Source organism: Arvicola amphibius, chromosome 5 (genome assembly GCF_903992535.2).
Source record: "Arvicola amphibius chromosome 5, mArvAmp1.2, whole genome shotgun sequence".
NCBI classification, from domain to species: Eukaryota; Metazoa; Chordata; class Mammalia; order Rodentia; family Cricetidae; genus Arvicola; species Arvicola amphibius.
Genome location: NC_052051.1, coordinates 29,724,725 through 29,867,959, shown reverse-complemented (window position 1 = coordinate 29,867,959; position 143,235 = coordinate 29,724,725). Strand labels below are relative to the sequence as shown.

At 37.7% G+C, this 143,235-nt stretch overlaps 2 protein-coding genes across 3 annotated transcripts; one reads left to right on the top strand and one right to left on the bottom strand.

Annotated features, from left to right (window-relative positions):
- The first annotated feature begins 21,716 nt into the window (after window positions 1–21,716).
- Xrn2 (5'-3' exoribonuclease 2) lies at window positions 21,717–92,818 on the top strand. Of its 2 annotated transcripts, XM_038329245.2 has the most exons (30): window positions 21,717–21,885; window positions 35,225–35,352; window positions 35,435–35,546; window positions 35,927–36,038; window positions 36,984–37,042; window positions 37,119–37,208; window positions 37,894–37,966; window positions 38,207–38,257; window positions 38,687–38,844; window positions 39,945–40,019; window positions 40,105–40,238; window positions 40,337–40,394; window positions 40,478–40,585; window positions 43,261–43,305; window positions 44,391–44,522; window positions 46,795–46,913; window positions 49,730–49,865; window positions 50,603–50,710; window positions 50,792–50,881; window positions 51,973–52,045; window positions 55,618–55,701; window positions 57,758–57,855; window positions 58,437–58,516; window positions 60,468–60,524; window positions 72,589–72,657; window positions 72,745–72,876; window positions 74,654–74,781; window positions 84,136–84,199; window positions 89,673–89,811; window positions 92,291–92,818. In XM_038329245.2, exons 1-30 carry the CDS (start codon window positions 21,811–21,813, stop codon window positions 92,354–92,356), a joined length of 2,853 nt encoding a protein of 950 aa, XP_038185173.1. In that variant the 5' UTR covers window positions 21,717–21,810; the 3' UTR covers window positions 92,357–92,818. The 2 variants fall into 2 exon arrangements, with proteins under 2 accessions (XP_038185173.1, XP_038185175.1); XM_038329247.2 differs by lacking the exons at window positions 21,717–21,885; window positions 35,225–35,352; window positions 35,435–35,546; ... (1 more) ...; window positions 36,984–37,042; window positions 37,119–37,208 and having other exon boundaries at window positions 37,907–37,966; window positions 38,791–38,844.
- Window positions 92,819–98,513: 5,695 nt separating this feature from the next.
- On the bottom strand, window positions 98,514–99,992 carry Nkx2-4 (NK2 homeobox 4). Its single transcript, XM_038332251.1, has 2 exons — window positions 99,533–99,992; window positions 98,514–99,127 (listed from the first exon to the last, which is right to left on the bottom strand). Exons 1-2 carry the CDS (start codon window positions 99,978–99,980, stop codon window positions 98,514–98,516), a joined length of 1,062 nt encoding a protein of 353 aa, XP_038188179.1. The 5' UTR covers window positions 99,981–99,992.
- Window positions 99,993–143,235: the final 43,243 nt, after the last annotated feature.

Sequence of the window (143,235 nt, the reverse complement as noted above, 5' to 3'; positions counted from 1 at the left end):
GTAGTTCCCTTTAAGTCTTTTTGAAAGATGTGGTGTCATCATGTACCTCCCTCAGCTGATGTTTTCCATTTCCTCAGGCCAGGCCAGCCATTGACACAAAGACTAATATTTGATGACAGATGGCTCTGTGAGCTTCGGGTAAGGCCATATCTCACTTTTGGAATGCAAGTGATAACCAAGTTCCTCTAGAGCCTTATTTATTATACTATTATTGTGCACAAACTCATTAGATTAAAGCATCCTGCCAGTCAACTTGATCCTACTCTTCCCCAGCTGTCATCCTGGCAGCTCAAAGATGGCAGCAGATGATACTGACGGGCAATGCCTTCCCAAATTCAAAGCTACTCAACCAAGAGAATATGCTGGAAACAGAGCTAGGGAGCCACTGTGCAGCACGCTGCATTTAATCACCACCGTGGTCACTAAATGGCACTCATGGGCTTCTGCTGGCAGGCCTTGCTAGCACTGGCAAGTCCACACACTACTACCTTACAAAATCAACCAAAATCTAACTGTATGCCTCCCTCCAGTCCCACAAGGATGCTGCCAGTTCCACATGTGGTCTGGAATCTGGCCGAGGACCAGTCTTTCTCCCATTTTAGATACGCCTGCATCCAGTCTTAATGAGCAAACATTTCTTGATGATGTTCCTGTAACAGTATAGTAATCATTTATTCAACCACTCATTCCATAAGCGTATTCATGAAGAAGGACTTGTGTGTCAGATTCTACTCCAGGCTAGAAACAGAAAGAAGGACTTGGTCTCTGTCCTCATGGGCTTGTCTGTCTTACCAGGGGGAAATAAAGTATACATCATCTGACTGTGTATTGTTTAGGGTGATGTTTCAACTGCTAGAACAAATGGGCAGTCAAATGCAGTGACTCAGGGAATACTGGAGTGTGTTCTTTAATCACAGATTAGCCAGGGTGAGCAGGTGGCTCTGTTCAGTTGATTTAGATAGACTCCAGAACTCAGAAGTCGGAGTTCTTTCCATTTTGCTCTTCCACCATCATCAGGATGCCATACTGGTTTGTGTGAAAGACCCCCGGAGTAGAGAGACTCTCACTCAAATCTCAGGATAACACGACCACCCAAGAACTCACAAGAGACCATCCTTGCTGCAATCACAGCAAGGTTTATTGACAGGAACAAGCATGCTGGGGCCGAGACTCATTTCCCAAGCAGGGGTAGAGGAGTTCAACCCCAAGTAGCTGGGAGAAGGGGTATTTAAGGGAAGAAACCATAACCCAAAGAGGGTAGGGAGGGCCTCATTAGAAAATTCCAAAAATACCAGTGATAATAACAAGGGGGTAACTCCCCGTTTCTCAAGATTATAATCTAACTTTATGGTCAGCTAGTTCCTGGAACAAAGTCACTGAACCAGCTAACCTAGATTTTTGGCTTTACTCTTCCTGCTAGATTTTTGGCTCTACTCTTCCTGCTAGATTTTTGGCTCTACTCTTCCTGCTAGGGGGTCTGGATTTATCCGGGTCTTTCAGTGTGGTCAAACTGGAGACATTGGCAGTAAAAGTAGAAGTCCAAGAAAGGAGAGTTCCTTCTCACATTCTGTTACGTAGCAATAACTCGCTTTAAAATATGTTGGGAAACCATCTCCATCTTGACACATGCCACCAAAAAGAGAAAGGAATTTTGCTGAACCACTGATAGTTTGCTATACCAGCCCATGTGCTCGGTATTGAAAGAGGAGCATCCCCAGAGAGGCTGAGCCATGTAATAGTTAAATGTTCAAATTCAGGACCAGATAAACGTACACTGGAATCCCAGAACTAGGCACATTATCCAGCATCTGAAGATACTTAACAGACTACCTAGACTGCCTGTGAATAGTTATTATCAAGCTTACATAAGGACATAGCCTTTGGGCTGAATCTCAAAAGGCCAGCAGTTCAGCAAGAGGCCACCTGGGAGCTGAGTCATCTTGTGCATCTGTGAGCCAGGGGATGTGCATAACTAGTAAGTCACGTTTTCCAGTAAGTGATTAGAATTTTCTCAGCGAGGTACCTGTCTCTTTATGAAACTGAAGTGTGGATGACAGTCCAAGCTGGGAGCTAGAAAAGCTACCAAAACAGACCCTGAGATCCCACAAAACACCTCAAAATGGAGACAGCATCATTCCAGTCCACTCCAGATCTGGGTTTGATAGTCCTCCCAGGCTGAGAGGCTCTTCAAGGATCCCAAGTCTGTTCTCCACGGACAATACTGTCCTTGTGGGTTTTAGTCAATGGTTCTTTCCACAGGCCATGAAGATTGAGCAGTAATTTGTTCTTCTGTCTTCTTTTCCACCGAAGCCTTTCTCCAGTTTCTGGCAAATCTGTTTCTTTGGGAAGAAAAAGGTAAACACTAACTCCTTGGATCCCTTTTAATAGCCAGTGGGGTTCCTAGCATTGGATTAAGGAGAGGTGCTATTAAACCAAGAGTTATGTGGTCCTTTATCCTTCCATTCTAAGGTTTTTTTTTTTTTTCTGAATTCATGACTTCCCTTCCCACACATCTATACCAACATTTATTGTCTTCTGTTTTCTTGATAATAATCAGTCTGACTAGGGAGAATTGTAATCTAAAAGTGCAGTTTTCATTTGCACCTCCCTGATGGCTGGGGATACTATTTGCTAGCCATTTGTATTTCTTCTTTTAGGAATTCTGTGTTCAGCTACAGAGCCTATATTTTTAGTTGGATTATTTTCTTGATGTTTCAGTTTGTTTTGCGTAGTCTAGACAAGAATCCCCTGTCATATGTGTATCTGCTAACCATTTTCTCCCAGTCAGTAGACTTCCTCTTCACTCCATTAACCCTTTCCCTTGAGGCAAAGCCTTTTAATTTCGTTGGGTCCCATTTGTCAGGTGTTAGCAATATATCCTGAGCAACCAGCGTCTTATTCAGAAAGTCCTTCCCTTTGCCTGTAACTTGAAGTGTTTTCCTTTCTTTTTCTTCTAGCAGTTTCAGTTTCAGATGTTGCATTAAGGTCTTTGATACTCGTGACGTTGATTTTTGTGTAGCATAAGAGATAGGTATCTAGTCTCAACCTTCTAACATAGATACCCAATTTTCCCAACACATTTGTTAAAGAGGGATCTTTGTGTGTTCAAGGCCACCCTGGGCTACAGAAGATTGAATCTGTCTAAAATAGAAACAGAGCTCACACAAAGGTGATCCCAGCACTTGGGATCATGTGCCTTTAATCCCAGTACCAGGGAAGGACAGGAGTGATATGGCTGGGTGGAGAGAGAAACATAAAGGGGAAGATACAGGAATTCAGTGGTGTGTGGAGTCTGAGATTCGTGGAGACAGGATCTCGCCCTTGTGTTTGTCTGAACCGTGGTAGAGATCTCACTAGTGGCTTGGCTACTTTGCTTTTCTGATCTTCAGGTTGAACCCAAATATCTGTCTCTGGGTTTTTATTATTCATGCTACAATTGAGCTGGTCTACTCATTGTTCCTTATGTCTTCTTTGGGGTCTGTATGTCCTGGAAGGAACCTCCTCCCTAACTGTATTGAGTGCAGGTCTCAGACGTCACATTTAGACAAAACAAGTAAGAGATCATCTCCCTTGGACCTCCAGATCTAGAAGAGTCCTTGGAGGCAAATTGGTTTGGTTCCTCTATTTTTAATTTTTGGTTTTGTTTTTAATTTTGGTTTTGGAGACAGGGCTTCTCTGTGTAGCCCTGGCTGTCCTAGAACTTGCTTTGTAGACCAGGCTGGCCTCAATGGCCTCAAACTCATAGAGATCTTACCTGCCTCTGCCTCCCAAGTACTAGGAGTGCTACCACTACCCAGCCTGGTTCCTCCATATCTGAGGGCTGTGCGAATCAACAGAGATGAGGAGCTTGTTAAAGGGTTCACAGCAGCAGATTTAAAGTCAGACCATGCAATCTGGGTCCTGAGACACGGCTCTGCCCACCTCCCACCCCTCCCCCTCCCAACTAACACCCCCCCCTTCGCAGCATCAGGAAGTTGAATTCTAGTCTGCCCCTGCTGCTGGGGGAGGAAATAAGTGAGATTGAATTGCTCCCTTAATGTAAAGCTCACACTTTATAATAAATGGAAAGGATATAATTAATTTATTTATACATTGGTTATTATTATTTTTAGTTTGGGGTGATTTAATTTGCCTTTGGTGGTGAGATCAGCTGTGTATAAAGGATTCTTGGTTATTCGGTGTCAATCGCGTTCCCCGGCCCGCTTCTAACCAATGCACACTCTGTAAAAGGTAAAGATTTCTAAGCCAGCTCTCCCTCAACAACTGATCCCATGATAGAAAGATATGAACATGCTCGTGCCACTCACTGCAAGAAAAGCTTCTGGATCTTATCTTTGTTGCACGCTGAGCACACTAATTAATTTCAGGCGTTCTCCCATTGTGTTCCTCAAAACTCTGGAGTGCGAGGCGCTCCGGCATTGTGCAGCGCAAGCCAGATAATAGCTTGCTTTTGCATAACACAAGTGCTCAGTCCCGTGCTTTAGCTCGTATTCAAGTTTCTTGAATGACTCTATTTAAGGAACCCACACCGGGACAAAGAAACACACTAGTTCATGTGGAGGATTAATTTCCGAAAAGTATAGAGATTTGCAGGATGGTGTACATCAGTTTTGAGAAACAGCAGAAATGACCAATGACCTTAAATTCTTAATAAGCTTTGGGCTTCTAGTTGATATCATCATATTACTAAGCAAGACTGACTACTGTTGATTCCTAAAATATAATTTTTTCTCACCCATCCTTGTTTTCCACTTCCTCCTCAGTATTACCTTAAAGACATAACAAACTGAGCCAAGAGACTTCATGGGTCCAAATCTGATATGTGATGAAGGTATAGCCTTGGTAATAGACCCAGACTTCATGCATGCTCAGCATCACCGAAAGGATGATTTATAATCAGTCACTTAAGCAGCAAATAAATAACATGACAGGATTAATGTTGCAGTTGCCTTTCTTCTTTTGCTCTGTAATTGTCATGAGCCATACTTCCAATTTTCAACTTCATGTTTCAGCTAAAATTGCATCAACCTACTTTGTCACCTCAGGATCTCTAATAGTTTCCTGCTAGGTCTTCAGCTCTGCAATGAGTCCCATCAGGTAGAAATGCTGCATATTTGTAAACCCTGTGCCCCCTCTCCAAAGCTTTGCATATAGCAGATGCTCACTGAGTGTTTATCCACTGAATCTGTAAAGATGGAATACTCTCTGTACCCTTCTCCCTTAGAAAATAAAATCTTAAAATAAAAAGGTTTGGTATGGAGATCATATCTGTGAAATTTGGCATAAGAACATGGTAAGTCATACCTCCACTGTGCTCTCCAGCATTGGCCCTGATGAACTCTACTGACCCCTATGGCTAGTAATTGTGTCATGACCACATGGTGGCTGTAGAGCTAGTGGAAGCACTGTCACTGAGCTATGGCTTAGCTGTGGGCTAGCAAGTGGTCCACTGTAGTGTGAATTCTAATTGGTGTTAATAATAAAAACCTTGAGTCAGATACCAGGGAAAATGCTGAGAGATCAGAGAGACAAAGGAGCAAACCACAGCCACCTCTTACCTCACCAACTTCTCAGCTGTAAAGGGGCCAAACTCCTGTCTCCACCCTGCCTTATCACTTCCTCTCTCCTCCCAGCTATATTACTTCCTGTTTTCTCCTCTCAGGTGCTGGGATTAAAGGTGTGTGCTACTACTGCCTGGCCTCTATGGTTATCTAGTGACTAACTCTGCACTCTGATCTCCAGACAAGCTTCATTTGTTAGAGCACAAAGAAAATATCACCACCTTTCCCCCTTTTTTGTCTAAAATAAAAAAGGTTATAACTAATATAAAAACTATACACAATAAGTGCAATAACTATATATGATATATACAGGCAATAAATACATCAACAATGTCTAGTCCATTTGCATTAGATAAATTCAGAGAAAATACTTCATTATCTATCCTATCTTGATGAGTCCAAAGGATTGTACCTAATTCACTTTCTATTCTAACTTGCATTGCCAAAATTATCTTTTAATGTCTCTCAACTTTATATATTCTTTATATACCTCTTTAGTGAATTTCTTTTCTGAATCTGGTAACAAGAAAAACTATATCTATAAAGTCTTCAACCATATCAGACACCCAAGAAGGAAATAATTTTGCCTGAGTAAGCAGGAAGTACAAGCAAGAGACCTCCAAAAAAGTGCAAAAAAAAACGACAGAAACAGCTGACTGCCTGGACAGTCACCCAAGTTTCCTCTGCAATGTTGGGGCATCCATCTTCAGCCTACAGACCTAGAATATCTGACTGACTTTTCTGTGAAGCAGGATATTCTGAAGGGCTGTCCTATCTTGTCTTGGCAAAGTTTGGCAGTCACTTTCTTTGTGTCCTGCTTTGCCAGTTTGGACAGCATACTGTTAGCAGTCGAAGCAAGAGCCCTTTCTTGCCTAGTGACTTACTTTTACTACAAAGAAAGTAAACTCTGTATGGCATTTCTTTAATGTCCATCATCTTCTCCAATGTAAATTGATGCTACAAGGAGTAGACATTTCTCATTGTCATAAAAATACCCATGTTATTAAAACATCTTAAATGCCATATTCTGCACATCTCTGAAGTGTTTGAAGATGACTTGTCTATTTAAAATATCTGTCTGACCTTCAAAAGATATCAATATGACTAAAAATTTGATTGTAATAGGCAACTAGTTACTGGCCTGCATTTTTTTATTATCCTAAAGACTTGATAATAATAATTTTCAAGGACTAGAAATTTTTATTACATTGTTAAATGAGCTGTATAGGTACAATACCTTGAACAAGATTAGAAACGTGTGTACAGTACGTTCTAACAAAATAACCTTAAATTTGTATCAATATACAAAAATTCATATCAGTATTTAAATACTTAACACTAGTAATTGCTCTTTTGGTTTAAATGTAGATTCAACAATCTATCTTTTTTTTTTTTTTGGTTTTTTGGTTTTTCGAGACAGGGTTTCTCTGTAGCTTTGGAGCCTGTCCTGGAACTAGCTCTTGTAGACCAGGCTGGTCTCGAACTCACAGAGATCCGCCTGCCTCTGCCTCCCGAGTGCTGGGATTAAAGGCGTGCGCCACCGCTGCCCTGCAACAATCTATCTTTTTTTTATCTTATTTCTACATCCTCTCTGTTTCTTTTCAGAGTAGACTCAATAATCTACCTTTAAATACTATCATATTTATATCCTACATTTGTCTTTTCAAAACAACAACCCTAAATCTAAACTCCTTTGTTCAATTTTTTACTGACAAATACCAATAACTACTTGTAACCAACCCCCATAAACAATTACAAATATCCATAACACAATGGAAGAACAAAACCACTCATCCCACCTCTTGGGAATGTGGGTGTTGTGTTCTTAAATTTACTTCCTGCTGTCTGGGGGGCAACAGCAACTTTAGAGGATCCTGAAAATAAAAATTTGGGCTAATTGTTAAGTCCTGGGAGAGGTAGTTGTATCATTTGTTGTCCAGTCTCTGTGCAATGGAAAATGAAGGGCTTGTCTCTAGTCCTGGCTACAGTAGTGTGTAAGGCTGGATCATCTCAGCTAACCACCTCAAAATTGTTCTGAGCAGTTTGTAGTACAAAGCTGATCTTAAGGTGATGTTTGTCAGCTTAGTGTCATTATCATAGCCCTGGTGGAATTGCTGTTGTGGGGCCCCGTTTTCCTTTTGGAGACTTCAGAAGTTGCTTTTAGGCATGGTCTTGGTTCACTGCAGAAAACTTAAACATTTTAAGTGTCATATGCAGAAGACCTCAAAGAGGTTAAATGATCAATATTTGTTATGTATGTACATGCAGAGTATAAAAGCTTAATTCCTAGTTACCTGATAGAAACTCAAACCCAAAATCATGTACAGGAAGCTAGATGAAGCCTTTTTCTAGAATTATTTAGTACTCTATATGACCACTAATATCACAACAAAAAGTTTAAAATATATATGTGTGTGTGTATAAATCTTATAAATTTTGAGATATTTATACCTTAAGAAAAGCTGTTAAAGAGTCAAAATAAAACTAAAGGATTATGAGATTAGTGGCAATGAAATAGACTCTTAATTTTGCTTTTTCTTCTGTCTCTTATCGGTGGCTCTTTTCACATGAGACAGAGATTTTGGATTTATAGCGATTTACTTTAATAAGCATACTTGGGTTTAGAGAAGGAGAGACCCACACTCTAACTCCAAAGTCAGCTTTAATTTTTAATTGGACTGGGACCATAAAAAAAAAGACCATTTTCATTATATATCTGTAGAGAACAGCAGAAACAAACATTTGGGAAGATTTATGAAATTTTATCCTGTTAAAATGTGATATATCAATAGACCAATTTACTCTTTTCCTTGGGCATTTTTTTCTGGATGATTTGTCCTTTTTCTTCAGACGTCCAGTGACTTTCAGATTCCTTACCTGGATACCTTTATTCTCCAGAAAAGACAAAAACAAAACCCTGCCCCAACCCTAACTTTGGAGAGATTCCCTTTTGGCAAATTATATCTGATCAAATGAAAAGCATTTGTTAGTTTTATAGGTTAGTTTAGATTAAATGGCCAAGCTGCTTGATGAACTATTATCTCTTCTAATTAAGAGATCTCTCTTGTTCAAATTGAATCTTTATTAGTTTTGATGGTATCCATAACTTTTCTTCTCCTGTGGAAACAAAAGCAAAACTCTGATATGGCAGGTAGAGTTATCAGCCTCCCCAGATGTAATGACTTTCTTGCCCTTCCTAACTATAAACAAATGGTATTTGTAATGTTCCTGGTAAATCTGCTAATATCTCCTTTTTTTTTTTTTATAAGAGCAAGAAAATCAGACCAAGGCCACACCAAACACTACCAGTCTATTGGCAATCAGCTTTGAAAACAGACCTCTAGGTTCTTATGTGGAAATGGGTTATGTCTGTTGTAATTTTAATAGTGACTCTATGAATCTTTTGACTATGTGCACTTAACGCTGTTTAATTTTATCTCCTCTTACAGCAGTCAATCTCCCACTAAGATAGTTCTGTGAAAATTTAACTAAAAGTATTGGGGTTCCCTTGATTTCCCTCCAAGGCCTAAAAGTCTGCAAAAATGGGAACCCTAATCCTTTTGCACCATACCTCCCCCCCCCCCCCCCCCCCCCCCGCTTACTCAGTGCAAATTTAATCCTGACTCCCATCTCTAAGCACTAATCAAGGACTTTCTTTTCTCACTTCAGCTGGGTTTTATTTAAATAAAACCACCTATGCACTTTCAAGGCTATTTAGGTGGCTCACTGGAGGGGCATTCCAATCAGCACACCCAACAGCAACTCCACCTAGCAAGAAAAAGCCAGCTCTGTCATTTGTTCAAATTCCCTATTGGCAGTTAGGGTTACCTGTTCAGAGGGGGTAATGATGAGAAGAAGAAATAAAGTTAGGTGGACAGATTAGGGATAAGAGCCTTGACTCATGTCTTTATATCCCCTAAAGTTGATTAAAGAAAAAAAAAAGTAACTGAACATAGTTGGACATGAGGCAAAGAAGAAACAGGGCTCAGGTATCAAGTGAAAACAGCTTATGCCACATTATAAGTAAAATGTGAAACTGACTCACACATTTATGGATTGTGGATTTTAAAAACATCACACAATTAAAGTAAGTCAGACAAAAGACTTTAAGTGAATGACTTCCTTTCAGTTAAAATCTAGGCAGAAACCTAATCCACATCACCAAACGCAGACCAACGATTGCTGTGTTCCAGGAGAGGGCGGAGCTCCTTTGTGGGGAGATAAAGTTGTTTTAGATCTTGATGAGCGATGATTTCCAAGAATGCATGCATCAAACTTACTGAGCCCTGTGGTTAAAAAGCATTTTAAAAAACGTCTTATTGATTCTTCCTGGGTTTCCCATCATGCATCTGGATCCCACTCATGCACCCACACCCTTGCTTTCACCCTCTGCCCGTGCAATCTCCTCCACAGAACAAAACTTAAAAGTAAAAACAAAAAAACAAAACAAGCAAACAACAAAAGCAAAAAATAATCTTGGCATAGAAGCTCTAGTGTGTGGCCCAGTGAATCACACAGTACACTTTAAAAAATCATAATTTCTTTATTGTTTTTTGGGGGGAATTTCATGCCATGCACCCTAATTCTGCTTACCTCCCAGGCCCATCATATCCTCCCCTAAACCATGAAGCACCCCACAAAAATTTTTTTTAAAAAGCAACATAACAAGCAAAAATAAGAACAAAACAAATAAAATTTAAGAAAAACCAAAAACACTTATTTCTCCTTTTTCCCCAACTCTCCAACACCTCTTCATTCATCCTGGTGGCACTAGGAGCAGTGTGTCATACAGCACACCCCTTTGTTCAGTCAGCTTTACCAGCAGATGTTCATTGCAGTGAGTCACTGGTCTGCTTCAAGCTCTCTGGTTTCTGGTACACACATCACTGGGTCCTCACTAGAACTCTTCAGAGACATCCCGTGGCTGCCCTGTGTTAATCAGAACTCCCTCTGGGATATCCCACAGCTGCCCTGAGGCATGAAGATCCCGCTGGTATTGTTCCACAGGACCAGTCCTTCCATGAACTCTATCAGGTCCTAGATGGGGATAGCTGTTAGGGTGGGCCAATCCAAGGCCCAGCTGGGAGCCTGGGTGGTAGCTGAGATTGACAGTCCTGGCCACTGGGGCCACCTGCCTCAGATGAGGGTGGAGCTAGCTCCTCTATGCCCATCCCATGAGGGTAAGGGCCAACTCTCTTACTTCAGTGTCCAATGAGAGGCAATGCCAGCTTACCCTGGGCCAGCGAAGAGTGGGGCTGGCTCAGGCTGGACCTCTGATTTCATCACTTGTGGTTCCTATGGCCCCTGGAGGTGACACGGGCCACAGACATCACCACAAACCCCAGCTGCAGCTGGACCATGGCCCAGACAAGGTCCTTGGCAGCAGCCTGGGCCCAGGTGACATCCTGGCTCCAGGTGGAAGGACTGGCCACCCAGATTGGGATGGTTCTGGTGGCAGCAAGTTCCCCAGACACCACCAAGGCCTTAGATTGCAGTCCCAACCCCAGTGTTCTGTGTGAACTTTGGTAGCAACACAGGACTTGGACTTCAGCACAGACCCCACCCACAGTAGAACCATAGACTCAGATGGTCCTCGGCAGCAGCAAGATCTTACCAGTGTATGTTACTCAGATTGGCAAGACCCCAGCAGCAGTGTGGCCCTCGGACACCAACATGGCCCTAGACCTCATGTATCTGTATAGCCTTCAATGGTAACAGGAGCCTCGGACATCAACACAGACCCTGGATGCAGTAGGGCCTTGGACACAATGTACACCCTTTAGTCCATAAATCTTTACTTGTTTATTGCAGTGGGTCATTGGTCTGGTTTGAGGCCTCTGGCTTCTCCTACACCCTTGATACTGGGCTGTTTGGGGATATCTGTACCCTGTGTAAAGATGTATTGCAGCACAGTCCTTGGGCAGCAAGAACACAGATGGAGGCCCAGATCCTGGACATCATTGTGGCCTTTGGTGGCAACACAGGCCACAGATGTCAGCACAGAATCAGGCTACAATAGGACCATGGGCCCAGTTATGGTCCCTGGTAACAGCCTGGGCCCAGATGTCATCGAGGCTCTAATTGGCATTGTAGATTGCCCAGATAAGCATAGCCCAAGTAGTGGCATGGCCCCCAAACACCAACATGTCCTTTGGTGGCAACTCAGACGCTAGGTATCCATTTAGCCTTCAATGGCAGCGGGAGTCATGGACATTGACACAGATCCTGGCTCTGGTAAGGCCATGGACCCAGATGCAGTTCAGAACCAGACAACACCATAGCCCTGGGTGGCAACACGGGCCACCCAGGTCCGTATGGTCCCCACGGCAGCTTGACCCTCTAAGACCAATATGGCCTCAGGTGCTGTTCCAGACAGTGGGCCTCTGCACAACCCTTGGTAGCAACTTGGAGCCCATCTGTAGCAGGACCACAGACCCAGACATGGCCCCTTGCAACAGTGATATCTGGGTCAGATATCACCAAGGTCCAGGGTGGTGGCACAGGGATCCTGGATCAGTAAGGCCCCTGTGGAGGCACATCCCTTGTACATCAACTTGGTCACAGGTAGTGGCCTAGACTCTGGGTGTCCACAGGGTCCTTAGTGGTAATAGGAGACATGAACATCAACCCAACCCCCCAGCTATATCAGAGTCTCAGACCAAGTTATGACCCTTGGCAAGAAGCCCATGATCAGACATCACCATGACCCTGGGTGGCAAGCAGGACATCTATCTCAACCCATTCCTCACCACCCTCACCACCCTCACCTCCCCTCTTCAGACCTGTGTCTCTTCCAGCACACAAATAATTCTTCCTCTCTCTCTTTCTCTCCCTCCCTCCCTCTCTCTCCCCCTCCCCCATTTCACTACCCTGAACACTCTCTCTCTCTCTCTCTCTCTCTCTCTCTCTCTCTCTTTCTCCCCCTCCTCCATTTCATTACCCTGAACTTACTCACAATAACGGTGCCAGACTGCCTGGGTGGGGTCATGGGTAAAATTCTTTTTTGCTTTGTTTTTGTTTAGTTTGGTTTGGTTTTTAAAGACAGGGTTTCTCTGTAGCTTTGGAGCCTGTCCGGAACTTGCTTTATAGACCAGGCAGGCCTTGAACTCACAGAAATCCTCCTGTCTCTGCCTTCTGAGTGCTGAGATTAAAGGCATGTGCCACCACTGCCAGCATGGGCGAAATTCTTGTGTTTGTCTTGTGCTTGTCCTGTGCTTGTCTTCTAGAGTCTGCCAGGTCTAGCAGTTAAAGCACATTTTAATGTGTGTAACTGTACCTAAGTAACTGGACCTCCAAAAGTTGATTTTATTATTATTGTTTTTAGATTTGTTTTTAATTTATAAATACGGGTGTTTTGCCTGCATGTTTGCCTGTGCACTACATACATGCAATGCCCATAGAAGCCAAAAAGGAGCATTGGATTCCCTGAAGCTAGAGATACAGCTGTTAGCCTGTATGTAGAGCCTGGAAAGCAAATCCCATGTCTTCTGGAGGAGCAGCTAGAGAGAGCTAAACCATCTCTCTAGACCCTAAAGTTAATTTTAAAAAAAGAAAAAAAGAATCATGGTCAGGTGGTAATGGCACATGCCTTTAATCCCAGCACTCGGGAAGCAGAGGCAGGCGAATCTTTGAGTTTGAGGTCGACCTGGTCTACAGAGTGAGTTCTAGAACAGCAGTTATACAGAGAAATTCTGCCCCCCCACCCAAATCAATCAATCAATGTTGTAATAAAAAAAACATAACTGGACATAGCAAAGAAGAAACAGGGCTCAGGCATGGTGGTGTAACCTTTAATTGCAGTGGTCAAAAACCAGAAACCCACAGAGTTCTGTGAATTTGAAGCCAGTCTGGTGTACATAGCAAGCTCCAGGCCAGCTAGAGATATACATATCATATCAACAAAACAAAACAGCTGTCGCCAGGCGGTGGTGGCGCACGCCTTTAATCCCAGCACTCGGGAGGCAGAGGCAGGCGGATCTCTGAGTTCGAGGCCAGCCTGGTCTACAAGAGCTAGTTCCAGGACAGGCTCTAGAAACTACAGAGAAACCCTGTCTCGAAAAACAAAAACAAAAACAAACAAACAAAAAAAAAACAGCTTAGAGAGATAGCTCAGCACTTAAGATATGTACTGGTATTCCAGAGGACGCAAGTTTAGTTCCCAGTAACCTCTTAAGCAGTTGTGAATCCAGCTCCAGCAAGATTCAGTGCCTCTAGCCTCCTTAGACACCTTGTATGTATTTGGGTACACACACACAAAAAAAATTAAAATATTTAAACAAAACAACAAAAGAGGAAACAGAGGAAACTTTCCAAGACGACACAATTACTCAGGTCTGTAATCTTAACACTTGGAAGGCTGAGGTAGAAAGATGGTTGTGAATTTTAGGCTAACCTGGGTTACAGAGTGAGACCCTATTTCAAAACAAAACAAGGGAGACTTTGTTGAGGTGTTTATGACTTAGGATGAGGCTAGACAAGCTCATAACATGGTTCCTATATTGTAGGACAGAATGAATTAAGTGACCAACAAAACATGGACAAGGAGCCAAGGAGAGAAGGGGAAAGGGCATAGTAGGCAGGGGAAATTGGGAGAGAGAACATTGTTTCTTGGCATTAATGATACATCATTTTATTGGAAGTCTCACTTATCCCACCAGGAAGATCTGTTTCTTGTTCCACTCCCTCTACCGATTCTTGCTTCACTTCATCAGCACTCATGTTAGGCCTTTTTTCTTTCTATCTTTTGAACTCATATACTAAGCTCTTATCTAAAGTTAAGGTCTCTCCCTTCACAAACTGCTTAACGTTATTTACTTTTAAATGTGTTTATGCGTATTCACTTGGAACATAAGCTTCTTATGGTGACATTGGACCCTCAATCTTCCATAGTTCCTTTTAGAGCTAGGCAGGTCTAGATGTCCTTCAGTCACCTTGATTTTCAGTTTTCAAAACTGGTCTGGGTAAACAAACAATTTGGAAGTAAAGAGAAGATACCTACAGTTCTGCTTCTACTCAGGGGCCAAGGAGGGAGTACTGGGGTTTGTAAGCCCATTAGTAATCCATTGTTTAACTGGCAAAACATAATTTCAAAGATATTCTCTTCAGGGAATATCTTTATAGACAAACTGGTGTTGGTGTTGTATGTCTCCACAATCTCTTTTTCTTCTAATAAGAAATTTCAGCCAGGGCAGTCACATTTGTATTCGAAGCCTGCCAACTCTGACCAGAAATCAGGTCTCCATTTAAAGTCACACCTTGACAAGTGGATTAGATGTTCTAGTGAAAGGCAGATAAATGTCACTCATGTCACTAAATAAAAGTCAGGGCTGGCTTATCAGCTTGTAGGTTGAGGTCTTACCTTTGACACTTCTCAGAGTGCTTTACACTTTATTATCCATTAACTGGGGTCTTTTCCATTGAGCCTCTTCCATTTGTACCACAGAGGGAATTACACTGTTCACTCTTAGGAATATGTGACTTCTGTCAACAGCCTGTCTTCCTCTAAGAGACAATACAACCTGTGGCCTTAAATGGAAATCTGCCAGAATTTCCTCAAATGTCATATTACAGAAGGAAATGGAGTAGGCTCCTTTCATTGTACTGGATGTAGGATATCTTGTACCTGCTTTACCAGCAAATCATGTTGTAGCAGGCTCTGATCATGTAGGTTACAGTTTAGACTCAAGCATAAGATTTGTCATCGAAATCTATGTAATACCAAGTATGGATTTAGGTCTGTGTTTTCATCGTATCTTTCTCCCTGAAACCTAGTACATGTAGCCAAACTTACTAAATGTCATTAGTAGCAGGTACCAATTTCTATATATATAGCCTCAGTTCTCAAAGCAGCTAAGGAATGCAAGTGTTTTGCAAACAGTAATCTCACTGTCAGAAACATTTAGAGATTGGCTGACAAAAGGGCTTTAAGGTGACCACAAAAATGCAGTCTGTTTGGTTACAAATGCCTGGCTATTCCACAAAAGAATCTTTCTCACAAACTTTAGACTACACTACTCATTGTCATGGTTTTTTTTTTTTTTTTTGTGGCTGGGGATGCGATATGGTTTTAGTTGATTTAAGATGTGAGCAGAAGCTGGATGATGGTGGCATACTTCTTTGATCCCAGCACTCAGGAAGCAGAGGCAGGCAGATCTCTGTGAGTTTGAGGAGACTATGGTTTACATAGCGAGTTCTGGGTCAGTTAGAACTATATAGTAAGACTCCAGATCAAAAAATAAATAAAAATAAATAACATATCTATATAACTATTATATAAATAAAATATGTCATATGTATGAGTGGTTTCCCTGCATGTTTGTCCATATAGCAGGTATTCTTGATGCTCTAGGAGGCCATGGAGGTCAGATTCCTTGGAACTGGAGTTACAGATAGCTGTGAGCCATCATGTGGGTGCTGGGTACTCTGAAAGAGCAGCCGATGATCTTAAACACTGAGCCATCTCTCCTGCTGCAGAAATTGTGTTCTCTTCTTCACATTCCCTGTTTTCACTCAAAGTTTAATAACAGTCCAAAGACTCATTTTATTTCTTCCTTATGTTTTGATCATTTTATTAGATGACAAGATCTCTACTTTTTCTGAATATGTGCACTTTTTATGACCTAGAAAATTCATTTGAAATCTAATTAGATGCTATTGTGAGAGATTTTCCTTAAACTGTTATGCAATTATTGCTGTGTCTTATACTGATATTTGATACTGATAGTAGGCCCTTTAATGGCAATACTTTACTCTTCCTAAATTAATATTTAAATGAGTAAAGAAAGTAATACGTTTAATTGTGATATTTTTACTTTTCCCCTTTTATGGCTACAAGGATGTATGGGTGTTTTGTCCACATGTCTATCTGTATACCACATGTATACAGTGCTCATGAAGGCTGAAAGAGGGAATCAGACTTCTTGGAATTGGAGTGACACATGCTTTTTAGCTACCTTGTGGGTTCTGGGGACCCAGCCTAGCTCTTCTGAAAGAGTAATAAGCTCTCTTAATGCTGGGTCATTTCTGCAGCCCCAAGACTGTGGATCTTAGATACTTAGTAATTTGATTCTGAGCCTGACAGAGACAAGGGGTTCAGCCAATCCTAGTTCCTTTCCTATTCCTGAGTACTCAAGATGACTACTTTGCCTGGTCTTCTTCTGCACTTGGGACCAACAGGTTTGGGCCTAGTGGATGTAAGTGTTAAGTACTATAAGCTACCACTAAGTGTGGCCCTTAAAACATTCAGCTCAGTCCCTTCTTCCTCAACTTTGCCTTTGTAGAATTGTCTCAGTTACTTTTCTATTACTGCAATAAAAAACCATGACCAAGGCAACTTAGAAAGTGTTTAATTTGGCCTATGGTTTCACAGGGTTAGAGTTCATGATGACAAAGTATGGTAGAAGGAACAGCTGAGAGGTCACATCTTGATCCACAGGAAGGAGGCAAGAAAAATGGAATAGTATGAGTCGTTTGAAACCTCAAAGCTTGCTCCCAGTGACACTTCTTTCAACAAGGACACACCTCCTAATCTTTCCCAAATAGTCCTACCAACTGGGAACCGACGACTATTCAAACATATGAGCCTAGGAGGGCCATTCTCACTCAGTTCACCACAAGAATCAAAGATGAAAGCAACAAGATCCCCAAGTCACTGTCAGGGTTAACATTATGTTTTAAGTGCAAATTACTGTGTTTAAGATTTATGGAGAAACCCTGTCTCGAAAAACAAAAAAAAAAAAAAAAAAAAAAAAAAAAGATTTATGGAAAAAAAAAATACCTCTAATCTGTGAGCCTTGCTTGCCCAAGGACAAATAATTTCCTGGAATGTTGCTCATATAAGATAACAAACCACATGTTTTTGCTTCTGTAAACAAACCTGGTTGCACCAACTGTACAGAATGTGCTTCATCACATGTAGGTGGATGGTACATAGGTAGGAAGTATGTCAAGATGTATGCTTGCCCCTGATTGGATGAAAACAAAAAGTACATAACCTTGTGGGCTTTGCCTTTATAACTTTCTGACTAATATAATTTGGTGCCATACTATGGAGATCCTGGGTATGGATCTGGTCAGTGCCCATCATTTTGGCCAGTATTTAATAAAGATTGCTTCAAATTTGGCTCAAAAACTGCAGAAGTGGTCTTGTTCTTGCCTGGTTGGGATTTACTTCACCTTAAGAAGACCCACCCTGGATCCTGACCTCACAGGTGGCAAACGCAAACTTCAGAATCATTTGTCCTTCCAACAAATCATACCTTCATCCTCATACATTAGAGGAAAAGTTTCCTAAACAGAACTCATGGGGCTGGAGAGATGGCTCAGTGGTTAAGAGCATTGCCTGCTCTTCCAAAGGTCATGAGTTCAAGTCCCAGAAACCACATGGTGGCTCACAACCATCTGTAATGAGGTCTGGTGCCCTCTTCTGGCCTTCAGGCATACACACAGATGGAACACTGTGTACATTAAAAAAAAAAAAAAGACCAAGGAGGGAAAGATTTTTTTTCTGAAATATATAGTATATAAAGATGAATTATGAGCCAGGTATGGTGATGCATACCTTTAATCCAAAACCTCAGGAGGCAGAGGCAGGTGTATCTCTTTGAGTTCAAGGCCAGCCTGGTCTACAGAGTGAGTTCCAGGATAGCCAGGGCTACACAGAGAAATCCTCTCTCCAAGAATAAAAAAAAATAAAAAAAAAATAAATAAATAAAAAGAAAGAAAGGAAGGAAGGAAGAACAAAAGAGAAAGAACAATGAAATATCAACCGTAAAAGAAAATAAAAATTGAAAAATGAAGACTTGCATGGTGAGGCCTTTAATCCCAACACCCAGGATTTCAACACCCAAGAGCTTTATAAAAAAGTACTATCTCAACAAATAAAGGATGAGGAAGAGGAGGAGGAAGAAGAAGAGGAGGAGGAGGAGGAGGAAGAGGAAGAAGAGGAGGAGGAGGAGGAGAAGGAGAAAGAGGAGGAGGAGGAGGAGGAGGAGAAGAAGAAGAAGAAAAGAAGAAGAAGAAGAAGAAGAAGAAGAAGAAGAAGAAGAAGAAGAAGAAGAAGAAGAAGAAAAAGAAGAGGAAGAAGGAGAAAAAACGTTTACCAATGTCAGAACCTCTAGCGCCTCGAAATGTGAATGTATTTGAAGACAGGTCCTTTAATGAGCTAATTAAATGAGGCTATTAGGTCTTAAGCCATTATGCTTGACCTCAATAAAAGCGGGAGTTTGATGCCAGTTGAAGTAGAGCATGCATGTAATTCTAGCAATTGGAGGCTAATACAAGAGGATTTCAAGTCTGAGGTCTGCCTGGGCTATCAGTGTTGTGGGAGAACTGTTCGCAGTGCCACTCTGCTGTGCCAATAAAGTTTATCTTGAATTAGAGGGCATTGCTCCAGCCCCCACATGTTCAGTTTTTCTACCTCTTCTATGTAAATAAAATGATTATTTCATTACGTAAGAGAATGGGTTTTTTAGTTCCCTAAATCGGCAACTGGTTTGTTAGGACACGTCTTTATAATAGACAGGGGCTTAGCACAAAGTAGCTTAATGTAAAAGCGCTTTTTGGGGGTGGAAGCTCATGTATAGAATCAACAGACAAACATATTGTATTAATTTATATTGCTGTTATAAAACACTGTGACCGAGGCAGCTTAATAGAAGGGTTTATTTGTGATTACAGTTCCAGAGGGAGAAGAGTCCATCACCATCAAGGTTGGGAAGCATGGCAGCCAGCAGGCATGGTGGCACCTGCCACAAAAAGTGGAAAGCTCCCACCTTCAGCTGCAAGTATGAATAAGAGAGAGAAAACTGGGAATGGTGCCTAGCTTTTGAAACTCTCAAAGTCCATTTCCAGTAACACACTTATGTCAACAAGGTCATACTGATAAGTACTGGATTTCTGTTTATTGGGTTTCTCTGTCTATGCAATAAGCCACATTGGACCGAATTAATAAGACCAGATCTTATAAACAGAGCCAAGCAAAGCAGAGCACTAATGGGTGACTCTCAGAAAGGCAGGAGAGGAGTCACAGGACAGGGCTGGCAACGAGGTCTTAAATACCCTATAGGCGTGGTCTTGAGCAGTTCCTGGGGAGGAGATGACCCTTGGTGGGCTTTCTGAGTGCAGGATCTGGAATGGGAGTAGTGAGACCTGAGCAAAGATTCCAAACACATACCTTGTAAGCCTCTCCAAAAATTGTCACCAACTGGGGATCAAGCATTCAAATACCTGAGACTATGGGGGGCATCTTATACAAACAACATTTATCAACCAAATTACCAGAAGGAAAGGTTTTTAGCTGGGTCTCAAAACCCCCTGGAACTGGTCTTACAACTGTTGCTCCTATTGTAGAGTAGCAGAAGTTTCCTTGTTTTTCGTTTTTTGCAATAGGGTCTGACTCAGGCTAGCCTCCTGCCTCTTCAACCTCTTTAGTGATACGATTACACGTCCCTGCCTCATTGCCAGACCAAGAAATTTCAATGCTTATCATTTTATACAGCTTTAACTTTCTTTACATTTCAAAACTCAAAACTGTCTGTGATGGCCTCTCCTGGGCTCAATATAGCAAGCTGCTAGCTCCTAGCCAATTGCCTACAAACTTGTGTTCTTACAAAAGCATAGAACCAAACTCTTAAGAAGGGCTATTTCCAATTAAAATGAGAAATTTCATCATAGATACAATATTCTAGGATTTTTATTTTTTTTTTACTATCCTTAAATCAAACATGGGCTAACTACCTAAGTTCCACGCTAGCATTTAAATCAAGTCATCGAACCACTGAGGAAGGGGCAAGATTTACTGCCTGACAGGTAGCAGAGAAACACAGAGGCCTCTTGAGGTGAGCCTTTGGGATTGTGTGTGATTTGTCAGGCCAAGAGGGGATTCGGGGAAGAGAGACTTCCCAGCTTGAACAAATGAACACAAATACCCCCTCTTTCATATGCTGAGGGAAAATATTTGAAGCCACCAGAAAACAAGGGATAAAAATATCATGTTGGCTTGAGAACAGAGGATTAAACGATCCTTGCTTGAAGTGAAATGTAAGCTTTATGAACAAGCAAGCAATTTAACCCCTGGCAACCTGACTTTATCTGTTTTAAGTGTTACAAAAATGGTACAGCAGGACCACAGGATGGGTGGAGTTGTTACACTTCCTGCTTCAGGCAAACTAGTTACCTCAAGGTCAGGCTGTTACTTCCCTAACGCAAAAGCAAACACACTCCCACAAAAGCAGCCCCTATTTTTTCGTTCTTGTCTGCTGCCTGCCCTGAATTTGTTTTTTCAGTTTGGAGAATTCTTTCCCCACCTGAGTCACCAGCCTGACACAGCCAGCCAGCACTGAAGGATCAAATGGTTACTAAATAAGACAGTTCTTTAGTTCCTTGACTTAGCACATTGTAAGTGCTCAATGAATGCTAGAACACACTAGCAAGTGTTGATACACTGAGTAGAGCGGCAAGGGGCAGCAAATTCTTGCTAGACTCTGCAACTATTTAAAGTGACTTGTTGGGCTGAGAAATGGCTCAGCAGCAAAGAATGCATACTGCTCTTCCAAAAGAGCAGAGTTCGACTCCCGGCACCCACAGCAAACAAATTATGGCTGGTTGTAACTCCAGTTCCGGAGAATCTGACGCCTCTGGCCTCCACAGGTTCTAGCCCTCATGCACATACCCACATGCAGACGTACACACATACGAATAATCAAAAATAAATCTTGAACATTTTTAAAGTTGCTTACGGCAAGAAGTTTTTTTTTTTAATTGTAAAATATCCTATGATGCTTTTTCGTAGTTCTGCCAGGTACAGTAGCATCAAAATGAGAGAAACAAGGAAATGGAAACTAGAGCGCAGCCCAAGACGAAAGGAAGCGAGATAGGCCACGCCTTTCGAAAGTCGTAACCTCACCGGCAAGACCGTGCTACCGCAGGCCTGCTGTGCCGCGCGCCCCGGGGACTACTGCAGGCGAAGACGTAGGCCCGGAGCCTGGCTCTGGAAGGCTCGATCCTAGAACGCCGCGAGCCAGGCCTTATCACCCCGCCACACAGCCTGCCCACACCAGCCACAACTTGTGCCGTCGAGGAGCTTAGCCGAGCTCCCTTCCCGGCTTCCCCCGCGGTGGGGCGTGACGCCACTTCCGGTCCCTGACCGCACGTGAGAGGAAGTGTCGGTGCCCGCGCCCGCTGCTCCTGCCAGTCCCGTTGGTTACACTAGCCCGCTGGCCCGGCCGCTGCCCCGTGCCGCCCGCTGGTCATGGGAGTCCCGGCGTTCTTCCGCTGGCTCAGCCGCAAGTATCCGTCCATCATTGTCAACTGCGTGGAGGAGAAGGTGAGGAGGCGGTCATTACGCCGTGGTGGGGACCCGGCGCGGCACGTTTAGGCCGCGGCCCTAGGAGCCGGGCGCCTGCCCCAGGCAGCCTCGCGGGCCGCTCCGCGGGTTCGCGGTTCCGGAGACGGTCAGGGCAGAGCGAGGGAGAGTGGAGACGTCCGTGGGGGCTTGGGCGGCTCCTCTCCCGCCTGCCAAGTCGGACACCCCGGCCTCTGTCCACGGCTTTGTTTCCTTGACTGCCCGCGCAGCTCAGGGCATGGAAGGGCACCCTGGCTGGGTAGACCCCTGACGCGGGCTGCAGGGATGGCAGGATGGGGACCGCTTGCTGGTCCACACGCGTATTGTTTCCGGTGGCCGGATCGCGTGTTTTTCACCCGAGCCTGGCCATCTGTTGCTGTTAACCGTACGCGCAGAGCGGCTAGTTCCGAAGGACTGGGACGGGGGAGCCGTCGGTCGCCAGAGCGGCTTGCTGTTTCACTTTCCGGATTCTCAAGTGGTGTTAGTTTACTAGCTTGTGGGTAGGCTTTTAGCGGTTCCGATTCGTGGGTTTTGCTTTCATCGTTCCTTGATTCTGTCTGAGTTCGACTTTGTACTCTCAGAATTTCTGGATTGGAAAAGTTCCGTACACATGTGTCCCCTCCCACTTTTGGCTTTAGAACCTAGTACTCTCCTGTCTTCTAGAACCTATTTCTCCTGCTTTAGGCTATTTGCTTTTTTTTTTTTTTTTTTAAACCTCCTGTCTTAGAAGAAGCCACACGCGTTGTTTTGGTGACATTCCTAGCATTTCTTGTGTTCTCAAAAGACAAATTGCTAAGCTGAATCATTGTTTCCTTTGTAAAACTTTGTTTCCCTGGGCCAAAGGGAAAGCAACAGTTCCTTGATCCGTCCTTTCCGGTCTGGTCTTCTCTTCAAAGACAGTCACTTTGAACTGTTTTGGTTCTATTTCTCACTGTGTTTATATTTGGTTTATGGGTCTCAGGTCTATCTAATTCTAGGTGGAAGAGGAACTAGACATTTATTTACCACCACTCTGCCTTCCTAATGCTAATACACATGTCTGACAATGATAAATTTTGTAATTTAACCGAGAATGCCTTTAAATTTTTATCACGCACCCCAGCACTCAGGAGGCAGAGACAGGAGTTCCAGGTCAGCCTACTCTATGTAGGAGTTCAAAGCAAACCAATCTACATAGGCATTCAAAGCAAGCCAAGGCTTACATGTGAGACCCTCTCTCAAAGCAAACAGAAATTCTGTCGCCTTTATAAAGTATCATTTTACTAGTTTCTGTAGTCTATACAAAGTAATCCTTTTCTAGTTTCTAAGGCTGATATTAGCTTATTCCCCTCAAACTGCCTTAAGTCCGGTCTCATTCAAGATTGTCAAAGCTTTGACCATATGAACTGCGAGAGAAGTGGTCTTGCCGACTGTTATATATGTGATTAGTTTAGGTTGCTTCTCTTTTATTTAAACTGGCCCCTCCAATTTCCTCATCTTTCATTCCTCTTACCTTTCCCCATGCAAATTAATTTATCATGCATTCTGTCAAGTCCTTTTGTTCATTAAGCCTCTTTAATTTTTCCTTGGATGAAGAAGCTCAATGCTTAGCCACAAACTCCAGACTCTCCCACCCAGCCTCCTGAGTGCTGGGATTAGGGATTACCACGTACACTGTCACCCCAGTTTGTCTTTATGTCTGTTTTCTTCACAACAATTTTTTTCAGTATGCTTCCTGGAGGTGATTCCTGGGAATTGCTGTTTCCTGAATTTTATCTGTCTTGGCTTTTATGGCCCTTCATTTTTGTTTTTGAATTGAATTCTTAGGAAATGCCACTGTGTGTCATCTGAATTTTCTGTTTTCTGTTCTGAGTTTTCATTTTAGGTTCCAAAATACTTTTTTTATTCTCCCCATGATTGAGTCCAAGTTGGAAACCCAATTCCCATGAAGATGTTGGAACCATTCTTTTCAGCTATTATTATTATTATTATTATTATAAATTTAAAGTTCAGTTTAAATTTTCCTTTTTTAAGACACTGTCTTACTATGTAACTCTGGTTGGCCTGGAACTCAGAGATCTGCCTGTCTCTGCCTCCTAAGTGCCAGGATTGAAGGTGATGGCCGCTAGGCCTGACTGTTTATGTGATATTTGTTTATTTAACCAAGTTTTTGGTAGCATTTACAATGTATCAGACACTGTTTGAACACTTTTTGATAATAGGTTGATAGGTGCTTATAACAAACAGCTAATAACTGTCAGTACCAATTTGAAAACTAGGAAAGCCATGCTTCTAATGTATGACCCTCCCATTTCATTCTTTGGAATTGATCAGTTTTTTACTTTTCATTGTGCCTTTTGCACATATTTACACATCTAGATATCAGTTGTCCTTCCCTTACAGTGTCTTGCTCCTCTCTTGCTCATCTTTATTCCCAGCTAGTTACCCTCCTACATTGACTTTGTGTGAATTGGTCAGTTTTATTAGTGTTGTTTAGAAGAATGGGTGAGAGGGTTTTTTTTTTCTCTCTCTCTTCTTAGTTTTTGTTTTTCAAGACAGTGTTTCTCTGTGTAGCTCTGGCTGTCCTGAAACTCATTCTGTAGACCAAGCTGACCTGGAACTTAGAGATGTACCTGCCTCTGCCTCCCAGGTGCTGGGGTTAAAGGTGTGTGCCACCAGTGCCTGGTGAAAGTTTTTGGGTGTGTGTGTGTATGTATGTGTGTGTGTGTGTGTGTGTGTGTGTGTGTGTGTACAGACACGCGTGCACCTTGGACAGAAGTGAGGGACAATAACGTGTGCCTTGGTATGTGTTGGAGGTCAGAGGACAACTTTGTGAACTCAGTTCTTTCCTTCTAAGCAAGCACTTTAACCCAGTTGAACTTGTGGTTGACCCCTACTAATAGCTTCATGGCTCATTGACTTTCATGTTACACAGTTAGACTTTGTGATTGTTATTGTTGCGTCGCTTTCATATTTGAAACAATAGCTCAAACTTTCCAGGAACTCAGGATCTTTTCTACAGTTTTAAAATATATATATTTGTTATATTAATGAATTTCATTGTCACATTCTCATGTGTTTATGTTATGTACTTTGCTCTTTATTTACTCCCTCTCATTACCTTCTTTTGGCACAAGTCTGGAATCCTCATGAGAGAATGCATGTATTATTTGTCTTAGCCTGCTTGTTTAGCATAATAATTTTCTTTTGGTAGTTGTAGAGTTTCAGGTCTAGCATTTAAGGTTTTGATCTATTTTGAATTTATTTTGTACTAAAGAGATACGGTCTGGTTTGTTCTTTTGTATGTAAATACTCAGTTCTGTAGAAATGTTTGTTGAAGAGACTGTTTTTCTCTGGCATGTTTTTTTGGCACTTTTGTCAAATGCATGAAGGCTATTGCTGTTTTATTTCTAGGTCCTCCGTTTTATTTCTTTTTTACATGTCTTGTGATTAGTAACAATGCTGTTTTTGTTACCACGACTCTGTTGTATAATTTGAGATTGAGTGACACCTCTAGTGTTCTTTCTGCTCAGGATTGCTTTGACTTTTTGTGCTGCCTTATGAATTTTATTTCTCTATGTAGATAATGTCATTGGAACTTTTATATAGATTATATTGAGTCTGGATTGCTCTTGGGTCAATCCAAGGTATGGGAGGTTTTCGTCTCCTAGTGTCTGCTTTCTTCAGTGTTTTATTTTGGGGATATATGTGTGGTGCATGCACACGGGTATGTGGTTGCTTGTGCTGTACTTGTGTGTGAAGAGGCTGAAGGAGGACATTGGGTATCTTTCTTATTTACTTCCCACTTTATTCATTTAAGACAGGGTTTCTCACTGAACTGAAGCTCACTTTTTAGATGAGGCTAACTAGCTAGCATATTTCCAAGATCTCCTTGTGTGACCTTCCCAACTCTAGGTTACAGTTATGCGCAGCCTGCTTTTTGCACACAGATCCTGGGATTCAGAATTAGATGCTCAGTTCTTACAGAGCACGCATACTTACCTATTGAGGCATAACCTCATTATAGAGTTCTTTTACCTCCTTGATCATACTTACTGTAGAATGGGGTTGGTTGATTTGTTTTTGAAGCTGTTGTGATGGGATTTTTTTTCCTTGTTTCTCAGCATGTTCATTATTTGTATGTAGACAAACTGCTATTATTTGAGACAGGGAGTATTGTTCTATAGACCAGGCTGACCTCTAACTCACAAGCTATCTATCTGCCTTCCTAGTGCTGGGATATGTTTTCCATTTGTCTTGTTTTGTCTTTTCAAATGATACGTCACGGATTGAATCCAAATAATACTGTTCACATGTATATGGGGGTGTTAGACTGGAGCATCAACAATGTACTGGAGGTTATACCCCCCAAAGAAAATTGACTCCCTTCTCTAGCTAGGGGCAGGACTTTATGAGTCCTTCCCTCATTCTTGCTAGAATATTGACTGGCTTGGTCTTGTATAGGTTTTGTGCTAGTAATTCCAGCTTCTCATGAGTGCAACGACCATGTCATGTCCATAAGACAGCATTTCGCAACACCCTTCTCCACCCTCTAGAACTTAGATTTTTCCTCTTCCATGATGTTCCCTGAGCCTTGGTGGCATGAAAGTTGATGTCCATTTAAGGATGAACACTTAATAGTCACTTATTCTCAGCTGTTACTGAATAAAACAAAACAACCATACTTTATTTTGTGTGTGCATATGTTTGTATATGGGTGTGCCTTGGTGTGTCTGTGGAAGTTAGAGAACAAATTTGGTTCTCTCCACCATGTAGGTCCTAGGGTTCAAGCTCAGTTCATCAGGCTTGTTGAGAGTTACCTTTACCCCACAAGCTATCTTGCTGGCCCTTTTGCTGGTTTTATTTTAATGTTGATTTTATATCATAATATTTCACTGAAGATGTTTATCTGCTCTGAGAGAATTTTCTGGTAGAATTTTTAGGGTATCCTTAAATGTATTTGTGTGTGACCATATGTATGCAGTGACAATAGCTTTTATCCAGTGAGCCATCTCTGTTAACCCGTCCTTAGCACCTTTTGAGTATAGAACATTCAATCTGCAAATAGGAATAATTTACTTTCCTGTTTGTATCAGGTTTCTTTTTCTTGCTTTATTTCTCCAGCTAAGAATTCCAGTGCTGTATTGGAAATACGGGTGAATAGAGTGGACATCCTTGTCTTATTTCTGTTTTTAGAGAAAATACTTGTGTATTTTCCCCCATTCACTCTTGGCTGTGTTGCTCATACATAACATTTGTTATGTTGAAGTATGTTTCTTCTATTCCTAATTTCTTGAGGGCTTTATCATAAAGGAGTGTTGAACTTTGTTGGAGGTCTTTTCTGCATTTGAGATGATATGATTTTCCTACGTGTGCTCTAATTTATGGTGTATTAGATTTGTGTACACTGATTTGTGTATGTTGGAATAATCCCTGTGTCCCTGGGATGAAACAAACTTGGTTATAAGATTTTTTTTTTTTTTTTTGGTTTTTCGAGACAGGGTCTTTTTAAATGTGTTGTTAAATTTAGTTTGAAAGTGTTGTAATGAGAATTTTGTGTCTGTGTTCACAGGGAAGACTGATCTACCTGTAGTTTTGTTGTTGTGTCCATATTTCCTTGTGTCAGAGTGGTACTATTTTTTCAAGAATGAGGTTAGCTGAATTCTTTCTATTTTCTGGAACAGTTTGAAGAACATTGGTGTCATTTCTTATTTAAAGATCTAGTAGAATTTAGCAATGAATTTGCCCTATCCTGGGTTTCTTTGTTGGGAGATTCTATTACAGCTTCACTTTCATTGTGCATAAATTCTAAATTTAATTTGGTAGGTCATAAGGGTCTAGTAATTTATCCACTTCTAGATTTTCCAGTTTATTGGAATAGAGTTTTCAAAGTATTCTCTAATGGGCCTCTGAATTTCTTTACTATTTATTATGTTGTCTCCTTTTCACTTCTAACTTTATCAATTTGAATATCCTCTCTTGCAGCTAATTTGATTAAGGAATAGTGGTCAGTGTTATGCTAAGGCCATGGTTATCCTCCCTGTTTGTTACAGTTTGAGTGTATACTGCTGAAGTAAGCACAGGATCAGCCAGTCTAGCTAATCTTTTCGAGATTGGTGACATATTGTCTTGTGGTTGTGTTATATTTGTTTTTTGTTTTTGTTTGTTTTTTTCATCTCAGTAAGGAACATTTGCCTTGTTTCTAGTCTGGGGCTGTTAGAGAAAACCCATGAGCATCTTCATACATCTTCAAATGGACACATATACTTCCTTTTATGTGTGGAAATCTAGGAGTGAAATGCTGAGGTTCTGTGGTAGGTGTATGATTTTGCAAGAAAAATCAGTCCTCCAGCCTTTTGTTGCAAATCAGTTCTGTCTTTTTGACTTGAGCAGCACGTGAGAGTTCTCAGTTGCTTCATTGCCGATGGTTAGTCTTCTAGGTTTAGATATTCTAGCATAATGTCATCTGATTGTGGTTTTAAACTTGCATTTTGCTAGTGACAAATGATAAAGCATTCTATCAAGTGCCTTATGTATCTTCTTAGGCTGAAGGTCTGTTCCAACTTTTTTGACCATATGTGAATTAAGATTATGTTCGGTTTTATTTAGATATTCTAGATAGAGATCTTTAGGTTGATAAATATTTTGCATATATTTTCTGTTAATCTTCAGATTACTCTTACTTAAAAGAATACCTTAAATTAAAATTTTTATGTTTATGATTGTTTTGCTTGGATGTACGAAGGTCTGTGCACCATGGATGTACAGTGCCTGAGACACCAGAAGAGGGAGTCACAGCACCTGGAACTGGAGTTAGAGTTGTGAGCCCTGTGTGTGCTGGGAACTGAACCTGAGTCCTCTGGAAGAACAGCTGTGGTTTTACCCACTAAGCCATCTCTCTAGCCCCTTAAAATTTTAGATTATAATGATGAGTTCAGTAAGTTTTCTCTTTTTTAAATTTCTGCATCGTTGTTGTTAAAAACTTAAGTTTATGTCAAGATCATTCAAACTCTTCTTATTTTCTTAAAGAAGTTTAAGTCTTTGATCATTACATTGATCTTTTTTTTTTTAAATGTTTAAACCTAGTGTGCCTTCCTTGGAAAGACCCCAGAGGTCATATTGTATTGGTTATTATTATTGTTGTGTTCAGTTCACTAAAGTTTTATTTTTGCTTGTATATTTGCAAAAAAATTACTTGTACAATTCTTGTAGTGTCTTTTAGTGGGTGATTTGTTTTATTTTTTGAGATGGGGTCTCACTATGTAACCCATGTTGTGGTATTAGTATGATATATTGAATTAAGTTTTTTCATACATTTTTTTTTATTGAAAATATTTTTCATACCATATATTCTGGTTACAGTTTTCCCTCCCAGATCCTTCCAACCTCCCCACCCACATCTTTTTTTCTCACTTTTTAGAAAGCAAACAAGTTGGCAACAACAAAAAGAATTTTAAAAAAGAAATACAAAAAATAAAAATACAAAATTGGAAACTATGACATACCAGTAGACCAGTAAGACAAAAAAAAAAAAAAAAGTACCCAAAGCACGCTGGGACAAAAAGTCTACAAAAATACCATGGAGTTTGGTCTGTGTTGGGCATCTACTGCGGGGCATGGGGCCTGCCCTTAAGTGTGGTTAGTGTACTCAGTAGGATTCCATTGAAGAAAACTAGCTTTTCTTTTGCAAGTGAGTAGCAGTTGCAGTTGGCTTCTTGGTTAGGTCTCAGAGCCCTAGTCCATTTCCTCTTCTCAGTACTGGGAATTCTTGGAACTCACACTTTGGTTCGGCTTTTGATAAATAAGCAGTCAGTGTTTCCTTGGGGAAACTCAGAGGGACTCTGAATGGAGGTGAGCGGCCATCAAGCTGCCACCATTCCCAGAGCATTTGCAGAGACTGTTTTCATTTTCCCAGGCCTGGTGTCATAAGCCGCACCACGACAGACTGGCCCTTGTGCCTGCCACACCCTGAATGGTGGAGGGTTGGTGGTGGAGGAGGTGGGGGGTTGGGAAGGCAAGACTCTCAGGGAAGGGGAAGAGCTGACTTGGTCGGTGGTGACCTTCACAGACGTGAGTGAACCTTTTACCAAAACCAACTACTTCAATTTCCCTTTGAGGCTCTATAGAGTCAGGAAACCTGGTTTACAGAGCAACAGCCAAGGCTACACAAAGAAACCCTGTCTTAGGAAAAGAAAGAGAGAGAGAGAGAGAGAGAGAGAGAGAGAGAGAGAGAGAGAGAGAGAGAGGGACTTCCCATGGGATTTGTCTGGATTTGGTGTTAAGATACTGGCTTTTTACAACATATTAGGAAATGTTGGAAAGGGTTGATGAATAATAGGTGGTATGAATTCTTTTTGCATACTTGGTAGGATTCACCGTTGTTGGCCTGGGGTTTTCTTGCTGGTCAGTTTTGAATTACTGATTAGTTTCTTCACATATTACTGGTTTGCTTTGATATCTCTTCCTGAATGGTTTGGTACTTACGTTCCTAGTAATATGTTTGTCTGTGCTAGCTTATTTGTTGATATGTTTATTTGTAGTATTTTAATAATTATATTTGGTTTAAGTTGGCAGTAAAGTAAGTTTTTGTGTCTCATTCTAGTAATTTTAGCCTTTTTCTTGCTCAAGTTAAATAAAGGACTGTCAGTTTCATTGATCGTTTTGAAAGATTAGCTTTTAGTTTCACTGACTTTTTTCTTGTTCTCTGATTATTTTCTACTCTAGTTTTGCATTCTTTCTGTTTACGTTAGGCTTGATTTATCCCTTTTCATGGGGTCTTGAAATGGAGAAAGGTTATTGAGATACTTCTTTTTTTTATTGATTATGATTAAGGTCTAGTCTAGCTATGCAAGCAAAACTAACCTCAAGCTCAGGATCATGTTGTTTCAGCTGACTGAGTGCTGGAATGCAGGTGTTTGCCATCTTGCCTGGTTTGATTTGAGATCTTTTTTTTAAAGGTATGTTTTTATGTTTATGTTTGCCTGAATCTAGGTATGTTCACCATATGTATGCTTGGTGCTCACGGAGCTAGAAGATCTTTTTCTTTTTCTCCTTTTTTCCTCTCCCTTCTTTTCTTCCTTTTCCTCTTCTTTTTGGTTTTTCAAGACAGTTTCTCTGTGTAACCTTGGCTGTCCTGGAAATCATCCTGTAGACCAGGCTGGCCTCAAACTCAGATCCACCTGTCTCTGCCTGCCTCCCAAATGCTGGGATTAAAGGTGTGCCCCTTTAAATCTCGCTAGAGGATTTTCTTTTATTAACATTTTTATTTGGTCCTGTTTTGAGGACTGGTGAGATGACTCAGTGGGTAAAGGCATATGTTTTCAAGCCCAGCAACCTGAGTTTGAGCTCTGTAACTCACATGATGGAGAGGATTATAGCAGGTTTTCTGATCTACATAGGATTAGTGGCATGTCCATGTTCCTTACCTCCACATACAAAAAGCAAATAAAATGTAGCTAAAAAATTAAAAGTATTGGGGAGGGTGAAAAGGTAGATCAGTAGTTAGAAGTATTTGCTGCTCTTGAAGAAGACCTATGTTCATATCACAGTACTTACCTTTGGTAGCTCACAAGTGCTTGCAACTCCAGTTCCATGGGATCCCATGCCTTCTTTTGGCCTCCAAAGATACATATATGCATGTGGTAGGCATGTAAACAAGCAGGCACACATACATACATACACAGTGTAGCTACTGCAGCTTTCTTTCGTTGGTTGTTTGCCTGATTTCTTTTCTCTGTTAACTTCTACTCTTTGTGTTTGAATCTCAACTCTGTTTCTTATAGATAAGATATATTTTGATCCACTGACTTTTTCTATTGTATTTATGCTTTAGTTACCAGTATATTTGGATTTTTCTTTCCTATGCTCCATATAGTTTTTTTTTCCTGTGTTCTTTACTTTCTTTTACACTGAGTGATTGTCTTCTTTGCTTTTTAAAAATTATTTTTCTGAAGTCATCGCTGTAGAGTTTGAATTGTCTTACAGAGTCACTTTAGTCTGAAGAAGATTCATATTTCTTGGAAGTCAAGTCTACTATCTACAAATTCTGTTTCTCTTCACAGAGAAGTCTTTATTTCACCTTCATTTAAAAATTTTATTATTATGTATACATAGTATATTATGGTGACTGTATGCCATGGTGTGTATATGGAGGTCAGAGGACAATTTTTCAGAATTGGTTCTTTGTCTATATTTCTGGGGCTTTTGGGGATCAAATTCAGGTGGCCAGGATTGGTCAACAAGGTGCTTTTACCTATGAGCCATCTCACTGTCCTAAATGCTTTAAAATTATATTTATTTTACTTATTTGGAGGCCATGGGTGCATGTCATGGTGTGCATGTGAAGGTCAGATCTTTCTGCAGTGTGGCTTGGCATCAAGGGCGTTTATCCTCTGAGCCATCTTACTGGCCTTCATCTTCATTGTTTAATGATAACTTTCCTAGTTCCTAGATTGACTTTTTCTTGGTTAGCATTTAGTATTTTTATGCCATCCTTCTGACTCCCTGAGAAGTAAGATATTGCTCTTACTGAGGTTCTCTTGAGAGTTACTAAGCATTTACTATGTATTTGTTTATTTAAATATTTTAGATTTATTATTTTATAGCTTCTCCCCTCCCCAGGGTTTCTCTGTAGCTTTGGAGCCTGTCCTGGAACTGGCTCTTGTAGATCAGGCTAGCCTTGAGCTCACAGAGATCTGCCTGCCTCTGCCTTTCAAGTACTGGGATTAAAGGTATGTGCCACCACTGCCCAGATTTATTATTTTATCTGTGTGAGTGTTTTACCTGCATGTGTGTGTGCGCGTGTGCGTGCACGCCCTTTGGAGTTTAGAAGAGAGCATCATATTCGCAGGGACTGAGATTACAGATGATTGTAAGTGCCATGTGGGTGCTGGGAATCAATCTTGGGTCCCATGCAAGAGCATTAAGTACTCTTAATCACTGAGCCAATTCTCTAGCCTGCCTTTTACCATATAATTTTTTTCTTTTTGTATATTTCAGCATTTTTACTGTGATGTTATCTGTAGTTTAGTTCATAGAGCTTCCAGGTATAGTTTTTAAATTTGGAATAATTTCAGTATTCTTTGAATATGTTTTTTCTGCTCCATCTTCTTTTTCTCTTCCTACCATTACTAAAAAAAAAATGTACCATATGTACATTCTTTTGCATCCATTTTCATGGGTTTTCTTGGTAAAGTTACTGTTTGTCCTTAGAACAATTTCCAAAGACTTGGGATATATACATATTTTTATTGTTTGTTAGTCTCTCTATATGTAGCCCTGGCTTTCCTGGAACTCTGATTGAGCCCCTGTCAAAAGTTTCCTTTTTCCATATCCCTCACCCTCAATTACAATACACACCGAATCTTGCTTTCATGCCCTTCCCTTTCTCTGAGTAAACACTTTTCTGAAATGGTCTTGTTGTCATTCCCTTGCATTTCTCTGTGCCTTCACTGCATATGTATTCAGCTCTGACAGTATCTCATAACTTTATGTGAATGGTATAATGTGAATTTTTGTCTCTGGATTTTTTTTGTTGTTGTTGTTCAGTGGTATGTTTATGACCACCCACCTTGCTTTTTAGATCTTACTTGGTCTGGCAGTCCAGTACATGGATACACTACAGCTTATTAATCATTGTATTCATGAGGTTTTCCCTATCAAAGTTAACTTCTGCTTTTTATTCTTTAAATAGCTTTGTTGAGATATAACTTTTTATTTGTATGCTAATAGGTTTTACTGTAACATTTTCATACACATGAAATTATTTTATCATGTTCATTCTTTATTACCCTTGAAGTATAAATTCTATACTTGAAATTCACTTGCTTAAAATATTAGGGTTTTTTTGATTATTTGCATTTGTGACAGTCTCACTATGTAGTCTTGACTGTCCTGCATGCAACTCACTATGTAGATCATTCTTGCTTCAAACTAATAAAGATCTACCTAATTTTGCTTCTTACATGCTGGGACCAAAGGTATACACTATCTTGCCTGGCAGTGTCAGTATTTTTAGTGTATTTGCAGTGTTGTGTGACCCTTGCTATTATATAAATTTATGTTTCCTTACTACCTAAGGCAGTGCATACTCATTAATAGTCTTCTTTTCTTTTCTCTTACCCTTTCCCCATCCTCAGCTTGACACAGTCACTATCTAGCTTCTGTTTCTATAGATTTGTCTATTTGAGACTTTTCTGTATTTTATCACAAAGGATGTGGACTTCGGATGATATCATTAAGCATAATGTTTTATGTATGTGTTTGAGGATTCATACTAGCAAAACAAAAATTGGGTCTTAATCTTTCATTGAAGTTCTGGAAGAAAAGGGCAAAAGTACTGTCATTATAAAAGTATAATTGAGAACCTTTGAGAGTACAACCCTACTTTTAGAAGGATTTAACAGTGTAGTTGGGTGGAAGTGACAAATTAATCCTAAAACTGGTGGTACTACAAGAATATAAGCAAAATTCTAAGAAAATGTAGGGAGAAAACAGTTCCTTTCTTGGGTGATATGTTACATATACTGTGAAGCAAGCATCTTGATTTGTGTCTAGCTGAAAAGTTACTAAGATTTTAAGTAATGAGTATTGGTAGAGAGGAAGAAGGCATTGTACCAAGAGGGTAAATAGAAAGGGTAGTGAGATGACAGTACTTTCTTGGAACTTCCGTTTTGTTTTGTTTTTAGGTTTTCTTTTGAGACAGAGTCTTACTTATAAATCTATAACTTACTGTATAGTGGAATTTATTGAATAGCCCATTAGCCTTAAGCTCAGGACACTCTTACTTCTCAGCCTCCTGAGTGCTGGGTACAGTTGTTAGGTACTATATCTGGTTTATAGGAACTTTTAAGAAATGAACAGACTACATAATATTGTTGCGGGGCAGGCTCATTGTTTAGCTATTTGGTATGGAAAGCACTAGGAAAGTAGGCAAGATTAGACAAAGATGCTTTTGTGTTTTCCTGATTAAACTCTGGACTGGAAATGAGATTGTGTACTGGTGAGGCAGTCGTTGGAAGGTAGTTGTGACTTTCTAGGTATGATGTACTAGCATGGTGTGCTCATGACATGGAAGGGAGTGGAAAAGCGTTTTATGTTAAATTGACAGAACTTGATGTGAATGATGAGAGAAGTCACTAAGATGACTCTCCCCACCCATGTGGATACCTCAGTGATCTCACATAATTAACTTGAGTTAGAAGCCATTCACATTTAATGGGTTAATTTGGTTCTGTTTGCACTTGAAGTATTTTATTTCCAGTTCTGAAATTAAATTGGTTCATATTGAACTTAGTACTTGTCTTGTTTAAATTTTAACAATCAAATTATCATTTCTTCATAGCCAAAAGAATGCAATGGTGTAAAGATTCCAGTTGACGCCAGTAAACCTAATCCAAATGATGTGGAGTTTGATAATCTGTACTTGGATATGAATGGAATCATCCATCCCTGTACTCATCCTGAAGACAAGTATGTAGTCCCTTTTTGCCATTGATAGCACAGGTCATAGAAGTACTATATAGTCTATTACATTGTCTGCTTATAATTATAGACCAGCACCAAAAAATGAAGATGAAATGATGGTTGCAATTTTTGAGTACATTGACAGACTTTTTAATATTGTAAGACCAAGAAGACTACTCTACATGGCAATAGATGGAGTGGTAAGTGCTAAAATACTTTAAAAGTCTCTTTTTGTTCTTACAGCTTTCCGAATATTACAATGAAAGTCAGCTGACTAGTGAAAAATATTGACTGTTAATTTTAGAAAGAAAAGCCTGATACTTCAGTAGTTCATTGATATTTTCTTTTAGTGCTTATTTTGTGTCATTTACTTTGCCTTTTTGGTGATTGCCCTTTTGAAGTGACATAAGCCCATGAGTGAATTTCATTACTTACAGTACTAGGTGACACATACAGAGGAGTTGAGAAGAGGAAGTTTGTTTGGATTTACTGTGGTGATAGAGAAGGTGGAAAAAAATGTATAGATTTGCTTGTGAACATTTTGAATAGCATTATGTAAACATGAGGTATACATTTTTAGGCACCACGTGCAAAAATGAACCAACAGCGTTCAAGGAGGTTTAGAGCATCAAAGGAAGGAATGGAAGCAGCAGTTGAGAAGCAGCGAGTCAGAGAAGAAATACTTGCAAAAGGTAGGGAGAGTGTACCTTTAATTTGGACTTTTCCATTTTCTTTTGCAGTTCCCAAAGCTTTAAAATTCTTGGTGGGTACCTAGGTTAGATCTAAGTCTCACAGAAGAGGGAAGTGGGAAAGGGATACTCAGACCTGGTTCTTCTCCAACCCAATGTGTGTGGTGTGATGTCTGGTTGGTTTTATCAGATTTATTTTTAGGTGTGTGCTACCCATAGCATTATAATAGACAGGAAAGCCATGATTTTATTTGACACTATAATTGGATTTTACAGCTGGAGAAAAGAATGTCATGGAGTGCATTTATAAATCTTATTATGCTATATTAATTTATTTGGAAGTATGTAAGTATATAGTTATTTTAGACATGGTTTTAATTAAGACTCTTAAAGTTTGTTTATGATAGAATATCTTAATGATTTATTAATATCTATTGTCAAAGTTAAAACCGGTGTCCAGTGCTTATGTTCTTTTGTTACAGAAGAAGGACTTTATGATTTTTATTCTACTGGTGTTGTAGCACCTTTTGTATGTTTGACAGTTTTGTTAAAGAAGTGGTTCTCAACCTGTAGGTTGTAATTAATACCATTGAGTATCAAACGGCCCTTTTACGGGAGTTGCATATCAGATCTCCTGCGTATCAGATATTTACATTATGATTCATGACAATAGCAATATGAAAATAATGTTATGGTTGGGTGGGGGGTCACCACATCATGAGGAACTGTATTAAAGGGTTGCAGCATTAGGGAGGTTGAGAACCACTGTGTTATAGTTTTATTTAAATTGAAGGGGGAATTGCTGTTTTCTTGGAGGGGGGGGGTCGTTTTTTTCTTACATGATAACATGTTTCTTTTATATTTGAATGTTTTGTTACTGTTCGTTTTTGGTGATTAGTTTATTTCACTTTTTATGGGGAAAACAAAAACATTGTCTCTTTTGTGTAGGTGGCTTTCTTCCTCCAGAAGAAGTAAAAGAAAGATTTGACAGCAACTGTATTACACCAGTAAGTAGTCTCAGGTTTTGCTAGCTGCTGCTAACTCTTAAATGGTAGGTTAATTTCTTTCTTTCTATCATTTTAGGGAACTGAGTTCATGGACAATCTTGCTAAATGCCTTCGCTATTACATAGCTGATCGTTTAAATAATGACCCTGGGTGGAAAAATTTGACAGTAAGTTTCACACTTTAGTACTTCAAAAAGATTAGAGTGACCATTTGAGTCTGTACTTTGATATGACTGATATTATTTATGATTTTCTTCCATAAAATGCTAGTTGACTGTCAGAAAAAAGAGAAACTTTCCAGGTTATTGGAAATGGGATGCCTATCATGACCAGGTTTTATGAGCTGAATTTTCTCTTAATGCCAATTTCTTTCTCTTACCTCATGTGAAGCTATAAAATGGGATTCATAAGTCTTAAAAATACATGTATAAGAATGTAGTTTTTAACTAGAAAGTAGATTTGTCATTAGATAACAGATTAAAGTTGTGGGACTGCATTTACAAATAGATAAATAAAGCTTGAGTGAACTTTTCTGTAATTGTGGCTTAAGGCGTGTTTCCTTTTAATTAGACTTGGTAAACTCTACCTTTTATTGATTGCTCTTGGGTTTGGTAAGTAGTCAGAGTTTGTGAATTGAGGAGTAGTACTAATGGGCATCTGACCCTGGTCCTTCTGTTCTGTTCCACTCTATCTGGTGCACTGTTAGTGTTTAGCACACATCTTTAGAGATTTTTTACACCTAGTAACACCACATTAACGAAATCATCTGTTTTTCTTAAAGCAGTCAGTCTTCCTCTTTGTTCTGGTAGAAATTGGGAAGATGAACTAAACATATTAAACTTTTTTTAATAGGTTATATTATCTGATGCTAGTGCACCTGGTGAAGGAGAACACAAAATCATGGATTACATTAGAAGACAAAGAGGTAAAATTCAAAAGTGTTTGTATATTTGTTCTAACACATATAACGCAGTCTGGGGATATAACTTAATGGTAAAAGACTTACCTGCACATGGGGTACTTTGGGTTTTATCCCCAGCACCGCCTGTAAACAAACAAAAAGGCCGTTAACTAGAAAATACTTGGCAAGTTGTGGTACTTCTTTTGTAGATGATAATGTTTCTATAAATATGTCTCTCTCTCTTTCTCTCTCTCTTTTTTTTAGCCCAGCCTAACCATGACCCAAATACACATCATTGTTTGTGTGGAGCTGATGGTATGTTTATTCTTGATTATTTTCTGTTCTTGGGTTAAGCCAGAGTATGTTTTTGAATTGTTGTGTTGTGGATATTTCAGGGTTGGTTGATAGTTCCCAGATGTCTTGCCTAAGTTTAGAAGGAATCTAAACTTTGTACTGTGGTCACTTGTCAGCAATTTTGTTCTATGTTTTCTTTGAACTTTAGACAGCATGTCACTGACTTTACGATGGGTAGTTTCCCACATGTAATTGGAGTGGGGTTTGTTGTAGACCCAGGTCTCTGAATGGCTTTGTAGACAGAACTACTATGAGGATAACGTTTTGACTCTTGCTTCCTATGCTGTGTTTCCTGGGCTCTTTCTTGTGTCATCGTTCAGCAGTACTTTGATTACGGTAAAGGATTCGTCCAGAGTGCCATTCGTTTGTTTTTTTCTTATTCATTGATAGCTGATCTTATTATGCTTGGTCTTGCTACACATGAACCTAACTTCACCATAATCAGAGAAGAATTCAAGCCAAACAAACCCAAACCATGTGCTCTTTGTAATCAGCTTGGACATGAGGTCAAGGATTGTGAAGGTTTGCCAAGAGAAAAGAAGGGAAAGGTAAGAACTTTAAGATGGACAGAACTGCATTTAAAAAGTATGTTATCATAGGAAAATTAACACTGTCACAAAGTATGTCATTTAACTATTTTAAAGTGTACAGTTAAACACCAAGTCTTTTCAAACTGCTTCATAAAAGTATTTCACAGAAATGTAGCTTATAAAATAATGTAAGGTGAGCCTGTACTCACAAGCTTACACATACTCATATTTTCCACTTTATGTTTTTCTAATGTAATTTGTATTTCTGTGAAGGTAAGTTCTCATAGATGATGATGCCCATTGAATGTGAATTATCTATGGAAATATTTCAAATGATTAGTATTTTTTAAGGGAACTACACATCAAATACATTAGATATTCTGTTTTCTATTTATTTGAGCTTACTTGGTTGGATGAAGTTCAACCTACATGTGTTTCTCTTTTAAGAACTTTGTGCTTAGATAAAAAGTGAAAAATAAATATAATATACTATATGGTTTTGTAGTGCAGATAGAATAAATGAAGTATACATGTGTCTGAGAAGGGACCAGAGGAGTATACAACAAAATATTAATATTGGTTGGACATAGGTAATGAAAGACAAATGTTTTTCATACTGACCTATAAGTTAAAAATATTTTTTTTATTTTTCTTTAGAAAGTTTTATTTTAAGGTGTGTGTGTGTGTGTGTGTGTGTGTGTGTGTGTGTGTGTGTTACTTTGGATATGGAGTCATAGGTTGTTGTGAGCTTCCTGATGTGGGTGCTGGGAACTGAACTTGGGTCCACTGAGAGAACATCAGATGCTCTTCACCATTGAGCCATCTCTCCAGCTCCTTTAACATTTTTTGAAGGGTTTTAAATATATTCTAGAACATGGAAGGCTATTCATCTGTATCTGTCTCCCCAAAAGTAAAATATGCACTGCTGGTCCTTCATACCAAATACTTGCTTACTTATGGTCTAGATTTATTTATTTTTAAATAGTTTGATGGACTTTTCAAATTTAGTACTTAAATATTAAATGGGATCTTACATTAGAAAAACCCTAAAATTTGTGTGACTAGAAAAAAAATTTCAGGGTTTAGTCTGGGCATAATCTCCACTGTCTTTCTTACAGCATGATGAACTTGCAGATAGTCTTCCTTGTGCAGAAGGGGAGTTTATCTTCCTTCGGCTGAATGTTCTTCGAGAGGTACGTCTCAGTGGTTATTGGAACTGACATTCCTCAAACATGTTCTTTTCATCGCTTTGATGTCAGCATTCTTCTTTGGTTGTAGTATCTGGAAAGAGAACTCACCATGGCCAGCTTACCATTCCCATTTGATGTGGAGAGAAGCATTGATGACTGGGTGTTCATGTGCTTCTTTGTGGGCAATGATTTCCTTCCTCACTTGCCGTCACTAGAGATTAGGTATGTGTATCTGTGGGATGTTCCAATGACTGTCTCAGCCTTCTTGACTTTACAGAGCCCACTGGTCCTAATGAATAATGTTTGTCTCCTGGTGGCAGGGAAGGTGCTATTGATCGTTTGGTTAACATATACAAAAACGTGGTACACAAAACTGGGGTAAGTTTATTCTTGAGTAATTTAAAAACAGAAGTATTTGGTTTTCTAGGCAGATCATTTTACATGTATTTTATCACTTACAGGGTTACCTTACAGAAAGTGGCTATGTCAATCTACAAAGAGTACAGATGATCATGTTAGCAGTTGGTGAAGTTGAAGATAGCATTTTTAAAAAGAGAAAAGATGATGAGGTAAATACATTGCAGTAGCTAACATTACTCCTGTCTCTCATAGGCTGTGATAGACTTATCATGTCTGTGCTGTAGTACCACTGTAATGTGCCATCACTTACATAAGCCCAAGCTTGGTACTTGATTATTTTATAAAGGCTGCGATGCTTGCTGTATGTAACTGTGTATTGTACATTATTTGAGTTGTATTGCAGTTTTTCTCTTCATTATCTTATTTAGGATATAAATCTTAAAGTAACTAAAACATGTCTACCACATTTTACAGAAACTGTTTATACTCTAGAAAACAGGGTAAGGACTAGGAGTTTATATTCTAGGAGTCCAAGTTTAGGATCTGGGTTGGATAGCATCAGCTAGAGCAGAGTGATAGAAGAATGTAGGTTTTGTGGAGGGTGGTAGCTCTTAAGTAAATTGAAACATAGAGGAGGAACTAAAGTAAAAAAAAAAAAAAAAGCACTTGGAAGCTGACCATGTAAGACTGACAAGTGCTTTTAGAGAAGTCCCGATTTCAATCCTAGGCAGTTTGGTGTTTGTTGAATCCATTCACTGAGATAGCAAATACGGTGAGTATAGGAGATTGAGGTGAGAGACATGTCTGACATGGGGAAAATCTTGAAAACAATTTTAGAACCTTGGTTGATGGGAGGAGGTACTTGAAGCCATGGTGGAATGTGAAATTCTATGGGAGCTTGTGTAGAATGAAAGTGTCCTACGAGAACTTGGGAAACATTTACCATTAATAAGAGGTAAAAGGAGATCCCTAAATAGAAGAAAAGCTGCAGGTTAGAGTGACTTAGTCATACTACCTGGCCCTTGGCCAGGGGTTCAAAGCCTAAGGAAGCTGGTGGGCTGGAATGGCAGCAGTCTACAGTCAGAATGTTTGGAGATTGATATGTAGGGGTAGCAAAGGAGACCAGAAATGCTAAGGAGACCAGAATGGGGAAATGAGCTGATAATAGCTTCTTTTTTTAAAAAAATCTATTTATTTGTTATGTATACAGTATTCTCGGTATTCTGTCTGCATGTATGCCTGCAGGCCAGAAGAGGGCACCAGATCTCATTACAGATGGTTGAGAGCCACCATGTGGTTGCCGGGAACTGAACTCAGGACCTTCAGAAGGGCAGGCAGTGCTCTTAACCACTGAGCCATCTCTCCAGCCCTGATAGTAGCTTCTTAAAGAGAAAGAAATTCTTTTGTAAGCTAATTTTGTAAAAAAGCAAAAACAAACAAAAAACCCACATGGCTTTATTGAGCAAATAGCAAATAATAATTACTTTTTTTTAAAACTTTGTATATCACAATTCTGTTCTCTTAGTTTTAGGACTTTGAACCTTTCTTATGTAATAAGAGTTGACTAAGCGACTAAGTAAGCATTCTTTCCAATTGCCTTGATATTGAGTTGTTTTCTTCCAGTATCTACTGGAGCAGCTGTTTTGAAGTGTGTATGTGTGTGTGTGTGTTTGTGTGTTTGTGTGTTTGACTATATCTTCAACACTTAACAGTGTTTTTACTTTATTACTATTTATACTTAACAAAAAATAAAATATACTTTGTTATAGCTTGGTATAAAAAATCCTTGCAAGAGCAGTCTTTTTATGTATGTGACTTTAGCAGCTGCTATCACATTAAATATCGATGATAAGTTAGCATTGAAGCAGAAAGGGTCTGATTTCTGCCTTAGTGTTTCAGACTTAATATGATTTCTGGCTGACCTAGTGAGAAGATATGTTAAGCCTTGGTGTCCCTTTTGTCATATTGTTTTTCCCCTTGGCTGGAAACAGGGGAAACATCAGAATTTCAGTTTGAAACTTCTAGGAAGTATATTTGTGATTTTTTGACACATTCATAAAGGTATTCATAGCACATAAAAGCTAAAGACCAATAAGGTTCACACCAGCAGTAAGTTCTTCTGTTTATGTGTTACTACCAACCCTCTGAGTTGCGCTTTGGGAGAATGCACTTAGGGTAACCACCAGCAGTACACCTGCGGGCTTCTGTTTTACTTTGTTGGGTGTGAGTGTGCAAAGCTGTGGAATGGGCCATTTGTTACTGAGCAACATCAGCCCTGAATCCTGGAGAGCTGAAAACATAACTGCCCTTTGAGAACAGGGAGAAAGAACCCTATCCTATTCATAAACTTGGCCCAGAATAAATGGTAAATCTGAATTCTCTTTTTTCTGTTGATAGCTTTTTGGAAGCTAGGGGTTAGTGTTTGTGGAATTCCACTTCTTTCTTGCTTGCCATTCATGCTAGAATTAGGAGTGGTTAGCAGCCTTTAGTAATGTAACCAAATGTTTTCATTCAGCTATCTCAGAGGTTTTAAATGGTAATTATATTTGTTTTGTATTTATCTTTTCTCCATGTTGAAAAGCTTATTCCATCTAGGTAAAGCTAAGGCCTTTGTCATAGTTCTTTCATTTTCCTGCAATGTATTTTTAAGATCTGAAAACTTAAAGAACAGTTTATTTTTATCTAAATTCAGTCTTTCTGCTTATCTAGAGTTCTGATAGACAGGACTTTGTATATATAGTGTGAGTCCTAGTTTAGTTAGGTTCCCATATTATTGATATTTTCCTTTAAAACTTAAATAGTCTTTCAAATCACTCCTGCTAATGTTTAACTCTGACATTTTTGTGTAATTATTTGACAGAATATGTGGATTTTATACTTTTAGGACAGTTTTAGAAGACGACAGAAAGAAAAAAGAAAAAGGATGAAGGTGAGTTTTAATTAATTGCATGGGATTGGTCATAGTTTAACTTTTTTTGAGGATGATAAATTTCCTTAGTCAAGACCATCCACCTCCAGTCCGCTGTCTTCTGTGTGCGCATGGGTATGTTGAGATAGGGAATATACATAGCTGTCTAACCTGAGTTGGTCTTGAGCTCCCAGTCCTCCTGCCTTAGTCTCTCAAGTGCAAAGGATTACTGGTGTGTGCCATTATACACAGTCATTTTTAAAGAAGTCCCTCCCGAGCTTTAGAGTCAGGAGTTCTGTGTGATGGACAAGAAGTGGCTGGCATTTTCTATTAGAACTGTTTGTAACAGGTAGGTAGTTTTTGTAATAAGAATAGTTGGCCCTTTGTATCTTCTTGGAAGTTACTGTACACATTTTCTCTTCCTTCATCTTTGTCAGATTCTAATCCTCTTAGAATGCAACCCTCTGAATTTTGTTTCTCACTTTGAAATCTCCTCAGACTTCTTTGTCCCTTTGGAATTCATTTCTGTTTTGGTCTAATTTTGACTATCTAGAATCACACCCCCCCCCCCATGTTCTAAATTTCAACCTATTGTGCTGTTGAGGGGTTCCTTCATTTGTACTTCTAATTACATTCCTGCTTTTGTTGCTCCCTTCCGTTATACACATGGCCTTCTTCGTTGGTTTTGCTCCTAGTATTGATCAGTCCTTTCTCTTAACTATGCTGCTTATTGTCTGACTGTGATAGATTCTGTCTAATTGCATAATGCTTTATAGTCACTTCACCTTTTTTTTCTTACCAGAATGATTTTCAAACTTGTTGCCTTTACTATGTTTTATGAGAACTGAGCAGTATCTGAAACTGAAAGGTAGAAATGTTAAGTTGCTTACCATTGCATTTGGATTCAAGAGCACTGTCTTAGTTAGGGTTATCATTGATATGATGAAACACCATGACCAAAAACAACTAGGAGAGGGTTTATTTCTCTCAGAGTTCCACATAAACAGTTCCTCATCAAAAGCACTTATAAGGACTATTCCATTATCTTCTTTGTTTCCTGTCACTAATTTGTGTTGTAATTTAATTTTACTTCTATTTTATGTTAGAGAGATCAACCAGCTTTTACTCCTAGTGGAATATTAACACCTCATGCCTTGGGTTCAAGAAATTCCCCAGGTTGTCAAGTAGCCAGTAATCCAAGACACGCGGCCTATGAAATGAGGATGCATAGTAACTCTGTAAGTGACTTGCTTCTGTGTGGTGTTGCATGGAGAATGGTCAGTTCTTTTTAGAATTGTGTGTCTGTGGATTTTATTATTTTGTCTAAGGTTTTGTTTGACAGGGTTTTCCCAACATTGTCTCAGAATATTTTTAACTTTATTAAATCTATCTTTATCAAGATGAAAATCACTAAATGAAAGTGGGATAGTCAATACAAGTTATATAAAAAGATAGCTAAATGGCATTGGTGTTCCTATAATACATGGACTACAGCTGCTTGTCTCTACCCCAAAGAACTGATTGGTGGATGGTACTAAAAATGTAAAAATTGGGGGTATCCAAATGTCTTAAGGCATAGACTAGGGGGCACAGTGACTTTTGCTGTCTTATTTTTCCTTCCTCCTAGGAACCAGTTTTGAGCTTTTGCCATCTGTTTTTTATCTTTACAAATACAAACTACCCAAATATTGGGTAATAACGGATACCTTAAAATATCTTTTCAGAACTGTTCCATGCCTTAATTAGATCATGAGGATTTAGTCATTGAGGAATATCTTTATTTTTGATAGTCCAAGAAATACTGTATTTTGAAAAGCATACAATTTCTCTATGCTTTTGCTTGGGCAGTTAATATAAATGTCACCCAAATAGATAAGACTTATTTAATAATGATCATTTACTGGTTGATTAACTACTTGTGCTAGACAAGCAGAATGCTAGCCAGTGATCTTTGACACACATGATTTTATTTAACACTTGTTATACCATCTAAAAAGAGTACCCTCATCAGTGTACGGTGAAGCTCACAGAGGTTGCACTGCTCAAGGCCATGCATGCATCCAGTAGAGGCTGAACTTGGTATGTCAGACTCTTATCAGTCTGCTGGATAATGCCTCTCTCTCTCATTTTCCAAATACAAAGATACCTTTCTGTACTGATTTGTTTAGACACTGAATATGTATTTTTAAAAGAAATTATTTAATGATTATTATTGTGTTTGTGTATGATGTGTGTGTGAGGGTGCTGTGAATCATCGTGCACTTATGGAGGTCATAGGGCAATTTGTACAGTTTTTCACCTTTCACAATTTTTTTTTAAAGACAGACTAACTATACAGTTCTGGCTGGTACTCACTGTGTAGACTAGGCTAGTCTTAAACTCATAGACTTGTGACTAAAGGTTGTGTCTGGCCTTTTCCTTTTTGATTTATGTGGGTTGAACTCAGAGTCTCGTGCTGGTGCAGCAAGTGCATTACTCACTGAGCTGTCTTTCTAGCTTTGGCTTATTAAATTGCTCTGAACAAAGCTGACATACGTTTTTGAAAGAAAAGTACTTTAAAGTTCTATGTGAAGTATAGCTTAACATTTTTTTTTTTAGTATGTAATGTGGACTGCTTCATGCCAAGATTTTTGTTGTAGTATCATTAAAGCCTGTAGAGCCTTGTGAGCTCTCATTTTAAAGTAATTCAATTTATTTAAAATAGCTAATCTGCTGTTATTAGCAGAAGGAAAGCTTAACTATGAAAATGTTATCTATCATGACAGTTTTTGTCATTTATTTTAACTATAATCGCAAAGATTTTTTAAAATAATTAAATATTAAAATATTTAAAGTCCCGTTGTGTTCTTTGAGTTTGGAACAAAGGAAAAATAGTAACTTAAAGTATCATTTAAGTTTTTTTGCAATACTAATGAAAGTCCCCACTTTTCTATTTTGTATACTTCATCTTAAAACAATACATATAAAATAATTTAACAGTTTTCAGATAAAGTCTTTGCTGCTTTCCAGAGTGGTTGGGTATGGCTGAACACTTACTATTTGATGGCACTCTGACAAGTTTTGTCTGATGTATGTAAGTGTGTGTAATTGTTATGTATTACAGATAATATTTACCATGTATTTGATTTTCCATTCAGAGGTTTTTTTTTATAACTTTATTGTTTGAAAGTAGAGATTAATTGTAAATTCATAATGCTAGGAAACTAACAAAGGAAATCAAGACTCAAGCTGAATAATTTTTTTTATGTTTGTTAAACTATAGTTTTTTTTTTTTTAAAGATATTTTGTCTTAATAATTCTTTGGAATTTGAGCATAGAACGCTTGGTACTTTGTTGGATTTCTTGGGAAGGAAACTGGTGTGTCAGTCTCTTCTTTCTAGATACGTTTGCTCTCTCTTTAATAGTTTTGAAAATTATCACCATGAAACTCTTAAGTGGTATATATTTGCCTATATCTTCTTGTGTAAAATGAATAATGTAGTCCTTCTGTAATGTCATAATTGTCTGCAGAGTCCCTCAGTATCTCCTAATACAAGTTTTGCATCTGATGGCTCCCCATCTCCACTAGCAGGAATTAAGAGAAAAGCAGAAGACAGTGACAGTGAGCCAGAGCCAGAGGATAACATCAGGTAAAGCCAGTTTTTTTTTTTTTTTTTTTTTTTTTTTGGTAGCACTTTGTTAGCAAATTGCTGAAATAGATGTGGTCTAATTAATGCTATTTAGCTTAGAGCAGCAATGCCTTCAGATACTTGCCTGTGATCTTTTTATCCATCAGTAATTAATGTGGAGAGTTAGAATAGTCACTAATTCCACAGAGATGTGTAAGCTGTTGCTGTTAAACCCAAGTATCTAGATTAGTATGCAGGCAGCTTTCTGTCTTCCAAGCCACTTTCCCCTTTGAGACCAAGCGTTAGATTGGCTAGGCACGAATATTTAGCTCCAATAATGTGATCTGAATGTTACTGTTTAGAGATTAAATTTTCAAGTTGCTTAGCCTAGAAAGTTCAGACATTTTGACAATAACATAGTTTGCTTTAGTGTTCTCAACTGAAAAGGTTGCTCTTCAAAATGAAATGTGCAGAAGTCATTTTAAGATATAAATATGTATTTTTTAAAAAAGAACTATAGAATTGCATATGTACAATTTTGTTTGAGGGCAGAGGAGTTTTCTTCCTTTTAACTGCATACTTAAATTTTATAGTGAGAAGCTTTGATTCTGTAATTGGTTCAGAGGCTGGACTTGGAGTCATTATGTAAAAAGATTACTAGCCTCTTCTATACCCAAGTCCAGATTACCCTGTGCTGCCTTTACAAAAGGCCAACAATTTAAAACATTATAGTTCACTAAGAATTTAGGAACATGGTGTCTTTCAAAGTACAGCAAGGCAAACTTCTTGCACTAGAGATAGAATGTGGGTATTCTTATTTATAATTAAGAACTTCATGTGTTTGTCATATATGACTTGATTTTCCTAGAGTCCTTTAATATTGGATCAGTGGGGAAAAAATAGATCAATGAATTGCCATGAGATAAACATTTAATTAATGTGTCTCTGGTCTTTGCCCTATCACTTTGGGTTTTCATCCTAGAAGTTTTCTTTTATATGTATTTGTGTTTTAGCCTGAATGTATGTCTTTGTACCATGTGTGTGCCTGGTACCTGGAGAGGCAAGAAGAGAATTTCAGATACCCTGAAATTGGAGTTACAGATGGTGGTTGGGTGCTGGGATGTGAACCCCAGTCTTCTGGAAGAGCAGACAGTGCTCTTAACCTCTGAGCTCTCTCTCCTCTGAACTGTCTCCCCAACTCCCACCCCCCCCTTTCTTTTTTAAACCCAAGGCACTGAGTAGCCCAAGTTTGTGTGGAAATTGCTTTGCAGATCAGGCTGCTCTTGAGCTGACAGAGATGTGCCTGCTTCTGCCGTTGAGTGCTAAGATGCATGTGCCATCTTACCCAGCTAGATTGTTTTTGTTTATCACATAGCCATCATGATAAACACTAGGTTAATAGGTAACTTGATTTGTTCAGTAATTTATTATTTAATGGGTGTCAGGGTTATTCAAGGCTTCTATCAAGAAATGGTTAAGGCTTTTGTCATTTGTTTCATTTATGCTTTTATGTAAAACAGTAGAGGCCATTTCTTCTAGTTCTATGAGACTTTGTTTTTGGTAGATAGTGTAATCTCTCTAAAGTTATTTTGTAAAAGGCTGACATGTGTTAATGGAGAAGGACTTGATGTTCTTGGTCTCCCTTGATTTTTTTCTTGTTCCTTGAATAACGTATTTAAATCTTTTAAAGAATAAAGATACAAAACAAAACACAATTTTTAGGAGTGAAAATTGTTTGTGGAGCTGGCTGGAGAGAGACAGATCAGGGCTTAAGAGCATGGGCTGCTTGTTTCTGCAGAGGACCTGGGTTTCATTCCCAGTACGAATTTGGCAGCTGACTCCAATTCCAGGAAATCCAGTGCCCGTGGACATGAGATGTGCATGTTGTGCTCAGTCATGCATGTAGGAACACACACATAAAATTTAAGATGTGATTGTGTATTTTCAATGTTAATGATAATTATTAAACTAATTGACCTGTTCTAGGTTATACCAGAACATAAGTGAGGAGAATAGGGATATCAGGGGAGGGGATGCAGAAATAAATCTCTTCTAGTAAGACATCAGAACTCTGTGTTGCAAGAGGCATGAGGTGAGCAAAGATAGTGAGTACAAGTATCACACAGTCTTTGCTTTCCTGCTCCCTAGATTTTTAAATATCTTTTTAACATTTAAAATACCGGGGGCTGGAGAGATGGCTCAGTGGTTAAGAGCACTGCCTGCTCTTCTCTAAAGGTCCTGAGTTCAATTCCCAGCAACCACATGGTGGCTCACAACCATCTGTAATGAGATTTGATGCCCTCTTCTGGCCTGCAAGCAGACACACAGACAGAATATTGCACACATAATAAATAAATAAATAAATAAATAAATATTAAAAAATAAATGAATATTTTTAAAGATTAAAATACCATTTTAAAAATAACTTTCTTTATATGGTTTAACATATTGTGACAAATTTGAAATATAAAATGTCTTCAATATTTTAATCTTAGAACATAGTTTTAGAATTATTAAACAATAAAAAAAACCATGAAAAGCGAAATTAAGATCGGCACAAACAAGTATAATGTATTTACTGAAAAAATGGTTATTCTCTTTTTTTCAAATGTAGTTATTTAATGGCCTTACCATAATCATTATTTGGGTTTCTGATGCCTAATTATCATTGGTGCTAAAAGTAGAGCTCATCATTTTAGAAAGTTAAATGAATCTCTGTTAGTTTTTCTGTTCGGCTTCTTCAATTTCCCTTAATATAAATTGATTTAGGTTGGTATCAGTAGACTATTGCTGCAGATGTATTAATTCAATATAAACTTACTTCACCTAATTTTTAGGTTATGGGAGGCTGGTTGGAAGCAGCGATACTACAAGAACAAATTTGATGTAGATGCAGCTGATGAGAAATTCCGGCGTAAGGTTGTTCAGTCCTATGTTGAAGGCCTGTGCTGGGTTCTTCGATATTATTACCAGGTACCAAAAGAATTTTTTCTTTTAAGTTTTTGAATACTCATTTTAGAAAACTAGTAATTTCTGTAGTTGTGCATAATGTTGAATATTCTTAGATAAAATTCATACTTGTTATTTAAAACTTCCTATTAAAAATTTTTTAATATTTGTAAAGACTTGGAATTTCCTTAGAAATTGCTGTATCAGTAAAATTTGATTTTGTTACGTTAAAAGATTTTAGGATCAGGGTGTTTGAGTTGGTCTTAAATGATTAAAGTTTACTGGGGTTTTGGTTTGTTTAAATAGAGTTTAAAAATAACTGAGTATTTGATAGTCACTAAGTAAAGAAAAGATACAGTGTAAATCATACCAATAGAAATTTGGAAGGAATTTGGTTGTACTAGCTCTCCTATAGTATTACGATTTTTATATGGAATAAAATATTGAATATTTTGTTAATTGGTTTTATTTGATGATAGAAGCTTGAGATTAGAAAGAGATGTCATCAGATATATTAAGGGTAATTATCTTAGCCCAAATGTGTTTCTGAATATAAAGTTTGATGTTAACTACAGATTATTCAAGAAGTTTCACCATATGTTTTAGGTATAGGAACCACTGATATGAAGTAGGCAACTAAACAATATTTTGAACTCAGAAAATTAATGAGTGAAGTATAAACCAGAAGGAGTTATAGACTTTTTTTTTTTTAACCATGTTCATTGTTAAGAATATTTTGCTTATGTCATTAATGATTTTAGGGCTGTGCTTCCTGGAAGTGGTATTATCCATTCCATTATGCACCATTTGCCTCAGACTTTGAAGGTATTGCAGACATGTCTTCTGAATTTGAGAAGGGCACAAAACCGGTAAGCCTCAAGTTGATGAAAAAAAATAGTAATTTGAACTGGATAATAATTTGGAGTCTTTAACCTCTCCCTCTCTTGCAGTTTAAACCACTGGAGCAACTCATGGGAGTCTTTCCAGCTGCAAGTGGTAACTTTCTGCCCCCATCATGGCGGAAGCTCATGAGTGACCCTGTAAGTCTTAGTGTTTTAAAGTATGCTGGCAACATTAGTCAGAGTTGCTTTAGCATTTCATAGTTAAATAACTGAGATACAGAAAGAATAAGTTCTTCCATATATTTTTCACATCACAGTGTGTTACTCTGTACTTTATTTGGCTGTGAGTATTCTGTCCAGTAAATAAAACTGATTTATTTTCAGTCTTCATGTAACTTTTTTGAGACAGGGAACTTACTAGATAGTCCTGGAGTTCCCTCTGTAGATCAGGCGAGCCTTGAACTCACAGAGATCTACCTCTGATTTCGAGTATCAATTAAAACTGTAAGTCACCATGCTCTGCATAAGTATTCCAGTTTGTTTCATCCATATATAATGACTTTAAACATTCTATCTGACTTACCTAAAATTACTTTTAGAAATATATTCCTAAGGTGAGCTCTCTGCCAACGCAAAATAGACTATGGGGCTTTCAACACGTGGCCTGCCGTGTGGCAAGGGCCTGCCCTATCTCGGTGGAACCTCCAAGATGTTAGGAATATTTTCCTAATGTGAGCTCTCTGCCTACGCAAAATACCAGTCAAGCCAAATAAGAAATATCCAGGTTTAATGGGAGTTCCAAACACGACCACTGGGAGGAAGGAAAAGAAACCACGTGTTCCTCTTTTGGGAGTTGTGGACTCTGTGGATCTGGCCTGCTGGGATTTGGAGTCCAGACCAATATAACTCTCAGGCCTGGGGGCTGGGATAGATGCAAGGGGCTTGGGTCTACGCTCCCAACTTAACAGTTACCTCTAAGCTTATTTTTTTGTGCTAGTTAAAAAGTGAGACCCAGCCAGGGAGTAGGAAATGTTGAGTAACTAAACCCTTCCATGACTGCATGTAGCCCATAATTAACAGTTCTGAAATTCTTTTTCTTTGTTTAAATAAAGTTTTTAATTTTTTTACTGTGCCTCTTATTAGTAACCTCATACCTTAGCATTTAGAGAAAATATACTTCAAAATTTCTTCATTAAAGTTTGATGACTTGAACAAGAGTCCTGTCATGTTTTCTTGTGGCTAGGTATGTGACTTTTGTTTTTGATTCTTTTACTTTCTCCCTGAAATAGGATTCTAGTATAATTGACTTCTATCCTGAAGATTTTGCTATTGATTTGAATGGGAAGAAATATGCATGGCAAGGTAAAATCTAGATATTTTTGTTTACTTTAGTTGTTGTTGTTTTGTTTATTGAGACACAGTTTCTCTGTGTAGCCCTGGCTGTCCTGAAACTAGCTCTGTAGACCAGGCTGGCCTTGAAAGGCATGCACCATCACTGCCTGGTTTGTTTAAAGTTTTTAATAAAGCTGATTGTTTAGTCTTGACTTAAGGATAAAAGAATTTCGGAAGCCATACTCTACACTTATTTTCATAGTCACATGTGAAAGTGGGTGTATCTATTCAATACATGATTGTCAATGGTCAATAGTAATTTTAACAGTAACTTTCTGGTAAATAGTAACCTGTTGAAATGGGTTAAAATTGCAGGTTTAGTGTCCTTAGTGACTCTTTCTGTAGTCAGCAGTCCATTGTCTGAGAAACTGCTGAGAAAGAAACAGTCATGCCCATTTGGGGTTATGCCCTAGTAACTTAAAAAAATATATATATATACTAGAAGCTTAACACTTGAAATTCATTTATTTTGTCTGTTTTTAAATTCTTTGTGTTAGAAAAGGCAATTTTAAGATTCATACTAAATTTGAGCTGTTCTTTACTACTCAACAAATGTTGATCATGGAATATAAACACAATTCAAAAATCCTTGGCCAAAGACTTCTTTTAGCAAAGTCTTTTAGCAAATTGTTTTGACTTTTTGTGTGTGTGTATACTTTTCTAGGATTCTAAGCTCAGAATTGTGAGACAGAGGGGCATATGAAACAATTATAGACTGAAGAACTGGGATGTAGCTCAGTGGTAGATCATTTGCCTGGCATGTACAACTGACTTTGGGCCACAGCAACCTCACAACATTCACCCTCACCCCCAATGCTATATTTGAAAAGTTTAAGAGATTTGGGGGGGAGGTTGGGTTTTGGTTTACATAGTAGTGATAATTTCTCTTTTTTTTATTTTTTTAGATAATTTCATGTTACTTTTGTGATAATGGAAATGCATCCTACTGATTGGGGTTATGTAAAATTTTTTGTCTCATATAAATGGATTAGAATCTCTGAAGGTTTTTTTTTTTTTTTTTTTTTTTTTTTTTTTTTTTTTTTTTTTTGAGACAGGGTTTCACTGTAGTTTTAGAGCCTGTCCTGGAACTAGCTCTTGTAGACCAGGCTGGCCTTGAACTCACAGAGATCCGCCTGCCTCTGCCTCCCGAGTGCTGGGATTAAAGGCGTGTGCCACCACCGCCCGGCCTCTGAAGGTTTTTGAAGAAACTTTATGGAGGATGCTTTAATTAAGGAGAAGGAGCATAGGAAAATGGAGGGGTGATAAAAAATAAGTAAATATATTTGTGTCTATTAAATAATTCAGTCCTTGCTTAGGTTTATACTAAATAAATATATAAGCATATAGATTATTTGCCAACTTACATTATTATAGTTATTATATAGAGTGTTTAAAACACACTTTTAAAACTTATTTGAAGTAGCTGGGTGGTGGTGGCACAAGCCTTTAATCTCAGCACTAGGGAGGCAGAGGCAGGTGGATCTCTGTGAGTTGAGGCTAGCCTGGTCTACAGAGTGAGCTCCAGGACAGGCTCCAAAGCTACAGAGAAACCCTGTCTTAAAAAAAAAAAAAGGAAAAGAAAAGAAAAAAAATAAGCTTATTGAAAGCATTGTCAATATATTACTTGGTAACGTTTTTGCCCAGGTTGATTATATCTTAAAAATGATAGAGAACTGCAACTGGGCACTTTAAAAAAAAAAAAAAAAAACAAAAAAACAAACTTTTTTGAGTGTGTGTACTTTTAACACATTATATGTAATTTAACAGTACTGTTATAGAATAGAATTTGTTATGTATGTAATAGGTTTTTATGTTTGACTCTAGAGGAACTTTATCGAAGTGACTCTTTATCTGAGCAGAACCACTGCCTGAGCTGGATCAGGGTGAATGTGAGGATCAGAAGAGGCAGTGTGTGGACTAGAGCACCGAGAGATGAACTATCTCACCTTTATCTAGGCAGCAGCGGTGATTTGTTCCTTGGTGACTTTAACACTGTCAGTGTTAATGCAAGTTGTTTCCTGATTGGATCCAGCTTCTGGAATTAATATTGTAGAAAAGTTTTACTATAGGAAAGTCTTATAGAACTTTTTTAAAATCCTAAGTCAAATGGGTAGAAAATAAAGGTAAATAATGACTTGGGTATTTGTTGGTATATTTCTCCCAAGTGTGTAACTAAACAGAATTTGAACAACCTTTTTTCTTTTTTTTTTTTTGCTGTTTGCCAGTAATTGAATTTGGCTTTATTGATAATAGGTGCTAGTAAATTTGAGATCACTTCTTTTAGGTACTGCAAAATTTATACCAGAACTTAGTTTCCTTTTAAACTTAGATTCTTATATGGTAGTAAAATCAGATGCTTCCTTACTGAGAAAATAGTAGTAACTAAGTCTACTTTGGAAGCTTTTTCATTTCTTATGATTTTCAAATACAGTGGTTTGGAATGGTGGTTGTTTTAGAATTATTTAGTTCTATTAAACTTTTGTAGTGAGAGCTGTGGGCTGCTTCCCGCCGCCCAGCTCTCGGCCGCCTGGCTAGCTTATGCCCCGAAATAACAACACACAAATTGTATTCTTTTAAACACTGCTTGGCCCATTAGCTCTAGCCTCTTACTGGCTAATTCTCATATCTTGCTTTAACCCATATTTAGTAATCTGTAGCACCACGAGGTGGTGGCTTACCAGGAAAGATTCAGCATATCTCACCTGGTGGCTGGCTTCATGGCGTCTGTCTCACTGAGGAGAGGCATGGCGTCAGACTAACTTCCCAGCATTCTGTTCTGTCTACTCCACCTATCTAAATCCTGCCCTATCAAAAAGCCAAGGCAGTTTCTTTATTAACCAATGAGAGTCCTCTATCAAACTTTTGTTGTTGCTATTTATCTTTAAGTTTTATTTGTCCATAATATGATTTTTGCTGTTCTCTAGCAGAAAATAGATACGCTTCAGTAACCATTTTTAGTATTACAATAGGTACTGTATTAAGGATAAACTTCCCCGAAAATAATATCCTTAGGTCAAATAAAACAATACCTTTAGTTCTGCATACTTTGGGGGCCATTTTTTAGCCCCATATGGACAGATAGTTCTATTTCCCAATAGTAAATTATTTAGGCAAGGCTCTAAAGAATGTTTGCATACAAATTAATCGGATTAAAGTATAAACAGTGCTTTGGAAGCTTAGAAGTTAAAAAGACTTCATGTAGCCCAGAAATAGAACTTCTGAGTATGTTAGGTAAATGACCTCATTTTTACAAAGAATCAGGAAGGACAAGAGGACAAGTCAAGCTCTAGGAAGATTAGCTGCTGTTGGCCTTGGGGCTTTAGTGAGGTGACGTGACAGCATTGTAGGTATGAAAAATAGGCGACATTTTTGGTCATTACCACCGCATATGAAAATATTTACATCTGAGTTTTGGCTACATGACAAAATAGAGTTTAATGTCTTTTTGTCAACAGAGATACTTTACTAGAATGTTCATTTGAACCTATGAAAATCTGAAATCAGGTGATTTTAATAGCCAGGTGGTTTGTTGGTTTCCCCAGGTGTTGCTCTATTGCCATTTGTGGATGAACGAAGGCTGCGAGCTGCCCTAGAGGAAGTGTACCCTGACCTCACTCCAGAAGAGAGTAAGAGTCACACTGCCACTTGGTCAATGTTGAGTTTGTGCAACATAGACTTTACATTTCTGTATAAAATGAGACTTTTTTTATTCTCTTTGTCCAATTTCTCATATAGAAGGCACAGATTATTGTTTTACTTCTTTGTAGCAGACATTAACTTTGTTTCTTAATCTATTATCTGTAAATTGAGTACTAAATGACAATTTTCTATTTAAAATTATTTATTAAATTTATTTTAAAAATTACTATTCTACTGTACTTGGTGGCACAGTCCTCTATTATCCTAGTACTGAAGTGGGTAAAGTAGGAGGATTGCTGAAAGTTCCAAGTTCAGCTTGGGCTACATTATAAGACCTTCAAAAAGGTTTTACATTTCAAGAGTATCATTTGAGTTATTTCAAGGAGTAGACCGAGGAAACAAGGTATTATGCCTGACTATATATTTCAAGTCCAAACTAGCAGAAACAGATGAAGATGGTCATTTCATACTGTTTAAAGGACAGTCATCAAGAGGATGTTAATATTCTAAACCCTGAATAGAAGTGCATCCAGTTTGATAAAAACAAGTACTGATAGAGATAATGTCACAGATTAATCCCAGCAATTGACAGGTAAATCTAATCCTGACCAAAATATCTGAATAAAATGATATCCTAACAATCCAAATGCCCCTCTACTGAAGAATGGATAAGGAAAATGTGGAATATTTACACAATGGAGCACTACACAGCAGAAAAAAAAATCACATCTTGAAATTTGTGGGCAAATGGATAGATCTAGAAAATATCATATTGAGTGAGGTAACCCAGACCCAGAAAAACAAATATAATATGTACTCATATATAAGTAGCTTTTAGCCATAAAGCAAAGAAATACAGCCTACAATTTTACAATCCTAAAGAACCTACAAAACAAAGAGGACCCTAAGAGAGTCATACATGGATCTAAACTACATGTAAAGTAGAAAAGACAAGATCTCCTGAGTAAATTTGGATCATGGGGACCATGGAAGAGGTAGAAGGGGAGGGGAGAGAAAGGAAGGGGAGCAGAGAAAAATGTATAGCTCAATAAAATCAATTAAAAGAAAAATGACACCCTAGGTCAATGTACTGAGCAGATATTTATAGAACATTCATTTCATCCAAACTGCAGAATACACATTTTTCTTAGCAGACCATGGAACTATCTCTGAAATAGATCATAAAGTAGGACACAAACCAAGTCTTAACAAATACAGGGAAATGGAAATAATTGCTCCTATTCTGTCTGATCTTACTGGAGTAAGACTATAAATCAACAGTATGAGAAACCCTAGAGCATTCACAAACCTGTGGAGATTAAACAACACACTACTGAACAATGACTGGGTCCTTGAAGAAACTAAGAAGGAAATAAACATTCCTAGGTTAATTAAAAAAAAAAAAAGGAAGAATACCCTTTGACATTTTGATTCTTAATGACATTCACACACGAAAATACTCTTGTCTCTTAGGAAAGCATTATTCATTTTCTCCATCTGCCTTCTTCTTGTTATCTTCAAAGGATTAACTTTTCTTGAAAGAGTTGGGTAAAATAAGCATTTACTCCTAGAGGGCTATTTTGAAATGTTACTTTGCATAAGAAATAGCATTTTATAATTAATACAGAATATTTAGATTGGAAAATTGTAAAGATGAACTCAGTTTTGAAAATTTCAGTATCAATATAACAAGTCTGAGAAACTGTCGGTTCATCTTTGTTATGATGTGGTTGTTTGTATTTCCTTAGAGAATGTTTATGACTTATGCAGGAAATTGGATACATTAAAACTAAGAAAGTTTTGCCCTTTATCCAAGTATGTCTCAGCAATAACCACTTTCATAGAGTTATTTGTTCAAAAACTCATTCAGATATTAAAAGAGATACACATCACACATTTAAGTTTATCACTTATAAATTATTTTTCATAAACATTGTACTGGGATTATTTTTAGAATGCAGGTACTTTCCTTTGTTGTAGCTTTATAAAAATGGTCTTATTAGATGTAATTGCTTGACTATGGTCCTATTCTTTTTTATTTAGACAGGAGAAATAGTCTTGGAAGTGATGTTTTGTTTGTGGGGAAACTTCATCCACTACGTGACTTCATTTTAGACCTGTATCAGACAGGTTCCACAGAGGTACGGTATATAATTTGTAATAATTAGGAACATGTGTGTGTGTGTGTTTAGGATTTAATTTACCCTTATCTTTTTGACGCATAAAATTTTGTGACACATAGTGTGTTTATGGTATTGTACAACTAGCACTACTATCCATCTGTTGAACTTTTCCATTTACCCATTCAGAAATTCTGTGCCCATTTGACAGTATTAAACAACATCTCTGTGATCCCCAAAGCCAGATATTTATCTGTCTCTATGAATCTGTTTATTCTTGATACCTCATATAACTGGAATTCAACAGTGTTAATCCTCATTGTCTGCCTCGTTTCATTTTGCATGTTAAAAGTTCAGCCATGTTTTGGGCATTACCAAAATGCCATTTCTTTATATGACTGAATAATGTTCAGTAAGAAGCAAATGCACAATCTGTTTATCAGCTCACTTGCTGATAGATCCTTGGTTTGTTTGTACCTTCACCTTTGGCCCTGAGTAACAGGTCTCTGAACTTACATCTTCTTAAGAGAAGGTGCACAAGTCTCTGCTGCAGCCTTGTGTACCATACATTCAGTAAAATATAGGAATGCATTTTTCCACAGCCAGTAGATGTGCCACCTGAATTGTGTCACGGGATTCAAGGAAAGTTTTCTTTGGATGAAGAAGCCATTCTTCCAGATCAGTAAGTACCCACTTGTACATCATTGAGACAACTACAACGAAACTTAGTTAGCTTTTCCTTTTTGTCCAGTGTGAAAATTATAACAAAACTCTGCTCTACTAAAATACAGACATGGATTCCTAGTCCATCTGTAGCATTTAGTAGCTTTGCTGCCTTCTGTGGGGGTTCTGGGTTCCTGAAACTAAGGCCCCTGCACAGTCACAGCTGGTGTCATCTTTTACTACTATTTCATTGCCACTTGCTTTCTCCATTCTGTTTCTTGAACACATGGTGGAGTTTTCAGAGGCAAGATGTGGGATAAGAAACAGAAAAGATGATTGAAATAAATAAGCCAGATCTTTAGGTTAAGAAAAGTAACAGAAATACTCTTAATTTCTTGTTTGATTTTGTAAAATACAGTTGTTTTACATCGAAATGTTATTTGCTAATTTAGTATTTTAAACATTTTTAATAGACAGATAGTTATAACCAATAGAAAAGTTCTTTGAGATCCCCTCTCAATTGTGTATGTATACAATGTGCGTGTGTACACAAGTGTGTGCATACATTCACTTGTATAGAAACTAGACAGCTATATTGGATGGCTTCCTCATTTACTCTCTACTTTTTTATTTTCCTTTTCCTTTTTGAGACATGGTCTCTCTGATCCTGGAGCTAGTGGCTACACTGGCTGTCCAACAAGTACTTGGGATCCTTCTGTTGCTACTTTCTCAGTCCTGATATCTACAAGGACAGTTTGCTATGCTTAACTTTTTACATGGTGCTGAGGATTAGAGCTCTGGTCTTCATGCACTTTACTGACTGAATCATTTCCCCAGCCCAACTGCATAATTTTCAAGAATATAAAATAGTTCTGAGATCAGAGCTTTTGGACAGCTACTCAGGGCATATATTCAGGAGGAAACTTATTAATCATTAAAGTGATTTGGATATTTCTAAGTGATTACAATATAGTATCATCCTAGTGGCTGTAGTGTGAGAGAGATTGATACTCTGCTCAGGCAGACCCTTGAGACTTTGTCACCTCTTTCTTTCCTAATCTGTTTAATGATCTCTTGTGCTTTACAGTTGTATTTCTCTGTTTTCTACTAAGATTAAATATCTTACAGTTAATTGTTGTCTGGGTTTCTGCCCTACCTGGTTTTCATAGTCATTAAGTCCCAAAGAAATCACACAGAGGTCTACATTAATCATAAACTGATTGGCCCTTTAGCTCAGGCTCCTTATTAACTCTTATAACTTGTATTAGCCCATTCTTGTCTATGTTAGCCACGTGGCTCGGTACCTTATTCAGCAAGGCAGTCACATCTTGCTTCTTTTGTTGCTGTGTCAGGACTGCAGACTAGGACTTCCTTTTTCCCAGATTTCTGTTCTCATTGACCTGCGTCTACTTCCTGTCTGGTTATCCCACCTATACTTCCTGCCTGGCCACTGGCCAATCAGTGTTTATTTAAAACATAATTGACAGAATACAGACGACTGACTATTAGGCTTTCTTTTCTAAATTATTTTTTTTTTAATTATGTGAGTTCTTGTCTGTGTGTGGGTATGTGCATGTGAGTGCACATATTTGTGGAGGCCAGACAAGAGTGTCAGATTCCCCTAAAGCTGGAATTACTGGAGGTTGTGAGCCTCTGAACTGGGGTGCTGACAACCAAACTTGGATCCTTTAGAATAGGGGTTTTTACTTTGAACTGCTGAATCCCTTTGTTAATATCTTCCTTCCCTTTTTGGATTAACTGGGGGAAGGGAGAGTGTCTTTCATTGTTCTGTTTTACAGATTTTAATATAAACTATCCATAATTGTTTTCTATTCATAATAAACAGTGTCATCTTATATACTATTGTTGTTAGTGCATTTTAATGATTTTTCAAAAGCCTCACAAATAGTGTGTCTTACCTCCCAAAGAGTTTCACTGTGCTCACTGGTGATTCTTCTGTTTTCCTTTAGAACAGTATGTTCCCCTGTGCCCATGTTACGGGACCTGACACAGAACACTTCAGTCAGGTAAGTTTTCTAGAATTTGGAGCCTTTGCCCAGGACACAGTTTTACAATTACAAGTGAGTTTTAACAGATCTCTAATTTACAAGGAAATGGCAGTGTTAATTCACCAGTTCTTTGAGATTGAGAGTCCTTGTGTTGCAGACCTCAGAGCAGAGCCTCTTGACTTTAAATTATGTATATTGTTAAGGTTACTGATTTAACAAGCATGCTTATCTGTTTTCTGGTTTCCCCTGACAACCTCTGATTCTTCCAGGATTAGGGAAAGTGGGAGGTAGACATAGAGTCTGTGGGTAGCATGTTACACAGAACCTTACAGCCCATTGGCTTACACCGGTTTGCCGTTTTTGTAATTATTGCTATAATTGTGGTCCCGCAGAATTAAAAAATAAAAATATTATGTAGTATATTTTCTTAAGATTAGCTGGAAAATTTGCCCCTAACTTCAGCATCTTCTATTGAGTTCAAAAAAGGGAGGGGGTAGGGTGGGATGTAACTGTTGCAGATAAAAGTATACATTAGCACACTGCTTCTGTGTGCAAACTCTAAGTGCCAGAGTTTATGCTGTTATTATTTTTGGCAGTTTTTAGGCAAGACCAAATCAAACACATTTAAGAATTTGGTAAATACATGATAATTCTAAGTCTTTCTCTCTGACCCATTGTTAAAATTGCTCATACTTTCAGTAGATACTTTAGATTTTACTTAAATTTCTCATTCCAAAATATAATCAGTTTATTTCCTGACCTAAATGGATCTAGTTAGTAGCTAATTGCTATTCAAGAAGGCAAGAAGGGCTTATTTTACATATATATGTGTGTGTGTGTGTGTGTGTGTGTGTGTGTATGTATATATGTGTGTGTGTATATATATATATATATATATATATAATGTTTTGCTGTTCATCTTTATACGTGGTTTGTCCTGATTCTCTTTGTGTTCGTTTGTTTAGGGTGAAGTGCAGACTTTAAAGCCATGCTCCTAAGCCCATCACAAACAAACTGGCTCTGCCACATTTAGTGTGGACATTGCATTAACCTGTGGGGTCTCTGCCTCACATTGGTGCTTCAGGCCAGTTAATTGCACCAGTTCTCTATTTGAATTGTCACATTTTTGTTTATACTCCTTGGGTTTTCTGCATTTTTCAAAGGCTTTACTACCAAGCCCTCTAAAAATGGTTAATTCTACTCAAGTTTCTAATTATGATAGAGAAGTTTGCCTGCAGGAGAGTTATAGATCAGTGGACAAGTCCTGGAGCATTTTGTGAGTGATAGGTGATGAACTTGTTGGCTCATTGTTTCCAAACCTGAAGGGCCCTGTAATGTTTGATGCCTAATGTATCTGCTGTTCTCATTAAGTTTATAAAACAAATCCAAGTTCTATGTCTATATTCAGCTTTTGTTGAAACTTCTTCAGATGTGGACTTTTTTTGAGACAATTTTCTAAAGATTTGTTGAAAATTTGAGTTAATTTTTATTTTACAGTGTAATTTTCAGCATTTTCTCTGAGAGATGATATTGAGGCCAAAATTCAGGTTTTTGCAAGTGTGTGTGTGTGTGTGCGCTTGCACATGTGCGTGTGCATGCATGTGCATGTACATAATGTGTCCGCATTGTATATTTCAATTGTAATTATTTGATGAATGAAGATCAAAAAATGGAACCTTCTAGTCATTATTTTGACTCTTTTTATACTTTCCTTCAGCCAGCATCTCCTTCCATTCTTGAAATTCTTTCCTCAGATTGATTATTGGTTCCTGTCACATCTGGTCTTACCTCTCAAGTTCATATATAAGCAGATATAACTTGTGACCTGGGAGATCTTTTATTCTTTTCAGTATTGATTTCCTTAGCTATTCAGTATATTAGTAGCTTAACTTGGATGATCATTTAATTGTCCTCATCTTGGTTTTTTTCCTTCACTATTTTAATTTGTTTGGACATAGTGTTTTTTCTAATAATCCTTGCTAACTCTTGTTGTTTTATCTTTGGCACAGTGACTGCACCTTAATCTACTTCTATTTCAGCCTACAGTTGCAACTCTGCAGTTCTCGGCCAGCTTCTCTAGTAGCAGGCTGGCTGCTCAGGCCGCAGCCTGGTGAGAATTCAGTTCCCACAGGCATTGGCCCTGTTGCTGCCGCTAAAGGTAGCTCTAACTGAATTTCTATCATTCTATTTATAAATAAGACTCAAGATTCTAAGGCTGGAGTGAAAACCTGCAAACTCAGAGAGGCTGAGTAGCAACTAGCTAACCCTCTCTTCTTACTGGCATCTCTGAAAGACCTGTGTTTCTTCTGTTCACCAATCCAGAAAAGGCTCAATTACTCCAACTTCCTGTGTCTCTCTATCTCTTCCAGATATCCTCTGGTGTTCTATGATTATGTCAACTAGTTGCTAACTCAGCCTCCTCACCCAAGGTTAATTTTATGTAGTCAATGTAAATGCAAGCTTGGGGCTCACAGTGTGATTGATATCTCCCAACATGCTCTAAATATATAAATCATGCTATATATGATTTAAATTATAGAAAAGTACAGTTCATCAGCACAATTGCCTCTTGGAGGGGCAGGAGGCATTCATACACACTCAACATGTGCTTTCTAGGCCTGTCATGATTTAGAGCAGTGATTCTTAACCTTCCTAATGCTGGAACCCTTTAATACAGTTCCTCATGTTATGGTGACCCTCAACCATAAAATTATCTTCATTGCTACTTCATAACTGTAATTTGCCACTGTTATGAATTATAATGTGGATATCAGCTATGCCACTCCTGTGAAAGGGTCATTGGCTCTGTGGCCTGAATCTCTGTTTTCTTAAGGTTACCTCCTTGCCATTCTGGCTGTCCTTTGAACATCACTTCAACCTTTTTGCCTTTCTTTCAGTGTTGGAAATGTTCTTTCCTTCTTTATTTGCCTGTCTGTGATCTAACTTCTATTGCTTTTTTTGCTTGTTTTCTGTTAAAAAAAGTATATAATTTGTATAATTTTGTATTAGACATTTTCAGTTATAACATTTTTTTTTTTTCTTGAAAGAGGTATGTCTTTCAAAGTTACTCTGATTATCTTTGAATAAATGTAGCAAAGATCATTTCATCTCTTCAGGCAGTTTTGTTTTTTAATTGGATTGTATGTAAAAACAAATTTTAAATGTTAATGATTACCACAGTAGTTATAAGGCTCACAGCTGGCAGATAGGTAACTGAGAATCAAAGCCTAGAGGAAATGGGATACAGACACTCAACAGCAGATCTAATGGTGGAAAACACTTAGGAGGATTTGCATCTAGGACATTGAACTGGTTAACCTCTCTTGATAGAATGTCACAGTTCTACAGACTCTTTGTTTTAAAATGTCAAGTATATGAATCATAAACACTCCCTGCAAGAACAGTTTGCATTACCATTAATCGTAAGTGTATAGGAAAAGGTAGAGTAAAAATGAAGCTTGCTGTATGGAGTTTTCTCCTTGCTTTGTGAAGCATGCTACCATTCTCAAACAGTGTTGGAACAGCATTTGTCAGAATAATTCTTTTTTATTTTAAAATTTGTTATTAGGCATGCAGGTACATGTGCACAATACACACAAAACAGACACACAGCACATGTGACTATTAGAGAATGACATTGAGGAGTTGGTTCTTCCACTTTTTTGTGGGTTCCAGAGATGAAACTGGGTTGTCAGGTTTGTGCAGTAAGGGCCTTTACCCTCTGCAGCATCTTAACAGCGCCTCAAATCTTAAAATGAACTAAGTCAGATGTTGAGTCAACACTGTTACATCTGTTTGAAAAAAGCAGGTGAAAATATTCTCAGGTGCACAGTTGTATGGAATAAAGTAAATCTGCTCGTCTCAGCCAAACAACCTTTTGAATTCATAGGCTGGGCTGTCTTAGGAGCTTTCATTTAAAGTTTTGGGCAAGTACTCTACCACAGAGCTATAGTCCTTTTGCCATAGCCATTCTGTTGTTGACTTTCCTCTTCCTTGGACTTTCATGAGGGGCAGGGTAAGTTCTCTCCTGTATTAAGTGTTGGGGCTTCTTTCCCAGATAAATTCTACCTATACACTAGTTCCTGTTTCTGGTTGTAGAGATTGGGGTTGGTCATCTGTATGTTTCTCTTCAGTGCTTTACCTGAGTTTTTACAAGGTAATAAACCCGAGAGAAGTGAAGAGACAGGAAATGTGTGGACCCATATCAAAGATTATCCTTAGCCAGAGATATCTCAGCTGGTAAAGGTGCTGCTGTCAAACCTAGTAGCCTGAGTTCAGTCTCTGAAGTGCACATAGTGGAAGTAGAGAACCAGGTGACTCCTACAAGCTGTCTCTGACCTGTGCCATGGCATGTGTGTCCCACTGTACAAATAGATTGATAGGTAGGTAGGTAGGTAGGTAGGTAGGTAGGTAGGTAGATAGAATGTTTTTTAAAGGGCTTATGAACTTTAATAGATTTTTTTTCTCACTTTGGATCTTTGCCTGGTGGGTTTTGCTTCAGGGAGTAAGTTTGTGCTGTGGCTCATGTTACAACATTGGAAAGTACACTTCTATATACATTTTTAGTTATGATTTAAAATTTTAAAAGTCTTTATTATGTTCTCAGATATACAGTGTAAAAAGGAATGATTTAGTCTTTAAGATTATAAGTAATATCTTTGTCTCCTGAATTACTATGTCCAAATTTATTTTTAGATACTTTTCTTCCTTTAAATGACTTGTATAATACCTTAAGTATAAAAATTATTGTTCAGGTGTGGTTCAGAGGGAAACTTTGGGAATTAGTTCCTCTATTGACTTAAACTTTTTCCCCTTTCAGAGAATGAGCATGGAAAATGAAAATATTTAACAATTAAAGGAATGGTACATGAAGTAAATTGCAAATACGGGTGAATGATTATATTTGTTTTCCCAAATGTTAGTTCCAGCTCTTATTAAATCTCTTTATTGTTACCTAGGCATGCTAGTACATGCCATCATTCCCAGCACTCAGGAGGCAGAGGCATGCAGATCTCTTGAGGCGAGCCTGGTCTACAGAGCCAGAGGAGATTATCTTTGGTACCTGAGACTAGTTCCTCTTCCTGGGAGCTTGTTATTTTGCTGATTTTGTTCGTTTTCTTAGTTTCAGATATTCTGTGTGTGACTTGCTGGAGATTACCCTTTCACTCTGTCATCTGAACTTGAACATACCCATTGAATGCTCTTGCCTAAATTGTCCGTTCTTTCTCCACAGGAGAATAGTCTTGAGAATTTAAGGCATTTGTCGTATACAACAGTAGAACAGTACTAGCTCTATGTCTTCCTTGGGAGAATTTAGTAAGTACTTAGATTATTTTTTATAGGGTTTACAGTTCTCTCAGATTCCTATTGTGAGAAGGGCTGCTTCATTTAAATTGCGTTTTTCTTTGGTCTTGGGAAGAAGACCATGCCTTTGTTCCTTTTAAAAATCTCTCTTTGGTTTTTTAACATAGAGTTTCTCTGTGTAGCCCTGGCTGTCCTAGAGCTCATTCTGTAGACCAGACTCCCAAGTGCTGGGGTTAAAGGTGTATGCCACCACCATCCAGCTAATGGTTCCATTTCTTGAGCCTTTTATGTATCCTTGAATGAATTTTTTTGTCAGTATCATAATTTTCATAGATGTCTTTTACTTCTTAATTTATTCCTAGTATTTTTCTCCCTTTAAAATGTTGAATATGAGAATGAGACTGCCTCTAAAAATGTGTTTTTTATGTATGTGTGTGCTAGAATATTTGTATGTGCTCCATGTTTGTGTAAGATCCCCTGGAACTAAAGTTACAAGTGGTTGTGAACTGCCTAGTGTGGGCACAGATCCTCTGCAAGAGCAACAAGTGTCTTTAATTGCTGAGCCATTTCTTTAGCCCCATGAAACTGCTTTTTAAAAATTAGCTTTTCAGCCAGTTTGTTATTAGTGGGGTAAATTGTTTCTCTCTCTCTCTCTCTCTCTCTCTCTCTCTCTCTCTCTCTCTCTCTCTCTCTCTCTCTCTCTCACACTATATCCTGACAGCAGTAAGTTGGCTTGTTGGTTCTTTTGTTCCACTTTGGATGTCCTTTTTCTCTTTGCCTTACTTAATAACCCTGGCAAAATTATGTTAGATAGGAATGGTGAGCATAGGACCCTTATATTGTTTCATATATCAGAGAAAACAGTTTCAACCTTTTCCCATTAAAGCTTAAGATCGTTTTTGCTTTTTCATATATAGCTTTTGTTATATTGACACATTTTCCTTTTATGCCTAACTTATTGAAGGTTTTTTTCAAGAAAGACTGTTGGAATTTTGCGGGGCTGTGGTGATGCACACATTTAATCCTAGCACTTGAGAATAAGAGACAGGTAGATCTCTGTGAGTTCAAGTTCAGCCTGGTCTACAAAATAAGTTCTAGGATAGCCAAAACTGTTAAACAGAGAAAAAACCCTGTATCAAAAAGAACAGCAACAAAAAAGAATGTTTGTAGGTGTAAGTATGTGAATCCACAAAAGCCCAAATAAAAGGATAGCAAAGATTTATTAGGGAACACTCATGAATAATTGGTCCTCCCAGCCGTTTAGTCCCAAAAGAAATCACAGAGAGGTCTATATTAATCATAAACTGATTGGCCCATTAGCTCAGGCTTCTTACCAACTCTTATAACTTATATTAGCCCATTATTCTTATCTGTGTTAGCCACATGGCTCAGTACCTTTTTCAGCCGCATGGTCACATCTTGCTTCTTCTATGTCTGGACAGGGCTGCAGAGGGAGCTTCCCTCCTCTTCCCAGAATTCTCTTGTTCTCATTGACCCACCTCTACTTCCTGTCTGGTTGTCCCACCTATACTTTCTGCCTGGCTACTGGCCAATCAGAGTTTATTTAAAACATAATCTACAGAATATAGACAATTGTCCTGCACTACTTCCCCCTCTTTTTTTAAAAAAAAAAAAAAAAAAAACAAACCAAAAACAGAACATTCATAGTTCGTTTGTTGGGAATGTGGGCATAGTTTTCCAGGCTACTTCCTGCTGGTTGGGGGCGCTGATAATCTTATGGGGACCTAAAGAAAATTTAGAATTATGACCAAGTCATGACTGGAGTATCCTTTGAGTCTTGATTATCTCAGGCAGCAGTCTTGAACCTGTTCTGCGTGTAGAACTCAGACATCTGGGCCATCTGTTCCTACTGAAGATTTCTCAGGTAGTCTTCCTTGATCATACATCATCAAGATTCTCTGTGTATTTTTCATCTTTATGTGACTTTATTTTAACCTCTATTTTTTTTATTTTCATTTTTAATTTTTGGCTTGTTGAGACAGGTTCTCTCTGTATCTTTGGTTGTCCTGAAACTCCCTCTGTAGACCAGGCTGTCCTTGAACTCACAGAGATCCACCTGCCTCTGCCTTCCAATAGCCTACACAGCTTACAAACTAGAACTTTACATAAAAGTAATCTTTAAACAGATGTGCATCATGAGGACAATGATATCAAAATTGTAACATATATAAAAATATCTTGATCAGAGGTAGAAATGTATAGTGCAACATGACAAAAATATCCTTAAATTCTGTCAATATATAAAGTATCTTAAGCATATATAGAAACATGCGTACATACATACATACTATATGACAAAAATAGTGTTACATTTGTGTGCAAAACATTATAAATAAAATAGGATCATACATAATTTGACAAATATAATTTTAAATTTGTATCAATATATAAATTATCTTAAAAATACAAAATAATTTTACTCATAATAATATGTAAGAATCTATATCATTGTAAATTGTCTATAATTAATAGTTACTAAAATAGTTTACAAGTAGACACGCTAATCGATCTTATTATCCTATCTATACCCCTTTTTTTTCTATACCAAAGGAGATTCCTGAATCTAACTATTATTATTATTATTATGCTCGCAACCCTGTAATAACTTAAAATCAACCATGAGAAAAACCAAAACCATCCGTCCCAACTGTTTAGAGATGGGGCTTTGTTTTCTTAGAATTCACTTCCAGCTGCCCTGGGGAATATCTCTATGCAGTCCTGTAAAAAACTTAAAACAATGGTTAAGCCAGTCTCTGAGTAGCAGTTAAGGCTTATCTGAAGTTCTGGCTAGATTGTTGTAAGAAGGTAGACTGTCTAAGCTAGCCAATTTGGAATTGTACTTAGATTTTTGGTTTTCTGTCCCACAGCAAGTGACTCTTCTGAAATTCTGAATTCATCTTTTAACAACATGCTTGGGCTTAGAGAGAGCCACGCTGCAACTCCAAAGCCAGCTTTAATTTTTAATTGAGCCAGAACTACCACTATACTGAGAAGTAAAGAGAGAGATGTTTAGGTAGTGAGATTTACCCTGTAGAGACTATTGGTACCATAGGTCAGATTTCTCTTTGATTGATATTTTTTTTATGGATGGCTTTCCCTTCTTTAGACATCTAAGCTGTCCAGGGTCATTTGATTTCTATTTTTCTCTAAAGACCAAAACAGAACCCTTAATCTCAGGGTTGTGGGTTTGAGACCAAGTTGGACGCCAGATGTAAGGAAAAGTATGTAAATCCACAAAAGCCTGAATAAAAGGATATCAAAAGATTTATTAGAAAACACAAATAGCAAGGTGAAGAGCTGCTGAGGTCTTCTGCTCTGCCTAGGGTAAATGGAACCAAAAGTTCAATCTCAACCACCACACAAGAAGGCAAGTGCCTGCCTCCTTCTTTCTTTTAAAGGAGTTATGACAAAAAGCTTCACCTCTATTGGGCCAGATAGCCCAATGTCATGGATGGGACAAATACCCACTACAAATGTTGGATTTTATTGGGTGTTTTTATTAAGATGATCATATGGTTTTGCCTTCCTCTTGAATTACATTACTTCCACTTTAATTGCATCTACTTCCAATACATTAATGTAATGCTGCTTTAGTTACTTTTCTCATTGCTGTGACAGGGTCCATGAAACAGCTTAAGAGAATAAATTATTTTTGGCTTACAACTTTAAATGGTTTGGGTCATAGTTGTTTGGTCTTAAAAACTTGGGCAGAGCACATGGGAGAGTTGTTTTACTTCATGACTAACCAGGAAACAGAATGTGGCAGAAAGTGGCCATAAATAATGTACTCATAAGGACTTCCTCCCCAGTAATCTATTTCCTCCAGGGGAGCCACCTCCTGGTTTTTACAACCTTCACAAAAGGTGTTACTAAGTAGTGACCAACATTCAAATCATGAGTGTTTGGGGTGGGGGTGGGGGGACGACAAACCATATACCAAAGACACTGTTTTTACTGACTTGTGAAAATCCCATTACATCTCTGGGATAAATCCTACTTAATCTTGGTGTTTGATCTTTTTGATGCTTTATTCAATTCAGTTTGACAGGATTTTGTTGGCAATTTTTACATAAATATTCATCAGAAATATTGGTCTGTAGTTTTTCTTTTTGGTTTTTATGCCCTTTGTGTGGTTTGGTATCTGGGTAATGAATAGAATGAGTCTGTTTTTGACACAGTCTGTTTTCTCAGTCTTTTGGAATAGTCTGAGAAAGACAGCTTTTAATTTTTGAAGTGTTGTATAGATTTCAGCAATATTTTGGGGTTTTTTTGTTTGTTTTTTTGTTTTGTTTTGTTTGAGACAGGGTTTCTCTATAGTTTTGAAGCCTGTCCTGGAACTAGCTCTTGTAGATCAGGTTGGCCTTGAACTCACAGAGATCTGCCTACCTCTGCTTCCCGAGTGCTGGGATTAAAGGCCTGCACCACCACCGCCTGGCAAGATGTCAGCAATATTTTTTTCTGCCATTCCATAACTAGTTCTACTGTACCTCAGACTTCAGCCCCTTGGGCGTTTTCCTTGGTTCCCAATTGAAAGAATTTCCTTGTTCCTCTCCCCCATTCATGCATACCTTTGTTTATGAAAGGCGAGTGCACACAGCTTTTACTTGGCATCTTTTAATGGCATCTTATTGCATATCTGCTCTCTTGTTTATAAAACAACTATGAAGAAACCTCATCTCATAAAACTAAAAAACAAAGAAACAAAAACTGTGAAACATTCTTTATTTCTGATTTTAGAAGGGGAGACAGACTTGGTACCTAATCACTGTGTGTGCAGGCTGCCACCCTTAATGTGTGTGTGTAATGGGCAAACTAGCAGATTGGAAATCTACTGAATGAAAGAAGACAGCTGCTATGAGACAGAGAGTACTTGAGGACGTCTAGAACAGGTGTCCTCTCGGTATTTTCAAAGTCCAGGTGACCCCAAATACGTAATTTCTGTGTTCATTGCAATACTCTGAAACATTTCATTGCTATTCTGTTTTGCCCTTTCTTTCACTTTGCCCAGCAAGGAACACTAGGGATAAAGGTGATTGTTGCAAGTAAAAAGTGAGATGTAAGAAGAACCAACTGACTAACTGAAGTATTGTTCAGTGGTTCCATGTGTTCATGGTAATTTTTATTTTAAATGTGATTTGTGTGCCTAAAATACACAGTTAAATCTTGCTATAGTAAATTTTTTCTGTATAACACATGGACCCTAGCTGTAAAAATGGTGATATTGAACAAGAAAGAAAATTATTAGCTGCCTCAAAATATCAACTTTTTCTTTTCCTTCCTTCCTTCCTTCCTTTCTTTTTTTTGAGACAAGGTTTCTCTGCATAACAGTTCTGCCTGTCCTGGAACTCACTTTATAGACTAGACTGGCCTCGAACTCAAAGTTCTTCCTGCTTCTGCCTCCCAAGTGCTGGGATTAAAGGTGTGTGTCACCACTACCACCTGGCAAAAGGTTTAACTGACTATAAAAATTAATTGTAATTATAAGAGTAATTTAGAAAATATTAAAAAGATAGGATTGACAGGAGATAATGATTGCACAAAGAAAGTAACAGTTACTGAAATGTATCTTTGATCTACTGTGTATATACTTCACACACATTATTTTTTGGATACTTTTGTCTCCTGAGGTTTTCAGTTTTTGGATGAATCTTGGTTTCTTTAGCAAGTTGTAGTATTATTCACACATTGAGATTATAATTTACAACATGGTGAATACGGATGTCATAAGCATTCTTAAGTATCAGCCCGATACATAACTAAAGTAGAATGGTTGTTCCTGAGTCAGAGGAAGACTTGGACATACACCTAACAATTAGGGGCTTGATATATATACACCTGCCACCACCAAAAATGGAAAATTTGATAGAGCTACTTTATATATAACACTATATCTTTAGTTGTTAACCAAGATTTTACCGAGGAAGGGTGTGTGATTCCAGCTATGACATTTAGTTAAGCTCTTAATGTTTGTCCCCCCCGTCCCCAGAAGTTGCTGTCTTAGTTAGGATTTTTATTACTGCATTGGAACACCATGATCAAGCAACTTGGGGAGGAAAGGGTTTATTTAGCTTACACTTCCATATCATTGTTCATCATCAAAGGAAGTAAGGAAAAGAATTTAAAAAGGGCAGGATGCAGAGACCATGGAGGAGTGCTGCTTTCTGGCTTGCTCTTTGTGGCTTGCTCAGCCTGCTTTCTTACAGAACCCAAGAACACCAGCTCAATGGTGACATTACCTGCAGTGGCTGGGTCTTCCCCCATCAATCCCTAATTAAGAAAATTACGTAATAGGCATGCCTGCAACCTGATTTATGGAGGCATTTTCTTAATTGAAGTTCCCCCCTCTCAGGTGTCAATCTTTTGTCAAGTTGGCATAAAAGTAGCCAGCACAGTTGATTAGCTATTTGTGTATACATTTTATTTTTAGATATTGTTATAAACTTTCTCTGCTTCTCCAGTATTGTATTGGAACTTCCCAAGATTTGGGATAATGTATATTATTTTTTCTGTAGTCATTTACAGATCTAGAACCTGGCTCTTTCTGTAGAGAGTTACCTGAAGACAATATATTAGAGATCAGAGGTAGTTTGATAAGAAAGATATTTAACCATTTGACAACAGCAGTATTCTAAGATAATAATGTGGATAGTTATGAATTTTAGTTACTCTGTTTAGACAGTAAAAAAATCTTTGTTTACTTGATAATTAAAACCAATGACATAATCAAATCATTAAAATTTTTGTTGTTCTCTTTCAGTATTAATTTTAAAGATCCACAATTTGCTGAAGATTATGTTTTTAAAGCTGTAATGCTTCCAGGAGCAAGGTAACAATAGTAACCTGTCTACCTACATGTGTGCTTTGTGATAACGTCCATCTCTGTATCCTAAATAGTGTATTTTCAAATGATCAGGAAGCCAGCAGCAGTTTTGAAACCTGGTGACTGGGAAAAATCCAGCAATGGGCGGCAGTGGAAACCCCAGCTTGGCTTTAATCGGGACCGGCGGCCTGTTCACCTAGACCAGGCAGCTTTTAGAACTTTAGGGTGAGTTTTATAATTCCTGTTTGTATATTATATTTTTTGAGTCATTCCATAAACAAGCTAATATTTCTACCACAGATATTTAAAAGACTAATCAGTACAACTACTTTGTATCTATGTCAGTGATTTTGATAATCTACACCTCCCCACCCCCTTTTTTTGGCTGCAGGATCTTTCTGGCTGTCTGGTCTGGAACTCACTATGTAGACCAAGCTGACCTCAAACTCACAGCTCCGCCTGCCCCTGCCTTCAGAGTACTGGGGATTAATTTTCTTTTCTTTAGATGTTCGCATCTATATTTCTATATATATTGCTTTATTTGTTGCATGAAGAGTCTGTTCTCTTTATAGGTTTTTTCTAGTTTTCTAGCAGACACAGGAATGAAATATTGCCTTTAATGTCAGTAAGGTTTGAATTTGTTATGCATCACTACAACAGAGTATCTTTATGAATATTAACTAATAAAATAGTGCACAAAGACACCAGGCTCTTATTTTATTTCCCTTTGCTTGAAAAGTGGTCTCTCATTGTTGTTTGAATTGGCATTTCCATGCTTGCTAAGATAATGTTTATTTGATCATCTGTATTTCCTTTATAAATTTGAGTTTTTTATCTTTTACCCTTATTTGCTGTTGGATTTTCTTTTTCCTAGTGATAGAAGAACCTATTTACATTTAGAGAACTTTTAAACAATGATAGTTAAGTTTGGGATAAAAAGAATGATGATAGCCTGGTGGTGGTGAATACCTTTAATCCCAGAATTTAGGAGGCAAAGGCAGGGGGATCTCTGTAAGTTCGATGCCAACCTGGTCTACATGAGTTTCAGGACAGGCAGAGCTACACAGAGAAACCTTGTCATGGAAAGAATTAAAATATATATACAGAACAGTGATGGGCAAGATCACAAATTGGAAGCCAATCTGGGCTGCAAAGTGAGACCCTATGTCAGGAAAAGCACCTTGTTAGAGAAAATGTTAATGACTCATTGTTCAGGAAATAAAATTATAACTCATTAATAATTAATATCAGCTGACATTTACAGTGTTGAAGCTATTACCATTTCATAAGGTAGGCACAATTATTGTCCACTTTACACTTAGATGCAAGCTGATACTGTCACTGTTTAGAAAGTCTTCTTAAGAATAAAAGAAATAACTTTAATAGACTCAGTAACATTTGCTTAATAAGTGCATCTAGGTAGAGTTCCTAGTTTCAAAGACAATATTTTCTGTAAGTTCTTATTACTTGGAACTTACCTTGAGAAAATAGTTTCAAAGGAGCATAGCTGTATTCCTAAATATGTCTTACTCATCAAAACCTATAATAATAGCACTAAGTGAGAGAAAAGTTTTAGTAGCTTAGGGAAATAGCTTATAGATCGCATGTTATAATTAAGAGTAAAGAATGACACAGGGCAGTGTTTGATTTGATAAATTAAAATAGCAGAATATAGCATAATAATTAGTAGTGACAGCAACAGGATTAGTAGTGACAGCAACAGAATAGATCCTCGAGGGAAAAAGCTTACATATACAGAAAAAACAATTTGTTGGCTTTTGCATAAGTAATTAGATGTTTAGAGGATTATGGCCATCTTGATATGGCAGATGAGCATTTGCTATCACTATTATGTGTACAGTTTTGAACATTAATTATGAACCTTTTATTATATGAATCAGGTCTAAAAGAGGCAACAACTAATAGTTGATCTGTCAGTTTAATGTATTAATAAATATTTGTATATAGCTCTCAATATCTTATGTGAGGATCTCTTTTACAGCCACGTTATGCCAAGAGGCTCGGGGACTGGTGTTTACAGCAACAATGCACCACCACCTGCAGCTTACCAGGGCAGCTTACACAGGCCACTGTTGAGAGGTCAAGCTCAGATTCCAAAACTTATGTCAAGTAAGTTTTTACTGATTGGTTATTTTATATTCTAAATGAAATATGAGCAAAGGCTGGTCTTCATCCTCATTACCAAAAAGATTGGATGCTTTGCTGGAGAAGTAGAATTAAGCAATTCTAGAAGAGTTGAAAGAGAGCACTTAATGAGAAATCTTCCTAATACTTTCTCTCTTGTTTATATCTAGCTAATTAAGGTGAACTGAATTTCTTCCTTTTCTTTCTTTATAAATCTATTTCTGAGTAAACTACACAGAAAGAGGTATATGTAGATGATGGGTGTCTATCTATTAATTCAAATATTTGAAGAGTTGAAATTGTGATCATTTAGATGTTAAAGGATAAAAGTATTCCTATCTTGGCCCAAATTGTATGTTAGTTCTACCTAACATGAAGCCAGGCATTGCTTTAGTTGGTAATACCTCTCATCTGACAGAACCTTGACCTTTCTTTCACTTCTCAAAACTTGTTTTAGAAACAGTTTATAAGTCAGCTACAAAAGAATATAGTATTTTGATTGCCATAGTAATGTTAGAAAACAGTTGAGTACTTAGGTTTCCCATTGATTTTAATTTTATTCCCATTTAATGTTATTTTTGAGTTCATGGCTGTGCTCATTCACCATGAAAATACAGATCAGGCTACTATCTTGATACAGCCTTTACTTTTCCATTCCTGGTTTTCTGGTTGATATCCAGCCAGGCAAGGGTAGCTGTGAGGAGACTATAGTAGAAGGCTACTTGTTTGTTTCTGCCGCCCAGCCCCAAAATAACCACACAGAAGCTTTATTATTATAATCACTGCTTGGCCCATTAGCTCTAGCTTCTTACTGACTAACTCTTACGTCTAAATTTAACCCATTTCTAGTAATCTGTGTATTGCCATGTGGCTGTGGCTTACCAGGTAAAGTTCCCTCCGGCTCTGGCAGGACTGCATGGCTTCTCTCTGACTCCGCCCTTTTTTCTCCCAGCATTTAGTCCTGCCTACCTCTGTTCTACCCTATCAGGCCAAGTCAGTTTCTTTATTAACCAATGGTATTCATAGCATACAGAGGGGAATCCCATATCGGGACGGCATTTGGCTTTGGCAAGAGGCTAGCATTTGTTAAGTCAGAGGTGCAATAACACTTAAAATCTATTTTTTGAATGGTTGTAATCTTTTTACAAAAAATTAATTTCTAAAGAAGGATGGGAGCAGGGAATGTGACTCAACAATAGATCTTTGTCTTGCTTGTCAGGGTCCTGTGTTTGATCTCTGCTACCATGTGTAATAAAAAGAAAGAGTGCTGCTTTAAGCAGAGAACTCAGAAGTCTTTAAGCTTCTCTCCCTCTCTCCCATCTCAATTGTTTTGTTGTTGTTTTTTGTTGTCTTTGAGATAAGATTTTGTGTTTGCCATAGCCCTGATTGGTCTCAGACTTCAGAAATTTTCCTATTTTGGAGGGGGGGTTTCAAGACAGGGTTTCTCTGTAGCTTTGGAGCCTGTCCTGGAACTAGCTTTTGTAGACCAGGCTGGCCTCGAACTCACAGAGATCCTCCTGCCTCTGCCTCCTGAGTGCTGGGATTAAAGGCGTGCGCCACCACTGCCTGATTTAGACTTCAGAAATTCTTTTGCTTAGTCTTCTGAGTGCTGGGACAACAGGCTCAATCTGTCACAACAGATTGAAGCCATCCTTTCTTGATCCAAATTGTATCTCAGTACTTTATGTCGTACAATCAGATGTTGCTTTAGGTGGTTATGCTAGGTAAAGTGCCAGGTAAAGTTGGAGATTGTTAGGATGTGTCTGTGCTCTGTGTTTATCACTGTCTTAATGCCAGTTGATTTACAAACCATTTCTAACTTGAAGCACAGATTTTCTGGACATAGTCCCTAAGAAGAAATGAGTTCTGAAGGTCTCATTCTCTCAGGGCCCACTTGTTATCAGGTATGCTATCTGATGCTGTGGCTTTGCTGTGTTGTATTACTTACTGAAATCGAATACAACATCATAATTCACTGTTAGGGAAACTTTGTATTGCAACAGTTTTCATTTTTCAAGATTTACTTTTATTTATGTGTCTTGTATGTGTTTGTGTACATGCCACATGTGTATGTATGCCACATGTATGCCAGTGGAGAAGGCATAGATTCCCCTGGAGCTGGAATTAACAGGTAGTTGTGAGTGCTGGGAATTAGTACTCTTGACTGCTGTCATCTCTCCAATGCCTTATTCTATTTTTTTTCTTTTCTTTCTTTCTTTCTTTTTTTTGGGGGGGGGGTGCAGAGTTTAGTAAGTTCACTGGGAATCTATGTAGTACAGTAGTTAAATACCTACTTTGCTTCTAATATCTAGCAGATGACATTTCTGAGTGCTTCCTTCCTCGTCTTTGTTCTTAATGCCTGCTATGTGCAATGGAGCAGTCTAATCAGTTTGAAAGAACTCTATACCCTGAGATTTTGGTAGGAAATAAATAATAAGAGCATGTCCAGATCATTTTCAAAGCCAGCTCTTTACTGACACTTTCCTTTTCAGTTCTCTTTTTTCTTATGGCTCTTAACCATTTATTTCTGTCCATAATTGATCCATATTAGAAAAAGAATTGATGCTGGGTGGTGGTGGCACAAGCCTTTAATCCCAGCATTTGGGAGGCAGAGGCAGGTGGATCTTAGTGAGTTCCAGGACACAGAGAAACCCTGTATTGAAAACCCAACCCCCCCAAAAAAAAGGAAAGAAAAGAAAAAGGAATTGAGATGCTGAAATGCTAGAGTCAATATAATTAATCTTAGTTTAGCTACTTTTTCTTAAGATGATAGTTATCAGGAATTCTTACATACTGCATTGTATATACTTCCATGGGATGAAACAAGTTTGCACAGCAAAGGGAGAAGCATGTGCCCACCATTTAACAGCTCCTTTATCCCTTATTCATGGAATGCCTAAGTTAGGAATATTTTTTTTCAAGGTAAGGTTTCTTTGTGTAGCTCTGACTGTCCTGGAACTCACTCTGTAGACTGGGCTGGCCTCAAACTCACAGAGATCTACCTGCTTCTACCTCCCAAGTGCTGGGATTAAAGTCATGTGTTACCACTGCCTGGCCCAATAAAGAAATTTTTATCTGGGTTCTTCATTCTGAAAGAGCAGGGTTAAAGAACTTCATGTGTTGCTGAGCCTTTTGTTGGCAGAGCCCTAAAGCAGTATTGGACAGCATGTAGTAAGAGATGGGGATATTTTCTAGGCTTAGTAAACTAACTGTGATTTAGTCATGGGTGACCCCGTGATGATCGTAACCTAATCATAATCACTCTCTTTTCTCCCTGTCATTGTCCCCTTATAGCCTCTCCGTTCCTTTTTGTTTTTCAGACAAGATCTTAGTATTTTGTACAGGTTTCCCTTAAAGTTTTGAGCTAAAGTGATCCTCCCTTAAGTAGCCTGGGACTCCACTCCCTTAATACCTCACAGTGAGAATCCTATTTCAACATGTCATTCTAGAGGGACACTTAAGCCATAACTAACCCAAAGCATTATGTTCCTAAGTTTCAGTAACAGCTTACTACTACTGTGATCTCTTTGGATAGTGTCTGTTAGTTACTTACCTTTAACTCTTCTTTTTCCTCAATTTATTATATATTCATAATTATATCACTATTATAACATATTGGATGTGTCTTTTTAAAAAATAGAAAGATGGCTCAGTGATTAAGAACAGTGGCTTTTTTTCCAGAGGACCCAGGTTCAAGTCACAGCACCTACGTGGAGGCTCACAGCCATCAGTAACCCTAGTTCCAGAGGATTAGGGGAATCTCACAATTCTCTTCTGACCTTCGAGGGCACTGCATGCACATTTTAGACAGACATGTGCAAGTAAACATCCATTACAGATAAATAAAAATAAATCTTTGAAACACACACACACACACACACACACACACACACACACACACACAAAATAAAGGCCTGCTTGTGACTACCAAAAATCAGTTGCACTAGGCATGATAACACATTTCTAATCCCAGCAGCATTTAGGAGGCTAAGACAGGAAGAGGATTCCACAAATTTGAGGTCAGACTGGGTCACAGAGGGAGACCCTGTCTCAAAGAACAATATAATCTGCCAGACATGGTAGTGCACACCTTTAATCCCAGTACTAAGGAGGCAGAGGCAGGCGGATCTCTGTGAGTTCAAGTACAACCCGGTCTACAAGAGCTAGTTCCAGGATAGTCTTCAAAGCTATAGAGAAACCCTGTTCAAATCAAAAAACAATCCAACACATCTGTGGTGGTTTGACAGAAAAAAAGGATTGACACTGTTAGGAGGTGTGGGTGTAGCTATGGCCCTGTTGGAGGAAGTATGTAACTGCGGAGGCAGTCTTTGAGGTCTCATATATGTTCAAGCCATGCCCAGTGTCTCAGATCACTCTGCCTAATCAGTTAAGAAATTTCAGCACCATGTCTGCCTGCTTGTCACCATGTAGCACCATCATGATGATGCACTAAACCTCTGAAAATGTAAGCCAGCCCCAATTTAATGTTTTTCCTTTATAAGAGTTACCATGGTCATGGTGTCTCTTCACAGCAATAGAAACCCTAAGACAACATCTCTATTTGGGAAATGCTACACTGGTCAGTGGTATTTGACTTTGGTGCTTGACTTAACAGGAGTCTTTAACCTGTAGAAGAAAATCACTCAGTATGAAGAAAATCACTCACTAGAAATTTGAAGCTCAAAGCTTTGTCAGAAACTTTTTTATTTTAGTAAAATTGAAGACTAAAACAGCTGGGTGGTGGTGGCATATGTTTTTAATCCCAAAACTTGGGAGACAGAGGCAGGCAGATCTCTGTGAGTTCCAGGCCATCCTGGTCTACATTTAGTTTCAGGACAGCTAGGGCTGTTACACAAAAAGAAACCCTATCTCGAAAAAGAAAAAAAAAAAACCTTAAAACACTTAATCTTTTTTTGTTTCTAATTTAAAATTTTACTAGTCTAGTTCCCCCTCCTGCTTCTCTTGCTTCCCATCCACTCCTCAGAGGAGGTAAGGCCTCCCTTGGGGAGTCAACAAAGTCTGGTATATCAAGTTGAGGCAGGTCCACCTCCCCCCCCCCACCCCCATCAAGGCTGAGCAAGGTATCCCACTATAGGAAATAAGCTTCAAAAAACCAGTTCATGCACCCAGGATAAGTCCTGGTCCCGCTGCCAGCCCTCCCACCCCAACAGATAAGCTACATAACTGTCACACACACTCAGAGGGCTTAATTCGGTCCCATAGAGGATCCCCAGCTGTCAGTCCAGAGTCAGTGAGCTCCCACTAGCTCAGGTCAGCTGTCTCTGTGGTTTTCTCAGTCATGATCTTGATACCCCCTTGCTCATATAATCCCTCTTCTCCCTCTTCAGCTAAACTCCAGACGCTCAGCCAAGTGATTGGCTGTGGATCACTGTATCTGCTTCCATCAGTTACTGGATATAGGTTCTCAGTTCAGGCACCATATCCACTATTGCTAGAAGTCTTAGCTGGGGTCATCCTTGTGGATTCCTGGGAATTCCCTACCACCTGGTTTCTCCCTAACCCCATAGTGGCTTTCTATCAAGATATCTCTTTCATTGCTCCCTCTTTCCGTTCTTCCCCCAATTTGGCCATCTTGAGCCCTCATATTCCCATTCCCCATCCCCTTCCTTCTACTCCTTCACAGTTTACCCAGGAGATCTTAACTATTTCCCTGTCCTGGACCCTCCATGTGTGTCCCTCTTAGGGTCCTACTTTTTACCTAGTTTCTCTGGACTAAACCACTTAATCTTAAAAAAAAATTTTTAGTGGCATAATTATTTTCTATAATATGATTTAAAATCCACTGAAGATGAACTATTTGGTCAAACTGCTACTTCTACCAACCGTGAGCCATTGGTGTTTTTTACTGTTGGTCTTTAGTTTGCCTTTAATGCGATAGTTTGGAGCTGTAATTGTTCATTCATTGATAACTTGTTGGAGTCAAGTGTAGCCCTCAGCACTCAGTATGAATTAAACATTGAGTTTCTGCATTCCAAAGAACCTGATGTGTGATTTCTCTTCATTTTGGACAGTAAACTTGTCAATTAGCTGCATTTGAAAAGTGATTTGTGATTACTGCAGTCAGTAAACAAGCAATCTTTTCTGTGATTGGCACAATGATTAAATAAATTGTCACTTGAGAAGCTAATGGCAAAACTTGGTTGATGTGGCCTTAGAGCTCTAGAAAAGGGATAGGTTTTTAAAGACCAAAGGAAAAAAATAAACTGTCTTTTTATTCCCCTTTGCGCTTGTACCTTCTGAAGTGCAATTCATTGTCTCACAGGTTTTTTTTCTCCCACTCAAAAAGATCTTCTGTTAGAGCCATACAAATGAATGGTAATAAGTTTGTTTTACTGTCTACTTCATTACTTATCAGCCAGGAAAGATTTCTGCTTTATGAATACTTAAGGGCTATGTGTATTACTCAGAGCTACATGAAAAAAATGTTTAAAGATAGCTTTGAAAAATGTTGTCTCTTTTTTTTTGTCATTTTTCTTTTTGGATTAAAAACAAAGGATGCTTAATAATTATGACAAAAAATTTTAAATTTTGTATTTGCTTAAGTTTTAGGAAAACATCATGTATTTGCTAATACTGAGATTATGTGAAAAGGGGTTGTTTTGAAAATGAGGATTAAATACAGAAACACTTGATACACCAGAAATGGTGACATGGGAATGAGTGTTCATCACCATTTTCTAGAACTTAAAGGTAGAGTGTTAGGGAGTGCCTAACTCTTGATGTCTATGTAGTTCATTCCAGTTCCTGAAAATAACGTTTTCTTAATTTAATGTGCTGCAGGTTTGAATTGAATGTGTGTATTGATGGTGGTAATAGCATTACCCTCCAATTGTACATGTTGTAGGAGAAAATAAATTTCCCCCTTCATTTTCAGAATAAAGTGGCCTAGAAAGTTTATTTTAATGTACATATATCTTTTTCATTGTCTTCATTTGGCCTTTAAAAATCGGGTTTCGTGTGAAAGTTTTTTCTAAGTACCATAGAGAGTATGTATTCTGTGTTTATTAGGGGACGTCATGGAACCAGACTTAGAGGGTTAAGTCTTAATGTTAAACAAAGGCATGTTTCCGCGGTGAAGTGAAGAAGCCTGCAAAGTGATGCTAGAGAGGGTCTGAGCACATTCGTTCTGTTGACTTTGTTTTGTTTGCTTATCAGACTGTTACCTAATTTTGTGCATGTAAAGACATTAAAATACAATATTTTTAAAAACATTTTAACTGTTTCTCAACTAATTTTTGTATACCATTTTGAAGAATTGGTCTTCAAGTTTATAAATAATCATTTTATAAATAAAGTTATAAAATTTATAAAATAAGCTTATAAATAACCAGTTTATAAATAAATGTATAATAATAAATATAAGTATATAAATATAAGTTTATAAATAATCTGAAAAAGTACAAATGCCGATTTTTACTTTCAGTAGACTGCTTTCTCATAAGTTGCAACTCATTGAAAATTAACTATGTTTAGTAAATCTCACATTTTCCATCTAAGGATGTCATACAAATGAAATAATCGCTGTTCTTATAGAATTTCTAGACTCTACCTGTTCAAGATTTTCTTTGGGACTAAGGTTTAGCTCAGTTGGTAGAGTGCTTGTCTAGCACACAGCCATGGGCTCAGTGTCCCAGCGCCGTGTGTACCAGGCCTGGTAGTGGTGCTTACCTCTAATCCCCAGTACTCAAAAACTAGAATCAGCAAGACCAGAAGGTCAATATATATATATATATATATATATATATATATATATATATATATATATATATATATATATATATTTCATAATATATATATATATATTAAGGCTAGGCTAGACCCTGCCTCAAAAAAATGAGATAAAATACAGCTTTTTTCTGGCAATTTATAGTCTGTAGTAGTGATTCACTCAGGGCCCAACAAGCACCTTTCTTCTCCATTTCTGTGGACTTGATGGTAATAAGCTTCCAAAATTTCTACGGAGGCCTTGAGTTATATTTCATATCTGATAACCAATGAGAAACCTCCACTCTGTTATGACTCGGCTTGACTGCTAGTAATTTTATTATTAAATAGTAAAACAGGATATAATTCAGCTAGAGATTGCTTGATTTTCTGGTGAAGAGCATCCTTTCCATTGTGAAAAAGGAGTGCCTCTTTGACTACTGGAAACCATGCTTGTTGGTATGGATATTTGGGTAGTATGTCCACATCTAGAGAATTGCCTCACACTGGCCTTCTCAGTACTGTGGAGATGGAAGAAAGCCCAGAGCAGAGGAGGCCAGCTGTGTTATGTCACAATCACCAGATGCCATGTACTGTATATACTTTGCCCATTGTGCTCTATGAAATTTTTAAAAGCATAATTCTTTTTTTGTAAAACAAAATTGTACATTTTTTGGTTCTTAACTAGGGATAAACTTTTATTTCTTCTTTCCCTTAAGAAATTAATTTTGAAAAGCATAGTTTTGGTTTATGTTTCCATTAAAATATGGGCCTGAATACATATAGTAAGCTGTGCTGTCCCTGGTCTTAGGAGTCTGGAGATAGGTAATGTCCTCACACAGTGAGCTCATTACATAGTTTCTGGATCCAGCTGTTTTAATTAGGGTACAGCAGACCCTGCTAAAGGCAGATGGTAACAGCAAGGCTGATACCAGAAGCAGTAGTTAGTTGATTCTGTCCCCCTGAGTGCTTTGAATGTGAATGTCACTCCTGGACAGGAATTTCCTTTCATGTAATGTTCGGTTTATGGAAGCAGCTATTGTGTTTCTTCTGAGTAGATAAAGTTGCCAGTTCAGATTTGCACTAATGGGGTAGGAGGTTGATGATCAGGAAACTATGTAAAATGGGTGGTTCTTTCATTAGCTTCTCTTGGTGGTTTGTATTGGATAGAGATTGTGTGCTTTCCACTTGACAGTGTCATAGCTGGCACACTCATGAGGAAAGTATCAAAGTGTAGTCCAATTATATTACCAATTCAGTGTGCAGTCATAAACAAGGCCAAGATCTTCTCTTTTGTGTATAGCATTTAAAAAATACATGTAAAAAGTGTGTGTATGTAGCACATAGCTACACAGTATAGCAAATGAGAGAAAAGTGTGAGTATGGTCAAGGTTACCAAAACCAACTTGTTAGCAACATAGACATAATCAGCAAAAGTCTTTGTTGATTCTGTTGGTTATTTTTACATTCATGGTTATTTCTGATTCTAGCTTGCTTACTTTGTTTACATGTTATCTTGTTTCCTTTCCAGGACTTTGAATTATAAACTATGTGGACAGGTGATAGAGAATACTTTAACAAGGTTTCTATGAACTCCTCCTATTTATTTTCCAGATATGAGGCCCCAAGATTCCTGGCGAGGTCCTCCTCCTCTTTTCCAGCAGCAGAGATTTGACAGGTAATGCTAAAGCAAGCATGTTTTAAATGCTGCCTGTATTGACATGGTGTGTGTGTGTGTGTGGGGGGGGGGTTGGCTGCTTACAAAACCTACCTGGTTTGAAATAATACTTTCCCTCCCACCCCAAATAATTTTTCCTACACCTGTTTTTAGGAAATATGAAGTTAATACTTGGAATTAAAATGCTTGTGTTTATATAGTTTCTTATGTTTCTTGTTTCTCTTGGACTTTATTTTATTGAAGCTTTGAGGTACTCTAAAAAATGCAACACAGAGAGCTTAAAATTGTATTAGGTTTTTGTCAGGCTAAACAAATTTCTTTTAAGCAGGGTTGTGCAGTTTAATGAGGCATAACTAATGGTGTTCCACTTTTATCATGTCTGCCAGCAGCACAGCATTAGTACAGACCAGCTATTGATTCTTACTACAGACCTCTCAAGTCCTAATCAGCTTCTTTGGTACAACTTTTTCAGGGCTGACAGGCCTATTGTAGAGCAGTGTCACTGTAGGTCAGTAGTTATTAGTTGCCACTGAAAACAGTTTCTTCAACTACTTAAGACTGAACTGAATTAAATGCAGAAGGGACTCAGAAGAGGATTATGGGATCTGCAGTCTAATAAGTACCATGGACTAGAAAGAATGTGACATGGTTTAATAACAAGGGATGTTTGACATGTGTTCCTTCATTCATAAGTTCTGTGTTCCTAAGTCAGATGAACTATCCATGAGAAGTCAGCATGGGCATGTTATGAATAATTTTTAACATCTGTGGGATAATATTTTTAATGATGCTTTAAAATCCAAGCTGGATTTTATTTTTCCAACATCCATAAATGTAAAACAAAATGGAGTCCCATTCCAATTAAGCTTTCTTTCTCACTTTCTGTTCCAGTTATCTGTTTTTTTCTTTGCTGAGTTAACCATTTTGATCTGTTCACATCTGTAGTGAATGGAGTATATTAACAAATGGGGCTAGAAATGGTGCTCTTCTTACATAAACACTCAGTAGTTATTCACATCCTCCAGAATTCTTTGTGTTTTAGTTCAAGATTACCACAAAGATTTGTGTAATTCAGCTGTTTGCTTCATCAATGGTGTCATGCAAGTCATATTTTAAATTTAATACAACTGATAAGCATGTATTGATGTTTCTAATGTATGTGCTCAAAGCATAGAACATGTATTTAATTATCATCAAGGAGCCCAGGCTGGCCTTGAACTTCCAATCTTCTTACCTTCTCCCAAGTCTGAGAGTAGAGATTACAGATAAACAACCAAATTAACACGATTTTAAAAGAGAAGTAGAGGGAGAAATTCTTCTAAGTTATTATTAGACTCGGTTTCCTCCTGTTGTTTTTCTCTTCTTTGCTATGTTAATAACAATTTCTAATGATTATCTTCTGCTTAAGAATTTTCAGCACTGAATTAACATCTGTTTAAAAATGTGAGTGTATGTTTCTCCCAGCTACCTTCTAAAGGAGATACTGTTAATTTTCATTTTTACTTAAAGTGAAACACATAGTTCAGTAGCTTATCCAAGGTCACTCTTCCATGTTATTCTTTACCAAGAAACTTTTTAGAACAGAACTCACCAGACTGTTTACTCTGAGCATAATATAAAGCCACAGCACATCAAAGGAGGTGAAGGATCGGCTTGCACTTCTGAGGCTCCTTCTGTAGTTGCAGCAGCTTTCCTTTCTCTGTGTACACATGTAAAGCATTTCTAAGACCACCGTCTTTGTCCCCTTCTTAGCCCTGTCCATCATTTTCTTGTTCTTGTTCTACCCTTACCAACTAGTATTATTAACCTGACTGACTTTGTGAACCTAGGAAGCTAGGAATGAGTTTTGTATGTATTTTGAGTTGTTTTAGATACTTTAAAGCCATCCTTGAAAGAAAAGGTTAAAGGTAAGCATTTATAGAATCCTTAACTCATGGTTTTTTTTTAGGAAACGGAACTAACTCTACTTTTTTAGGTAGGGTTTCTCTGTGTGGCCGTGTTGGTCTACAACTTGCACCTTTGTGTCTCAGTCTCCTGAGTACTAGTGAACGAAACCATTCTATTCATAAATAAAAAGTAAGTTTGAATTCTGCTCTCCTAAACTGTAGCTAATAAGTGGATACAGTCTATTCATTTTCATAATACTTGTCAGTTCCTGCTATTCAGACCTTACAAGGCAGAGAGGAGGAACCATTTTTCTTTAACAAGAAGCTATGGATAGTAGATGGTGGTGGTCTTACGATCGTAATTCAGAATATTTCCAGTTCACTAGTTTTGAGTGTTGTTGAGAATCCTATTTAAAAAAAAAAAAAAGCTTTTGAATGTATCTTGTTTCCTAAACTTTGATATGTTGTCTTGAATTATGTTTTTGCTTTGTGATAGTAGTACTTTAAATTCATATATTCCTTTGGCCTAAAAATACAGAGAGAGGGCTCAGTGGGTAAAGGCGTCAGCCACCAAGCCTGACAAACCTGATTTATATCCCCAAGTCTTACATGGTGTAAGAGGAACACTAATCCTTCAACTTATCATCTGACCTTACACACATACACATGCAAATAAATAAATAAACATCATATCTTTAAGAAAAAACCAGTAAGAGACTTACATGGTGGCTTACATCTGTAATCTCAGAATTGAGATGGATGAGGCGGAAGAATCTGAGTTCAAGGCCTACTAGGGCTGCTTAGACTGTCTCAAAAACAAGCCATTCTTCCCCTCCCCCAAACAAAATACTTTGTGTTATGGTGCCAATACTAAGCAGAGTTAGCCTGCATTTTAGTATCTTTTTAACCTATCGAAGGTAAGTGTTTAGGTTTTTTTTTTTATTTGATTTTGGGATTTTTGTTTGTTTGTTTTTGTTTTTTACTTGTGGGTATTCAGTTGAATGATGGGAAAACTTTTAAAAACTGTGATTAACCATCGTACAAACTTAAACTACCCAAATTGGCAGGCTTCATTTAACAACAGGTCTTGAGAGCAGTGATTTGGAAACTTAAGAGGACTGTCACCACTGTGGCACCTACTAAGAACCTTGGCTTAGAAATTACCTCAGTTTATAATGACTAACTACGTTTTTTTTGTTGTTTGTTTTGTTTTTGTTTTTGTTTTTGAGACAAGGTTTCACAGTGTTGTGTAGCCCTGGCCATCCTGGAACTTACCCTGTACATCAGGCTGACCTCAAACTCACAGAGATACACCTGCCTCTGCCTCCCGAGTTCTGGAATTAAAGGCATGCACTACTATTGCCTGGCTATAGCCACTGGCTATTATTTATTTGTTTGTTTGTTTGTTTATTTTGATTTTTTGGGACAGGGTTTCACTATGTAGCTTTGGCTGTCCTGGAGCTTCCTAAGCAGACCTGGTTGGCCTCAAATTCATAGAATCTGCCTGTCTCTGCCCCAGAGTGTTGGGAATAAAAGTGTGCACCACCATACCTGTCCTAACTAAAAGTGACAGTGGGCCAACTTTAGCATTTCCCTCTCACATTTCAGAAACATTTTGTCAGATAACTTTCAGTTTGCTTATATTTGCAAATTAATATAATTAACATAAAAATGATTGCTTAAAATGCATACAAATGGTGTTTCTGCCATTAGACAGACTGATAATACATACCAACACTGTTTAATTCTTCTTTCTCTTTAAATTTTATTACTATTGATTTTTATCATAAAAATTATCTTTGAACAAAAATATTAGTGATTATGTTGAACAAAAATAAAAATTGAATGTTTTATATTGTGGCTTTATCTTCCAACCTATTTTATAAAACTAAAAAGTAAAGTTAATCTTGACCTGTGAATTTTGCACATACATCCCAGCATTGATGATTTTTGATCAGAACCCATTACAATATTACTCATCTATCTGCAGAGGCCAGAAAAGACTGTTCTTGTGTGTTCTTAGAACTGTTCTTGTGAATCAGATAGGGCATTCTTGCCAGAATTTGTTTGTACTGGTGATAACCCGTTCCTCACTCTGACTTTGGGTCACATGCAGCATGTTGTAGTAGAGCTCTGGTTTCACCCACTATCTCTGAAGAGTAGCTTGGCCTTTCTAGGTCACCAGGAGCTGTTGTCTTTGAACTGTTACACAAGAATAATTACTTTTCATGTTTGTTGTTTGGTTTTTAAGAAGGCTGTTGTAAGTGGTGAGTAAAGAGGATGGATTCAGATGAATAGCTAGTTCTAAGAATGAGTCCATCACCAAATGATCCCAACTTCAGGCTTTTATGCCTAAGATTTTCTCTCCCATGAAGAAGTGAAATTCATATGCTGATATTGTTATAGCGATGCTGGCCAGTCAGAGCCTTAGTAAATGCAAAATTTTACTAAATTCTTCCTATCATCATCTGCGGCCCCGGGGTTTCTAATGTTAAAGTACACAGGAACGTTTTGCTTCTTTTTATTTTTCTCCTGGTTATAAAATAAAAGTTGAAAGTGAATATTGAGAAAGTTCCATTTTAAATGGTGATTATTGCCTTTAGAAATATCTTTGCTACATTGTTGATGTGACAGGTTTTAATTAAGTTATGATTTAATGCCTTCTACCTGTTGTTGTATATCTAAAGTTAAAATAGGCACTTGAAGACAATTAAAACATGTCTTTCAACTAGTAATCTGGGACAGCAAACTGGTTTATAATAGCTGTTGAATCTGTGTTCCCATGTAAACTGTACACCAAATGCCAGTCAGCCCATGCCAATTAGTGCTCATGTTGCTAGGTCACCATGGTCAATTGAAAACTGCATCAATAGAACTTGAAAAGGTTTCTTCACGATCAGACCTTCTGACATATTGAGCAGAATAATGGATGGGAAAAAAACAGCCAAATTCCCTACCCTGGATTCAAAATACTCAGCAGTAAGAATTCACTTGCAACCTGCAATTAACTAGAAAGAATAGAATCTAAGAACGAGTCTGGACATTTTGAAAATAAAGCCTCTTTCTCTTACTTGTACATGTTTATTCTTTTGGACAGCTTCATAAATGTAGCCTGCCAGCTTGCCGGGATCTAGAGCTTCAAATGATAAAAATAAACTTTACATTTACAACTGTACAAAATATTTTGTATAAATCACCTAACTTTAAACATCCTCATTTTAAAAAATTATTATTTTTGTGTGTGTGCACACTATTGTGGCAGGGTGTGTGTTTCACAGTGCATACATGAAGGTTCCAGCTTGGGTCCTGGGTTATTGAACTTGGGTCATCAGATTTGTAAGACATGCACTTGGACCATCTGAGCCATCTCATTATCTCTAAACATTCTTTTTAATAAGTTGTGGTGCTTTATGAAATGCAGTACACTGCTCTGGTTACAAGAGACATAAAGGCCACCATACTGCATATTCTATATAACAAATCTAGGCAAATTGGGTTGTCCTAAAATTTGGAGGAGACAACCTGACCATTTTAGGCTTATGCTGTAAAGCAGGCTTCACTTCCGATATAATTATGTCTTTCTACAGAAGTGTTGGAGCTGAACCTCTGCTGCCATGGAACCGGATGCTCCAAACCCAAAATGCAGCTTTTCAGCCAAACCAGTACCAGATGCTGGCTGGGCCTGGAGGATATCCACCCAGACGTGATGATCGAGGAGGGAGACAGGTAATAAATACAACGTGGACTGTAGAGGAAAAGCAGCATATCGATCACTGCTAAGCTTCTTAGGACTTAATATTTTCTTACCAGTATTTCTAGAGAAAATATTAATAGAGTAGTTCAACTTTTGTTACCGTTATAAATGCATCTAAGAGAAGCTCCTCACCTAAGTAGTTTATACATGGGCAATGCTCAAGGATCCCAGCCTACAAGTCCCCTTTATCATAGCAGTCAGTAGTGATTAGCATGAGTCACAGTCACCAAAACACTTCTTTTTACCTTGGAGAATACCATTCTCTAATATAAACCAGATCCATCATTAACAAACGAAGACTGACTGGAAGCTGAGAAAAACAAAAAATAAAATAAAAAATAAAAAACATCCTACCTGTTTACCAGTTGTCTTTATTCATCCTAGAATTCTTATCTGATTCATTATTGAGACCCTCTTGTGGAAGCAAATCTTTCTGTGATGATTTTATACTAAATGCAAAGTGCCATGTGATTCTAATGAACACTACAGTTTATAGAGAAATTGAGATGATACTAGGTTTTTTTTTTAATTCCACCCAGTCTTAGGAACATTTAAGGCTAGGATCTACTTAACATATTTTCTCCTAGCAATTTGATACCCTGGACAGAATTTATATGCACTTTAATCTAACCCGCGGTAGAGAACAGGATTGGAATGATGCAACTCAGAGTGCGTCCTGTTCCTGGGATTGGGCACCTGCAGTGATGTGAAGGGTTTTAAATTTTAAATTGTATGCCTGGTGTTGCCTCCGGGCTTTTTGCAGTGCTTTGTGTATTGATTTTCTAATTGTGCCCCTCTTTAATTTAAGATCTCTGACATATAAGGAAAACTTGTCTGTTTCAACCTTACAAGAAAGTAGTCACCTTAATTGCTTATACTTAATTCCTTTCGAGAAAATTTTGTTACAATTCATTAAAATCGTTTCATAGAATTTTACTTTTAATTTGTCCACCCAACATCTTTGAAAAGTCACATCAGGAAATTGCTGCTCTGTGCTACTGGGGTTTAGATGGCACTGGTCGATTAAACACAGCATTTTTTAAATGAAGACACGCAGAGCTGAAGAGACCGTGGAGAACGCCATGTCCAGGCACTTCGTTTGGTAGGTCAGGAACGGAAAGCCTGTGACCTCATAGTTTGGAGCAGCGCTGGGGACACTGAACCCCAGTTCATCTTCCTTTCAAGGAGCCCTGCTGTTAGAAGAGGTGGAATTCTTCACTGAGAAGTTAAATAAACAAGTTGAAAGACTTTTTTTTAAGAAAATATACTCATTCTTTTCAGTCTTACTTCTACTTAGGTTTTTAAAATCACAACTAATAAAGTTACAATATGTTATTACAGAGTCATGCCCATGCCTTCATTTTTTTTAGTGACATTAATATGTCTAAACAAGTCCTTAGCCCACATTGCAGCCTTGAGGATCTCTCATACTATATAGTGTAAACTGCTTAAGTGACAAAATGAACCCTGTGGTCCTAAATAGAAATTTTTTATTTCTTTTGGAATCAAACCACACTCTCTTCACAAATGCTCTTACCACTGAGATATATTCCCAACCATACAAATTATTAAGAAATTATTCATATATAGAAATGCTTTTGCAAGTGTAATTATGTAATAACTTTATTACTTAATGTTTGGTTTTTCATTGAACAAAAAATATATTCCTAAATAATTTGTCTTTAGGCCTCAGTAAATCTCTTCCTTTGCTTAAATAAGTGACTTTCCTATCAAGTGCTCAAAATGGTAGAAAATTTGTAAAGCGCTGTTTCTGCAGCATGTGTAATACCTGTGCAGGCTCAGACCAGACACAATCCCAGCATGGAGAGGGGAGGTTGGACACAAAGTCCTTAGTTAAGGACCTTCTGGCAGCTGATAGCCACTGGGAGAGAGGGAAAGTAGTGGTGGTTTTTTGTTGTTGCTGCTCTTTGTTTGCTTTAAGGGTGTGGATCCTGGTGGGTTGACCAATCTTCAGTGAAGACCACATAGCCAGAGTATATGGGCAGCACAAACTATACTTGATGGGTTAAAAAAAATTGAGACACAACATTGAGTGTTTTGAGAGGAGTAGGGGAAGGGGATGAATATGATCAAAATATTCAAATAAACAAATATTTGTTTGAAATTTTTAAAGAACTTAATAAAAATGTAAAAAAAAACCCTCAGTGTACATATTTACAAGAAACATTTCATTGTTTTGTATTGTAGGGAATTTTTTAGATGTGGTTATTAATGCCTGTTGGGTACTCATTCAGCCTTTGTATATGTCTTCAGCTTTGTAACAAGCTATGTTAGAGCTGTAGGCTTAGAGCACATACTTACAAAGACTTCCCATTCCTGTGTGATGTACCTTAAACAATCCACTTCTTCAGGATGTGCTTTTCCACAGAGATGTAAGGTGATTAGGCATATTAATCCAAAAGATAAACTCTTTCTTTTGTTTACTTTCAGGGATATCCCAGAGATGGAAGGAAATACCCTTTGCCACCACCCTCAGGAAGATACAGTTGGAATTAGGCTTTTGTAAAGCTTTCCCAAATCATTTCACTATTATATACTTTTATGCTATCTGTGGAAAGATTTCTTTCTCAAGTAGTAGTTTTTAATAAAACTACAGTACTTTGTGTATTTCTTTTAACTGTGTGTATATTTTTACTGATCTGATCTCACTGTTTTATGATGCTTTCCAGAGATGTGTGTTGCATAATACAGTGTGTCTGAATTTATTATAGCTTGTAAACACATTTGATGAAATTAGGAGTCCTGGGTTTTCATTATGGTTAAAATTCAAACCAGCTCTGTGCTGATTTTGACACACATGAATAATTAGGTATGGACATTTGAACTGCACATTCAGCAGACTAGAGCATATGTTGCTCAGAATTTCTTTGGAAGCATTTCATTAAAGTACTTGTCTTATAGAAATTTGTGGACTTTAGTAAAAAAAAATAAAAATAAAGCTAAACTTTAAAGCTCTGGTTACTTGTGTTCTTTATTTCAGCTGAAAGTCTTAACTTAGATGCCTTTTTTGTTAAGTCAGCTTTTACAGAAAACAGTTGCTACAATTAGATGTCAAGCAAGTCAGGGGCAATAGATTTGAAGAGGATACAGTCAGCACTTCAACAGAAGCATTTATTAGCATGTTAATAACACATCTTTAAATATTTACAAATTTCATACTTGTTTTCTGGTTTTAAGGACTTCTAAAAGTTTAGGGACCATCTAAAACTTTCAAGCTGAAAGTTTAATTTACAACTGAAGAATCTATACTTAGCATATTTAAAATGGAATTTCACAGTAGAATTCAATTTGAACTCTTCCTTCCTTTCATCCTAGTCTTCACACATTAAGAACCTAAATGTGTGTGCAGTTCACACACAGCATTTTCGCTTAATTACCAAAACAAACCTAAGACAGGACACCTTCCTGTAAAGACTGAGGGTTTGTCTCAGTTTTTCTATCATAGCCTAAGCTTATAAGGTAAGATTTCTCTTTGACCTTCTGACTTAGGACATTTTTGCTTTAATACACTGCTAAAGCACACTTGTTAATCTTTGCTTGTGTGGGGGAAATCCACCTTATCTTTGAATAGACAGGCATTTTGAAGCTGTTGAGTCCATTGCTGATGCTGTGAAAGCAGCAGGATCCTTTTGTTAAAACGGAGAGTCTCCATTAAGAATTGTCGGCCTTTGTATGTTACCCTCACTCCACATAGTAATGAATCCTACTACTAATTTCTCTCATTTTCCAAATATTAAAGCTGTCTAGTCCTCTAAATGAAGTACTGTGAATTCCAAAGGGAGCATGTAAATTACTGTAAATAGTTTCATGGGCACACCAAATCCATACTAATGCTTTTTATTTCCCCAATTCCTTGGTTTTGGTTTAGTTTTGAAATTCTGTTTTGACTGACAGATTTTGAAGAAGTCTAAGCAGAAGGCCTAATGAAGTTAGCTGACACTAGGTTCCCTCTTTTGAAACAGGTGTGTCCTGAGAACATCTGCCCAGCTCCTGAATGCTCTTCCTCCTCCCCAACTCTTACTGAGTTGTAACCATGTTAGAATAGAAAAATAACGTTATTTCATTTAAAGTGCTGTTTAAATCTTTCAAGTAGGATATTTATGGCTGTAAATGTCCCCTTAAGTCCTCGTGTTTCAGGCAATAGGCTGGTTTTGTTACTTGTATTCCATTAAGTTACCTTTAAGGCACCTTTTTTCAGGGTGTCATTAAATTGTGGTAAGTCAGTGCCTGTAAACATCTAAGAGAACCTAGTAAGGAGTAAGCAACTGCCTTACCCCTGCAGTACCAAGAGGGTGATGTAAAGGTACAAAGCCACCTTTGAATCAGTATTAGATTGCCTTTTAGCTTTTCAAAGGCAAACGGTGTAATGACCGGTAGGTTAATTTCCTTGCAAAGACATGGGGCAACATAACAGGGCTGGCCAGTTGTAGGGATCCACCTACCTCTGGATGGAGGTCAGATGCTCAGGTTTGGCTAGGTTGAAGAGTTAGGACACAAGTATTTCACAGTTGAGGCTGAGCTGGTGGCAGTGCCCTGGAGCAGCAGGTTGGCAGGGCTAAGGAGAGTTAGCTACCTCTCATAGTCAAAGTGGCCTCTCTGTGGAGTCTGGAAGCTGCAGTCATTGGCCCCAGGGTTCTGAGGCCCCACAGTCTCAAGGATCCCAAAGCCTGCCTAGGAGCAGGCAAACTGGCAGTGTTGAATAGTGTGGGTGTGGGGACTTTCAGACCTTCCACCTTAAGAGCATTGTAGCATCATCTCCACTCCCTGGATGCAGTCTCAACTTCCAGGCAAGTGCACTGAACCTGTAAGAAAATCGGAAACAGCCCCCACCGCCGCCCCAATTTTCTGTTTAAAATTCAAAGTCTTGATTGTTAACTAAATTTAGCTGTGCCTAGAAATCTAAAATCTGGACATTCCCCAGAGTTAATTTGTCCCTAAAGGCCACAGAGTGGCTTTGCATCACTATATTTTCAAGACTTCATGTTCACTCTAAAAGGGTCAGAAAACTAAGGTGCCATCAACTGTGTTCCTGGTGACTGACCAAGTCCTCCATTTCTAATCAGGAAAAAGGTCAAAGAACAAACGAAATAACAAGTGGCCAATTCTTGAAATATGCATCCTTCATTCAGCATTGATTCCAATAGATGTGGCTGTTTTTCTATACTCTGTTTATGGAACTGGGGTAAAAGAACAGCATGCTTTAGTTTGTATTCACTACTGCAAAATTGTGCACTTTAAGCCTAAACAGTATTAATGTTTGTTTTTTTTTATTAGAAGCTACCTTAACAAATACTGAGGTTACAGATTTTCTTTTTTTGGAACAGCATTTCATTCCATTTCAGATAAACATTCTAAAGCAAAACTAAGCAAAACCAAAAGCCCTCTGTCAGAAACCTCCATCACTATTAAAATTAGAAAAAGCATTCTGGAGATCACAGAGAAATCTGCATACTCATTGGAAGGAAGAGCTCTAGGTGACATGTGGATATGTTTCCCTAGTCTGGATCTCTGAAATTTCCCCAGATACTCACCAATTCTCACTAACAGTAAAGAGGTATCTTGTGTTTTACAATGTATACAAGTTCTCTGTCTCTCTGGGCTTGTAGATAGCCAAAACAGTGTTATTTTTAAAAAAAAACCTAAATTCAAATAACATACAGGGGTTCACCACGATACTCTGGTATTAAATGGCAGGGGAATATTGTCTGTGCATTGTATCTGAACTGGAATTTATATTGTCATCACATAATGCATTACTTTCTCATATGCACAAGTTGATATCTAAAAATCAAATCTATACATCTTTATATAATTAGGGTCCAGAAATTCATTTTTAGAGCCATTGTTGTTCACTGTGGAAAGTGTGTGCATTTAGTGAGTAGGATTGAATCTCTGATTTGCTTTAAATTGAAAGTAAACAGCTACTAGCAGAATGGAGTTTGAACACATCTGTGTTGATTAACTACTTGTTCTGACCTTTAGATTGTGGTTCTAAGCAAAGCCTTAAATAGGACAACTGGGTTACACTCTCACCCTTGCGTATACAAAACACCCTTCTTGTGTCCTTCAAAATTGAACACTCTCATACTTCAATTTACATCCTAATGAAGGTTACATGGAAGTACCTGCAATCCCTGCCGTTACTCCCTGCAACTTTCATCCTGCATTTTGGTTTCCATGCTTCTGCTGGAAAAGATGTTAGACCCCAAAATGTATTGCAAAATGCCACATCTGCAGAGTTAGCATTTCTGAAACCCGGTTTTGCTATGGCCTCTGCTCAACTTAGAGAGGGCTTTGTTCCACCCAGCCCCTGCTTCAGTTCTCCCTCTTGGTTGTGGAGACACTTATCCTCCTCTTCAGTTAATGAGTTTCACCTAGTCTAGCCGTTTGTATTTTTATAAAAGATTTGTGAAGCACCAACTGCAAAAGAAGAAAAAGGCTCTTGCTTTGCATTAATCAGAAAGTGGAATTCTATAGTAAAAACATTTCTTTCAATGTTTCAGGAATCAAACCTTTTCCTAATGTCAGGATGTGCTCAGTAAGTCTCTGGTTGTAGAATGTTAAGCCCTCTGCAGCAATTACCTCAAGCTTGGGGTTTTTACTACTTAAGAGAATGCTGACTGGAAAAAGATATGGCTATAGTAAATATACTTTGAGAAAATGGTGAATGGAAAAAGATTGTTTGCTCCTGGTGACATTATTTTCAGTAGAGTTCATTTAATTTAAAGGATTCTTTGTTCTGGAAATAAGTTATCTAGGAAAAAAAAAAACGGTTACAGGTTTATTTTCCTAAAGGGTATCACTGGATGCCCATGGACCATAAAGCTATTGTTTTTGTAAGTGTTGATCTGTAAAAATAAAAATGCAAACTGTGTGTATTTTTAAAACATGTTTTAGAGGTAATATAGTCAAACTGATGAAAACAAAGCACTCAATCGCAGCACATCAGTAATAGCTTCACCCGCGAGATTAGCGCAGACTTCTGAAGTCAGTCTGCTAATAATGCAGAAACTCACGCTGGGAGATTTTTCTGTATGTTTATCACGCCATTTTTTTTTTTACTAATTTGTCTACTGAAATGCTTTAAAATTAAATCTCATCCTCCAAAAAATGCACATTGGTGGTTTGATAAGACAATCTCTGCTCCATAGTCCCTTCCCTTTCCTTGCAGTAAAAGGAATTAGAGGTTTTATTTTTTAAAGGAGGATTTACTTTATGATGTACGTTTTGGAGAAAGTTCAAGTTTGACTTCTATGTACCTTCCTATAAATTTACTTTGAATTTTCCAGAAAAATGTTCAAGCCGTAAAAGGAAATCGAATGTTTCAGTCTCAAATTTGTTCTTCTAAAAACTCAAATGCAGAAGAGGTTTGGGGTCTCTAGTGACCTCTGTTTTGATTGTTTGAGAGTACGTTTTGCCCATTTTACTTAACTTCCATTAACTCTATAAGTTTACACTATTCAGTCAGCTTTAATTTCCTCCATTATGATTATTTTAATATTGAATAAATGAGCTGTGTTTGCCACACTCTGCCAAAGGAAAAAGAAAAAAAATCCCTACACCACTTAAGAAAAAGAAATGACCCCTTAACCTTTAGAAAAAAGTACTTTTTTTAAAAAGTTATATTTAAATATTCATTTGAAGTTTTGGAAATATAAATTGGCATATTAAAGAGTAAACACATTTCTCTGTACAATAAAATTGGTACAACTCAAGTTCTAAATATTATGGAAAAGTATAATCTTAGTTTTCTGTATATCTTGATTACAATTATTGACATGTTTTAAAATTGACTGATAGTAAGTAATATTGGCAGTTTTACTTGTTTGTTTTAGTACTTTGTCGAGGAGTTCAAATTCAGGCAAAAATACTTTAAAGTGTATAAATACCATGTTTATAGAAGGAGATGGTATGTTCATCAGTTAATTTGGAAAGACCAGATTTTATATAAAAATTATTTTACAACGCTTTTTATGATGAGCTTCATCTTGAGGGTGGGGTTATGGTCCTCTAGAAAAAAATACAGTTACTTGGTTGTCTAATAATAAACATATTTTAAAATCAGCATTTAATGTAAAAACAGTAACGATCCATATAATTAGTATTTCGATTCTTTTTATTCCATTGCTCTATTTTACCCAAATGGCAGTAATTCCTCGGCAATCATGTTGCTGTGTATATGATCCACTTTGGGCTACAATTCAATTTACTTTCAATCAAGCATTAACGAAATTGCACTTAGGGGAGGGGCTTTGCAAATTAATCTCCCAAAATAAATTCCACTTCAAGGATTCATCGTGAAAGCTGGTTGATTTATAGAGATACAAACACCAACAAAAGTTTCCAACTTCTAAAACTCTGAGAGCTTTCGTCAGGAACGTGGTGAATGTGGATCCCGTCAGTTCTTCACATAACTTAGGAACTTCCGAAAGAAGGAAAATCACCACCTCAAAGTGTGGTGTCACATTATTCGGTCCTGGGCTGTAGCCTTCTCCCACCCCCAGCCAAGAGGTTCAAAGCAGCCTGACCCTCTCCGCGACTCATTCGTCCTGATCTCCATGCACTAAAGGCTCAGCTTCTGTACATTTTCCCCCATCCGTTCTTGCAGTTTCTTGGCAGATCCTGCCAGTGGCAGGCCGACCCCCGGGGCTCATCACCACGTCCTGCCATAGAGCAGGTTGGCGCCGAGGACGCCTCCGCCGTAGTCCCCGGTAGCCGCGTCCAGAGCCGCTAAGCCACCCCCGGGACCGTGCAGCGCGGGCGGACTGGGCGACAGCTCCTCCAGCTCCGGGCCGGGCGTCGGGGCCTGCGGCTGCTGGCCTCCCTGGCCGGGCGTCGGGGTGCCCGCGCCGTTCTGGCAAGGCTTGCCGTCCTTCACTAGCACGGGTACGGCCACGCGGCGAGGCGACGGCGGCGGCGGAGGCGGCGGGGGGCCCAAGCCGCCCTCCTGTTGCAGCTGCTGCGCCGCCTTGTCCTTGGCCTGTCGCTTCATCTTGTAACGATGGTTCTGGAACCAGATCTTGACCTGTGTGGGCGTCAGGTGGATCATGCTGGCCAGGTGCTCGCGCTCGGGCGCCGACAGGTACTTCTGCTGCTTGAAGCGCCGCTCCAGCTCGTAGACCTGCGCTTGCGAGAAGAGCACTCGGCGCTTCCTTCGCGGCGCGGCCGCGTGCAGTGGCGCGAGCGACTTGGCGGCGTCCGCGATGCCGGTCAGCGAACCCATGCCGGCCACGTTCACGCCCGCCGACGGCCCCATGAACCTGGAGACTGGGGAGGAGGCCCAAGAAGGACGGCCGGTGAGCCCCGGGCCCGCGGGCACCGCTCCCGCCGTAGCCCCCCTCGCTTTGCGGGACGGCACGGGTCCCCCGACTGCCTCGCAGGTCCCCATGAGCGCCGCACCCCGCGCCCCGCACCCTCCGCGCGCCCAGGGGCCGGGCCAGCCCCGCGTGCCCCGGGGGGCTCCCAGGACCCCCCGCGCGCCCCAGGCCGCCCCGCGCGTCTCCGGCCGTGACCCAGAACCCCTCACGAGCCCTAGGCCGCGTCCCAGGACCCCCCGCGCGCCGGCCCTCGGGCGCCGCTGACTGGAACGCCAGCACCCGGGCGCCCCAGCTGTGGCGGGAAAAGCCCGCGCCGCCCGCTCGCCCACAGTCCCGCGCTTCTGGCCCCGCTCACTTGACGAGTAGCGCGGGTCCGTGTTGGCGCCGTACCAGCCGGTGGCCGCGGCTGCCGCGCCGCCCCGCATGCCGTCCGTGTAGGCGGGCAGCTCACCCATGTTGCCCAGGCCGCCGTTGCAGTAGCTGCCCATGGCGCTGTGCGGGAACTGCGAGACGCCCGGCGGCATGTGGTAAGTAGCGGCCGCCGCCGCCGCTGCCGCCGCCGCCGCGGCCGCCGCGGCCGCGTTGTGTCCCGCCATGGCGTGGGCCGGCTGCATGCCCGCCACGGCCGCAGCCTGCGAGGAGGGGCCGGGCGGCGGCGCGCGGTAGGCGGCGGCCCCCAGGGGCGTCCCCAGACCGGGCGGCGCGCCGTCCATGACGCCGCCGAACTTCTTATAGGTCTCCTCGATGGGGCTCAGGATGTCGGACACGGAGAAGGGCGTCGTGTGCTTGGGGCTCAACGACATGGCTCGGCGGACGGCCAGGTAGGGGGGCCCGGGGCGAGCGCGGGCGGGCGGGACGCGGCGGCAGCTCGTCGCCGCCACCTCGGCCCGGCTGCAGCGCCAGTGGTGAGCTGTCCGCGGCGCGGCGAGCCCCCGAGCTGCGGAATCTCGGGTTTATTTTAGTCCAGCGCCAGGTTTACGACAGACTCGGGGGGCGGAGCAACATCCCCAACGAGCAAACAATGGTCATTGACATCTTTTTCTCTCACCCCCCTTCCCCATAACGGAGGCAAAAAAGGTAAAGGGCCAGTTGGATGTTTCTTGGAAAGATCACTCCCCTTTGCGATCTTCATCCTTCGCACTTCTGTCCGGGTTACCTTCGCCCTCGAGAAACTCCGAGGCCAGTGAAAGACGCCACTCTTGTTTCATTCAGACTGGGAGTTTTTCTAAAGTGACTTTGTAACAAACTTCAGTATAATGTCGAGGGTGAGGGGGGACGACCAGCGGTAAAGTTTGGGAGGGGGATGGTTTGTAGGGCTCACCTCCTTTCCAGCTACTAGCCCCTCACTGGCTCCATCATCTAAAGTGTTAAAAAAAAAAAAAGAGGCTCTTGGGTCCCACCATAAGAGCGCATAAAGAGAAGAGGTACAATGACCGTCCTCTGCCATTGTAGGGCTCCCTAATTTATGCATCGTAAGATCCTTTAAAGCATCATTTTGTAGGCAACCTAACGGACACTTCCAAATTAGCTCAAAGTATCCAAATCCAAAGAAGAGAGACAACACAGAGAGAGATACTGGCTAACAGAGATGCTGGCTTGTAAGTATGCTGTTCCTACTCTCAGGATGGAAATTGAACAAGAGGAAGTGTATTTGCTAAAAATGTTTCATATTTAATTTGAACCTCCATTGCCGCTGCCTTTCCTTTGTTCACGTCCCCAGAATCTGATTTAGAATTTCTTCTTGTCTCTACCCTGAGAGGGAGAGGGAGAGGGAGAGGGAGAGGGAGAGGGAGAGAGAGAAAGGGAGAGAGAGAGAGAGAGAGAGAGAGAGAGAGAGAGAGAGAGAGAGAGAGAGAGAGAGAGAGAGAGAGAGAGAGAGAGAGGAGAGAGAGAGAGGAGAGAGAGATTGAGATTGATTTACTTGTTTATAATGGATCTTTTTGGTGGTGGTGAGAAAATAACTTGTTTAAGAAATTTGAAAATGTAGAAGGATGCAGAAAGCAGGTGAAAATGGCAGCTCCTCTTGAAAAATGCAAACCTGTAAGCTGGTTTTCAAAAATTGTCATCTCTTGGTTTACAAATGTTCTTAAATGACAAAGAACTTACACCTTATGAACTTACACCAAATGCTGAACAAGACAAAAGACAAAGAAGTGTGCAGGCATGGGTAAATTTGCAAACATGAAGATGAGAAGGAAACAAAGAGTTTTTAAAGTTTTCCTGGAAGCTGGAGTAGAAGAAAGAAGCATGTTTCTTAAGCAAGATTTTATTGTGTCTAATAACAAAAGGATAACTACCAAAGTTTAACCTGGCAGCACATCTCTGTATCTTGAAGATCTGAACAGTTCAGTATTATCTTTTTCTTGGTTTCAGTCCTGTGGGTTGCATGTTCTTGGTGATTTTGTCTTGTTATTTTAATCAGCAATTGTGTTCATTTCAGTACACTTTTGCAAAGAATCTGCAAAGACCATATGATCACTCATGGAAAGAAAGTACCAACCAGAGGGGTGGTTAATATTTTGAGACACTTACTGTGGTACAAAATTCCAGGCTCTACCAGCTGTTTACAGTCATCAGTTATTGTCTTAACAAGATTGGTGTTGCTACAGTCTGGCATGATGCTACCTTTGTGGGTCTTTCCTGAACTTGAGACACTTGAGCTTGCACTGGAACTGCTTCCTTATATTTCTGAAAATAATGATATACAAAGAAGTCATGGAGAACGAGGGAGGAAAGGAGGAAGGTGTGAGAGAGAGAGAGAGACAGAGACAGAGACACAGAGACACACAGAGAGAGACAGAAGAGAGATAGATCTCAAATGCTGGGATCCTTTTACAATGTGGGTTTTAAACTTTGTTTTACTTTAAATTGTATGGCTTACTACTTATTATATTAAAGCAACAGAAAGTAACCTTAAACTTCAATCAACAATGAGATAAGTAAATATAGTTGTCATAATATCTGAATATGAAAGTCTCAAGCAAACCATTATGGTTTTCAAGTTTCGACACATTTAAAAAATTTAAAAAAATTTACTGTAACTTCATGTTGATGAGTTGTCCAACCTTGAAAAAGTGGTTATAGTTTTTTCAGATAAATGTTACACTGTTTTCAAATTATAGATTTTATCTCATGATGTTTTATTTGTAGAATTTTAGTATGGCGATTTTATAGGTAGCTGTACTATATTTTGCTGCTTCGTTTATCTGTGCACTCACATGTGGAAGTTTCTAATCTTTAAAAAAAATAAAACAAAACATAGTCTCTGTCAAAATTCACTTTTTGACTGCTTAGGAGCATCATAAGCCAAGTAGAATTCCTTATCTGGACATGAACGGTTATGAAAGAAAAAATATTTTAAGATCTTCAACATTTTCTCGAATCACTTATTTGTGTCTTACCCTAGACATTTAAAACCTTTAAAATGTAAGTGCTATTTGTGTATGCAGATGAGTTAGATAATAGCATCTGGAGAATGTATACATGTATATTTAAAGACAAAATATTTTGGTATTCTATAGAAGATTTCCACCAAACTCGTTTCATCCAATTATTTTCTGCCCAAATTGTAAATGGACATTTATAGTTAGTAGATTGTTAAATATTATCAGCACAGAAATTGTCACAGAAAATGTCTTTCTCAGGAATGTTTTCTTGTTGTTCTCTGACCTCATATTGGCACTAAGTGGAAAGAAAGAAAGAAAGAAAGAAAGAAAGAAAGAAAGAAAGAAAGAAAGAAAGAAAGGAAGGAAGGAAGGAAGGAAGGAAGAAAGGAGGGAGGGAGGAAAGAAGGGAGGGAGGGAGGGAGGGGGGAGGGAGGACAGGAAGAAAAGAAGGAAGGAAAACAGACAAATATTCTCAAAGGGAATACAGTTGTGAAAAGAGATTATTCCCCCTCTTGTACTCCCTGGTTACATTTCCCATTTCCTCTCCTCACAGCACTTGACATTGTTATCCTGCTGCTGGGATTGGCTTCACATCTTGAAGTACAGCACTGCTTTACACATCAGGGAGAGTATGTATTTAGTTTTTGGTACTTTGACCTTTTTTTAGAGATCAGATTTTTGTAGTTTGATACATCACACAACACTGAACACTTACTAAGATAGCCTATAAAGATAAAGAACAATTTGAAAGACAAAATGATCCAGTAGTTTCTCCTGGCCTTTTTTTAAAAAACAAAAAACAAAAATTGACTTTTATTGAAAATCTTTGATATGTTTGTTAACCTTAGGATCAAAAACCTTGGCAAAAAGTAAAAAAGTAAAAAAAAAAATTTAGAAGAAAGAGCCTTCCCTGCAATTGAATTTACTGATGTCATGAAGCTCAGCTAGAGGGGCCTGGGTAAGAGGGAGAAACCTTGTGGCAGACTCCCTTTGAAGTAGCGTTCCAGCCAGAAGAACTAAGAGGGAGATTTTGTCTTCCTATGGTGGCACATAGATTGTCAATTGCTCCTGACTTTCTACATCAAGTTGAGCCATTCTTGAAAATATTACTCTCTGCTGGCTAATCAAGAACACAAGTGCTATTTTAGAAATGAGACATTTGCTGCACTTGTGGTTAGTTTGAAATAGTTGTAAACTAATTTGGTTAGTAAAATTCTCATGTTGAAGAAGTAGCTGTAATATTACAATTATGAACTTTTTACTTGGAATGGAATAGAGAATCATGTCAATAGCCCAAGTTTTATGTAGCAAAGGTATAAGCAAAATGCTAAGGAGACAAAATGAAATCTATTTTAATTTTTTGCTAATTTATCAATTTCTGGAATCTAGCTCCCATTTTTGTTTTTAGTCTTCGAAATGCTTTTGGTTTTAATTGATTATTTAAATCATTTCACATTTCTTTTGCTAATTTTACTCCTATATTTATGACCTCCTCTATTACACAATACTTCTTTCATATTTTCTTTAAAAATGTATAAAATTCTTGTAATTTAATACTGACAAAAAACTTTTGACTGAACATTTTCTATGATTCATATATTCTTAGACTGAAAATTGTTTTCTGCTTTTTTACTAATGGTAAGTCTAACTGAAGAGTTTGTTTTAAATTAGTACAATTATTAATAGTATAGCTATTAGTACAGCATTAGAACAAATGGTAAATATCAGAAATATTATTTTTGGCTAAATCATAATAGTAAATTTCAAATATGATTCCCCAATGCAAAAAAAACAAAGAAAAAACAAAAACCCTGCCATAAACAAGTAATATAAAAACCACTCAAACTAGACAATATACTTCCCTTATATTACAGGAAAACTGTAATCTTAGTTTTTAACTCACAGCAGAAAATAACATGGTATATATGGCAAGAATAAAAATACATCTACTATATTAAAATTCTCTTACCTTAAAAATATAAACTTAAACTAGATGTTTACATTTTCTGTAGTTTAAAAATAATGATTTAAAGTTCTGTATGCTGTAGGAAAACTGACAATACTGAAATATAATTTTTGTTTCTGAATAGCAAGTTTACTAATATGCTTTGAATTTTAAGAAAAAATTATTTTAGTTTTTTTTGCAGAGAGCAAATTTTAAATGTCTGTCTTGTACATTCTTAATAAGAATGACTTGCAACCAGCTTTTAATAATATACACCTTCATAACTTTTTCATATACAGTAAATTTCCCCAGTCTAGTAGTCAAGTGATTTTAACACAAATTATATTAACGTGGTATCACCTTAGCTTTACAAATGAACTTGCAGTGCTCAGAGGTGTCCTTTTCACATCTGTCCTGGGTAGCTGGGTTATTTGTTGCCATCACTTATTTGAAGGAGAACTCCAAGTTTTGATGTTTGGTGACTTGATTATTAGATTATTATATTGTTGTTAAAGCTTATGTACATTTTGGAATGAATAACTAGAACAATATTACAATTAGAGAACAATTTCTTTAATTTTTCTTTTTTCTGTGTATTGCTAATATTGAGATGTTATTTAGCAGCTGTTTATGATTATCAGTCTGAATTTTAGATTGAGAATTGCACATAAAAGGAAGTAATAAGCTACTGTCTACTTCATAAAACTGGGTAAATTTTAAGCAATTTAATTATTAGCTTAATAATTTGCATTTAAAAAGCCTGATACAAAATAGTTTAATTACTCTATTTATTGTGAGTACCATCAGGAAAACCTGATTGATAAAGTTGTCTCATGTGATCTCAAAAATAAATAAAATCAAGTTGAATACAGTAACATATTTGTAATCTCTAGTCTCTTGAGAGAGGAGAATTGTGAGTTCAAGGCTAGCCTGTGTGTCATAGTGAGTGTGAAGCCAACTTGGTTTACAAGAGGAGACCCTGTCAATAAATAAACAAACAAATAAACAGCAGTGAAGTTTTTAATGCTGTTTTAGTTCTGCTGTGCTGAGCATCAATCCCAAGGCCAAGTGCTTGTAAACTACATCCTCAATAAGAAGTCAGTGTCAAACCACATTTGTCAAATGTACTTGGAAATTATCACCCTAAAATACTTAGCTTGTGAAGTGAACTAAGAATGGGATCTGACCCTTTAACAAATCTAATGTTATTTTAAGATTTTAAAAAATGAAATACTAGATATGAAATATTCCCTATAGGAAATTATATAGCAATAATATGGGAAAGGTGATTAAAACCATTTTTTCTTGTTTGCTTTTTTCTTTTGAAAATACAAGAATTTCACAAAACACAAAAGTATCACAAAGTATGGGGAATTGTAATTCAATCTAAAATATAACTCCATAGAAATAAGAATTGCTTGAGAAATTCTGTACTAGTTTAAATCAAAACAGTTTATTGTTTATGTGCAGTATGTTGTTAAGAATGTATAATAATCTCAAATAAAGGCAAAAGTGGCAAATTACCTTTTCCATTATGAAAAGCATATATATGTAGAATCAGCTTTAAACACAACACTAATTCAATAATGAAAATGGTGCTCCTCAATGGGTAAAGACAAATTATGTAGTAAGGATGAAATTTTTAACAATTGAATTGATACTTTTATAAAGTTAACTTTTAGATAATATAAAAAAGCATTGAAGGACAAGTGATATGCATATTCATGTGTGTGCGAGCGCGTACATGTGCCCTAGGGTTTGGATAATAAAATTATTTATGAAGCAGTTTAAGAATGAGTTTTTATGTTTTATATGCTTATCACTATAGACATGTTAAGATATATGCTAAATGGTCTGAAGTTTTGTCTTTATAATCTGATAGGGTATATGTTCTAGAGTGGATTCTCTTAAATGCAATATTTCTTTAGAATAATCAGTGATAGTGCATATATGATTGAGCTGCTGTTGGCAGACTGCCTTGACATAGCTTTTACCAACAATTTGCAGAGATTAAAAGGGTAGTGGAAATGGTGATTCAGAAATTGCTTTCTAAAGACACTGGAGGACAGAAGGGAAACCTGGGGCTTCCAGTGCCCTCTGAAATCCTCTTCGCATAAAACCAGGTTTAGCAGAGACAAGTGTCATATTAAGTGCCCTTTTATGAAAAAAAGTGTCAAAAACATAGTATTTGAACATTGTTCTTTAATGAACAAATTAGGGTATTTATTATACCCATACCAAAAAAGAAATGGAGAATGTTGTGTATATTCAATGTATTCTCTGTGATTGAATTTATTTTCATAGATAATAAAGTAACATGGGAAGCAGTCATGAAACGTCAAACACTTTTCATGACCACGAAAATCTAATCATAAAGGCAGGCATGGTGACACACACCTTTAATCCCAGCATAAAGGGGATGATTAAAGGAAGATGGTGGGTTTGAAGTCAGCCTACACTTCATAGTGAGACCTTATCTTTAAAAAAAGAAAAGGAAAGCTAACCCATAAACTGTACTTATTTTATTTAGATCACATCATTTGTATGTGCTCAAGTCAGCTGCATCTCTCACATAAATATTTCGACACCCAGGAGGAATTGTATGAGGCAAAAAACGCAGTTTATTTTTTTCTCTGATTTGTAAAATTAAAAGGCATTCTGACTATACCTCACAAATAAGAACTTTATTAAAAGAATAGAAAGGAGAAACATCTAGCTATACAGATGATATATAAAGCGTTATAAGTTTGTCAGCTTCTTAGAACATGTCCTACTTGGTAAGTGAAAATAGGTTAACATTTGAAAAGTCATTAACACTTTGTAACATTCTCAGTGTTGTCAGAGTTTTATGTGTTTATCTTGTTTAACTGATACATAGAACTTAAAAGTGTGACTGACACAAGCATAAAAATAATTTTGGCATAGAATTAAATATTCTCAGTAGGAGAGGAAAGGAGATCTCAGAAAACTGTACATCACTTTCTTGTAACTCTACAAGGGTGATGGGTCAGGATTTATGCTATCTTTGAGTGTCAGTTGTGACAGACATTTTTATATTGCCTGATGACTTTGATGACTACTCAAAGTTTACAAAGTAAATATTCATCTGGATATTTGTAATCATATAGATATGTATGGATTCATATGTGCATGTTTATATTATAAGCAGAATAGAAAGTCTGAAAGTTTCAAGTGCCTGTAAATGGTTACTTGATGAGAGTTATTTTTTTCTTACAGATCCTACAATAATACAATAATTTTCTTAGAAAACTTAACAGTATGATTTCTCATGTTATAGTGAATTGCATATTTACAGACCACTGTTATTGATTATTAATATCAGTTTGGCATTATTAAGATTGTAAGTAGCAAAGAGAAGCTTGTTGCAAATCAGTTCAAGTAATAAGTATATATACCAGTGCTGTTTCAAAAAAATATAAGGCAATATGTAATTGAAAATGCTCGAGTAGGTGGGTTATACTTAACCCAATATATCTGAAATATTATTCTCATCTATGAAGTTAATCTTTAAAAATTTGTTTTTTCTTATTTTTGTGAGTGTTTTGCAAGCATTTAAGTGCAATGTGTGTGTGCAGTTCCTTTGGAGGCCAGAAGATGGTATTGGATGCCCTGGAACTGGTGTTGCAGACAATTGTGGTTCACTGTGTTGGTGAGTGGACTGAGTCCTGGTCCTCTGGAAGAGAGCAGCCAGTGCTCTTAACAACTGAGCCATCTCTGAAACCACTGTATATGAAATGATTAAGGAGGTATTTTTTTTCTGACTGTGTGCTAGACTTTTGCAGTTGTATGCTTACTGCACTCCTGGTTTGGAGTAACTATACTTCAAGGGCTCAGTGGGCATGTGTCACTCATAGTTATTGTATTGAGAGACAGTGATTCTATAGTATTTTATTCACATTTCCTATGTCTCCGCATAAATGTATGTTCATTGTTATTACAAATATGTTCTTTTCACAGAAATTCACATAGATCTGAAATTTGTGCCCCAGATTTGGCTTAGTATCTCTTTCTTTATCTTCCAGGAACTAAATTGTTTTTTTTTTTTCTTGAAAGATTCTTGCTAAGTAGTCCTGGTTGGTCTGATATCCACGCACCCAGATTAGCCTCAAACTCATGACACTCCTCCTGCTTCGGCCTCCTCAGTGCACCAACATTAAATCAAATAATATTAATGTATCTCATGTGATAATCCTATAAAATTCAGATTTAAGTACTCATAAATAAAGGTTTATTGAACACAGTTACACTCATTTGTCTATGACTGTGTTCATGATACAGCAACAAAGCATCTACAACAAAGACTATATGGCCCACAGTCCTAAACTTTTACTTGCTAGTGCCTTTATAAATACTGTTGACCAACCCTTGCTAGTAAAATAGAAAATCACCTTTGCATATACACAATCCCATACCTGTCTCCAGAACTAATCACTATTAAGGTTTTTCATGTGCTTTTCCAGGTATTTCTTTATACATTTATATATACAGATGTGGTGTAGTGTGCTCTATATGTGTGTAGGAATAAATATACAAGCTTGTATGTGCATCCATAATCATATTCTGTAGCAATTTTTATGTATCTAGAACATACTTACCTTTTCATGTAATGGAATCATTACATTACTCTGATTTCCTTTAATCAACTATACTTCCTATTGATTGGCACATCAGCAGTTACACATATGCTCCTTATTATTTATATATATATATATGTGTGTGTGTGTGTGTGTGTGTGTGTGTGTATTTAGTATTTGTTACAGTGTAGATATCCATCATCTTTTTAATGATCACATCCTGTTCTACAGTATGAGCTCACATAAGTTGTTTAACCACTCTCCAATGAGTTTAGGTTCATTGTTTTTTCTCTTCTCTCCATCCTTCCCTCCATTCTTCTTTCCTCAGTTTCCCCATTCTCCCCTTTAGTTTTTTTATATTATAAGCAGTGCTGTAGGTAACATACTTATAGATCCTTGTGGTACAGAAAATTTTGCAAGGTCTATTTCTAGTAGTAAAACTTAATCAAAGGTTGAGTTTATTTTACATTTGATAGAAGCTGCCAAATTTCCTTTCAAAAAGACTATGAGTTTGCATGTAAGAGTGCATAAACTTTCTTCACATGTCTCTCATCAACACTAGCTAATAGTCAAATTTTAAAGTTACGTTTATTTTGTGTTTACGTTTGTATGTGTTTGTGCACACATGTATCATGGCATGTGCTTGCATGTGTGCACATGTGCATGTTGTCATGCGTGTGCATTATGTGTGTATAGCGTGTCAGAGGACAACTTGTTGGAAACAAATCTCTTTTCTATCATGTGGGTCCTGGGGATTGATCAGGCTTGGTGACAAGTACCTGAGCCACTGAGCCACCATTTCATCCTTAAGCTCTTTAATAGTCCTATTTAGTATTAGATAAGTATTTTACTATATCCAGTATTTTTTCTGCTTTTAAAAAATACTGTCACTCACTTTTTCAAAAAAGAAAAGAAAATCAACCAAAACTATTTAAAGAAGAGACAGTTCCCTAAAATAATGTCCAGAGGTATCAGTGTATAATTATTCAAACTAAAAAAAATTAGCTTAGAATGCGGTTTTCATTCTTAATCATTATTTTAAGAACAATATACTGTGTTAGCTATATTAAAAAGTGCTTATGTTTTAGAATTACATGGACTTTGGTTGAATCCTACTCCACCAAATTGTAAAATTTGGTGGCAAATATTACTGAAGCCATTTGAATCACTATTCTTAACTAAAAATGTGACAGATAAAATGGGTTAAATTGTCTGTCATAAAAGTTCCCCACCACAAGATGTTTACTTTATCCTGTTGTTTGTTGTTTTTAACTTTTTTACTCTTTATGGGGCCTGCCACCCATCTCCCAAATAAATCACATGGAATCTTAATTCTTTCTTATGAATGCCAAGCCTTTGCTTGGCTTGTTTCTAGTCAACTCTTCTTAGCTTAAATTATCTATCTTGTCTACCTTTGGCCTCTGGGCTTTTACCTTTCTCTATTTCTTTATATATTTCCTTTCCTTCTTACTCTCTGTCTGACTATGTGTCTGGCCCTTTCTTTTCTTTTTCCTTGATCTTTACTTCTTGTTTCCCAGATTTCTCCTCCTATTTATTTTCTCTGCCTGCCAGCCACATCTATCTTTTCTCCTGCCTAGCTTTTCGGTTCTTTATTAGATTAATCAGGTGGTTTAGACAGGCAAAGTAACAAAACTTCACAGAGTTAAACAAATGCAACATAAAGGAATGCAACACATCTTTGCATTATTAAATAATTTCACAGCATAAAAGAAGGTAACACATCTTAAAAAAATATTTCACAACATTATTCTTCATTTCACTCCCTTATCAGAACAGAAAAGACATATTTCCAATATGTAAATAGTGATGGCTGAGGAATGATGTTAATATATTTATAAATCTATATACATAGAAAGATTTATTTCCTCCAGGACTGTCATTTTACTGTAGTCTCGTGATACTTCTCCTTCACTTTTTACATTTCACTCTATATCTAAAATATGGAATAATACTTGTGAAAACATGGATCTTCAGGCATAAAATAAGTACCCCTCTTTATTCTCTTTATTATTTTTATTACACCTATATATTTTTAGAAGAAAATGGATTTGATAATCCTGGAATCAATCAAAATTTATTAAGCAAATGGCTTGCAAAGGAAAATTATATGCCAAAGAAGAGGAACATTGAGTTATGTCTTAGGAAAGTCATAAGTTTGTAGAAGAAGACTTTATGAACTCTGTAGGTCAGGAGATAGAAGGTAGAAATGATATTCCAGACCAAAGGGTATTTTAGGAATATTTATAGAAGTTATGTGTGTATGAATAAATGAATGGTATGTATATTTTTTGAGACAGGCTCAAAAAGGCTGGCCTAGAACTTACTATGTAGCTAAGGCTTTCCTTGAACTTACAATCCTGTCTCAGGCTTCTGAGAGCTGGGAGTGGAGTAACAATATGGAATGTCTGCCTGTATAGGCATATATTACATCTAGTAATTTAAGTCAGTGATCACTTAGTGCCTACTGCTATGATTTGTATATAATTTGAGTTTGTGACTGGGGATGCAGTTCAGTGGTAGAGTGCTTGTCTAGCATGCACAAGGTCCTAAGTTCAATTTCCAGCACCAAAAAAGGAAAGTAGGGGCCCTCTTCGTAAACAGCCCATTTATAGACCATTTAGGGCATTGCTCTTAAGTGGGGTTAATACAGTTTTCTTGGGACCTTACTTACAACTTCTTATTAAAGTAAAGCTACTCTTCACTATTGACCTTTTATTACATACAGCAATTTCCTTACTATGCTGTGGTACAGCTAAGGAAACTTTCACCAGTGGTCAAACAGATGGATCAGTTGATCTTAGACTTATCTTCTATGACTGTTAGTTAAATAGCAGTGTGCCACTTTGGATATCTTGTTATAGTAACAAAAATAGACATATTCTAAGCCCAAGAAAATGTATAGTATTCTGAAAGTGACTGATTGTTTCATGTGGATGGAGTATAAACTACAAACTAAGAATCAATGGGAGAGAGAATTGGAAAGTTTGGTAGGATACAGATTATAAAGAACTTTCCTAAGCATTAAGTAGCTGGGATTTTATCCACAAAGAACAATACTAGATTCATATTTTGGAAAATCAAGCTAACATCAATATAGACAAAGAATTCAGGAATATTAATGCTTGATGCAGAACATCCAGTTAGAAGGTTGTTATAAAAAGCCACACAAGAAATGTGAAGTTTGAAGTTTAAGCTAGACAGGCCCGAATGCTATAAGCAGAGCTTAATGAGTTATTCTTAGGTTAACTTGGAATATTTGAATGCGGGAAGGAATGTGAACAGTAAAGATTATGAGATAATCAGATAACAACAGAGTAGAAGAATTTTCCTAGATTTAACTACACATACACTTAAAGGCTACTGCAACAATGGTCCAAGGGGGCCCAGCCATTGAGTCATCTATGTGATACTGCTCTTGCAAGCGTGTAGGATACGAATTACAGAGTCATCGAGGCATCTTTATTTTTAAAGGAAAGTCTAGAAAATCGGATGGTGTGTCAGTTTCCCTTGCAAGGAACCCATGAGAGGTCGATGTGTGAAGCCCTGAGGTTGAAACCTAAGTTGTAATGGAGACTCTAGGATGTTGGACATAGTAGGGATGTGGAATGTCTGCCAAGAGAAACCGTAGGCAGCAAGGGAACCCAGCATTAAGTGAAGCCATATGGGCCTACAGTAAAGCTTTAGGGATGGAACTGCCCACACTTGGGAGGACTCTCATCAGGTCACCATGTGTTCCGGGTATATGATACAAAATTATGGGATTTAATGTTTTCCCTACTAGATTTGATCTTGCTTTACTCCTGTCCCTCCTTTCTGTGTCCCCATTCTCTCCTAAGAATAGGAATATTAAGGCTAGAGAAATGACTCAGCAGTTAAGAGCAGGGATTGCTTTCAGAGAACCTGAGTTTGATTCCCAGAACCCACATGGTGGTTCACAATAGCCTGTAGCTCCAATTCTAGGGGTTCTCATGCCCTCTTCTGACCTCTGTAGACACTGCATACATGTGTATAGACACACATGTAGTCAAAACACCCATACACATAAATTTAAAAAAATAGCTGGGCAGTGGTGGTGCACGCCTTTACTCCCAGCACTGGGGAGGCAGAGGCAGGTGGATCTCTGTGAGTTCGAGACCAGCCTGGTCTACAAGAACTAGTTCCAGGACAGGCCCCAAAACTGCAGAGAAACCCTGTCTCAAAAAACAAAACAAATAATAATATAAAAAGAAATAAAAAAATACTTACTGAGAATTAGGAATATTTGTTTTGTGTCACTGTATACTAGAAATATTGAATATTGTTATAAGGATTTACAGGTAAGAGAATGCCTTGAACTTAAATATAGACTTTGAACTTGTGCTTTTAAATAACATTGGATGGTACTGTGGAAACTGTTGGGCTGAGCTAGTGTTTGTATAGAAATACAAATTAGCCTTTTGGGAAGACAGTAGTAGGAAATCATGGTTTAAAGTATTATATTTGTGTGTCAGGTTGGCAAGTAGTGAACTTGTAATAGTTAATGTTCATTGCCGATTTGTACTGACTTATAATAATTTAGGGCATGTTGAGGAATATTTGTGTACACTGTGAGGACATGTCTTTGCTAAGGACAATAGCTAGATAGGAAGAGGTAGGTGGAACTCGCAGGGACAGAAAGGACTCTGTGAAGAAGAAGGGGCAGACCCCAGGAAACACAGAGAGGAAATACGAGGTATAAGATGTAAGAGAGATAATGCCATGTTATAGAACGTAGATCAATATAAATGTGTTAATTTAAGTTATAAGAACTAGTTAGGAACAAGCCTAAGCTATAGACTGAACTTTCATAATTAGTAAGAAGTCTCTGTGTCATTATTTGGGAACTGGCTGGCAGGACAGAAAAAGACTCATTACAAGAGAATTGGTGAGTCACACTTTAGGGTATATCTATATTTCTAAGGAGGATTAATTTAAAGGGGATGATTGAGCTTGAAATGTAGGCATTTAATTGCATTCCATAGGATAGGAGCTTGGACAGAATGAATGGAGAAGAAAGAGAAAGCTAACTAAGCAAAACAATTCCTCTTTGTCTGCTTCCCCTTCATGATATGCACTTCTCTGGTATGCCTTCCCCACTGTAAGCAATTGAAGTTTTTGAAACCATGAGCAGAATAAATCCTGGTTCCTTTTAATTCTTTACAAGTATTTTGTCACAGCAATGAGAAAGTAAAGGGCTCAGCTTACTTGCTTCTGTAAGCCTTTTTTGATCTTTCCTTCAGACTCACCCTGGTTCCTACATGCCCAGATTGGCTCAGAATGATTTGTGTGAGAAAGACAAAGCTACCATTCTTCTATACCAAAGTAGGAGTGTTTTCTTATATCTTGAAATCAATCTAATGGGAGTATTCCTTTCACAGAACATTGAAAACCTACAAATGGGGCATTTTTCTTTGCTCATTTGTATTTTGAAGCGCCAGTTAACCAGCATACCAGCAACATAATTCTTGGTTGGCTTGACCAGTAATTCCCAGCTTGACCAGGAATTACCTGGTTGGCCAGTCAGATCCATGGGGAGTGGTCCCTTATAGCTGGTTTCTCTCTACCCTCAGCTTCTTCACAGTGCTCAGCTCATATCATGGTGAAGGTGCTACAGTGGCATTGGCATGGGATCCCCTTATTTTCTTGCTGTTTACTACATACAATTTAAAAGTCTGAATATTCCTTCCTCTGGACTCTGAAGACATGAGTACTTTTAAAAATCATGTAACATTCTTTCTGTCTGGAGTTTTAGTATATCCTGAGGTAGAATTTTATTTGTCATTGTCTCTGTTCAAATAGCATGAACATGGTCCAGTTTTCCAGTGGAGACACGTTCCACTCATTTGAATTTAGAATAAGCATTGTCTGTTCTTAAAGGATGCAGTTGAGATAAAGCAAAAGAAGTTTGCAGAAAGAAAGTTAATGAAATAGCCATCCAGGGTTGGTTTGATCAAGAGATCTCATAATCAAATGACCCAATGTAACTGTGAAAGTTGGATTTTTTTTTGGCAGATCTTCATCTTATTGTTTAGTGACACATAGACTCGAAGGATGCTTCAGAGACAAAATTACCAGCAAAAACATGGATTCAATCACATTTCTCTCTCTCTCTCTCTCTCTCTCTCTCCCTCTCTCCCTCTCCCTCCCTCCCTCCCTCCCTCCCTCCCTCCGTCTCCTTCCGTCCCTCCCTCCCTCCCTCCCTCTCTCCCTCCCTCCCTCCCTCCCTCCCCTATAAGCAGAGGCCATGGGGATAGAGAAGGACAGATTTGAAATGTACTCAAGAGATGAAATATTTGGATCTAAAATTTCAAGAATCATTATACAGGAATCTCTCTTACTTTTCTTTAAGTTTAAAATAGAAACAAATTCAGCCTCATGTAGAAATTTATGCTACTAATTTACATTTAAACATTTGTGGTATTCAAAACTTGGTTTTAAATCTATAGGATGACTGGCAGTCTAATCCTGTAAAGGACTGAAAGATTGAGCTTTCTAACACTAACCTGTTGGAGCCTCAGAACTGTTGAGTTAAAGACGTGTTTAAGATGAGAAAGGGAAAAAAAAAGAAAAAAAAAAGATGAGAAAGGAAGAAAACTGCTTACAAAACTAAGGTGGTAAGCAGTTAAAAAATTAAACATTATTGCCACACCTTTTGTTTTACAATCTGATAGATTTCATCTAGTTCTTGCTTTTAGACTTTACTGTTATCATTGCTGCTACTATCTCTGCAACACCCTTGGGTTTTGTTACTGTTAACCTCCTGCTTTATGCTCATTGTATGATTCCAATATTTACTCCCTTTTCTTTTCTTGTTCCTTACAATAATGAAATATGAAACTCAATCCATGATGTTCTGATTAATAATAAAGCTAATAATAAAACTTGTTTTGCATGCTAATAAAAAGTAAATAAATATAGACATAACAATCTACCATCATGCAACACCCTAAATTCCTAGATCTTCATACTTTCTATTGGTAAACCATAGGTTGTTTGCTTCCACCATGCTTCCTTCTCCTCATTTTTCCAAATATCCATCAAGAAAGAGTGCATTTGTTTATATTACTCTTAAGGATTCCCTACACAGTAGCATTAGCTTTTATCTAGCCATCTCATAGATTAAGAGAAGGGAAGAGACAACCTTTTATGGAAGTACTCAATTTTCTTGATATTTATTCAGAAAATCCATTGCTCTTAGGATTCCAACAACAACTCTATAGGTGACTTTCCTAATGATTCTATCTCCAGAAAAAGTTTCGTGAGCAGTCACATTGGTCTTCTTATTATTCCAAGAATAGTTCTGCTACTCTACTTTTGTGCTGTCCTTCTCCCAGAAGCCCATATACTAACTATACATCAAAGCCCAACTCAGATTCTCTCCTGTAGTGACTCTCCAGATAGGCTAGCCCTTTGATCTTTCCTTAGACACCATACTCCATTTTAGAGTTCTGGATCTCAAAAAACAAATTTTTTTTGAGATGGTGTTTTGCTGTGTATGTATTCCTAGCCATTTTGGGACTCTTTTTGTAGACCAGGCTGTCGTTGAACTCACAGAGATCTGCCTGCTTCTACCTCCCAAGTGCAGGGAATACAGGTGTGTACCACAATCACCCAGCTGAATTTTGAAAAGTTGGTAAAACATTTGGGTTTCTATGATATTAACTTTATCAGTTGTATTCATCATTTTTGTTATTTTGTTGTTGTTCAAGAGAATTATGTGGAAACAGCTATATTCCGATAGAAACTAGGCAAGAGACTTGGCCTGAGTTTGTTTGTACATGTGTAGAATGAAGAGCCTGGATTTGCTTTTGGAAAACATTACAAGTTAAATTCCTGAGGAGTTCAAAATTAATATGAAGCAAAATATATCACAAGTAAGGCTAAAAGACATTTGATAGGAGAGGTTAACTAAGACTGTTAGTCCCCACATCATATTTAAGCTAAGCTGGTAACTCTAGCCCTCAGGAAACCCAAGGTATGATATGGACCCTACAGGCAGGGCAGTCTAGCCCAGGGCCTTGGTCTCCACTAAACCCCACTTTGGTCTGTATAACAAATTTTGAAAAAGTTATCAATTTGATAAATATTTATCAATTTTGTAGTAGTTCATAAGAAGACAAAAGACATCAAAGAATATATTTCTTTACCTACAAATGTATTTATGAAGCCTGGCAGGACAATTAAGCTCAAGATTAAAACTGCTGTTTCCTAATTCTTAAAGACAGCTGCCAGAATTTAGAAGGGGGCCTGGTAAACAGGAAAAGGTTGTAGGCTTGAGAACATTGAAGCACATATGTGAGATTTTTTTTTATATCAAAGCTAAGTAAGGATGATGCTTTTGCTCTGCAGTATGTTATCTGTTCTATCATTGGCTTTGTCCATTACTTGGGCATTTATGTAGTGAAAGATATCAATGCAGAAGAGCTGGCAGCTTACCAGAAGGATCAAGAGGTATTTCTGGCTACTCAGAAAGAGGCAGATTTAGCAGCTCAGGAGAAAACTGCTAAGAAGTGACCGCAGCATTCCACATTCTGGAATTTTGAAAGAAAAAGCCAAGAATAGGACTGGTTGAGCAAGCTGTGTCACTGTCAAAAAATACTTATGATGGGAGAAAATGTGTATACTTGTATATAAAAAAATTGATATTGCCACTTATAGCCTTATAAGTGGCAATGCCTTCAAACAAGCAAGCAGAGAATAATTTACAAAGGATATTGGATAAATCATCACCAGAAAAAAGTTTTTATTCCCCTCTAGTATGAAGGGCTTGTAAATACAATATTCATGCTCCCAGAAAAATCTGTATTATAAACAGAGCTAGAGAATATAAAACCACATAGGCAGATTGGTGACAAGACTGTGAAATAATATAGCATTTTTGACTGGGAGTTTTGTATGGACATCTCCTTTTATGCATCAAATCCATCTCCAGGAAAGTATCTTGCAAAAATCATTGGACATGCTTACACATAAAAACTATCCAGATTAAAAAAGCAACTACCATATGCACAAAGTATATACTTAGAATTTTATCAGTGTGCTTCTGTGCTTTGAAAGCATATCAATTACAAGAAGCTATATCTTAGGAAGTAGAAGGAATTTTTACTTTCTAAATTTGGCTTTTTATCTCTCCATGCTTGCTAACTCTTAAGCTAAGATAATGTCATTCCTTTCAGCACTTACCACAGTGCTAATATCTGAATATCTGATCCCACTTTTTCCTTTGGATAGTTTTTTAATAATCAGCTATGAATATTGCGCTTGAGTATGTAAGAATTAAGTGTAGATTTATCTTGCCAGTGTTCTCTGAGCTTTCTGGATCTTCATTTGATGTCTATCATTAATTTTAGAACATTCTTGACTATTATTACATCAATTATTTATTTTGTTTCCTCTTCTCTAGCACTCATATTAAGTATATGTTCCATCTTTGGAAATTGCCCTACAGTTTTAAGATGTTCTTATTTCTTTCATTCTTCCCTTGTATTTGAGTCAGGAAAGTTTCTACTGTCATCTCTTCAAGTCTACTTACTGATTATGATTTACAGCATGTTTCATTGAAACAAAGGCTTTTTAATGGGTATTATTCTTTACAAATATACTGGGTGGCCATGTAGTGCTGGCTACATTGAATGTAATCCTGGACCATAAGTCTACACACTCATTTGCAGCTGGATTTGTGATGGTGAAAGCTTTATCTCATCTTAATTTTTCTATGGTCTTGCATTATCTTCAAAACAGCAGTAACCCATCTTTTCTTTGGTATGAATTCAGTTGCCTTTCTTGACTGTGACTATCACCATGTCATCCATACCAGTAGCAGGAGTTCTGTTCAGCCATCTTGATCCCTTCACAGAGATGATATGTAGAGTTTTGATTCTAGAAGACCCAGGGAAATAGAGAATTCCACACCAGAGGACCTACCATGTCTTTCCTTTGGTATCTTGAATACCTGGAAAGAATAAAAAAGGATGTAGAATATTCATTCCTCTTAGTTTCCAGCTCTCTGCTTAGATGACCTATTAGTTCTTACATGTAATTCTTTCCATTAAATTTTTTAATGCTTCAATCATGATAATAACTTATTTTTTGAGACTGTATCTTATAGCCAAGATTAGTTTGAAACTTGCTATATTGTAAAACTGTTCTCAAATTTATGATCATTCATCCTATACCTCCTCAGTACCTCTTGCATCCTTTTGACAGAAAAGTTAGCAGTGACTGGAGTAGAGAATTATCTTTCCTCAGATCGTGTGTTTCTAATAAAGTGCTTCTCCTGGAGTCTGGCGCATGGGCACAGGTAGAGGAAAGCTCTTGGTATATTTCACAAGTATTACTTTCTCCTTTTGCTGTCAGAATTTTAAGGGATTATTTGGCATGCCAACATGGGACTGTATTCCCATGTAGAGCCCAAGAAAGCTAAAACAAAAACAAAAACAAACAAAAAGACAGAGAGATTGATATGGTTCTTTTATATCAACACCCTTAAACAGCATTTTTTAATGCTAAATAGAAACAAAAAACTAAGTTAAAAGTGCCTGTTTCAGGCAAGTATTGGCATTCTAGAGATCTAGGGGGTTGAATGCGGTTCCTGGGATGCAAGCTTTCATGACTGAGAGTGGGTAAAGTCAGCCTGTAGAGCAGCTCAGAGGACCCAGTTGAAGCTTAACAGTATAAAGTTTGCTTGTGTGGCCAACCCCCCCCCAAAACAAAACAGAAAAAAATCCCCCCAAAACCTCTGAACAGTTTGCAGTGTGTTTTACAATGTGCATAGGCCTAAGAAAGAAAGAGAATGGATATAGGCTATTATAGAAAGAAATAAATAGCTTTAAAAAATAAAACAAGGTTTTTAAAGAGACAGTAAAAGTAATATAAAAGAAAAAGCCACATAAAGATTGGAAATAGACAAGGAGTCTGGATCTTGTATGATACTGTGTTGATTTTGAATTTTTTGATTGCTTAAAAACAAAGGACAGCTGCTAGGAGACCTGGAATTGAAAAAGGACTATTGAAATAAACCAGCCTAGATACTTTAGGAATGCCTTAACTTTAAAAAAAGTCAAAAATATATTGTCAGTTAGACATTAAAAATGCTTTGGAAAAGAGGTTTTGCTTTTGTTTCCGCAGAAAACAAGAGGCTATGGATTTGTTCCAGGTTGATATGGATCTGGTTTGATCAAGGAAGACCTCCTGAAACTTGACAGGTTGTATCTATCAACAAAAGTTACCGCTGGTCTTCCCAGGACTTGGTCATTATCTCAAAATTTTCTCAAGGACCTTAAAGATGCTTCACCCACATTCAGCAGGAAGCCATCCAGAGAAAACAATGTCCATATTCCCAAGATTGGGTTGTGGGAGGCTTTTGGTTATTTGGTGGGTTATGGATGTTTGTTTTAATTTAGGGGAATATAGGATAAAAAACCATTAATCTCAGATATTTTGCATTGGCATGGATTTTGGTATATTGATACAAATTTAAAATTATTTTTATACTGTATTTATTTTTCTACTCTTGTTTGTGGTATTGTATTCATTTAAAAATGCAATGTATAATTAAGAAATGAGGTTAGTAGTTAGTCTATGATAATTAAACTTATAGTCACATTAGGCATGTTTTCAAGGTTTAAATAGATATATTTAGACAGATAGATGGCCTTCAGACATGTCAAAGATCTATAGAATATGGTATTAGGATATGGTATCTAAAATGTTTTGTTAGCAGGTCAGTGGTGGCTCATGCCTTTAGTCCCAGCGCTTGGGAGGTAGAGGCAGGCAGATCTCTGAGTTCGAGGCCAGCCTGGTCTATAGTCCTAGTTCCAGCATAGCCAGGGCTACACAAAGAAACCCTGTCTCGAAAAACCAAAAAAGAAAAAAAAATGTTTGTTGAATTGATCTAGATATGGAAATAACCAGGTTAGCTTAAAGATAGACAAACATATTTTATTTATTATAAGGGGAAAACTCATGCCACAGGAACGGAAGATCCAGGCTCTGCTCGACCATGGGGGAAACTACACAGAGAATGCACCTGGGTGGTGCACAAGTTTTTATCTCCTGGTCCCAGAAAGCCATGCCTAAACTAGGTTCCACCTCTTAAAGATTATTGGTTAACAAGGCTTTCCCCATCAAATGTTTTGTTAACCTAAGGTTTTTCATGACAATGAGACATCTGCACCTGGCAGTACCAGTTTATTTCATAAAAGGATGATGGGCATCGAAGAAACCCATAGGATGGGCTAGGAATGCCACTAAGATTTTCATGAACATAGGAGGTATTGTGGGCCTCAGGTGAGCATGTGAAAGTAGAAGCTAAATAATAGACTCAGATACTTATGGTAAAGGAAAATTTATCTTTGATGAGCAGTAGGATGATACAATTTCCAATGTGGAGATTCTTTGATTCTCAGGAGCAATTCTTTCAACCTTCCAGAGGAGATCTAGCATGCACAAAGCCTTGTGTTCTAATCCAGCACTGAAAAAAATAGGAAAAAAATTTTAAGGAAGAAAAGGTCCACTTTGTCTTTTAAATAATCATCTGTGGAGTTGGTTTTTTTTTTTTTTTTTTTTTTGAGGAACTAAAATTTGAACCCAAAGTCTCTTACGTGCTAAGTCTCATACATGCTAAGGTGTTCTACCTCTGAGTTATACACTCAGCCTGCCTAACTAGAGTTTAAGTCTACTTTTCAATTATAATGGTGATGATCTTTGAAATAACTGATGTGTTTATTGGTCTGAACTATGTTTCAGGTTTTAAGCTAAGGCTCATGATCCTTTATTGTGGAGACAAGGAATTAGTTACTCATTCAGCTCATTGGCATGTACCTAACACAAATTTCTGTGTGTTGACGGTTCTTAGGACATGCTTATAAGCGTGTCTGTGAAATAAGGAGAGAATAGAATTTTCTTTGCATACAAACTTCTGTGTTGCTATCCTTCTTTCTGCAGGGAAGAGAGAGATCTTGGGATTGATCTCTATTCTTGAAAAACTGCTGTGCAGAGCAAGCCTCCTGAAAACACGGAGCCTGTGTGCAGTGTGTTCATTTTGTTTTGCTTTTTCACTAAATACTTACTATTGATAATGAAAGACAGATATTTATTGGTTATTTTATATTTTACTATTCCATTTTGAAGACATATTTATTTTTCTAAAGCTTAAAAAATAAATGAAATCAAAATGTTTTAAAGATTATTTTCAAGGATGAGGATCGTTTTGAAGTAATAATGGTTCTAAATTAGAAGTAATTATGGCTTCTAAATTTTATATTATACAGTGTTTCCTTTATCCTAGTTACTTTAAGAAATGTCTATGAATATATTATGTTCTACAAGTCACTTATATTGACTTCAATATACTTGCTAAAGAGCTAGGCTCAGGTTGGCCTTGATGGTCCATGCCTTTAATCTCAACACTCAGAAGGCAGAGACAGGCCAATCTCTGTGAGTTAGAGGTCAGTCTAGTTTACACAGCGAACACTAGACCAGCTGTGGGTACATAGTAAGATATTGTTCTTCCTGCCCATCCACAGAAAAGAGTTAAGCCCAATAGAGTTTGGCCTTTACCCAAGTCATATTTGGTGGCCAGTGGGACGAGTTGTATAAAAAATGATTTTTCTTTCTTTTTATTTTTAGACAGGGTCTTTTAATGTCACCTAGGATGTCCTAGAACTTGCTAGATATCCATTTTGCCAGGCTGGCCTCAAAATTGCTTCCCTTCTGCATTAGCATACTGTACGCTGGAATTATAGGACTATGTCACAATGCCAGATAAAATAATTTTTAACACACATACTTGGAAAATAATCAAAATTAAGTACAAATATGTGTCAGAATTTGTTCTTTTTAGTCTTTCTAAGTATGTAAATTTTGACAAATGTGCAATCATATAACCCGGATTTCATTAACACCCCTTGTGCCCTTTTCACTTATGTTTTAATTTTAGGTTTTGCCTTTTTTTTTAGGTCTTGGTCCATCGAGCCAAGTTTTGCATAGCATATGAGAAGGAATAAATGTAGTTTATTTTGAATTTTCTTCCCTCCTTTCTTTTTTCTTTTGGATATCTGGTTACTTTAGTAACATTTATTGAATTGCCTTTGTTTAAAAATCAATTGACCATATATATGTATATATATATATATATAAAATGCCTGAGCTTTCTTTTCCCATTTTATTAATCTAAATGTTTACAAATCTTACAAATTTTAAATGTGTGGTTAAGACATAGCACTGATATCATTATTTCTCTATTTGTCTAATCAGTGAAATGCAAAAAAATACAAAGAAGGGCTGATGAAATGGCTCAGTGGGTGAAGCACTTGCTGCTAATTCTGACTGATGACCTGAGTTCAGTCCCAGGACGTACAGGGTTAAAAGAGAGAAGAAAGTCCTGCGAGTTGTTTCTTGACTCCCGCACATGCTAATGTGAAAAATTTACAGTGAACAGCAACTCTATATATTCTCTATATATCTTTAACTTTTTAAAATGCCTTAGGCAACCAAAATTCATTGGCATTTATATCTCAGAGCTAAAATAAAGATATTATACTCAGATTAACACCTTCTGTACCTTTTTAACACTTTCCATACTTATATTCTAAAGCTAATTATGTTGCCAGAATAATGAAATGAAAATGTTAACATGTTTAAACTTGTCACCTGAAAATCTTTCCAATATTACAATGAAATTATTTATGCCTTCCTTGTCACAGGTTGTCACAGTCCCATAATTAAATGCCAGTTTTTAGAAAATTCTGTTTCAATATTAAAAATATTTAAGAATAAAACATTACTAAGATAGTAGAGATGTATTTCTGAACGTCTGATAAATGATTTTTTGTTTTTATTTAGCATGTTATCTAAATGAGTTTGTTACAAAAATATGCATCAAGATTGGAGGAACTCCAATTTCTCCCTTGCCTATACATGAAGCAATTTCTCTTTGTGGTTTTTGACAAACCTTTATTATATCAGGTGTTTGACTTTGTCTTAGTTGGGGTTCTATTACTGTGAAGAGACACCATGTCTATGTCTCTTATAAAGGAAAACATTTAATTGAGGTGGAGGCTTACAGTTTTAGATGTTTAGCCCTTTATCATCATGGTGGGAGCATGGCAACTGGGAGTATGGTGGCATGCTGGCAAACATGGTGCTGGAGAAGTAGCTGAAAATTCTACATCTTGATCTGAAGGCAACAGGAAGTGGTCTGTCTCACTGGGCCTGACTTGAACATATATGAGTATATGAGATGTCAAAGCCCACCTTCATAGTGACACACTTCCTCCAACAAGACCATACCTCCTAATAGTTCCAGTCCCATTGGGGGCAATTTTCTTTCAAACCATCCATCTTCTAATCCCTTCCTCATGCTATATTTAGCTATGAATAGATTTTTGTCTATTGTTGTTGGTAGTGCAAAGAGCTAGGCATAGAGCACCCACTGCTAAAAACTGGGGTTTTCCTTATACTGCCAAAGGTTCTCAGTTACTCTGGACATCACCATAACTGACGAGGGAAAAAAAATGGGAGGTGACTTGATACAGGTTTTCTGTCCCCTTTTCCAGCAGTTCTTATCTTACCTAACTATTATTGGGTTGCAACAGAAGCTACCATTTTTTGTGGCCTTGGAAACCTTCATATCTGCCTTGACAAAAAAAAAAAAACCCACAATTTTATATAGTTATTTTCTTCCATAGCTTATGTTTTCTCACATTTTTCTCAGACAAAAAATATATTTTAATATATTGTTCTTAATGCCTTTTTAAATCTAAGCACAGAAGATCTGTCTTGTTATGAGAATGCCAAATGATGGAATAGAGAAGGCTAATATAGTATGAAGTCACTTTAAACAGATCTAATAACATAGAATAGCAGTTCTCAACCTGTGGGTTACAACCCCTGGGGGGGGGATCTAATGATCCTTCCACACTGCATATCTGATATCTTTTATATCAGATATTTACATTATGATTCATAACAGTAGCAAAATTACAGTTATGAAGTAACAATGAAAGCGATTTTATGGTTAGGGGTCACCACAACATGAAGAACTATATTAAAGGGTTGCAACATTGGAAAAGTTGAGAACCACTGACATAGAATCTTATGAACACCACAAAAATAAGATAGGATCAGAAGTTCAGTTTGATTATGTTGTGGTCACAATTACTCCAAAAGTGCTGTAAGCAAATTAAATGTAGATTCTCTTGTCATTACATTGACCAATTTCTCTTTAATCTGCAGCTATCACTAAATCTATACCAGCTTTGTTAATGTTTAAGCCACTAACTAGTAACCTGGATTTTTTATTAGATTTTTATTTAGAAAAATAAAATAAAAGTAAAATCCAGGCAAAAGAATCCCTATTCAGCAATATATTATGAACTACTTTGTTACCACTGGGGAATAGAAAGGACACCTTCTCAAGATTAGATTTGGATGTTGATACTAGTGACACCACACACATACCAAGAGGATATGAAAAACTGTATTACATACATAATTAGTTCTGGAGAAAGCAGAGCAGGCAATACTGAAATGGCTCAAGATAAGCAGGAAAGGAGTGCTTAGGTTTTTCTCAGCTTGTCCAGATGTGGGACAAAGGGATAGAGAAGGAAAAACTCAAATGCAGATGGCAGTCAGAAACAAAACAAAACAACAAAACCAAACCAACCAGTGGTCTCCCTTTTTCTGAGTGGTCTCGTTTACATATCCACAGGCTCCTCTAATGGTGACATGAGAAAAGGATTCACTCCTTCATAGGTGAGTTAATACTCAAATACATTTACATAGTTGCTAATAGCCAGAAATAACCAACTAACTGCCTTAAAAATATTCATGCCAGTAGCCCACAAGATCATGATGTAAGTATTTATCACACTCAGCCTGAGATATCTGGGCAGATATGTTGAGACAGATTGTAAATGATTCTTACCATATAGGTGCACAATGACCTTATAATACTCTTCTAATGGTAATGTCTCAGTCTTCTGACTTTCTCTATTATGTGGTAATTTAGTTACTAATGTTCTATGAATCAGATGTCAGCAGTACATTTATTTCTAGAATACTGAGTATCAAAACTTTGATAAACTGGGGCTATTTTCTTTTGTGAAAATTCTATTCGCTGATATATGATTTTCCCATTTCCTCCTGAAATCACTCCGTCATTGTCAGTAATTTCACTCTATTTCTTTAGGCAGCAGTTACTGCCCTTAACTGCTTGCTTTTCAGATTTTCTCTCTTTCTTAGTAACCACTTTCAACAGTACAAACTGACATAATAGAGATTTTTCCATATCTCTATCTGTCTGTCTGTCTGTCTGTCTGTCTGTCTGTCTGTCTGTCTGTCTGTCTATCTATCTACCTACCTACCTATCTATATCTGCCTTTTGGAGAGTGTAAATCGTCATTTGATTTTAGTATTTTTTAAACTTGGATAAGATAGATGTATGTGTGCATGTGTGTGAAAATTTTCAGTTTTGAGATAAATTTGGCTCATCACTTATATTTGACCACTTAGTGCTATGCAATTAATTTTTGTATTCTGTAAAAGGTTGTCATATACCAGATTCTTGAGTCATAAATTCTTTTTATAATGTTTTGTTTTAAAAGGTTAGTTGTCTGGTTTTTGTTTTATACTGTATCTTTTAAATTCCTAACTATAAAAGTTTGCTTTCTTTTTCAAAGCATAATCAAGCACATTTCACAATCAAACTCCTTTATGTTCTTTTTGTTTATCAGAATTCTAAACCTGACAGTTTGACAGAAATTTCACACTTCAATTAGGTTCATTTAATCAAAAGACATTTTGCTGGAAATATTTGATGAAAATGAAAATGGGGTTGTCAATACTTAAAGCTTAAAAATAAGGGACTGGAGAAATGGCTCAGCAGTTAAGAGTCCTTATTGCTGTTCCAGAGGATCTGAACGTGGTCCCCAGTATCCCCACACTAGGTGCTCACAAATACCTCTAACTCTAGCTCCAAGGCATTCAACGCCTCTGACCTTCACAAGCACCTGCTCTCACTGTATACACACACAAAAAAAATTAAAAATAAGGAAAAAGAACTATTTATCTGATATTGGAAAGAGGCAATATGTCACATAAAATGAAGGCAATAATTTAATAAGAATACTGTTGGTTAAAATTAGAACTCAAAAGTAAAATGTAAAGACATTATATGTTTGCTTTGAGTCAGCAAACTCAATATTCAGAAAATTTTCAGCAAGTACTAGTATGTAAAAAACTTTCACCACAACATAGCCAGTGTCATGATTGTAGCATATCAAAATTGCTATCAGTATATCAACACAGTGACTATTAGAAGAGAAATGTATCTTCCCATAAAAATAAACACTATACACTGATGAAACAGTAGCGTAAAAGTATAAAACTGATGTTAACAGAAATAGTTTCCAAGAAAAAAAGGATGCTAAAATGCTAAACTTTAATCACCTTCCTTGCATAGTGGTCAGTATATTGGCTTCATAAAATATTAAACTTTAATATATTGTGATCCTCCAACATTGCCAGTCAGTGTTCTAAGTTTTTGCTATAATATAGTTGCATCAAATACTGTTATCATGTTTACTACTAGAATGTTTCTGGTGTTCTTTTAAGAGATTTGAATGAATTGTGAAGACTTGCTCTAGACTGTTTAGTAGTTATTCTCAAGTGACTCAAATATCTGCATGGAATTGCTTGGTACTCTAATGCATTTAGAAAGACTGGTCCTGGGAAGAGCATGATGCTTATATGTTTCTATTTTTTCTTTTCTTTTCTTTTCTTTTCTTTTTTTTTTTTTTTGTTTTTGTTTTTCGAGACAGGGTTTCTCTGTAGCTTTTTTAGAGCCTGTCCTGGAACTAGCTCTTGTAGACCAGGCTGGCCTCGAACTCACAGATATCCGCCTGCCTCTGCCTCCCGAGTGCTGGGATTAAAGGTGTGCGCCACCACCGCCTGGCTTTATATGTTTCTAATATATAGAATTTATGCCACAGAGTTCTAAAACCTCATGATAATTAATTTGATAGTTAATTTCTTCTATCAACTTGTCTAGACCACAGTGTCAAGTTGTTTAGTCAAACACCAGTCTAGATGTTACTATGAAGGCTTTATTTAGAAGTGATTAACATTTAATTCAATGTACATGAATTCAAACATGTTACTCTCCATAATTTGAGTGATCTTCATCCAGTTAGCTGACAATCTTAAAAGCAAAGATTGCTGTAGCATGATTAATAACCCAGAGACAGATACTGGGGTTCAATCTGTAGGTCAGAAACACAAGCCAACCACTGGCTATTATCTCTACCTCAGTCTGAAATGGAGATTCTGCCACCAGAAATCTCAGAATAAGACTGTGTCTGAGAGCTGCCTCCTCCCGTTTTATAATCCTCTCTATGTCTGGGATTAAAGGCATGAACCACTACCGCCCGATTTCTTTGGCAAATTAGTGTGGCTACTGGGATTAAAGGCGTGTGTCACCTCTGCCTGGTCTATAAGGCTGACCAGTGAGACTGTTTTACTCTCTGATCTTCAGGCAAGCTTTATTTATTAAAGTACAAAAGAAATATCACTATAGATTGCAGTCCCTAGGGAGTGGAATTCTGCCTTGTAGATATCAGATTTTCTAATTCCTAAAGTCCTATCAACCTATATATACTGTCAGCTTTACAGATACATGAATTCCATGTTTGTGACTTTAACTATAGACCAAAATTGTTTTCTAAAATTATATGGAATGTGTATAGACATTTGTTATTATTACCTAAATGATGCAGTATAATAGATATTTAGATTGTATGACTTTACATATGATATAGGGAACTGGTGGTGTAGCTCAGAGGAAGAGTTCTTCCTTAATATACATAAGACCAAGAGTTTAATCTCCAGCACTACAAAGGCCACAATAACAACAATGAAAAAGAAAATAAGGAGTAAAGCATATAGGAAAAATATATAGACTATGTATATGATATTTCATGTAAAATGAGCACAGCAACAGATTTTTGTATTCATGAATGACTGTCCTACAACCATTCCTTTATATATCTTACGGGATGATTATGTGTATACATCTATTTTTCTCATTTTGGTTCGGTTTCTCCCAAGAACCCCCACTAATACGCCTGTTACTTTTTAAATTAGTATTCTAAAATACAGGCTCAGATTTTCATTGTGGTATTACTTTACAATGGTTTTAATCTAAAATATCCTCAACCTTTTAATCTAAGGAATTTTAGAAGTTGGTTACTTGAAGTTCTGTTTCCTCCTGAACCATTCTTTTTGTGTTTGGTACCTATTGGATATAATGCCATCAATGAAGTTGAAAAATAGACTTTTGTGACCATGCAGTGAGAAATCAATGAAGGAAAAATTATGACATTAATTGTCTACCAGGAAATATAGAGACAAACCCGTTGTGAGACTCCTCATACCTTGTACACCTTCTTCCACGTGTCTCTTGACTACTGAACTGCCCCTCCAGCCTGAAAGACATGGTATGTATTTAGGTCAGCTTTAAACTTTGCATTATTTAGGTTTTAGTGCTTCCGACTTGGATTGGAAGAAGCATATCAGAGTAATCTCGGTGATGTATATGCAGTTCGCCTTTCTTCCTATTCTGATCCAGTGATCCTCTTGAGATTCTAGCTCCTCTTCTTTTTGTTGAGAACAGTATTGTCATTGCCCTGGACACTGTAATGACTATTAGCTGCTTATAACTTAGAGCTGAGTCATTTCCCAGTAACTGTCTTTAGTAGAGAGGTTAAGCCTTTCTGAGGGTGCATTCTGCCCCAGAGACTGATAAAGAAATACAAAGAAGGCCGGGAGAGATGTTAAGTGGTTAAGAGCACTGCCTGCTCTTCTACAGGTCCTGAGTTCAATTCCCAGCAACCACATGGTGGCTCACAACCATCTGTAATGAGATCTGGTTCCCCTCTTCTGGTCTGCAGGCATGCATGCATGCAGAATACTGTATACACAATAAATAAATAAATCTTAAAAAAGGAAATACAAAAGTTTCTCATCCTTCCTTCAGTGGGGACTTTGTTTCAAAGGATCCTACCATCTCCAGAGTTCCCTGTAGGATCTAAGGTGTTTAATGTACCTGCAGAATGGTTTAGGTTCCCTTTGTACATATCCAGTTTTTGCCATTCCATCACAAGTATTAATTTTAAGAGTGCAACCAATAAATCTCTTGCAGTCAGTAGCTGTCTCTTTCCAAGGAACTTGACCCATAAGAGTTACCTTTTGTTTATTTGATCTGCCAGTGGCAATCTCTGAAAGATAATTTTTCTTGTGCTGTTCTGCCTTTTATCACCACTGCTCATATAAAAATGTGCTAGTTTTTGTTCTTTTTGTTGTTATTATTTAGGTTTTATTCATAATCATAAATAATTCTGCAATCCAGCTAGACTTAGAAGGGAATGAGTGTACTCTTCTCAGCTACAAAAGAAATGATCTGGTTTTTGAGTTGAACACAAGTCAAAATATTAAAGAGTTGTCACAAGTGGCATTGGTGGTCTTGCTAGCTTTGTCTATTGCTAGACTTCAAATGTTCATGTCTCCTGTAAGACTCTTGCTCTCTTTTATTGTCCAGAAGTTCATACATTTGTTATCCAGTTATCCAGTCTTGTTAGCGCAGATGACAAACTGGCCAACATTTGTGTTTGTTTCAGCATTTGCCATGAACAAAATGCTGGTATGCTCTGGTTAAGATCTTCGTCATAGATATGTAAAGTTGCCACCCTAGCACAGGAATGCTGAAATAATTTTATGAAAGGAGGAACCATTATAACCAACTTCCCTTTCTTCAGTGTTTAGAAAAAAAACTTTACTATTTTTGGAAATTGGTCTGCAAACAACTCAACAAAGATGCAGCAACCCAAAAGTTTGCCTTTGACACTAATGTCAAACATGGCTGACAATGGGAAACTTCACAGCATAGTAGCATTTACAAAGCATTGGTAAATTTATTCTTGCAAATACAAGATGTGAATATAAAACTTCTATATATTGTAATGTAATTATACTTAGTACAACTCATGAAACTAATTCATTTTGAAAATTATATTCTCAATCTGCTTTAATATCTTTACCCAATTAATGTTTGCCCTAAATGCTTAGCTGTTTGCTACTAATTTTGTAACGTAATTTTGTGTTCTTTGAATTGCCCGATTAATACTCACCTGACCTTTTGGTCTTTTTGATGAGACATTGTTGTTACTCAGTCAAGGGATTTGACTTTTCATGTATTTTAATTATTATTATAATTTGTAAGACTTATCTTGCTTTTGTCATCTTGTTTTTGTTTTCTGTTTCCCCCTTTTTCTCTTACTTGTCATAAATAGTTGTGTGCACTTTTCTGCATTTTAAGTTATCAAAAGACATATTCCTGTCTTAAATTCTGCTAGTGATTATTTACACTTTTCAGAAATAGTATTAGTCATTATTTTTGTAATCTTCAGAGACAAGAGAAAAGCTGTATGTTAAAATAGCTTCTGTTAGTCAATAGATTTGATACACTTGTAACTGCTCTCTTCTCTCATCCCTGTTATTTTGTAATTAAGTTTTAGATACAAATAATAACACTTTATGTTTCATTTTATAATATATTTAAATTTATTAGTATAATCCTTACTTGCACTTACAGTTTTTTAATTTATGTGAAATATTTTGCTAAGTATATGATGTCACACAACTGTAATCCCACCACTTAGGAAGAGACAAGAAGATTAAGGGTTTAAGGCCAGCTTCAGGTATATAGGAAATTTGAGACCATCTTACTATACAGTACAACCTGTCTCAAAAAAACCAAGCAAATATTTTTTCTGCAAATTTATTTTATTATGTTTATAGCAATAGAATAACTTTTATATTTAATGTTGGTTTTTTTAACCAAACAATTCCAATTCTATTCCTTTGTGTGTGTGTGTGTGTGTGTGTGTGTGTACAATCTACCCATTTACTCCTCTCTCTATTTCTTCATTTTCTCAGTAAAAGATGCATTTTACTTCACATTTGATAAAAAACATTTAATTGTAGGAGCATGTCTCTGAGCAAAAAATTTCAGTGGTAAACTATATAAGGGGAAAAAGGAAAAAGTATGCAAAAAAGATGTAAAACTGTGAATTGAGGTGCCTGATTGACAGATTAAATTTCATTTTCTTGAGAGTTTTTATATATATTTTTTTCTGAGACAGGGTTTCTCTATGTAACAGCTCTGGCTGTCCTATAAGACCAGCCTGGCCTTGAACTCACAGAGATAAAGGTGTGCTCCAATACTGCCTGGCAGCTGCTGTTGTCCTGTCTCTCTAGTGCTATGAATGAAATTGGCTTCAATCAGATCCAGAATGGGTTGGGTAGCTGGGTTTAGTAACCATAGGACTTAGGAAGCAGAGGAGGAGCTGACAAGTTTAAGACCAGCCAGAGTTTCATGACAAGAACCTCTCTCCAAAAACCAGAGAGAAGTGGGGAGAGGGAATGGGGGAGATGGAGGGAGAGAGAGCGAGAAAGAGCACACCAGCCAGCTCCAACAACACCACTACCACCAACAAAATTGTTGTTCCTAATCTGGAATGGATTATATGAAATTGAAAGGATTTTAGCACCAAAAGCATTGTATTGGAATTTTAACTGGAATTGTATTAGACTCTGTAGATCAGTTTACAGAGAATTATCATCCTGATAACATGGAGCTGCACAATTTATGAGCTTTTTTGAGACAGAATTTCATGTTGGTTGGTCTTGAACTCGAACTCAAATATAGTTGAGGATGATATTGAATTTCTAATTTTCCTGTTCACTTCCCAGAGTTCTAAAATTAGTTATGTCCTACATTACATAATTGACTTTATGGACATTATTTAGAGCTTTTAAAGTTTTTACCAGTAATGTTTTAGGATACATATTTTTCTCTAAACATTTTGTAGTTTTTTGCCATTGTAAGTAAAATACTTTAATTTTTATTGTTGTTAGTATATAAAATATATCTGACTTGTATATATTTGCCTTAAATAGATTTCATACATTTTTAGGAATTTTGCGTCTATATTTTACCTCTCTATTTTTGTTTCTTTTGAGGCAGGGTTTCACTGTTGTAGTCCTGGCTGACTTGGAACTTGCTACAGACCAGTCTGGCCTCTAATTTACAAAGATCTCTGCCTGCCTCTGCCTCCTGAGTGCTGAGATTAAATTTGTGTACCACCATGCCTGACCTCTATGTAGCAGGCTTTCTTGTTGGACTATCTTTGGATCACCAGCTCCCAAATAGTGACCTGGAGACTTATTATTAATTATGAAATCTTGAACTTTAACTTAGGCTTGTTTCCAACTAGCTCTTTTAACTTAATTAACTCATTTTACTTTATGTTCTGCCACATGGCTCAGTTACCTCTCCTCAGTACAGCATGTCTGACTTGTCCTGAGTCTTCTGGCAAAATCTGTGTGCCTAGATTCCTTTCCTCTCCCTCCCAAGAAATCCAGCCTATCTTTTTCTGCCTAGATATTGGCCATTCAGTTCATTATTAAACCAATCAGAAGGCACCACAAGCAGAGACACAGCTTTACAGGGTACACAAATATTATGCAACACCTCCATGTATATGTTTTTGAGTTCTGAGTTTTCCCTTCCTATTTCTGAGTCTCCTGGAGAATATATTTTCATATCTCTTTCCTAGAAATGTAAACTTTAAAACCTTGGTGCTATTATTAGACATGTAAGCAAGTAATTCCCCACTAAATAAAATAAACCAGTTGATGCTCCTATAATGAAGGTGTGTGCCGGGGAGAGTATACTGTATACACTTATTTTTACTTTACTTTTTCACATGCCAGTATATCCTGGAAATCACTGTGTGGAGGTAGTAGACATTTCCTAGTCTTTTTGAGCAGGTAAATGATGCTCCATTTTATGGATGTGTTATAATACATTCACCTCGTCCCCTTTCTGATTGAAATTTGAGTTGTTTCAAGTCTTCTGCAAAAGCATGCTGTAGCGAATAATATGTATCATTTCATGTTTTTCTTTCCAGGATATGTTTGGAGTTTAGAATGGAATTACTGGATAAAAGAACTGCCCTTGTAATCTTGCAACATATTTCCAAATTCTTTTCCTGGGATGGTTGTGTCATTTTGTATTCCTGCCACTAATGTTTTTTGATAACTTCTGCTAACCTGATAAATGGCATTCCAGTATTCTCTTAATTTACACTTCCATTATTGCAAATAAGATTCAACATCCTTCCATGTGGTAAAGAACTTTTCATGTGTCAAAGAATTTCTTTCCTATTCCCTTTCCCTCTCTTTCCCTTCCCTCTTTTCCCTTCACACAAGAGAATGAGCCTAGGTACACTGAGTTTTCTAAACTGAGTTGCATCTCTAGCTGTGCTGGATAGTTTGTTTTTTGTAAATTTGACAGATTAAGGTCATCTGGGAAGAAGGAACCTCAGTTGAGTAAATTCCTCCATATGATTGCCTATAGGCAAATATAGGAGGACACAGTCCACTCTTGGTGGTATAGGAAAGCAGGCTGAGCAAGTCATGTGGAGCAAACCAGTACACAGCATTTCTCTGTGGTCCCTGCTTCACTTCCTGTCTCTGGGTTCCTGCAATGGCTTCCCCGACAATAGACTATGACTTGTAAAATAAACCCTTTCTTCTTCAAGTTGCTTTTGGCTTTGGTGTCTTATCACAGCAATAGAAAGTAGCCAGGACACAATTTAAATTTCTTTCCTTGGGGTTTGAGAGATGGCTTGGTGGTTAAGAGCACTGCCTCCTTTTCTAAAGGTCCTGAGTTCAATTCCCAGCAACCACATGGTGGCTTACGACCATCTATAATGAGACCTGGTGTCCTCTTCTGGCCTGCAAGCATGTATGAAGGCAGAATGCTATATACACAATAAATAAATAAATCTTAAATAAAATAAAAAATTTCTTTCCTGGAGTTTTCTGTTCAAATTCTTGGTCCTCTTTCTTTTCTTTTCTTTCTTTCTTTCTTTCTTTCTTTCTTTCTTTCTTCTTTCTTTCTTTCCTCCTCCCTCCCTCCCTCCCTCCGCTCTCTCTCTCTCTCTCTCTCTCTCTCTCTCTCTCTCTCTCTCTCTCTTTCTCTCCCTCCCTCCCTCCCTCCCTCCCTCCCTTCCTTCCTTGCTTTCTTTCTCTCTCTCTCTCTCTCTCTCTCTCTCTCTCTCTCTCTCTCTCTCTCTCTCTCTCTCTCTCTCTTTCTCTTTAATTTGGGGTATTGACTTTTTCCCTTTTCTTGGGAATCTCTTCCTATATAAGAATAATGCCAACCCTGTATGCCTTGCAAAAGTATTTTCCTAGTTTATCATTATAAGCAAGTGTAGCAAAACCACCAAACTAGACTACTCTATACATAGGCAAAAAAAGTTTATTGGAGGACAAACTGCCTGACTGGCTCACTAGAGTAGAAAGCCGCAGCTTGACAGAAAGTCTTGTCAGTGTTTTCCTGGGAGGTGGCCTGTAGGCCAAACAGCCTAAGAGTACTTTCTGAGCATATGGGTACTTTCCAGGAAGAGATGAGAATGACTGTTGGAAGTTAGGTTTCTGTTTCCCAGCAAAAACCAGTTCTGGTGGTACTTGAGCTTCCCTCTTTAAGCGTAGCACCAACACTGCCATTTTGGAGCCCATTTTGTAATGTATCTTTCCTTTATTCTTTCTAGATTTGTGTTTGTATATTTTGTGTGCATGGTGTACATGTGTGTGCAGATGCACTTGCATATGTGTGTATGTGGAGGCCATAGACAACCTAGGTTATTATTTCTCAGGAGCCACCTACAAGGTCATTTTAAGACAGATTCTTTCACTGGGGTCTAGGACTTGTCAATTAGGCTAGACTGGGTGGTGAGTGAGTTCCAGAGACCATCCTGATGCCACTTCCTTCTCTGCACTAAAATTAGAAGAATGCAACACCATGGCTCGAATTTATGTGACTAACTGGGGATTGGACTCAGATGAATTTATCCTTGTGCAGCAAGCACTTTATCAACAGAACTATACTGTGAACACATTTTTATATTTTAAAGTCACAATTTCAGTTTTAGATTATAGAGACATTTACTTTGTTCCTTGCCCTCCTCCACATGTTAACTTTTTATGCAGAAAAAAATTTGAAGTATGGTGAAGGGATGCAATCTGTAGTTCAGGCTGGCAGTGAACTCACTCTATATCCCAGAGTGGCCTCAAACTCATGACAGTCTTCTTGTCTGAGTCTCACAAATGCTGAGATTACCACTATGCACCACTATTGCCACATTACAGTGAAATCATTGATCCATTTAAAATTCTTATGGTGTAGGAAGTAGATAAAACTTAACCTATTCTGTATGATCACATAGTTGTTTTAATATCTAACACCTCTTTTCCCTGAGAGCTAAGATGCTTGCCTCTTAAGTTCTTTTTATTTAGTGTGTGGGATGTGAAGGTAGTATGGTGTATGTATGTGCATTTGTTGTTGTTTTTTGTGGTGGTGGTGGTGGTGGTGATGGTGGTGGTGGTGGTGGTGGTGGTGTGTGTGTGTGTGTGTGTGTGTGCATGTGTGAGCATGTGTGTGTGTCTGTGCATGCACGGGGAGGCCAGAGCAGGCCTTGTTACCTTGAGACAAGGTCTCTTACTGAACCATAAGTTCATCATTTTGGCTGGCTAGCTAGTGAATTCTCTGGATCCACTTGTCTTAGTCCATCAGTGCTCGAGTTGTAGGCACCCACATCCGTGCCTGGCTTGTTTTACATGGGTGTTGGATATTCAAACTCAGTCCTCATGATTACAGAGCAAGTTCTGTTACCCACTGAGACATCTATCTCTCCAGCTTAAGTGTTTGCCTTTATCACATACTAAATTTCAATTTGTAGGTGGTTTTTGTTTATTTATGTCTTTTTAAAGATTGGTGTTTAGATGGTAGATGTTTGTGGGGTATCATTTGGTATTTCAGTTCATGCATACAGTGTGTCATGTTTAAATCAAAATAAATAAATAATCCCCTCAAACTGTTATATATGTGGTAAAACCATCAAAAATTTACTCTTCTATATTCCAAAAAATATACAGGTACATTATTGTTACAGTCACTCTACTATGTAAGAGAACAACAGAACTTATTTCTTTTAAGTATAGGTTAAGATGAGACAGGGTTTCTCTGTAGCTTTGGAGCTTGTCCTGAAACTAGTGCTAGCTCTTGTAGGCCAGGCTAGCCTTGAACTCACAGAGATCCACCACCTCTGCCTCTTGATTGCTGTGATTAAAGGCATGTGCCGCCACCACCACCAGAGATGGCCTATTAGTAGGAGAAATTGTACACATCTTGATCAGGTGTTCACAATTAACAATACCAATGAGGGGCAGAAGCCAATGAGAAAACATTGTGTACCTTCAAATACAATATTAGGCAAGAGATGACATTACTTGTGCAGTATTCTATCTGAATGTAATGAAAATCAGGTCAGGTACTCACAAGATGAAAATTATATTTAAAAGCACGACTTACTTCTGGAAGAACCCAAACCAAAATGTTCCTGTTTAAAGACAGAGTGGTTTTTGTTTATTATAAAATGAGGAACACACCTTCACACACAAGTAAACTCAAATTAACCACCATTTAGCTTTTATTTTTAATTGGATGTACTTCTTTTAGGCACAGAGAAAGACATTTTACTTTGGAAATGACCTATGCATTATTTAGATGATTCATCATTAAAAAATAAAAATAAAGCAAGACACATTGCAAACATAAGAAGTAGAATACTTAACTTACATGAGCTCCAGGAAGTGAATATTAAATAAAGATGAATCCAAAAGGATATAGTTTTTGTTTCTCTGAATTTGAGTTCTAAAAACAGAACAAATACTGACAAATATTATGAAGTTTGAGTATGACATGCTTTGGATTTCTTCCTAATAACTGCATTCTGTTTGGCATGCTTTTATATTCAGAAAACTGAAAATGGTAGTTGCTCTCACACACAATCAGATGCTTAACAATAATCCTACGAAAATTATCCTTATCTTGGTTTTATAATGAATTCCAGAAACAATCAGGTCAATGGAGAATCTTAGGTGCTGCTGAGAACTACCAATTTTGTGACAATCATTGAAATTGTACTGCATTACAGTTTCTTTGAGGATGTACAAACAAACCAGGATGTAAATAACCCTCTTCCATTTTCTCGTTTCAGCTCTTTTCTCCCTTGTTAATCAAATCCAATGCTATTGAAGACAACAGAATATAAAAAACTATATCTGATTTTTCCAGGTGTTTATAATTTTGCAATTATCTGGCAAAATAAAGACTGATGTTTAGTTAATTTCCATATGTGAGACATTGTCTTTCTGCATTATTTACAATACATGAAAACATACTTAGCAAACATAGAAAAATATAATACATTCAGTAATCAAGACTAGGAACAATGACTGGCTCTAGATAAGATGAGCTAGTGTTGGGAAATGAGCTTTCTTGGGAGACTGTTTCAGCATTGTGAGTAATGATGTGTAAAGCTCTCTTCATAGGGATGATGAAAAGTGAAAATATAGTAAACTCAAAAGGCTGCTGCCAACTGCCTAGATGACCTTGAACAAGTTTACTAACCTCTCTTGAATGTTATTGATTTGGTCTGCAAGTTAGAATTTCCATAAGATGTTCTGTAGTGTGTCACTAGAGCTTGCAGAATCATTTGGTGCAGAATACTTCACCTAGCAGGGACGGAAGAATTGTGACAAGATTGTTAGTGGAGAAAATGAGGTTCTATTTTGGGGGTGCATAGTATCTTAAATGATTTAACAACAGACTAAAAAGGAAACTTGGGGACAATTTTATTAGATTTTGAAAGAAAAGCAACAATATAGACAAACTTAAAATTCTAGCAGTCACCGGAAAGGGATATGGAGAAAAAGTTATGCCTTTTAATTTAGCCATGAAGATCAGAGAAATGTTGAGGAAGCTAATAGTGCTAGGAAAATATGCATAGAAGCTGTAGGTGTAAGTTAAGTGGACATTTGATATCAGGCTTTTGTGTCCCAGGGACCCATTTGAACCAGAAATAAAGAAGAAAACTCCTGAGAATAGAAGTGGCCTGGTGAGTTGAGGAAAACAGTGCAAAAAGCATCCAGTTACTCAGTGTATGGCCTTTAACAGTTACAAGTCTCTCCCATTCATAGTTTCCCCAGTCTCTCTATGCTTTGTGATTATAATTTTATATATTAATATCAATGTAATTTTATCCAGTCCCCACTGTCCTGTCACAAGAGAACAGTATAAAAGTCTTCGAAGAGAATTGAATTGTTATCTCTACCCATCCTTACAAGTGAAATATAATCCCACCTCTTTCATAAGAGCAAATTTCAGAGAAGAAGGTAAACCAGGTCAGTTGGCACATGCTTATAATCCCAACTCTTAGAAGGCTGAAACGGAAGGGTTAGACCTGGACTAAATAAGTTTCAGGTCAACCTGACCTGCATAACAAGACCCGGTTTCATATCAACAGAATGGGGAATACTTAAGGGGATAAGGTGAGATATTGCAATAGGGAGGAGGGATAAAAAGAGAAAGGAAACCACAGATGAGGGCAAGAAAAAGGAAGGTAGATATCAGTATAATACAATGATGCCTGATAGGACAGAGTGGAGGTGAGAAGTGAAGCTAAAGAAAGGAGTGAGCTATGATTTGTAAACAGAGACATTGGTTTCCTGGCTGCCCAGACCCAAATAATCACACAGAAACTATTAATTACAATACTGCTTGGCCTATGGCCCAGGCATATTTCTAGCTAGCTCTTACATCTTAAATTAACCCATTTCTTTTATTTTATATTTTACCATGAGGCTCATTGTTTACTGGTAAGGTTCTGGCTTCCTTCTCCTTTGGCAGCTACAGGGCATCTGCCTGACTCCTCCTTCTTTCTCCCTGCATTCTGTTTAGTTTTCCTGCCTAGCTATATATTGCCCTGCCATAGGCCAAAGCAGTTTCTTTATTAGCCAATGGTAATAAAAAATATTCACAACATACAGAGGGGAATCCCACATTAACGATTGGTCTATCAAAAGAAGCACTCCAAAATAAAAATGACAGGTTTGACTAGAATGTCTCAAGGTAACTGGTATAATTGTAACAGGAAGAAATAAAAGCCATATGAAATATTTGTTGACAGCTTACCATGTGCCTGGGAGTTGCTAGAAATTAAAATAATTGGATCACAGGTAGCTCTACCCCGTAGGAGTTAAAAATGTGGAAGGTGAGACTGGTCCACATGTAATGAAACAGTCTATTTGTTAATCTGTAGATATCAAAATAATGGTTCAAATCATGGTAGTGGCCCAGAGAATTAAATCTAGTTCAGTCAAATATAGCAGGAGAGATATGGAAAGACTTTCGATGGAACTATTATTTAATGACCTGGAGATAAGTAGGATCATCAGATGGAGGGCTAATGGAAGGGCAGAGAGAACAGGAGGCAAGTGAAGAGAAACAACAAAATGAGACCTTGCAATGGACTCATTGAGAAACCATGTAAAACAATTATGAAAAGGGATAAGGAAATGGGGGCAGAAGTTGGACTACACCTGGGTCAGCAGGGATTTGAGGAACTTTTACTTGCATGCAAAAGACTTCAACTACAGTCTAGTAAGAGGCTGGATGGTGGCATTAATACTAGCTACTTTGGCAGGCCTCTTGCAAACTAGGATGAGCCCTGTTAGAGGTCTGGAACAGAGGAATAATATCAGTCTTACATTACAGAACTAGAATGGATGGTTAGGAATTTCAGTGATTGAACTGTAAGATATGGTTTGAAGAGGGAAAGATCATTAATGTTGTTCATGTTTGGAATATTTGTGATAATTAAACTGGTTGATAATGTAGTCTTGGAACTCAGGAGTGGGTCAGGGTTGGATTTAGGCATCAGATGAAACCATGGGAAGAGAAAGGTGCTTAGTGTCCTAGATTAGTTTCTATTGCTGTGAAATATGCATACAAATTTGGGACAGAGAAGGGTTTCTTTTAGCTCATATTTCCATGCCTCAGGCTATCACTGAGACAAGTGAGGACAAATTTAAAGAAGCAACCAGAGAACTGAAAAGCAGAGGGCATCGAAGCTTGCTCTTCATGGCTTACTGAGCCTGCCTTTTCTTATACCACTCAAGACCACTTGCAGTGGGCTGGGCTCTCCCATACCAACCATCAATCAAGACTTGCCCATAAGATAGTCTGATGTAGGCAGTTCCTCAGTTAAGATTCCCCCCTTCCCAGATATGTCTAGTTTGTGTCAAGTTGACAAAACTCAACTTGCACTCATAGGGAGAAAATAGTGAATGGAAAGCAAAGAAAGTGAGGATAAGTCTTGAGGAACAACCGGCTAAAAAAAGAGCATGGGACATACCAGGGAAGATAAGAGTGAAAAAGGAGGAAGCATTGTGAAACACAGGTAGTTAAGATTTTGCAATAGAGTGGTTAGAGATTTTTAAAATCTTAAAGGTGGTCAATATGTTTAAAAACTGAAAATGGGCCATTGGACTGGGATGTTGCTTAGTGGTAAAGTATACATATAACATATAACATCTGCATATTAATTGGTTGTGTTTTCTGTAATGGTCTATGTCTGTTACAAAGAGAATTTCTTATGAGGGTAGTTTGAAAGAAAATGACCCCCATAGGGAGTGGCACTATTAAAAGGTATGAATTTGTTGGAGTAGGTCTTTTGTTGAAAGAAATGTGTCACTGTGGAGGCGGGCTTTGAGATCTCTTATGCTCAAGCTACACACAATGTAGCATTCAATTTGCTTCCTGTGGATCAAGGTAAAGAACTCTCAGCTCCTCCAGCACCACGTCTGACCGCACACCACAATGAAGATAATGGACTAAACCTCTGAAACTGTAAGCTATCCAGAGTTAAATATTTCTCTTTTTAAGAGTTGCCATGGTCATGGTGTCTCTTCCCAGCAGTGGAAACATTAACTAAGATAAGGGGTGAGAGTTGCTTATGTTTAAAGATTTGGAATTAGGAGCTACAGATGAGAATAGACTATGTAGCATTTGTCTTTCTTGGTCTGAGAGTCTGGGTCACCTCACTCAGTATAATTTCATCCGTTTACCTGCATATTTCATCATTTCATTTTGCTTTACAGCTGAATAGTATTCAGTAGTATATATGCACCACATTTTCATTATCCATTCATCAGTTAAAGGATATCTAAGTTGTTTTCATTACCTAACTGTTGTGAATAGAGCACCAATGAACATGTCTGAACAAGTATCTGTGGAGTAGGACACCAAGTTCTTTGCAGGGTAAAATGAAAGACTGAGAACATTTTCAAGGTGTGATAATAGGCCAATGCTGTGTTTCTTCATTTTAATATAACGTTTTATTATTTAAAATACATACTTTAGAGAACAGCCAACTACCCAAAGAAATGGTATTAATTGGAGTGGGGTAGAAGAGGTTATCACAGCAAGAGTACTTGAGGTGCAGTGAAAGAAAGCCAGCTGCTCATGGATAGAATTTTGCCCAGGTGAAATTCTGAAGAGTAATCATAGATATTCAAAATGGTATTGACCAATATGGCAAATACCGAAAAAAGATTTGGAATTTTAATCTGGTGGAGAGCTGCCTGTCAAATTTTCACAAAAAGCCTCATGTAACTTTGTTTCTTTAAGAGTCTTCAAAGGAATTACTTAGTCTGCTGAATGAAAAATATGTAATTTAGCTCCTACCTGCCAAGCCATATAATACCCAGCTCTCCAGAGTTTAGGTCAGTGGACTTGATGCTCAGCTCTCTCCAAAGCAGAGATATGATCAAGACCTTATAAGCATCCTTCAGAATATATTTGCTGTAGGGATGTAGGAGAACTGATCAGAGGTTTATCACAGACTGTCTGAAGTGGAACTTAAGCAAACCATTGAAAATTTTCAAAAATCACTGACCACAATCAAGTACTTAATCAGGACAGAGCTATAATTTGCTGATATTCTAGGTAGAAAATTCAAGTACAGATTGAGAGACATTTGGGAAAATATCTGTGTCAATCTCCATATATATCGTTATGTAAACCTACAATATTTTAGGATTTAAAACTATTGTTTTCTGTGAAATA

Bases quoted from the DNA above. Each gene is read 5' to 3' on its own strand.
- Xrn2 (XM_038329245.2), top strand. From the start codon at position 21,811: ATGGGAGTCCCGGCGTTCTTCCGCTGGCTCAGCCGCAAGTATCCGTCC. The intron at 58,517-60,467 runs GTAAGTACCCAC...GTTTTCCTTTAG, and splicing joins GAAGCCATTCTTCCAGATCA to AACAGTATGTTCCCCTGTGC. The intron at 84,200-89,672 runs GTAATGCTAAAG...GTCTTTCTACAG, and splicing joins CAGCAGCAGAGATTTGACAG to AAGTGTTGGAGCTGAACCTC.
- Nkx2-4 (XM_038332251.1), bottom strand. From the start codon at position 99,980: ATGTCGTTGAGCCCCAAGCACACGACGCCCTTCTCCGTGTCCGACATC. The intron at 99,128-99,532 runs GTGAGCGGGGCC...CCTCCTCCCCAG, and splicing joins GGACCCGCGCTACTCGTCAA to TCTCCAGGTTCATGGGGCCG.